Source organism: Dipodomys spectabilis, unplaced genomic scaffold (genome assembly GCF_019054845.1).
Source record: "Dipodomys spectabilis isolate Male_0828 unplaced genomic scaffold, ASM1905484v1 ptg000144l, whole genome shotgun sequence".
NCBI lineage: Eukaryota > Metazoa > Chordata > Mammalia > Rodentia > Heteromyidae > Dipodomys > Dipodomys spectabilis.
The window spans coordinates 1,192,141-1,336,319 of NW_024870821.1; positions in this window are offsets into that span (position 1 = coordinate 1,192,141).

Consider the following 144,179-nt stretch of genomic DNA (forward strand, 5'->3'; position numbering starts at 1 on the left):
ATAGGTTTCTACAAAATTCTTTTTATGTGGAGGGTTTAATTGACATTCACAAATGATTTTGCATTCTATGTGCCTAGAATATTCTTTCAAGAGAGTTATAATTAGAACTTAGCTAATAGATAATTCCAACAGTTCATGTATAAAATGATAATGTGACTGTTGTAGACAGCTGCCAACAAATTGATGATATGAATTTATAAATTTAGAATAAGAGCAATTTTTGGAGTGTTTGGTATAAAATGGTATGAAGAGAATAATCGTGTGACATCTTTTTTCTTCTACATGTATGTAACACAGGAAGCAATTTCCTTAATTATTTGCTACTGTATACACTGAGAAAAATGTTAGGTTTGGGGTTTGTTTTTGTTTTTGTTTTATTGGTTTATCCTAGGGCTTTTACTCTGGGCCTGGACACTGTCTCTGAGCCTGTTTATGCTCAAGGCTCTTGCCCTAACACTTCAACCTCACTGTCACTTGCATCTGGCTTTTGCTGAGAAGTTTATTGGAGATAAGAATCTAGGGAATCTTCTTGCCTGGGTGGGCTTTCAACTGTAATCTTCTGATCTTAGCATCCAGAATATATATGATAGCTAAAAAATTATAAATATAAATAATATTTGCAAGTGTTCCGATCTCAAGAATACCAGTGGGGAGGAAATGATGCAACACAGTTTATTGTGTTTTTCTTATCAGAACATGTATGGCATCACATTAGCAGAGTTGTATTTTTTCACAATAGAGATAAGCTATTCATGATATAAATTAAGGGAAGTTTGAGGTGCACCCTAAAAGTTGGAAAATTTTGTGCTAGGATGACTCTATATCATAAATATTGGTATTGGTGGTCATAAAAATAAGAGCTTATTGTGATAAACAATTGCTTACTCTTGAAGAATTAATTATTACCGATGCTGCACAGTTTTATCCTCTACCAACATGTGGTTATTTTTCTGTTGACTCTCAATCTGTAACACCCCATTGGAAAATGCATCTATTGCAGAATTAAATAACATGCAAGCTTGTATTGTTTTGAATCTCTCAGGTATGCAATCTTCCGCATTTGAAAATGAGTAGTTACTAGTCATTGGAATGTTGACTAACACATATATTCTGTCTTCTTAACAATTTATTTACATTTAAAAGTTATTGGTTTCCATAGAATTACACTGTTTTCGCTTTTAGTATGAGAAAGTACTATATTTATTCTTTTTTCAAAATATTGGTAAGTATATTGTGAAAATATTGTCTAGTTGGATAGCATTCAAGTTGATGGTCCTCTGATTAAAAAGGGGTAATTAAGTCAAATTAGACACCAAACACTATGGATTTTTAAAAAGTTACTACATAAAGAATAATATGTACTATACCAAGACAGTGAAATTGTATTTCATGCAGCTTATTTTTTAAATTTAATTTTATTGTCAAAGTGATGTACAGTGGGGTTACAGTAATTTTAAGGTAGAGAATACATAACTTTTCAAACTTGTTACTCCCTCCCTCATTTTCTTCACAGTTTTCCTTCACCCCAATATCCCTCACAAGTTGTAATGTACATTTCCAACATATTGTCTTGTGAGTATTGCTATTGCATTGGTTTGACTTTGTCCTTTGTCCCACCATTTTGTTGTTCCTCTTCCCTTCCCTAATTAAGGTAAATATATACACAATACACAGGTTATCAAAATCAAATACAGCAGGGAATAAAGCTTAGGGGAACACCCCAAAAGAAAATAGAAATCACATAGTACATTAAAAACAACAACTGCAAATAATACTCTCTATTTCCATATCTTGGAGTTCATTTTGCTTAGCATCAGCTTATAAGGTTATATATATGTACAACAAAGCCACTGGAAAATAATTTCACTGGAAAATGTTTCACGGACACTATATCATGAAAACGACATGTTAACTGTTTTTGATGACAAAGGTGGAGTTAGGATTGATGAATTCACGGTTCTAATAAAGGAATTTCAAAAGAGTTTTAAAATTATGACAGGTAGGGCTAGGAAGGCGGCTCAGTGGTCGAGTGCTTGCCTTGCATGCCTGAGGCCCTGGGTTCGATTCCTCAGCACCACATAAGCAAAAAGAAAAAAAAGCCGGAAGTGGCTCTGTGGCTCAGGTGGTAGAGCGCTAGCCTTGAGCTGAAGAGCTGAGGGACAGAGCCCAAGCCCAGAGTTCAAGCCCCACGACTGGACCCCCCCCCCAAAATTATGACAGGTAAATTTTAATTTGTTCAAACTTTTTTAAAAACTTAGCCTATTAAGAAAATTTAAAGTTGCTTAGGAAAATAGGCTTTCATGCAAAGTAATCAATGGAGACTTAGCCGAGAGGGAGCAAAATGGGTGAAGATGACTCATTTTCACACTAAACAAACAAACCTCAGAAACCTTGCTATAAATCCTGTAGGTTCCCTTGAGAATTGTCCTTACCCAGGAAATCTACTCACTATGTGAAACAAGGTTGTAGTGGAATGTAAATTCAACGTTCTTAAAAAAAGACAGCAAAATTTGTGAATTGACTTTAATTACCAAACAGTAATTCTCTGAAAAAGATAATTTGGGTCAAAATACTTAGGGAGAAAGTGCCCTCAACAATGAAAGTAGGTATTAGGTTTACACTTTTCTGTTTGTAATACTTTCTACAATGTCTTTGCATGTGAAGCACTGAACTACAGAGAAAAACCTGACTGGATACTTGAAACCAATGATTTCACATTTCTTAGTAGCTCAAAAACACAACCTTGGTGCCGGGGGGGGGGGGAAGGGGGTGAACGGGGGGAAGGAGAAGGATTGGGATTGGGGGGGAGGGGGGAGGCTGGGAAGGGATGTGAAGGGTAAACAAAGGAGGACGCTGCAATGCTTGGTAAGAAATGTACGCATTATCCTGCCCATGTAACTGTAACTCCTCTGTACAGTATGTTCACAAATAAAATTAAATTAAATTAAAAAAATATATATAATATCCTTATTAACATGAGATAGTTAAGACTTCTCTTATTACATAAGCCAAAAAGTTTTTGGATCAGAAACGAATTGAGCAAATTGAAAAGGCAAGAAAACGTGTTCTTAGAATCCCTAGCTAAGCCTATTGGCTTCAGCAGTGGAGGGAAGCCAAATTTTTGATATATTGTCTTAATATTTTTGCTACCTAAAGTGATTTTTCTGAGCCTATTTAGCTCACTACAATTTAGAACGGATTGAATGAAGACATGAAAATAAATTCTACATTCAAATAAAAGAGTTTTTAAAAGGGAAACCATGAAGATGTAGCAGTGGGGAAGGACTTATAGTCCTTCACCTTCACTAGACTTGAAGCCAAGAATCTGTGATTAGTTGGAAATCAGGCAAGAGCTAAGAGGAGGACAGAGAAATAGGACATAGGAGCATTGTCCTTTTGTAAAAGACACTGTCATCCAAGGTATTGATGATTTAGCTCTATTCTTTTCCATACATCTTTCTGAACAAATGCAAGACCAAGAGAAAGATAATCTATTGAAATAATTTTGGAAAGAATAACTTCATTGATCCTGATATGGTATCTAAAGAAAGTCTTAGAGAGAAGATAAAAGTGAAGTATTCTTCGGTTTCCTCTAAGCATCTTGTTAGCAGAGTATATCTTTGAGATTAGAAGTGATGGAACCAAAAAGTGGTGGAGTACCCATTTTTGAGGGCACTTTAGAGACAAGAAGACTTTCAAGGTAAAAGAAAAAAGAAAAAAAGTAAAGCTAAATATTTGTGATCACAGCTTCTTGGACTGGTATTTTGGAGACAAAGTTTTACATTAAAGATTGTCCTCATTAACATTGATGCTGGGTTTCCGTGGCAACCAAATGAAAGGGGGAAGTTTAATGGACTCACTTGGACAAGTAAACAGCATGATAGAAAAAAATGGCAAATAATATTTAGTAAATTACTTTGAACAATTACTTTGCCAGAACAAAGAAGGAAAAAATATAATTCAAAATCACTTGACTTAAAATTATGAATAAAAGTAGTCAAGAGAAATGAGAGAAAACATAGAGGACTGTTTTCTCTCCAGTGGAGTAATGGGTTCTTGATCTTGTTTCTTCCTTTTTATCTTCACAAGCTATCAAGTGTGGCTCAGGACTGGAGTATCCAGTTCAGGCCAAGAGAATTCGCAGAAGAAAATATTTGCAGCAGATGTAGGTGATTTATAACCTTAGACAATCTATTTAAATCTGTTAAAAATCCTCCTCTACCCTAAACTGCCTACTTTAAACAGCTTTGTATGTTTTTCCCAAGATTGTCCTTCATTAACTATTTAAAATTTTCAGAGGTCATAATTATACTCTATAAAGTTTGCTGTGTGGTTGTGCTTTTTGTGTGTTTTTTTTGTTGTGTTTTCTTTTCACTGAATTTCAAAAGGTTGTGCAAATGTGTTATAATTAAATATGTCCTTCTAATTGTCCAATGATCCTTGATCAGAGTCACTCCTTCTATCATTCTCAACCAACCCCTTCTACAAGATTTATTTCCGATTTACCACGTTCTTTGTCACATGTGTACATTGAGTATTCTAGCTGTATTTGCTTCTTGTTCCATTTTCATTAATTCTATGTCTTTACTATTATTCCTTTCTGGTTTCAACTTCCTGATAGTCATTCTGATAAACTTGTCTGCTAGTACTTTGAAAGGTTTATATACATTCCATGAAGTTTATATCCTGCATATACTTGAACTGATGTCAGCTTATATTTCCATAATTTATTTATCTGAAGTAACAATTTGTAAGAGTGGAGACATAAAGCATCTAGACATGATTTTAATCCCCTCCATTTGGAAGATTAATCTGTAGTCAACAAGAAAGTTTAAAAATGGCTTAGAATGTATTCCTAACTACCAGTTTTATAGATGGTATTGTACAATGGTTTTTGATTATTTTATTTTACATGGGATAATATTTTCTATTACCTATAAGTTTTTGGAAAAGAAGAAAACTAAAATTTACTACTGTAGAGGAATATGATAGAAATAGAAGACAGATTTTATGTTTGTCAAATCTCTGATGAGTACCCATATTCAAGACTTAAAGTCATATTTCTTACTATGTTCGACAGAGAGCGAAAACATAAAACACCATATGATAAGGCAACAATTCATGACTTTTTTAAATGTATTTATTATGTGATGAAATTTACTTTGTTAGCTAATGTTTTGGTTTGAAATATGGGAGGCTGATCTATTTAACAAATTTTAGAGGCACCTACTGAAAAACACAAATGGTGGGGGGTACTATTTCTACACTTTAATGAATGGTTTAACCTGTTTGGCATTAGTGCTGGGTAAATAAATCAACCCTATTGTAACTTGCTCCCTACACTTGAAAAACTTGTAACGTCACTAAATATTATCTACTTGTAAAGTGTTATTTTGGCAAATGTGATTTTAAAAAGTTTATTTGAAAAGGAATACACTTTCAGGAGATTAAATGTAGGTTATCATTTGTTTGAGAATGACAACATTTTTATACTACAGAACCAAGGTTTACTGAAGTACCAGTGTTTTGAAGCACTAAGGATCTTCTCAATTAATGTTTTTCTGAATTATATTTGACCTCTATGTCAAGTTTTCCTAGCCTTGGTAGACCAATTATGGATCTATAGTTCCAGGAACTAGTTTTTGGCCTGATGATGCTGGACTGAAATCATTCATTAATCATTAGGAGAGGGGTATTACAAATAATCTTGTGACATTTGTGGTCTTGTTCACTTATATGGGATGGTCATCTGAAAATTGAAAGTTTGAATTACTGTACTTTCACATTTTGTGATTTCATCTTGCATTTTAAGATGCCTTGCATTTCCCAAATGCTTACTGCTAATTCCTGCATTTCGAGGAATTGGGGCCCTGAAATATAGGAAATGATAAATTAAGATGGGTCTTCAATTACTTTCTGTTGGCATGTTGCATGAGCCTAGGTAAGAAGTCTTGCCCTAGTTATCTGATGATGCAGATAACTGGGACCTGGGATCCTAGGACCCGTGGATCCTGTAGAAGAATAATACCTTTTAGATATCATATCAGCAATATTTGTGTATAATCAGTAGGAATGCTTCAGAAATATGGAGAAAAACAGTTTGGGACCAGTGAATTAAAACAATGAACAGAGCAGCACAGTAAAATCCCTTATATATTAGAGGAAAACAACATTGTTTTATTTACCATGTGAATTCAGAAACCAAGAACACTTAGAAGGTATCACAGGTTTATACCGAAAACATTATATTGATACTTTTTATATTTTAATATATATTCTAATCCTGATGGTTTATACTCCAATCTATTTATTGGAATAAATATCAAGTAATTTGTCAAATTATCAATTAATTCCAATAAGATTCACTGTGTGAAATATAAAATCAGCACATATAAATATAAAATATATAAGTATATATAATATAAGAAAATGTTTTACATTGTTCTGTTTTGGTTAGGGTAACAAAGGAAACTGTTTTAAAATATTATTCCATTACTTCTACCTCAGTGTTTGGTAGAATTAGACCTAAAGCTTTACCATTTGGAGATGTACAGCCTAGAAGCAAGAGGAAACACTGTGATTAAAACATTACCAATTTAAGGCCTAATAACGAGGAGAAACATATGGACTTCTCCTGGAGCTATGGAATATATTTGGTGATAGAAAATCAGTGGTGTAAGTTTCGGCCTGGTTGGATTGTAGACAGGCCAGGACAGTAGGTAATCATGCATATGAACAACTTTCACCTTTTTGGCTTTAGCTACTTTTGAAATGGTAGGGATAATAAAGAATTATATTTTGAAAAAATACGTTCTAGTCTGAACAGTTCTGTCAGAACTGTTCATCTCTCTATGATCCCTTGTAACTAAGATTAGTTTTGCTCCAGTAAGACAAGCTATGCTGTCAGGGTAAGATCTTCTGGTTGGTCTGTTCCTACATGGAGCAAGGGTAATGGGTCAGGCAGACATTTGTGCCAGTAAGACCTCATTTGGGGCATTTAGAGCTGGAGAAGTTTAGAAGTAGCTCTTAAGCAAGGCTTATTTTGAATCCACTAGCTCCACAAAGCTAAATCAGTTGATAAATAAGTACTTGAAAAGGCATCACCTTTGGACCTAGCTATAAAGGCTTCAAAGTATGATCAAATTTCAAATGAAAAAGACTTAAAATAGCTATTGACAAAAATTGTAAATGTGAGCAATTGAACAAACAATATGAGTTTTTTTCCACAAAAACAGAATTTTTACAGAAATAAGATGAATAGCAATTTAGGTAACAATAAGGTTTCCTTGTTACAAATAGGCAACCAAGGATATATGCCTGTCTTAAGATTGCATCATTAGGGGCTGGGAAGGTGGCTCAGTGATAGAGCGCTTGCCTTGCATGCATGAGGCCCTAGGTTCGATTCCTCAGCAGCACATAAGCAAAAAGAAAAAAGCCGGAAGTGGCGCTGTGGCTTAAGTGGTAGAGTGCTAGCCTTGAGCTGAAGAGCTGAGGGACAGCGCCCAGGCCCAGAGTTCAGGCCCCACGACTGGACCCAAAAAGAAAAAAAAAAAGATTGCATCATTAATTATTTAAATTACCGGATACTACATGCTTCAGCAGCACGTCTACCCGAATTACAAGAGCTATGTTAATGATATGAAAATTTGTGAAGCATCCCATATTTTTCATTCTTCAGATACAAGAAATGAAAAACAGTTATTAAAAAGTTGATTACAAATATACAAGTGTAATAATACATGTATTTCATAGAGAAAAAGTTAGTTTGACATCAGTGTATTCAATCTTCACCTTTTCAGAAAGGCCTTTACATAGTATAACCTTTATAAATCTTTTGAAATAAGATAATATTGTCATTTTATCCCAAAGAAATAAAATTCTATAAGGACCTAGGAATTAAAGGAATCTTAAACTGTTTCTATATGGAATGTTAGCTGAAAGGACATATTTATTAATGAACCTATATATTATAAAACCATGTCGAATTCAAAGTACTATATCTAGGGGAGAATGAAATAGATTATGGATATTATACAAACAAAATACTAAATATTTTAAAATATACTTTTTTTTCAGACAAGCATCAGAAATATCTTTAGTTTCTGTACTACTCATTTCACCAGATAAGTTAAAATTATTTCTTATTAAAAAATCACAAACTCTACAGAAATCAATAGTATACAAATAACTTGAATATATTTTGACATCAAAGTCAGGCAATTCACTTGGAAGAATACCATGCAATCCATGAATTTTTAAAGTAAGATATTGCTGTTGCTTTGTATTGTGAAAATATTTTGTATGGACACATAGGATGGACTGGCAATTTTGAAATTTAAAAAACTTAACCAAACCATAAGGATTTTGGAGAACAATTTGTACAGCCTTCCACAACTTCAAAGAGGTAGTGATACATACTTATTCTTTTGGCAATATCAAATGCAGTTTCTTCCAAGTTGTGCTTCAGACCTGGTTTGATATAATGGTTCAACAGAAGGAGATCTAGCATAACTTTGCTATTTCCATTCCCAGCAGCAAGATGCAAGGGGGTCAAGAGGCCTTTAGTTTGGCCGTTGATATCTGCATCATTATGAAATAAAGAAGCCACTCTGGTATTATTCCATGTATAAGTACTGTACAGGGGTGTCCAGCCATTCACAATTATTACATGAATATCTACCTGGAGCCACCAAGTCATGGACAATGTCTAAGTATCCACTGTAGGCTTCTCAATGAAGGGTATACACATTGTTATCCTTAGTATTCACATGAGTGGCCTTTTTGCAATGTAGTCTCTGCACTGTAGTAAGGCAATTATTTTGGGCAGAACAAAGAAGAAATTTTCTTGAATCCTTCTCCATTTTTCTTGCAATTGACATCATTTCTCACTTTTTCATCTTGTTCCTCATCTTCATCAGAATTGTGTAGCCAGAGACTTTGAGTGCCTTTGAGAATGAGGTGTACATGTATTTCCCCAATAGTTCACATTGGATGAACTGGTCAGAAAAATACGGTGAATTTTCTGCATCTGTTTTTTTCACTATTATTTATTTTCTCTTTTATCATTTTTACTATTCTGAATTATTCTAACTGGAGAATCAGGAATTGGCAGAGAGCAGAGGAAAAATTTTCCTCCTTATTCAAAGGTACAGACTGAAAATGAGGACCAGTGGTGTCTTCATGTGCAGCTGACTCTAGGAATGAGAAAATAGGAAATAATGCCTTCTATGTAAATCAGTTGGGAAATGGCAGAGCAGAAAGTGAAATCATGCAACCAAAAATATAAAAGCAAAATAAATTAGGATAATTGTGGAGCAATCATATTACCTATGAGAACCATGAAAGGGAAAGAAGAAGAGAGAGACAGATGTGCAATGATCTAGCTAGCCACAAAATCCATCTCTCTGATCAATTTATAGAGCAAAAACTTTTATTTTTTAAAAGAGATGGAAATAGAATTTAAGATCAGATGTCTCCATTGTTTTAATTATATTTTTATTATCATAAATACTTGGACAATGGAATTTCCATTCAACAAAACAGTTTTTTTAAGTATAATGGATCTTTATATAACTTTTCCACACCCTTCCAAAGCTCACCCCACTTTAATTTTTCCTAGTTTCATACTATCTACATTGAATATTATACTTTCACTCTCTTCCTCCATAACTCTCTTTATTCCTTCCTTTTGACTTCCCCTCACATCTTCCAAGTGATAGTTTCCTGATATATATTTTGTTGGATTAAAAGTTCACTTTCATAAGAAATTACACCTTTGAAATACTCCTCCGCAAATAGCATGCTTTGGTTAATATTTTTGTGTAAACTTGTAATAAAGTTCTAGCTTCCAAATATGAGACAGAACATGGGTCCTTTGTGTGTCTGGCTCTGACTTAGTTCACTTAATATAGTTTTAGATCTATCCATTTCATTGCAAATAATGTAACAGTCTTCATAATGGATGGATGCAATCCAATTTTGTATATGTGCCACACTTTCTCCAACCATCACTCCGCCAAAGGACATCTGGGCTAATTCCATAACTTGGCTACGGTGAATAGTGCAGCAGTGAACATGGTTATGAAAGTGCTTTTACTGTAACTTTTTGGAAGAATTCATCACTACCTTTATGAGAGTAATCCTCTAGCCAGTTTTCCAGAATAAGCACATCCTTCCCTTCATCTTCATGACAATGTATTGGAAGTCTTCAGAAACACAATTCCTCCTACAGGTCTCAATAAGCTAAAACCACACTGTGCCCATATTCTTTCAATACATTATTTCATAAATGTACATATAATTTAGTGAGAACCTTCTATATACTTTCCTAGTGTGGAAATGAGGGACATGATAGAGTAAAAGTAAGAAGTATGTAATTTAATTAGGTATTATCACATTTAAAATCATTTTCAGCTCTAATTCATAGCCTCACATAATATTATTTTAATCTTTATTTGATTACTTCAAATAACCCGTAAATTATAACGAATGAGTTAAAAGCAAAGGCAAAAAGTGTGGTTTGATTTTGACACTCATGTGTGAGGTTGCACAATATGGGCAAATAGTTGGAATGGAAATAACACCTCGTATCCATTTTGTTAATGTAGAGATGGTTTGCCCAAACTGATTCTCACAATTCGTATTTCATTCAACAACAAGAAACTTGATAATTTCTGCTCCTTATTAACTTTTGTTTCCATTTTATTTTATAATGGATGATTTCATAAATCTACTGTAGATACAAAAATATGTTAAAATATTTCTATCCATATGCATTGATATATACATACATGCATATATTACACAGGTTATTATGATAATGAATAACTTCAGTAACTGTACAATTTACTAAATTATTAAAACTATCTGTGGCTATTGCCTGGCATCCTGGTTGCTCAGGGGACTGAGATCTGACAATCATGGTTTGAAGACATCCTGGGCAGGAATGTCATGAGCCTCTTATCACCAAACAACCAAAGAAAATCAGAATTGGAACTGTGGCTCAAAGTAGTAGAGTGGTAGCCTTGAGAGAAAAATTTCAGGGACATCATCCAGGCTCTTAATTCAAGAAATACAACCTACCCAAATAAAATCTATGTAATTTACACCTGTGTAAGTAAAGTATTTCCATCACTCAAATGCACAACCATGCTCATTTGCAAGGTAACTCTGTTTTGTCTGAAGTACCACAAAACATTTTCACTTAAGTTGAAAGCATTGCACCATGGGTTCATTCTATCTGTCTCATGCATTTTTCCACTCACATACTCAAATGTTACAATCATTCCAATTATTTAAAATCATAGCTTTTTATTTTAATACCCATAATATTAGAGTTTGAATTGAGTGTCTTGTGCCCGCTAACTGGGTGTTCTTACCACTTTGTAATGTCTCCAGCCCTAAATTATCCTGATTATTTTTCAGATACTTGTGTATGATCTTTGGCTCATTCCACGTTATGTTATTCGTCCTGGAATTTAGAATAACAGATGCATGGTATTGTGTACATATCTTTCTGTCCAGTCTGGGCTTTAACCTCTATCCTCATAAGAGTAGACTCCCATGTAGTCAGGATTGTCATAAGCTTGTCATAGCTGATGTTTTTTTAAGTCTTTGCATTTCCTGCAGGTTCTTGAGTACTGAATAAATTTGATTTCTTGGGTTGTTTTGTTTCATTTGAATGTATGTGTTGAGTTGTTCCTCACTTTTCCTTTTGTTTCTTTCAATCAAGTTCTTACCTAAAGTTCTGAGAAACCAATTCTTATTTTTCATGATAGTCAATGTGAACATGATTCATTCCATAGCAATTTCAGTAGTATTTAAATACCTTCATATCTATGAATGGTATATAAATGATAAGTGCTGCAAAGGGTCTTTTTATTTTCACAGCAGTCTTTGTCATACACAGAAAGATCATGAAATATATGAAGATAATAAAACTACAGATGCTAGCAAGGAGAAGAAAAACCTATTATTAATTGTTTGACAGAAGCTTCCCTTCTAGAGAAAGAAATACATTGCTTGATGCAGGATTTCACAAAATTATATTGCTTGGAGGAAGCTAAACAATCATCTAATTCTACAGAATTGAGGGACATGAATCGACCTTCTGAATAATTTACATTTGGGTCAAATAAAAGCGTGCTTCCAAAAAGAGAGTTGACTTTAGAGAAACAAGATGAGTTGTATGTAAATAGGTGCTTAGCTGATTTTGTTAATTTGTAAACTAATACAGGGAAATAGATTACAGCAAGGTAAAAAAAGAACTTTGCATTGAAATACTCATTGGCGTGTGTGTGTGAGAGAGAGTGTGTAGAGAGTGTGTGTGTGGGGGGGGTGTGTACACATGCACGCATATATACACATGGGCATGTGCAAGTGCTCATTCATTCATTCATCATTCCTGAAGCTTGATAGTGCCTGGGCACTCTCCCTAAGCTTCTGTGACCAAGGATAGTGGTTTAACACTTGAGCCATTGTTCCACTTCTGTTTTTTTGGAGATAATCGCATTTATTTTCATGATTGGACTGGCTTTGAATAGTGGTCTTCATATCTCAGCCTCCTGAGTTGCTAGCTAAGCTTCTGCAGCCTCTAAGTAGCTAGTTAAAATTGGGCCTGTCCTCTATGCTTCACTGCTCTTTTATTCTTGTCCTGAGTTGTTCACATGCCTAAGTCATATATATGTCTAGTTTCTTTAAACAATACTCTTACTGCTTGGCACTAGGGGCTTCCATCTGAACTCTTTAACTATTGAGGAGGCTTGAGAACAGAACCCAGGCCAAAAGTTTAGTGGACTTCCTTCTCAATCTATACCTGGGTGCATTGTATTATTTCCACCATCCTGCACTATTTACAGGTTAAGATTGGAAGGGTGCAGAATACAGGCCGGCCAAGGTTGGAATCTAGACAAGTTGGTGTGCAACTCTTATGCCATCAGTAATGAGAAGGTTAAAAAGACAGATCAGGTGCTTGTTCTTGTGGAAAGGGAACCCCTATCCTAAAATTAACCAGTCTAACAAAAACAATACCCCAAATTGAACACAATTTCCCACATCCAAAATAAGTATATACATTAACATACAGAACTTAGTACAATCTGCTCTTTTTTCTAATATCAGCTTCATCTGATTATCTTATGATGTGACAGAATAGTTTCTTCATTAAACTTATTATATATTTAAAACGACCTAGAAAATTCTTTCTCACTTATTAAGTGCAAACAAATGGCAAATTGCCTCATTTCTTATATATTTGACTACCACTATAAATTCATCTTGTGATTATTATTAATAGTAATATATTCTGATTTATTACTTTACTTTGTGACAGTTTTTAAACTTTTCACTTCTCTGCTGAAGTTGAAGTATATAAATACTATCATCAAAATATATTACTTGGGTACTTAGGGCAGTTTTCTAAAAAGTTTTTAACCAATGGCCTCTAGTAATTCTGTTTTCTTTGGGGGGGTTCTGGTCCTGGATCCTGAACTCTGGGCCTGGGCGCTATCCCTCAAGGCTAGCTCAAGGCTAGCACTCTACCACTTGAGCCACAGCGCCACTTCCGGCTTTTTTTTCTCTGTTTATGTGATGCTGAGGAATCGATCCCAGGGCCTCAAGCATGCAAAGCAACACTCTACCACTGAGCCACCTTCCTAGCTCTCTACAAATTCTTAATTGGTATATTATTTAGTTTACTTTTAATTTCAATTTAATTTTATGGTAAAGGTAATGTACAGAGGGGATACAGTTACTTAAGTAAGGTAATGAGTACATTTATTATGGAAGGAACAATGTTATCTGTTCCATTGATTTTTTTGAACACAAAAAACCTACTGATGTTTTTCCTGTTGTTATTGACCGATGGGTATTTTTCTTTCTTTGTTCATGCATTTTTTATTATAAAATTGATATACAGAGGGTTTACAATTCCTTAAGTCAACTAAAGAGTACACTTTATTATCTAAATTTCAAATTTTGAACTTATTTTGTTTTGTTTCTTTAGGGTAATTCTTTTTTCAGAGTTGTAGGATTAGTTAAGTTAGTTTTGCATAATTTTAACACATGTAAATTATTCAGACATATATTTTGCTTTCAAAATAGTTAACATGTGAATATGTAAAAAATTATTTTCTTAAATTTTATATGGTTGGTGAATTTAAATAAATTTATTTTGTTATAGTCCTAAACATATTTGTCCATGTAACAAATACTGATTTTCAAGAAACACATACTTTATTTAAAAAGGATTTATTACCTGGTCAGTTTTTAGAAATATTTGTACTTGAATTAAAAAAAAAATGTTTGAGCTGGGCATAGTAACTTGTGGTTTCCATTTTCTAACAATGGTGAGAAGTGTAAATAGGGTTTGTAATTCGGGAGAGATGGAGAAATTATGAGACCTTATCATAAAATTTCCAGAGTGAAATGATTAGATATATAGCCATCCCTAGCAAGATATAGAGCACTTGGTTATCATCTTCTAAATCTTGAGTTAAAACACCAGTAACATCAATCTTTTGTCAAACTAAAAGGACACATGTTTCAAAATGTGTATTATTTAAAACTTGTTTGTAAAATTCTCATGTCTTTTATTTCTTAATTTTCAATTTACTGAATCTATAAGAATCCAAGTATCTTGTGACTATTTTATTTCTACTAAACTTTTAAATAGTATGAGCAATATTATGATTTCATATATTAAAATACTTTTACTATTTGTGATAATTTCCTCTGTTTAATATGATAATAACAATATTCCAAATGTGTGTATGTGGTATGTGTGTGTGTGTTTATGTGGGTTTTGTGTGTGTGTGCTTTGTGTTTACTTTGCAATGCTTGGGAGATCACACAATTGCTTCACATATGTTAGGCCAATGTTTTGCCACTGAGCTATACTGTCTAGTTATAATATAAATTGTATTTTAAATTATGACTTTTAAATTTTCATTCCTAGTATGTTTTTTCAAAATTATATATGATAAAATGTGATCCGTCTTCTATCCACATTAGCAATTGTTATTTTTATTCTTTCTCTTATTTCTTTGGAAATAAATTATATTCCTATTACAATATCTTAACATTGTAACAGCTCTATACAATGCTTTATTTTCTATTTTATTTTTCCCATGTTATCTGACTTTCAGTCCAAACTATCAGGTGGATTAAAAAGAAACTAGATTCAGGACACTTTATTTTTCTCCTTGTCTTCTCTGAAGTCTTTCTGTTTTTTGAAACAATACCAATGACATACAGCTCCTATGTGGTCCACCATTCCTCCTCCTCTCACTCTCTTCTGCAGTACAGCTCAAGTCGTTATCATTCAGCTTTATTATGCTGTAATGTTATCTAAATCTTATCTTATTCCTAAATTAATTTTAGTTACATTGAGCAGTCTCTAAAGACATTTTCTATATATAATATCAGGGGTTTGTATTTTCACAAGGTGTGAAATATGAGTGACTATCAAATATTTAGATATCTCTGTAGAGTATTGGTCCACCTGCTCAATAATCTCGTATGTAAATTCAAGGAATACAGGTCAGTCAGAGCAATCTTGTAAAATGGTGTAGCTTGAGCCTTCATACAAATTTGAATAGTATTACCATGGTTAGTAGTGAAGACAACATAGTTCAACTATAAGAACAGACACATAGAATAAGGTAACAGATTTGTCAAAAATAAATTCTTAGTTTTATGGTCCACAGATTTTGAAAAGGATGCTATAATTTTATGAAATAAAAACAGAATCTTAAATGGTTGTATTGGCACTATTGCCTTGCTAGATTTAAAGAATGATCTTAGACTACTGCCTCAATCCTTTGTTTGTTTGTTTGTATGTCTGCCATGGGGTTTGAACTCTTGGCTTTTGCACTATCCATGTGCTCTTCAGCTCAAGGTGAGCACTCTACCGCTTGAGCAACAGCAAAACTTCCGGTTTTGTAGTGGTTTATTGGAGATAAGTGTCTCATGGACTTTCCCGCCCGGGCTGGCTTTAAACCACGATCCTCAGATCTCAGCCTCCTGAGTAGCTGGGATTACAGGCATGAGCCACCGGTACCTGGCCTATCTCAAACCTTATAAGAAATGATTATCAAATTAAATGTGAGATGTAAAAACCTATAAAACATAAATGTAAAAATATATGACATTGATCAGTAAAGGTTTCTAAAAATTTGACATGGAAAACATTACTGGCTAAAGAAAAGCAAGAACTGGATTATATCAGTGATAACCTTTCAAAATTCAAGGGACACTATAACAGAAATGAAAACATACCTAATAGAGGGCACACAAATTTTTACTGCTCCAATGTTAATGCTACAATGATTCTGAAACTTAAGTATTTTTATATCTTCTAATTCTATATAAATTTTTTCCTGAATAGGATATTTCTTTAAATAACATATGTAAATTAATAGTCAATAGGAGGAGCATATGAAATAAGCTCCTCTTTAGTGTCTAAGAAATAATAAAAAGAAAACTCACTAGTATGACCATAATATAAAAAGAGGACGCAAAATATAGTAATGCATTTGTGGAGAAATTGATATACTTCTCATAGAGATCAATTTGTAAAATACTGCAATCATTTTAGCAAACAAGTTTTAAAGTCTTCAAAAGGTGAAAGAGCATTGTATAGGATCCAGGCATTACACTTCTATGAATGTATTAAACAGAAGTAAAAAACTTTTTTGGACAGAGAATGTAGTTAATTGACAGTGAACTTGAATAGTATGTGTGAGACACTGGAAATGATCCCCAAAAACAAATTTTGAAAAGACACACTATAGAGGATATATGCTGGGCAAATTCCAGTAACTGAATTTTATATCTATTTAAATGTCTGTCCTAAAATTTACAGCATTTCTATTTGAAGAAGTGCAAGTTTGTGAAAATTAGGCTTTGAAAACCTATGAAGTTACAATTCACTTCGAAAGCACTAAAATGTATACAATAAAAGGTGATAATATAGAGTTCCAGGAAGATGGCGGAGGAAAAGCTGGAATCTGAACAAGCTCTCGCATAGAAAGCAGTTTTAGAGTTCCAGTGAACAGTCCTAAGCCAGAGAATCACACCAAGTGTGCAATCACAGGACAGAGAGTTAGGCAAGAGAGGGAAAACCAGGCAAGGAGACACATCTGAGCACTTGCCAGCAGCCGCGGCGGCGGGGGCAGCGGGGGCAACGGAGACCACAGGGCACCATACATGAGCCACAGAGATCACGAGATGAAGGAGCCAGATGCAACTGGTGAGCAGACTCTACTCAACACCAGCAAGGACCAATAGGGAGCAGACATCTTCATCCTGCAGTTCGCAGACCAGAGACCACCCAGGAACCAAGACTCGGTGTGAGTAGAAGCTTGATGGCCTCGATCCTTCTCAAGGAGCAGAGGAGGGAAGGCCAACCCCCCCCACCCCCCCAGTCCGGAGATCTCCATCTTGGATACCGACAAAGCTCAATGGAGCTGCTAGCTCCAACTCAGGCCTTGTAATAAAACGAGTCATTTAGCAGGTCACAAGAACTTAACGGCGGCGTGACCTACCAGACTCAGCTCCACCCAGGGAAAAGTCACCCAGCTCAGGCACCAGCCCGAGGAGTGGGTTTCTTCACTGGGTAATCAGAGCGAGAGGCTGCCCCTCCCTCCAGCAGCATCAACAATAAATTGAAATTCAGTAAACAGAAACCCTGAGAATGGCTCCAGGCTGGGCTCTGTGAGTTTTTCACAAACTAGACCCAGGGAAAAGCTACGGCTTGTTGAAATGCCTCATCGCTACCCAGAACCTAGCCTCATCACTACATCCCCCTCTTTTGTGATTCTCAAAGCAGATCAGCCTCCCATTAAACTAACCTGGAAGGAGGATCTCAAAATCCTGGGTAAAGCAGAGCATTTTTCTGCCTGTTCAAACAAACTGACTTAAGAAACCAATTAAGCCACAGGACCACAAGCAGACCAGAGACTCCAACAAGAGGCTGGTTACAGACACAAGGGAGATACAGGATTTTTCCCACCCCTCCCCAAAAAAAATCAAAGAACATTTTTTTTTTCTTATTCTTCTTCTTCTACTTCTTCTTTTTCTTTTGGTACCTTACATAAAAAAATTTTCTTTTCTTTTCTAAAACTTTTTATAATCTTTAATGTTTGCCTTTTTTGAAAAAAAGATTGTTTTCCAGTAACTTTTTTTTCTTCTTATAATTTTTATTTTAGGGATACATGAATGTGCGTTTTTTTTTCGTTTTTTTTTTGTCTTCTTTCTCTTGTTTTTTCTTTTTTAATTATCTTTTTGTTTTTTGATTAGCTCTACTGAACTTCTGATCTTTTTTTCTTCCTTTCTTATCCTTTTCACCTTTTCCTCTCTTTTGTTCTTCTTTATGTGACTTAACTCTTATCCTGCACATCCTCAGATAAACCCGTAGTTGACTATTAGACCCTATCCCACATTGTGTACACACTTAATCCACAAATTGATTACTCAATTCAGAACCTCTGAGACTTAAATTCCTTAATAGCAGTACTACTTCCTTATACCTATATAATATTATAAGCATTTTTATTTTTAAGTTTTTCACATCTCCTCTATGTCCCTCCTCTTCTCTCAATATATTCGCGTTCTTCTCTAAATAGATTGTTATCGATTCTACATAATATTATTAATTTTTACTTTTCTATTTTTTTCTGGTCTCTTTTCTTTTCCCATTCCCTTTCTTCTTTTTTTCTCTCTCTCTAATTTCATCCTACCCAACCTATTTCCTGCATTAAAATTACGACTTAGTTAACTCTTCCTATGCCTCCCCACACCAATCTATTCCTATTTTTTACCCACATCTCTCCCTAACCCTAATAATTTCTGGTTTTCCAAATTCTCTGCTGTTCGAGGCCCTTTAATATATAGTTGTTAGATGTTGTATAGATGTATCTGTTGAACAAATTGTATCTGTAGACTATTGACTGTACAAATTCAGACTTTGGTTGATGGTGGCCTTAAGAGAGTGTTTGAGCACAAAGCTGGTGCTATTTTCATCTCAAATGGGCAGAGTAAGCCAGAAAAACACAAAAAAATGGCAAATCGGGGTATATCAACTCCCAATCTTGATAATCAGGGGACAGAACAGATAATGAATAATCCAGAGGAGAGTTCCCAAATAGCTCTAAAACACTGCTGGCAAACATGATAAATGAAAAGATGGAAAGCATACAAAGGACTCTGTATGAGCGTGATAGGGAGAGAGAGGAGGCAATCCAAAAGTTTATACAGGAATATCATAAGCGTGAGGAAGCTACTCAAAACCTGATACAGGATTTGTGTGAGCAGCTTGAGAATACTCAAAGAGAAAGGCAGGAATGCCATGAACAGGCTGAGAACACTCAAAGAGAACTGCAGGAATCCCACGAACAGGAGGAAGCTAATCAAAGAGTAATACAGGAATCGAAAGAGCAGGAAGAGAATACACAAAGATCACTAAAGGCATTCATGGAATCCATTAACAAAGAGCTGAAGGAAGTCAGGGAGACCATAAAGCGAATGATGAATGGAACCCAACAGAAGGAATGGGAGTCCAAGGAAACCATAATCAACTAAGTGATTTGAGAATAAACAATGAACACCAAATTATGGAAGTAAAGAAATTCATACAAGAACTAAAACAGAGCTTCAGCAAAGAATTTGAAGTCATCAAAGCTGACCAATTAGAAGGAAAAGAGATCAAAAACAATGTAGAAAGTCTTGACAGCAGGTTAGACCATGCAGAAGATGGAATCTCAGGGATTGAAGAGAGTCTAGATATAATAGAGCAAGAACATACAACCATCCAAGACAAGTCCAAGAAATATGATAGATCTATCCAAGACATGGAAGACACCATCAGAAGGCCTAATCTAAGGATAATGGGTGTAGAGGAGCACCTAGAAACAGAAGTTAATGGCCTAGGAAATTTGTATAACAGGTCCTAGCAGAGAACATCCCAAACATAAAAAAGATAGGCCTATTCAGATACAAGAAGCTTTTAGAACCCCAAATAGACCAGACCAGAATAGGACATCCCACTGTCACATTATAATCCACACAGGATCAACTCAGACCAAGGAAACGCTCCTTAAAGCTGTCAAGGAGAAAAGATTAATCACCTATAAAGGAAAACCAATTAGAATCACCTCAAAATTCTCAGCAGAGACAATCAAAGCAAGAAGAGCCTGCAATGATGTATGCCATGCCCTAAAAACAAACAACTATCAACCAAGAATACTGTACCCAGCTAAACTCTCCTTCATAACTGAAGGCCAAATAAAAACCTTCCATAGCAAAGAAAAATTGAAACAATACATCTCCACCAAACCAGTCCTACAAAAGAATCTTAAAGATGTCCTACACATAGAAAACCAACAAGACTACAATAAAGGTCAAGAAACTGCACCCAAACTGAGAATCCAAGAAACATAGGAAGAAGCCATTTTGCGCAGCCACCAAGAAGGTGGATGACATGGCAGGAACTCCCAAATACCTCTCAGTACTTTCTGTTAACGTCAACGGAATGAACTCTACAATTAAGCGACATAGACTGTCTAGTTGGATTAAAAAACAAGACCCTTCTATCTGTTGCCTTCAGGAGTCACATCTTGCCCGTAAAAACAAACACATTTTCAATGTTAAAGTTGGAAGAAAATCTACCAAGCAAATGGCCCCCATAAACAGGCGGGAGTTGCAATCCTAATATCAGATAAAATAGACTTCAAATTAAAAGTAGTGAGAAAACATAAAGAAGGTTGCCACATACTCATTAAGGGATCTCTCCTTCAGGAGGATATTACAATTCTAAATATCTACTCGCCAAACAATGGAGCACCCAAATTTATCCAAGAAACACTAATTTCCCTCAAATCCCATATAACTCCAAAGACATTAATTGTTGGGGATTTTAACACACCACTCTCCCCACTAGATAGATCAACTGGGCAAAAATCCAACAGAGAACCACAGATCTAAACAGGTCTATAGATCAACTAGACTTAACAGACATCTACCGAACATTTCACCCAGCAGCATCAGAATACACATTTTCCTCAGCAGCACATGGAACATTTTCTAAAATAGACCACATTTTAGGCCACAAAGAAAACTTGCCTAAATTAAGAAACATTGAAGTTATATCTTGCATTCTCTCTGACCACAAGGGAATAAAATTAGAACTCAACACCAAAAGCCACCAAAGAAAGTCCGGTTTCACATGGAGGCTGAACAACACACTGCTGAATCATGAATGGGTCATGGAAGAGATTAGAAAGGAAATTCAAATGTTCATGCTATTCAACAAAAATGAACACACAAATAACCAGCTCCTCTGGGACACAGCAAAGGAAGTACTCAGAGGCAAGTTTATAGCTCTGAACTCCTACATGAACATATTGGAGAAATCTGAAACCAACAATTTAATGACACATCTAAACCTCCTTGAAAAAGAGCAGCAAGATAAACCCCAATCCAATAGCCGGAAAGAAATAATTAAAATTAAATCAGAATTAAATGAATTAGAATCCAAAAAAACTATAGAAAGAATCAACAAAACAAAGAGTTGGTTCTTCGAAAAACTTAACCAAATTGACAGATCCTTAGCAAATCTTATCAGAAAAAGAAGAGAACACACCCAAATTAATTAACTCAGAGGTGAGAACGGAAACACCACCACAGAAACAACCAAGATTCAGAACATTATATGGGAATACTTCTCAAAACTTTATGCTAATAAGTTTCAGAACATGACAGAAATGGACCTTTTCCTGGCAAATATTGACGTGCCAATACTAAACCAAGATGAGTTAATCCATCTTAACAGGCCCATATCAAGCATTGAAATAGAAACAGCAATAAGAGATCTCCCAGCTAAGAAAAGTCCAGGACCAGATGGTTTTACAGCGGAATTTTACAAGGCCTTCAAAGCAGAGCTCTCACCAATTCTCCTCCAACTCTTCAGAAATTGAAAAAGAAAGTTCACTCCCGAACACATTCTATGAAGCCATCATAACCCTCATCCCAAAACCAGGAAGGTACTCAAAAAAGAAAGAGAACTATAGACCCATTTCTTTGATGAACATTGATGCAAAACTTCTCAACAAAATTTTGGCCAATCGACTTCAACAATTCATCCAAAAAATCATACACCACGATCAAACAGGATTCATTTCTTGGATGCAAAGCGTTTTCATTATACGCAATTCAAATAATATTATTCATCACATCAACAGGAGCAAGAATAAGAACCACATGGTTATCTCAATAGATGCAGAAAAAGCATTCGACAAGATCCAACACCCTTTATGATGAAGGTTTTGGAAAAATTCGGAATCCACGAAACATTCCTCAATACAATAAAGGGTGTATATGACAAACCTACAGCCAGCATTATACTCAATGGTGAAAAACTAAAGCCATTTCCTCTTAACTCAGGAACAAGTCAAGGATGTTCACTCTCTCCACTTCTCTTCAACCTAGTATTAGAATGCCTAGCTACAGCAATAAGACACGATGCAGACATAAAGGGGATCCGAATAGGGAAAGAAGAAATAAAACTTCCCTCTTTGCAGACGACATGATCTTGTATTTAAAGAATCCCATAGACTCCACTCCCAAATTACTCAAGCTGATTCAAAACTTTGGCAAAGGAGCAGGTTATAAAATTAACCCCTAAAAAGCAATGGCTTTTCTGTATGCCAACAATGAGAAAAGTGTGCCTGAAATTAGGAAAGCAACTCCATTTTTAATAGTCCCACAAAAAATAAAATACTTAAGAATTAACTTAACAAAGGAGTGAAGGACCTCTATGATGAAAACTTTAAAATCTTGAAAAAGGAAATCAACACAGAACCTAAAAAATGGCAAAACCTCCCATATCCTGGTTTGGAAAGATTAAAATCGTGAAAATGGAAATACTTCCCAAGGCTATCTACAAATTCAAGATACCTATCAAAATTCCAACCACATTCTTCAAGGAAATAGAAGAGGCAATCCAAAAATTCAGATGGAACAATAAAAGACCCGGAATAGCAAAAACGCTCCTCAACGAAAAGAACACTGCTGGAGGAATATCAATACCAAATTTCAAACTTTACTATAAAGCCATAGTAATCAAAACAGCTTGGTATTGGCATAAGAATAGACCTCAGGAACAATGGAATAGAATTGAAAACCCAGAAATGAACCTACCGACCTATAGCCATCTAATCCTCGATAAAGTAGCTAAAACAATAGAATGGAAGAAAGACAGCCTCTTCAGTAAATGGTGCTGGCAAACTTGGTTAACTACTTGTAGAAAACTAAATGTAGATCCTTATATATCACCCTGCACCAGAATCAACTCCAAATGGATCAAAGACCTCGAAGTCAAAACAGACACTCTGAAAACATTACAGCATGGAATAGGAGAAACCCTAGGTCTCCTTGGCTCAGGCCGAAATTTTCTGAAGAGAGACCCAGAAACACAACATATCAAAGAAACCTTGGAGAAATGTGATTGCATAAAGTTGCAGAGCTTCTACATGGCAAAAGACATAGCTAGCAAGATCAATAGAAAGCCCATGGATTGGGAGAAGATCTTTACTAGCCATACAACGGACAAGGGTCTCTATCTAAAATATATTTGGAACTCAAAAAATTAAATCCCCCAACAACAAATCCTCAAAGAAACAACTGCCCAATAAATAAGTATGCTAAAGACTTAAAGAGAAACTTCTCTGAAGAAGAAAGAAGGATTGCCTATAGACACATGAAGAAATGCTCAACATCCCTATCCATACAAAAATGCAAATCAAAACAACATTGAGATAACACCTCACTCCAGTTAGAATGGCAAAAATCAAGAACTCTAACAACAACCGATGCTCGAGGGGATGTGGACAGAAGGGAACCTTACTTCATTGTTGGTGGGAATGTAAACTTGTTCAACCACTTTGGAAAGCAGTTTGGAGGTTCCTCAAAAGACTTCACATAGAACTCCCCTATGACCCAGCTATCCCACTTTTGGGCATTTACCCAAATGTTTACAAACAAGACCACACTACAGCTACCAGCACAACTATGTTTATTGCAGCATTATTTACCATAGCTAAGATATGGAACCAACCCAGATGCCCTTCCGTAGATGAATGGATCAAGAAAATGTGGTATATATACACAATGGAATTCTATGCCTCCATCAGAAAGAATGACATTGCCCCATTTGGTAGGAAATGGAAAAAATTATATTAAGTGAAGTAAGCCAGGCCCAAAGAAACATAGGCCCCATGGTTTCCCTTATTTGCAGTATCTAGTATATCTATGAGTCAAGTGGAAAAGGTCAGATAATGTGATATTAGGAAAATGAACCCTTAGATATGTATTTTAATGTTTTTTTCTTTCATGCAAGTGTTTCTAACTCATTTATAAAATTATTTCTTTGTTGCTTAGTATGTCCCTCCCCCACAGTTTAACCCCCACTTTCAGTATATTTGATGTCAGTATAACTTGTGGAGGAGATGGGGAAAAACAAGTCGCGTAAGGATTCAGGTGGACCTGTTGCAACAATGAGAAGTATAAATTGTCACGTCAAAAACGAGCTTAACAATGTAGGTGGGGGGGGAGAGGGAGGAAGGATTGGGTGGGGGGAAGGGGGAGGCTGGGAAGGGAGGTGAAGAATAAACAAAGGAGGAGGCTGGAATGTTTGGTAAGAAATATATTCATTATCCTGCCAATGTAATTGCAACCCCTCTGTACAGTAATTCACAAATAAAATAAAATTAAAAAAAAGCGGTAAAGGTCAGATAATGTGATATTAGGAAAATGAACCCTTAGATATGTATTTTAATGTTTTTTTCTTTCATGCATGTGTTTCTAACGCATTTATAAGATTATTTCTTTGTTGCTTTGTATGTCTCTCCCCCACAGTATAACTCCCGCTTTCACTATATTTGATGTCTGTATAACTTGTGGAGGAGCTGGGGAAAAAATAAGTCGTTTAAGGATACAGGTGGACCTGTTGCAACAATGAGAAGTACAAGTTGTCATGTCCAAAACGAGCTTTACAACGTCGGTGCGGGGGGGGGGGGGGGGGAGGATTGGGTTGGGGGAAGGGTGGAGGCTGGGAAGGGATGTGAAGGGTAAACAAAGGAGGAGGCTGCAATGCTTGGTAAGAAATGTCTGCATTATTCTGGTCATGTAATTGTAACCCCTCTGTACAGTATGTTCATAAATAAAACAAAATTAAATTAAATTAAAAAATAAAATAAAATAAAAAAGGTGATAATATATGTAAGTGAATTGCATGTCAGGAAAAAAACACTATTGTTAAAACGTCTTCACACAAAATGCAAAATAGCTAAAAAGATGTTTTCGGTGTTGGCTAAAAATTCTTTGTAAACTACTGTATTTAAAACAAAGATGTGGGACTGGGAAGGTTTCTCAGTGGTATAGCGCTTGCCTTGCATGCTCAAGGCCCTGGGTTAGATTCCTCAGTACCACATAAGCAAAAAGTAAAAAGCTGGAATTCGTGCTGTGGCTCAAGTGGTAGATCGCTAGCCTTGAGCAGAAGAGCTGAGGGACAGTGCCCAGGCCCAGAGTTCAGGCCCCAAGCCCGAAACCCTCCATAAATAAAGAAAACAAAAACAAAAAACAAAGATGTGATTTCTGTTTATTTTGAGGGTATTTTGTCCATTTGAGTTTATGCAGAGATAACTTAATCCAAAAATATATGTGATAACTGGAATACCTATACCTAGGGATTATGCATCTCTTCTAAGTAATTTTTTATTATTTTTATTTTTTTATTGTGAAAATACTGTACAGAGGGGTTACAATTACATGGGCAAGATAATGAGTATATTTCTTATCAAGCATTGTAGTGTCCTCCTTTGTTTCCCCTTCCCATCCCTTCCCATCCTCCCCTGCCGCCCCACACAATCCTCCTCCCTACACCCCCTCACACCAAAGTTGTAAAGTTCATTTTTCGACATAAGGACTTGTACATCCTCATTGTTGCAATGGGTCCACCAGTATCCCTATTTCTTTCCCATGGTTTCCCTTATTTGCAATATCTAGTATATGTTTGAGTCAAGCAGAAAAGTTCAGATAAGGTGATGTTAAGGAAATGAAGCCTAAGATATATATTCAAATGTTTTTATTTCTTTCATGTGATTGTTTCTAACACATTTATAAGATTATTTCTTTGTTGCTTTGTATGTCCCTCCCCACAGTATAACCGCTGCTTTCACTGTATTTGATGTTGGTATAATTTGTGGAGGGAAAGGAGAAAAACTTCTAAGTAATTGAGAAACTTTTCTGGAAGAAACTTTTAGGAAATGACAGAAGACACAAATCTATGCATCTGCATTTTGTGTAAGTCATATGTTACTTGCTCAATCCAATTGCTTATCTCTACCTTGCTAGGAAAAACGTATTCTCAAGATAAGAGCCAAAAGCAGTGAAAAGAGCAAAATACACAATCATCTTGATTTATTTGTGAAAGTAACAAATGAAATAAAACAATTCCTCTTAAGGGACTCCTATATTAGTGTATGTGAAGATGTTCCTGAATGCCAATATCCATTACATTTTTGGAATTTTAATTTCTACTAACATGTGAAAACTAGAACAAGAAAACGTACATAGACTTAGAGTGAACCAGCCTTCAAATCATTTTCTTAATTGTTTTGAAATTACAAAAGAATTGATACTCCTTTGCTTTGGAAATAATTTAAAAATATTTATCACATGATAATTCAAATACCAAGCAAGAGTAATTTTATATAATCATTATAAATATCATTTTATTACTATTGTAAAATAGAAGAAAAAAAACCAGTCCCAATATATGACCTACCTATCATTATTCTTAACTTCTAATCATTACCTAAATATCTTAATCTAAATAGTCATGTCTTTAACATAGACATAAATAGTCTATACTTGTTTACTTAAAATTTTCCAGGGGTATGTATTCATGTTTCTAAGAAATGTTCAAAGCAGTTAAAAGATGCTTTTGTGAAATTAATGTGATACAACTTGTTGTTGTGGGTGTTGTTTACAAGGCCTGGGCATTGTCCCTAAGCCTTTTTATTCTCAAAGAAAGCACTCTATAACTTGAGGAAAAGAGCTAATTCCTGTTTTTAGTGGTCAATTGGAGATAAGAATCTAACAAGTACTGTTCGGTCTGGGCTTGTTTCGAAAACAATTCTAAGATCTCAGCACCCAGAATAGCTTGTATTATAAGGGTGAGTTACCGGCACTTGGTTTCATGAAGTTTTTTTTTATAATTATAATTATGTTTTAAGATGTTTGTTTCACTATGATATATATCATGTATATATTTCTCATGACAAATAATCTCTAAAAATGTACCATTCTACACATAATATATATATATATATATATATATATATACAGACTCCCTCTAAAAATTTTATGTTACTATTTTTACCTTTTTCATTTCAAAGATATACAGTCTATTTTTCTAAAAGTTTCCTAGAATAAAATAACTCATATTTCAATAGAAAGTAGAGTTTATTACTTTCAAGGGAATTTTAGATATACACATGATATTGTAGTAACATTTACAGTATATTACTTGAAAAGGTTCTGCCGAAACTCTTAAATATTTCTTTGTAGTTAAGGAGAGAGAGGAAGTTAATTAATACTGATTAGGAATTTGCAATGCTTCAAAAAATCTATTCCATAATTTGTTATAAGCACATAGTCAAGCTACCTGATATGGTTTAGTTTCTTTGTTTATTTGTTCAAAATTTCAATATGGATGCATGCACACTGGTAGCATTAAAATTATTAATCAAAAGACAAATGATAGTAAAATCATAGACACATATCCGACTTTCAATAATTAGCACTTATGATGCTAATAATAATTTGGATGGAGAGGATGATGACCACAGTGTAGCCTGACAATGACGATGTTGTGATTGAAAAGGAAATTTGAAGCCAAATTTCCCACATTGCATAGTTATAAACAACGGTGGATTACATACAATAACAATAATAAGAGGAAGGCTGGGAAGGTGGCTCAGTGGCAGAGTGTTGGCCTTGCCTACATGAGGCTCTGGGTTTGATTCCTCAGCACCACATAAGCAGAAAAAGCGGGAAGTGGCACTGTGGCTCAAGTGGCAGAGTGCATTGAGCTAAAGAGCTGAGGGACAGTGCCAGGCCCAGAGTCCAGGCCCCATGACGAACCAAAAAAAAAAAAAAACAGAATAAAAAGAGGAGAGTTTCAATATCAAGAAATACAATCACATAAACAGGTAGAGACAATAAAAACCCTAATGTTATTCCAGCAGTCTTTCTAATGTATACTCACTGTTCTTGGTGATATTATTTTCTTATAAATAAAATCTTTTATTTCCATATTTTGATGGACTAAGATGTAGGTTTCAACTTAGTGTGATTAGTTCAAATGACATTCTCATATAGATACTACTCAATAACCAATGTTTTCCAATGATATATTAAGAGTATGTTCTTGATTAGAGCTGTAAATACATGACACAATTTACATAATACCACTTACTTATCTGCAGTTACCATAAAAAGACACAAGCTGCAGAGCCAGGAGTTAAAATTTATTTTTATTTCGGCATGAAACTATTTCTGACTTTATACCAACAAACTGAATTTGACTCTTTCCTTATTTTTAAGCTAAGGTAGAAAATGTAAGGACTGTTTACTTTCTTTTTCCTTGCTCTAGAAGTCAACATTTATATTCTTCAATATTTCTAGTAGATTACATCCATTTACAGATGAGAAATGTAAGACCAACAGTCAATGTTGTGAGTAAATAATGGTACTAGAATTTTTGTCTGAGTTCTTCACTCTGTGTGCTTACAAGGAGAGCCATTTAGTGTTGGAGAGGACCAATATGAAAAGAGTATGGGGAAAAATGCATACTTTGTAAACAGTTGTTTTAGGACTGAGTGACTGGAGATGAGTATTTGCAATAGGCTGGTGTCAGGGGCATAAAAAGGAGTATATAGAAATTACATTAGTGACAGAAACTGAGAAAATCTTGGTCATTCATTTATCTAATAGATGGGGGTAGGGTAAGAGGAAATCTAAAGTGTTTCCACATCTCTGTCTCCTAACTATGTTAGTTACATTCTTGGTGATAAGGACTACATGTGGAAAAGATGGATTTAGAGGAAAAAACTCTCTGATAGTTCTAAGGTTTATGTAAACAGATGCAAAGATAGGTCTGTTTGAACATCATCAAAATATCCACGAACATGAATATGAAAAATAATAATAAAATCAGGGACATTATTAAAGGGAAAAGGAAAAGGAAAGTTCTGACGAAAGTGAACAATGTGAGTATCAGTGTGGATAAGATTGGAGGAAAGATAAATAAGGAAACAAAAAAGTAATAAACACAGATTTACAGAAGAAAAGGAAGGAAAGAATTTTCAGGAAGATATTGAAGGAAATCTACCATTTGGATTTGAAAAGTAAAAGGACATAGACAAGTTCAATAAGAACAGTGTTTTGGTGAAAGTCATATTGATAAAATGTTGAGATATGAATGTGAAGACATAAAATTCTGGATCCATAAATTCAACATGTCCTGTTGATTCTAAATGTTGGGAACAAATGCTTTAATCCTGACCTTAGAAATACAGATATAACCCATGAACTTTTTTAGAGGTATTCTCTGAACATTTTTGAAAACTTTATTTAGCCAGGAGGTTATAGATTGAACTACAGCACAAACAAGCCTAATTTGTCCTACAGTTACAATTAGTGACCCATCTATCCATATCAGTTTGGGATTTTATTGAAATATATTTAGATATGTTTGGATATCTTATCAGTCTACTCATTATAAATGTAGGACAAGTAACACCAAGTATTAGGTTGAACATACAGCTTTACTGATGTGACTGAAGACTACTCGAATTAATTCTTCTTTAAAATAGAAAATAGAGACCAGTTATGATGTGTCCATGGCTATTGGCCTCAACATCATTTTGTTCAACATCATTTTATGTGGTCATTTATACATAGCTATTGGGCCATTCTGTTCATTTGCTAGGACTATCCAAGATATTTCCTAGTTATTACAAATGAGGGAAACCATAGAATCTGTCTTTGTGTCTTGCTTATTTTTCTTAGTAGGATTTTTCCTCAATAGCCATTGACACATCATAACTGGACTCTCTTTAACTTGGAAATTATAGATTATGTCTTTTTATACTCTAACTTGGGACAATGATCTGCTGTCAGTTATTACCTTCTTTTACCCTTCTTTTGCCCTTTCACGTACATAATTATTCTTTAAAGAGACATAATTGAGCTTGCATTTCTAAATTCTTCAAAATTATCTGAAATACTTCATACTTCTGGCAGCCTCCTATATCTTTCTCAAGGGAAATATTTTGTCACTACCATTTTTATCCTATATGATAATGGATATCTTCCTGCCTAATTCAGTGCAAGATATACATTAGACTCATCCAAATATCTCAACACTTGTACCACCATAAAATACTATCTTACTTGGAAATCATGATATTAGTATATCTGGTGAGGTGGCATCTGTCATTTTTGAATGGCTTTAAGTGATTCTTACATGCAATCATGCTTTAAACCAATATGCCACTCAGTAGATGAACGAATTGACAAAATGTGGTTTATATACGTACGGAGGAATTCTATGCTTCCAATTCATAAGGAAATGGAAAGACTTGGAAAAATCCTACTAAGAAAAATAAGCAAGACACAAAGACAGATTCTATGGTTTCCCTCATTTGTAATAACTAGGAAATATCTAGGATAGTCCTAGCAGATGAACAGAATGGCTCAATAGCTATATATAAATGACCACATAAAATGATGTTGAGCAAAATAAACTCCTAGATATGGAAAGAGAGGTTTTTGTTTGTGGTGGTTGTTTTTAATGTACTATGTGATTTCTTTTGTCTTTTGTGTTTTCCTCTATGGTGTGTACACTGTTGTATTTGATTTCAGCATCCTGTGTATTGTATATACATTTTTCTTCATTTGACAAGGGAAGAGGAACAATAAAATGTCTAGACAAAGGACAAAAGGCAAACCAATGCAATACACACAAGACAACATGTTAGAAATTTACGTTATGATTTGTGAGGAGTATTGGGGTGAAGGAAAAGTGTGAGAAAAATGAGGGAGGGGTAAAAATTTTGACATGTTATGTATCCACTAACTTACAATTACTTCAACCCTTCTATATATCACCTTGACAATAAAATTAAGTTAAAACTGAGCTGCATAAAATATAATTTCACTGTATTGTTATAGTAAATATTATTCTATGTGTATTACCTTTTAAAAAATGAACATTTTGGCTGCTAATTTGAATTACCTCTTTCTTTATCAGAGGGACATCAACGTGAATGTTATCAAACTTATTTTCAGAATATGCTTTTCATTATTTTGAAAAAAAACATTATTTTAGTATTGTCTCATACTCAAACAGAAAACAGTCCAATTCTATGGAAACTCCTAACTTTGAAAACTGACTAATTGTTAAGAGGACAGAATATATGTGTTCCTCAATATTCCTATGACTACTAACTACTCATTTTCAAATTCTGAACATGCCATACCAGAGACAGGCTTGGCTTACTTCTTTTAATATAATTTTTTCCAAGTCTTTCCATTTCCTAAAAAATGGGGAAATGTCATTCTTTCTGATGGAGGCATAGAATTCCATTTTGTACATATAGAACATTTTCTTGATCCATTCATATACTGAGGGGCATCTGGGTTGGTTCCATATCTTAACTATAGTAAATAATGCTGCAATAAAGATAGTTGTGTTGGTAGCTTTAGTGTGATCTTGTTTGTAAACATTTGGGTAAATGTCCAAAAGTGGGATTGCTAGGTCATATGTCAGCTCTATGTGGAGGATTTTGAGGAACAACCATATTGCTTTCCAAAATGGTTGAACAAGTTTACACTGCCACCAACAGTGCAGTAAGGTTCTCTTCTTTCCATATCCCCTCCAGCATCTGTTGTTATTAGAGTTCTTGATTATAGCCATTCTAACTGGGGTAAGGTGGTATTTCAATGCTGTTTTGATTTTCATTTCTTTCATGGCTAGACAGGTTGAGCATTTCTTCATGTGTTTACTGGCCATCCTTCTTTTCCTCTTCAGAGAAATTTCTCTTTAAGCCTTTAGCACACTTATTTATTGGGCAGTTGATTCTTTGAAGATTTTTGTTGAGGGATTTAATTTTTTGAGTTCCAGGTATATTTTAGATAAGAGACCCTTGTCTCTTCTCCCAATCCAATCCGTGAGCTTTCTAGTGATCTTGCTAGCTATGTCCTTTGCCAGGCAGAAGCTCTGCAATTGCATGCAATCCTATTTGTCCAACCTTTTTTTAATTAATTTTTTTGTGTTTCTGGGTCTCTATTAAGAAAATTTCGGCCTGTGCCAAGGAGACCTAGGGTTTCTCCTATTACATCCTGTAATATTTTCAGAGTGTCTGCTTTTACTCCGAGGTCTTTAATCCATTTGGAATTGATTCTGGTGCAGGGTGATAAATAAGGATCTAGCTTTAGTTTTCTACAAGTAGTTAATGAATTTTGCCAGCACCATTTACTGAAGAGGTTGTCTTTCTTCCATTCAATTTTTTAGCTCCCTTATTGAAAATTAGATGGCTACGGGACTGTAGGTTCATTTCTGTATTTTCAATTCTATTCCGTTGGTCATCTTTTATGTTTTACTTCATCTTTCCCTATTTGTAGTCCCTTTAAATTTGCATCTTGTCTTATTGTCCCAGGTAGCATTCTAATACTAAGTTGAAGAGGAGTGGAGAGAGCAGACATCCTTATCTCTTTCCTGAATTAATAAGAAATGGCTTTAACTTTTCACCATTAAGTATAATGCTTGCTGTAGGTTCGTCAATTCTTAGTAGAAAGAAGAGCACTGGAGCAATGTCAGTTCCAAATTTCAAACTATACTAAAAAGCCACATTAATAAGAACAGCTTGGTACTGGCACAAGGACCGTTCTGAGGACCAATGGAATTGGACTGAAGACTCAGAAATAAACCCATTGACCTATAGCCACCTAATCTTTGACAAGGGAGCTCAAAACATAGAATGAAAGAAAGACAGCCTTTTCAGTAAATGGTGCTGGTAAAATTGGTTAAACACCTGTAGAAAACTAAAGCTAGATCTATCTATCTATCTATCTATCTATCTATCTATCTATCTATCTATCTATCTATCTATCTATCTATCTATCTATCTATATATATATCATGCAGGGTGATATATATATATATATATATATATATATATATATATATACATATATATATCTTAAACAAGCAAATCAAAGAGAGGTTAGACAAATGGGATTGCATGAAACAACAGAGCTTCTGCAAGGTAAAGTTCATAGATAGCAAGATCAATAAAAAGCCCACTTACTGGGAGAAGTTCTTCATGAGTCATAAAACAGACAAAGTCTTATATCTAAAATATACTTAGGACTCAAAATCAAATCTCCGAACAACAAATCTTCAAAGGAATAACTGTCCAATATCTAAGTTGGCTGAAGACTTAAAGAGAGACTTCTTTGAAGAGGAAATAAAAAATGTCCATTAGACACATGAAGAATATATATATATATATATATATATATATAATTTTGGGAGTGGAAGGGATATAGCAGAATGCTTAAATGGGGATTCAGGTTAACCATTGTGACAATGAGATTTACAGGGCACTGTGTCGAAAATGAATTTACAATCTCATGCAGGGGTCAAGGAGGGAGGAGTTGGAGATGTGGGGAAGGAAAGGATGGTAGGGGAAAAACAAACAAGGAGGTAACAATGCTGTATAGGAAATGTACTCATTACCTAGTCCTGTAATTCTGAGCCCTCTGTACAGTATTTTTACAATAAAAATATATTTAAAAAATCTCTGCCTCCTGTAGATTTCCAGTGCTGCTCTCAGAATTGCATTTTCTGTTTATTCTGGCTGTGGTTAGGTCCACCTTTCTAATGGATCAGTATTCTCAAAGCATCTTGGTCCTGCAGTGGGACTTGGATTATACAGTGGTGGTTGGAATCAGGCCAAGGACAGGACAAAACCACTTCCAGGACATGGCTTCGTCATTGCCCATGCAACTAGGATTGTAAGCAGAATTTCTCTGAATTTGGTTTCAGAAAACAGTGAACCAAAAGGCAAGTCCATCAAACACCTCACTCCTCCCCCCCCCATTCTCTCTTTTCTCCCTCCCTGGGAAAGTATAAAATAATTTTGCAGGTTTTGACACACACACAAAATGCCCACCATCTCCCCTGGTAAACTTGGTTTCAAGTCACTAAGTCATGTCAACGGATAATGCTGCATTCATTATTCTGGACAACATCTTCAGGTTGTTTGATGCTTTAATTTTTTGTTGTTGTTGTTGGTAGGGGGGGCCTGAACTCTGGGTCTGGGTGCTGTCCCTGAGCTGTTCAGCTCAAGGCTAGCTCACTACCACTTTAGCCACAGTGCCACTTCCAGTTTTTTCTGCTTATGTGGTGCTGAGGAATTGAACCCAGGACCTCATGCATGCAAGACAAGCACTCTACCACTGAGTCTTCTTCTAGCCCTAATGATTTAATTCTTTAAAATTTCTTTTTGTCAGTCATGGGTCTTGAACTCAGGGCTTGGGTATTAACATATCCCAGAGTTCTTCAGCTCAAGGGGATCCCTCTCCCAATTGAGCCACAGTGTCACTTCCTGTTTGGAGATAAGTGACTCACAGACTTTCATGCCAGGATTTGCTTTGAACAGATGAATTTTTAAATTATATTTCTCCTAGGTGTTTATTGGAACATTACAGTTTTTCTGGAATTTATAGTTTTCTGTAAACCTTTGTCTTCAAGTAATCCAAAAGCATTAAATATTACATTTCGAAGCTATCCTTTAGTGCATCCATTTTGAAATTATTATCTTTTTTTTTTTTTTTTGTCGTCCGTGGGGCTTGAACTCTGGGCCTGGGCGCTGTCCTTCAGCTCTTCAGCTCAAGGCGAGTGCTCTACAACTTGAGCTACAGCGCCACTTCTGGTTTTCTGGTGGTTTATTGGAGATAGGAGTCTCACGGTCTCTCCTGCCCGGGCTGGCTTTGAACCGCGATCCTCAGATCTCAGCCTCCTGAGTAGCTAGGATTACAGGCTTGAGCCACCAGCCCCCGGCCTGAAATTATTATCTTAAGATGAAATTCTAATTCTTTGTAGAAACAACCCATTAAAGTCCAAATGGGAAATATGCTAATTTCAGCAGCCTTGACAATCCTTCCTCTTTTTTTTCTCTCCAGTATCTTTTCTTGTTTTGGAACAAGTGTCATGGACTGTCCAACCATTCAAAAGGAAGATTATTCCATTAATTTAATAGAAAAGGAATCCAGCCTACCTGCATCTCAAGGCAACTTTGAGTATAATGTTAATATAATAATTCATGTCAGTGGATTTTCAATCATTTCGATAATTTTTTATTTAACCACTCATTAAAAAGGTTCCAAAAGGCAAGAATCAAATATCATGTTCTGCTTTCTAAAAATGTTTAAAAAGCTAGTAATTCAACAAAGATTCCGTGGTGAAGAATTTCTCTTTTATCATAGCCCTTACCACTGATCCCTTTCCTTCAAACTTGTAGCTTTGTTCAGTTTTCTTGTTCCAGCTTTCATTTTGGTATTCGCCTCAGTAATATCCTTGTAGTATTTGACAATGAAATTCCATTTATTGTTAGAGAGCTCAATTCATATTGCCAAAGGCAGACTCATTATCATTTCATAAAACATAAACTATTAAGTATCATTAACATGGTAATATGCAAATATTCCATAAATTAATATAAGTACCACATAAATGTGCATCTTCATATACTTTTAAAAATGCAAAGCAGTTACATATCTATGTCATAAAATAATTCAGACCACTGGTAGAAGAGATTAAGCTAAAATTTTTATTTATATCATCCCCAATATTTTGTCAAATTTTCTTTTCTCATTAACTTTCACCTTAGGGCCTGCTTTTCCTAGCAACAAGTTATAACTTGATATCCTTGGATGTTAGTCCCCTCTGAGTAACCTCTTTTCTTTCCACCACTAGTTAGTCCCTTTTGTTAAATACCTGAGGAATAACGTCCCATTGTGCCTGCAAGAGAAGTACCCAAGTCGACTGTCTGTGACTACTCTTGCTTTGCTTTGTTTGGGAATGTGGTAGCTGAGACAGGGGTGGCAGGGATCAGGTGGCTGGAACCATGGTGTTAAGAATTATGGGTAGCAAAATGAGGAGCAGAGAATAGGATACCAGGGAAAGGGTAATTGTGACTGTAATTGCTGAGTTGCACTTGCAGGAAATTGGGTAGCAGCAACAGCTTTGCAGGGGTTGGGGTAGCTAATACAGGTATCCAGAACAATTTAGCAGTGACAAGGAAGCACAGACAAAGTGAAAGATAAAAGTTGTGAGACATTGTGGGAATTCTTTGACTACCCATTCTGAAAACATGAAGGAGGGTAATTTTAAACTAAAACTACAAAAGAAAACTTAAGTCTTGGTGCTAACAAATCTGTCCAGGTGTTACTACATTAAATAGAGAATTAAAAATGGTTTTTCTTCATGAATACAGAGATCAAAGATATTAAAATTCTTATTTCAAAATGCAAATTAAAGGGGAAAATTAGTCAGGAGGTAAAATTCATATTGAATGTTAATATTTAAGAGAAAAAGGAGATCCTAGATGGAAGACTAAAGACAAAGCACTATCAGAGCATTATATGTTCAATAATAATTAAGAAATTTTAATTGAAAAATTGAGCTACAATGTTCACATCAGGCAAAGGCAAGCAATCAGAGTCTACCACCAACAAAGAAACAACATAATGTATATATCAGAAAAAGGAACCAAGTTCCTTATCCTTGATTTCAATGATACACATAATCACCTTTACAAACACACACACACACACACACACACACACACACACACACCAACACACACACACACACACGGATTATGCAACAGCTCAAGCTACTCACATAAAATCAACATGAATCAAAGATCTTCCTGTAATACTTAAAACTTTAAATTTTGAAGTCTTACTCTGAAAACATTACAGGATGGAATAGGAGAAACCATAGGTCTCCTTGGCACAGGCCGAAATTTTCTTAATAGAGATCCAGAAATACAAAAAATCAAAGACAAATGGAACAAATGGGATTTCATGAAATTGCAGAGCTTCTGCATGGCAAAGGACATAGCTAGCAAGATCATTAGAAAGCCCATTGATTGGGAGAAGATCTGCACTAGCCATACAACGGACAAGGGTCTCATATCTAAAATATACCTGGAACTCAAAAAATTAAATCCCTTAACAACAAATCTTCAAAGAAACAACTGCCCATTAAATAAGTAGGCTAAAGGCTTAAAGAGAAACTTGTCTGAAGAGGAAAGAATGATGGCCAATAAACACAACCTCTCTAGCCATAAAAGAATTGCAAATAAAAACAACATTGAGGTACTACCTCACCCGAATTAGAATGGCTATAATCAAGTACTCTAATAACAACATATGCTTGAGGGGATGCGGACAGAAGGGAACCTTACTACATTGTTGGTGGGAGTGTAAACTTGTTCAACCACTTTGAAAAACGGTATGGAAGTTCATCAAAAGACTCACAATCCCACTTTTGGGCATTTACCCACATGATCACAAACAAGACCATACTAAAGCTACCAGCACACCTATGTTTATTGTAGAATTATTTACCATAGCTATGATATGGAACCAACCCAGATGCCCCTCAGTTTATGAATGAATCAAGAAAATGTGGTATATATACACAATGGAATTCTATGCCTCCATCAGAAAGAATGACATTGCCCCATTTGTTAGGAAATAGAAAGTCTTGGAAAAATTATATTAAGTGAAGTAAGCCAGACCCAAAGAAACATAGGTCCCATGGCTTCACTTATTTGCAATAAATAGTATATGTGTGAGGCAAGCAGAAAAGTTCAGATAAATTGATGCTAGGGAAATGAACCCCAAGATAAGTATTCAATTTTTTTTCTTTCATGCATTTGTTTCTAACATATTTATAAGATGATTTCTATATTGCTTTTTATGTCTCTCCCCCTGCTTTCACTCTATTTGATGTTGGTACAAATTTGTGGAGGGGAAGGGCATAAACAAATCGTTTAACTAGGGGTACAGGTGGACACATTGCAACAATGAGATATACAAGTCATTATGTCGAAAAATGAACTTTACAATTTTGGCGGGGGGAGGAAGGGTTTGGCCATCTATTTTCCAGCTGATCTATAGGTGTAGAAGCAAAACGTAATACAAAGCAATACAAACCAGTTCTTACTATAAATAATTTTTCTCTGAACATCTTAAAAATCAATTCTGACAACATGTAATAAAAAATCCCTAAGTTTAAAACATTCTTCTAGACAAGTTAAAGAAATACCGAGAACAAGTATTTTAAGAATAATTGCAGAGAGCTTGTACTCAGGGCCTGGGTTCTGTCTCTGAGATTTATTACTAAATACTAGTGATACCACTTTGAGGCACAGTGCCACAGTAAAGACTCACCAATTTTCCTCTCCATACTGGCTTTGAACTAGGATCTAGATGTTTCAACTCTCTGAGTAGCTAGGATTATATTAATGAGCCCTTGCACCTGGGTAGAATAATTGCAGAGGCCAGTTAGTATTACATGTCAATCATGTTTAACTTTGTAACATAAAGTTAACTGAAATGCCTTCCAATAGAAATAAGGAATTAAATGTGTAGATGGGTTACAAAGTTTTTACCAAAAGCTACATATTTTCCTTTTTTTTCTTCCAAAATTGTTTGCTTTCCAGAATCATATCTTATCTTTCCGTGCTGGTTTCTTTAGTTTATTTCATACATGCCCACAGCTCCTTCAGCTATCAATTCTTTTGTGAAGACCTTGCAAATATCTATTTTCAGTCCAAACTCGTTTTATGCACCTCTCATCCATATATTCAACTGACATAATCACTTGTGAAACAGTAATCATCTCTTATCATTACTGGATATAAAGTATAAATAAAATTTAAGAAAATAAAGAATAACATAAATAAATATAACATGATTTTAATAGTAATGCTAAACATAAATACAACATCGATTATTTTCTGGAGCAATTTAATAAAAAACTCAAGGAAAAGAAATCAACTTTTTTGAGTGCTGATATTATAGTTTAATCTTAAGACCTTACCTTGTCACTTAGGCTTTTTCCCTCAAGGGTGGTGCTCTGTATTTGAACGACAGCTCCCCTTCCAACTTTATTTGGGAGATTATATAGAGATAAGAATCTCATGGAATAGAAATTATTTGTGTCCCTATCATGGGGTTCATTTCACATAACATCCTCTTATATGGTACCATGTACAAGTTACTCCAAGTAAGTTTAACCATGGGACCTGTGGTTATTTGAGCCTGGCTTATTCACTTAATATAATTGTTTCTGCGTCTTTCTATTTCCTAGCAAATGGGATGATGTCATTCTCTCTGATTGGAGGCATAGAATTCCATTGTGTGTGTGTGTGTGTGTGTGTGTGTGTGTGTGTGTGTGTGTGTGTGTGTGTGTATCACATTTTCTTGATCCATTCATCTACTGAGGGGTCTCTGGGTTGGTTCAATATTTTAGCTATGGTAAATAATGCTGCAATAAACATAGTTGTACCTGTAGCTTAGTATGGTCTTGTTTGTGATCATTTGAGTAAATGCCCAAAAATGGGAATGCTGGATCATAGGGGAGCTCTAAGTGAGGTCTTAGAAAAAGTGAAGTAAGCCAAAACCAAAGAAACATTGGTCCTATGCTTTCCCTTATTTGCAATAACTATTATATGTCTGGGACAAGCATAAAAGATCATATGCTATGTCCATATGACCACATAACATGCTGCTAAGCGAAATGAACCCCAAGATAGGATTTATAATCTACCATGTGTTTTTTTTTTCTTTTTATGTTCCTTCTCCCCTTGTTTAACCCTTGTTTTTACTGTATTTAGTGTCGGTGCCCTGCATTTGTATACACCCTTCTCTAGCTTGGGGAGGGGAAGGGACAAAACAAAATAGATAAATAGTGATACAGGCTGACCCATTGTAACAATGAGATGCACAAGACACTATGTTGAAAAAGTATCTTTACAATTTAGCGGGGAAGAGGGTAAGGGAGTAGAGGGGAATGTAGTTGTGGAGGTGGGAGGGAAGGGGAGGGGAAAAACAAAGGAGGAGGTAACAATGCTTGATAGAAAATGTACTCATTAACTTGCTCATGTAACTATAACCCCTCTACAGAGCATTTTTACAATGAAAACCTCTTTTAAAAAATAGAAGGTGTGCCGGGCTTCGGTGGCTCACACTTGTAATCCTAGCTACTCAGGATGCTGAGATGTGAGGATAACAGTTCAAAGACAGCCCAAGAAAAAAATCCGTGAGACTCTTATCTCCAATAAAACCACTAGAAAACCGATGCTGGTGCTGTGTCTCAAGCGGTAGAGCACTCCCCTTGAACTGAAGAGTGCAGGGACAATGCCCAAACCCAGAGTTCAAGCCCCAAGACCGACACACACACAAAAAAAACAGAAGGTGTCATGTACACCAAGTATAGTAGCCCATCTGTAATCCCAGCTGATTGGGAAGCAGAAATGACAAGGATCTTGGTCTCAGGCCAGGCCAAAGAAATAACTGCCCAGACAGCCATCTTAACAAATAAGCTGGCCATAATGGTTCACATCTGTAATCCTAGATAATTGTGTGGGAGACATAAGAAGCAATCTAAGATCATTCAGTCATTCTAAGATTAGACCCGGGAAAAAGTTCAAGACCTCAAGTAAATAAAATTGACCAGAAGTATGGCAAAAGTAATTGAGCTGCTTGTTGCTATACAACTAAAGTCCTATGTAGCAAGCAGAGAACACCTGAGTAGAACCCTAGTGATACTCCTCTCTTCCACCAAAAAGCCTAAATAACTTTGTCTTATTTGAACATCGAATTTCAAGGCCACTGACAGATCAGAGATGGTGATATTATCTTAAAAATTAGATATTCAAAAGAGACAAAGTTCTTTGGGTTTTGAAAAAGTTGAAAAGGTAGGAAAATGCATGTGATTTTTGTTAGCTCCATAATTCTTGAAAACATAAAATGAACTCAAGTATTAAATATATATCCATATGTGTGCATATATCCATGTATGTATATATATATATATGTGTGTATGTATATAATCATATATATATATATATATATATATATATATACATACATATATATGTATGGTTCATCTCTTTTCTGTGTAGCAAATGGTTCAAGTGAATCTGTACCATCAATACTCAAAGCATGAATAGACAAAGAGAATGAGCAGAGAACTCATACTCCGGAATCTATGGTTAGCCCATAACCCCGAAAATCTTTTACATCAGTTTGCATGTGTCAGTTACTGCAGTACAGGGACAATACGATGGCAATGAGATACCAGGCAGATGAAATGAGAAATGAGAGATACAACTGGTACAATATTATTTCTGATGGGTAAGTAGAATTTCCAGTGTGTGTGTGTGTGTGTGTGTGTGTGTGTGTGTGTGTATTACATTTACTTGATTCATTTCTCTCTTGAGGGCTGATTCAGTAAACATGGTTGTGCTGAAACCATTACTATATCTTGGTTTGTAATCTTTCGGGTAAATGCCCAGGAGTAGAGTTGCTGGATCATATGGAAGTGGGTAGACAAAAGAGGAGTGAAGTGGGAAAAGGTAGAAGATTGAATAGGAGAAAAGGGGGGAAATGCAGAGAAGAATCCAGTAAATATCCTACAAAATTAAGAAGCGTGAAGGAAGAGGTGTATAGGGGAGGGATGGATGAGAATGTTGAAAGGGTTGGCATTGATCAAGGTATATTGTACGCATAAACTGCTTTGTTTAATGATAACTGCTTTGCTACTTAAAATAATAATAAAAAACATCATGTCCCTAAATTGTTATGCAATTAAAAGCAAAGCATGAGAATCTGCTCAGATAATCTCTAGGGTCAATAAATCTTTTTTGATTAGGATAAGTTTTAGAACAACACTAATGATACATATCATCTGAAGAAAATTTAATGATTTCCAGCTATTTAAAATAATCATTTTTGAAGATATGGCTCAAGTGGCAGAGTGCTACTTAGTGAGCAAAGCTGTCAGATAATGAATTCAAGTCTCAATCTCGAACAAAAGTAAAAACAATCAGTATAATTCAGGCACTTTCCTGGGCACTACTAGCGCATGCATTAATCCTACCTTAAATGAGAAGGCAGAGATCTGGGGATCTCAGTTCAAAGTCAGCTTAGATAGGAAAGTCTGTGAGACTCTCATCTCCAATTCACTGTCAAAGAAAGCTGGAAGTGGAATCATGGCTCAAGTGTAGAATGCTAGCCTACAGCAAAAAGCTCAGGGGCAGAACCCAAGCCTTGAGTTCAAGCCTTAGAATAGTGCATATACATACACAAAGAAAGTAAGTCACTCAAGTTCTCAACCTTCCATTTCCATAATCCTAACTCTAACAGAACCCTAAGAGTAATCTTGATGATAATAGTAACCCAATCCTAAAATTAAAGGAAAATACTCGAGTTTAGACACATTCTAACAGATACTCATTGTCTTTGAAATGATTTGCAGTTTGTTCCAAATCCTACAGATTCCCTGACTTGGACTCTGAAATTGTTCCCTATTATGAATCATTAACCTCAAATCTTCATATCATGAAAACTATCACAGTTTCCACTGATCTTAACGTTTACTGAACTCCTATATCTCCAAAAAGAAGTTGCAGGTTTATTTAAAATATACTTTAGTATCTAATCCTAACTATATATAAATCTTTCTAGAAACCTAACTCTTAATTTAATCCTATTCAACCTGGAAGAGGAAACTTAGTAAAACTCTGTAGTTTTTGTTAAATCTCAAACTTATTTTACTTGAAAATATTAGCAGAAAACTCATTTTTACCGTAAAGCTTACCCTTCCTTAAGCCTAAGTCTAACTTGAACTAGAACAGTAACCCTAACCCTAGAACTAATAGCCTTTGGATTCTAAAAGCCAGACAAGTACATTAGTTTTTATTCATCCTAACTTTGATTCAACTCATCTTTCTAAAAATAGTTTGTAGTTTTATTCAGTATCTTGCCATTTTGTAACCCGAACCCTAACTGGAATATTGAGGTTAACCCTCACACTAATCATACCCTAATCTTAATATTATTAGCAGTTTCTTATTTCACATTCATCCTAATTCTAACTAGACTTGTTATTCGAAGATTTACTTTCAGTTTGACCCTAAACTTTCCATTTCCCTAAGGCTAAATCTAACTCCAGCTGGAACTAAAACCTAACTTTCACTCTAATGATAATCCAATTCTAATGTTTAAGAAAAAGACTCTAGTTTTTAATCATTCTAATGGATACTCCAGTTTGCACTCTGAAAATGCATTTCAATTTGCCCTAATTCCCACAAATTTTCTGACTCTACCTCTGAAGTTATCTTGTTCCTTAACATGAAGTATTATATTATTTGTCCTCAAATTCTCTTATCAGGAAAAATGCTGTAGTTTCCAATGATCCTTTGTTTTCCTGAACCCCTGTACCCTAAAGCAATTTTAGATTTACTTACCATCTAATCCATTACTTAACACTAACTCTCAAGCTAAATCTGGCTGGAAAACTCTCATTATTCATTATAAGAATGATCACTGAGAAATAAATATAATGATAATGCTCTAGTTACTATTCAATCTCTCATTTTTGTTCCTACTTGTTAGTGAAAACTGAATATTTTTTGGTCAGGCATGGGGCTTGAACTCTGGGCTTGGGCACTATCCCTCAGCTCTTCAGCTCACTGCGAGCCCGCTACTGCTTGAGCCACACCTCCACTTCCAGGTTTTCTGGATGTTTAATTGGAGATAAAGAGTTCTCATGCACTATGCTTCCAAGGGTGGCATCCAACTGCAGTCCTCAGATCTCAGTCTCCTGAGAGGATAGGATGACAGGCATTGAAAAATATGTTTTGATGGGTGCCAGTAGCTCATGGCTGTCATCCTAAGTACTCAGGAGGTGAGATTTGAGGATCATGGTTCAAAGCCAGACTGGGCAGGAAGGACGCTGAGACCCTTATCTCCAACAAACCAGTGCTTGCCTTGAGCTGAAGAGCTCAGGGACAGCAACCAGGTCCAGTGTTCAAGCCCACAATCGAAAAAAAGAAAGAAAGTAAAACATCTTCGCTGCAAAGATGTAGAGGTGTGTGTGGGAGGGTGCTGTGATTGAGAGACCAGGTGCTGGCCTCACTTTACAGACATTTCTAAGAACTCCCCAAGTTTGCACCACTTTGAAGCCACAGTAGAATGCATGGTGCCTTACCAAGAACTCAAGTGGACGAAGCCTATGGCAGGCAGGGAGTGGGCAAATGGGTGCATGGGTGGGATTGTTGTGTCTGTATTCTCCCTAATGAAGGATGGATTTGGATGCTCCATGTCAAAGTCTGAACTAAAGAGTTGCAAGAAGTTTGTGGCCTGATGAATTTGGTTTCCTCTGGGTATATGAAGATGGATGAAGTCTGGCGCCTCTTGTGGCTCACAACTGTCACCCTAGCTACTCATAAAGCTAAGATGTAAAGACCACGGTTCAAAGCCAGCTTGGGCAGGAAAGTCTGTGGGTCTTGATATCCAATGAGCCACCAGAAAACAGGAAATGGCACTGTGGCTCAAATTGTAGAGTGCTCAACTTCAGCTGAAGAGCTGAAGGACAGCGCGCTGACCCAGAGTTCAAACCCCATGACCAACAATAAACAAAGAGGTTGGCTGAGTTTTCCACATTGCAGTGTGTACAGTAGGAAATTCCATGCTGGGTTATGAGACATTTCAGATGTGAGAGGCTCAATGCTATCTCTACAGTTAGTCTGAGTATGATAGTGCCATCTTCTCACGGGTTGGATGTGATCCTAATAGAGGGAGTTCATTGTGGCGAACGCCTTCTCGGCCAGCGAGGAAGAACGACCACCACACCAGGAGTCTTCTCAGATCACACTTTATTGGAGAGCCTTTTAGTTGAAGGGAGAGCTTGAGCGCAAGAGAGCGAGCAAGAAAATGCAGCCGCTTATATAGGGTTTGGAACACGGGTCGCTTCAGGATTGGCTGTCCGCCTTCTACCGTCACCAGGTGCCACGGGATTGGCTCAGGATTTACAATGATGGTGCATACGCAAAGCTAGGGACCCGCAGCCCCGCCAAGCACTTGCCTAATATGGAGTCGTTTACCTCTAAGCTGAAAGGAAGTGGGCGCCATCTTGTAATGGCGTTTGTCCCGGCTCCCTGCAGTTCCCCCTTTTTGTTTTGGTAACAGGTAAGAGTAGAGGTCGGGCCTCTGCCTCAAAAATAGGACCTTGCACTGGCCTTCGCCTGGGGGGCGCCTTCCCCAGTGACGACCAGGCCCGTCCGATGCCTTTTTTGCAGAGGTGGGACCTTGGGCATCAACCCACTTGCAGCCCAACGTGCTCTTCTTGAGAGGAAAATTCTTCTCAAGTGCAGTGCACTTGCCTTGCACCCTGTTCCAAGTTATCAGTCACATACCCGTCCCGGTGCAATGGGATCCCCAGATCCCTCGGGGTGCTAGGGCTATGCGAAATGATAAGGCTTAATGACCTCTCAGGGCCGACAGCCAAATTTGGGGTGAGGATCCACTCTCCAAAGCGGCTAGTGCTTGCGAAATAACAACTTTGTCCCTACTGGTTTGGGCTCGAAGGCGACAGACCAACCATAGGCAGACCACGCATCCGCCCAAGCAGCAAGCTAAAAATAAACCCCACCCCCACCCATTCCTTGAACCAGGAAACAGCGGAGGAAATCCAGGACTGGAGCCCCTCCACAAATCCGGGATCCATTTGCGTGGAATTGACAGTCACAATGGCAATCCGCAAAAAGGCGGGCATCATGCCTAACTGGCATCGGCCTCGGGAACACCGATAGGATCCCCCATCGTAGCTCTCCTTGACTGTGATAGGTCTTGACCATCAATAATATTATCACGCTCAACGCCTTCTTGATCATCCTGTTTTTCGTCCTGAGTTTCCTTGACCAATCTTGTTAGCCGAGTTGGGACCCAATGTGGTGTTTCTTGATCCTGTGGAAAAACACAAACAGCTCCCCTGGATCTCGTAATAGCCGGATCCGGTCCATACCATTTGTTATCAATGACATCCTTCCACATAACCATGTCTTTATTGTCTGTAGAGTCTCTTGTCACATGCCGGTCTGCTGCAGACTGGTCTTTATCATTTAAAATTAAAAAATTGAGGGTAAAGAGCGCAAGGGAAAGTCTTTCCCTGGGGGACGCTGACTCAGCAATTCCCCCTTTTTGTTTTTGAAGCATTTCTTTTATGCTTCTATTGGCTCTTTCCACTATACCTTGTCCTTGAGGATTATAAGGCAACCCGGTAGTGTGGGCAACTTGCAGTTGTGCACAAAAGGCACGAAAACCCTGGGAAGTATAAGCAGGGCCATTATCTGTCTTAAGTCTAAGGGGCTTTCCCCAAGCTGCCCAAGCTTCCAAGCAGTGTATTTTAACGTGAGACACCTTTTCTCCTGCCAAAGGTGTGGCATGAATGACACCAGAAAAGGTGTCCACAGACACATGCAAATATTTTAACTTACCAAATTCTGTCAAATGAGTAACATCCATTTGCCATAAGGCGTTAGGTCTCAACCCCCTGGGGTTTACCCCCACATGGGGAGGATGAAGAAAGGTAACACAAGATTTACAGGCTTTAACAATTTTCCTAGCTACATGTCTGGGCAAATTATATCTTTTCCTAAGGGTATTTGCAGGCACATGATACAACCTATGAAAATCCTCTGCCAATTTTACAGGATTAGCAGCGACCAGAGCCACAGTCCGAGTTGCTTGATCCACTAAGTCATTACACTTTGCCATTGGGCCCGGCAACATAGAGTGAGCACGAATATGTCCAATATAAAAAGGGTGTTTTCTGTCTAAAATAAGGGATTGAATCTGTAGCAAAACATTAGAAATTGTACTAGCCTGTTTAATTGAAGCAGCAACTTCAAGGGAAGCAACAGCATTTACTACATATAGTGAATCAGAAAATAAATTAATAGGTTGATCAAATCTTTTAAAAACTTCAAGCACAATTAAACATTCAACAGCCTGTGGGACGTTTGGCCGAAAATTAAAGACCACCGGCTGTCGGCGTCCTTGAACAAGGAAGGCACCTTGTCCAGATTTTGATCCATCCGTAAAAATGGTTAAAGCATCAGCCAAGGGTTTCTTTAAAGTAACAACAGGAAAATATATTAAATCTTTTTTAACTATGGCAAGCAAAGGATGTTTAGGATAATGATTATCAATAATATTGGGGAATGAGCAAACAAGAATCGCCCACATATCCACTGTAGCGGCCAAAATCTCAACTTGCTCACGGGTATATGGAATGATTAATTTATCTGGGATCTTTGCAAAGTGCATCAAACAATACTTTATGCCCAAAAGTGCTTGTTTAGCCACTAATTCAGGAAAATATTGGACTGTCTTTGTTCCCACCGAGTTGCCATGAAGCCACCACAAGGGGCCATTTTGCCAAAGAACCCCCGTGGGATAATTTTTCGTTTTTAATATACATAAATCGATAGGTAATTTTAAATCAACCCGTGAAAGTTGAGCCCTAGACAAAGCTGCCTCAACCTTTTGTAGGGAATTTAGTGCTAAAGGTGTCAGGGACCTAGAGGAGGTGACTTCAGGGTCACCCTCCAAAATGGCAAACAAAGGTAACAACTCTGACCGAGGGAGATTAAGAAATCCCCTTATCCAATTAATGTCTCCTGCCAATTGCTGAAAATCATTAAGTGTTTTAAGGTGATCAGTTCGAATAAAGAGCTTTTGCGGCTTAATCTCATTGGGAGAAACAATGGTTCCCAGAAATTGAACAACACTAGTCTGTTGAACCTTTCCAGGGGCAATTATCAATCCCTTCTCAGCTAAGGTCTTTGTTATCTGCCCAAATACTTTATGAAGAGTCTCTTTTGAAGGAGCAGCCAACAAGATATCATCCATATAATGGATAATCCGTACCTTTGGGAAGTTTTTTCTAACAGGGGCCAACACAGCTCCTACAAACAATTGACAAATTGTTGGGCTATTAGCCATCCCCTGAGGGAGAACCTTCCACTGGTAGCGAGCATCCGGAGTTTCATGATTAACTGAAGGTAAAGTAAAAGCAAAGCGCTCCCTGTCCTTTTTATGGAGCGGTATGGAGAAAAAACAATCCTTAATATCTAAGGCTAAAATAGGCCATTCTTTAGGTAATGCCGAAAGCAGGGGGAGCCCCCTTTGCACCGGTCCCATGATCTGCATCTGAGCATTTACTGCTCGAAGGTCATGTAGCAGTCTCCATTTTCCAGAGGCCTTTTTTATTACAAAAATTGGGGTGTTCCAGGATGACACGGAAGGCTCAACATGCCCCAACTGTAGCTGTTCCTGAACAAGGGTTTGTGCTGCTTCCAACTTTTCTTGAGAGAGGGGCCACTGAGGAACCCACACTGCTTTTTGGGATAACCAAGGTATGGGCACCGCACCTTTAGTGGAAGCTTTGTTTTCAGGGGCCCCTAACAAAAACCCAAACCCTTTCTATCCTGCTTAGGAAGTGGCTCTATTGGCTCCTTGCATCCTTGGAGACATCGTCCAAGTCCCAAGGCTGGAACAAATCCTTGTTGTTTCATCATGTTCTGACTGGCCTCTGAATAATCATTAGTCAAAGTTAACTTTAGCTGTTGCTGTACATCTCTTCCCCAAAGGTTAACGGGGACATCAACCACAAAGGGTTGCATCCTCCCAACCTGGCCTTCGTCCGTTTTCCAAGTCAATTCTTTAGCACTTAACTGTGGGGCCTCAGCATAGCCCAGCCCTTGCAAGGTTTGGGAGGATTTTTGAGTTGGCCATCGCTTTGGCCACTCCCCTCTTCGGATGATGCTTCTATCTGCCCCTGTATCCACCAGTCCCTCAAATCTTTTTCCTTCCACTTGAAGAGTTAACATGGGCCTTTGGTCCAAAGCTAAGGACAGACATGTAAGGTCGACTCCAGTGGAGCCTAACCCTCCATCACCTCTCTTTATCTCCTTAGCAGGGAAGTTGCCGTGCAAGGAAGGCAAAACCAGAAGTTGTGCAATTCTGTCTCCGGGGGAAATAGACACTACCCCGCGGGGGACATGACAGAGGACCTTAATGGTTCCCGTATAGTCTGGGTCAATTACCCCTGGGTAAATTATTAGCCCCCTCATAGTAGAGGAGGAGCGTCCTAGAACTATTCCTACAGTGTCCTTATCCAGGGGCCCTGTCATGTCCGTCTCCACAATCTGAACTCCCATCTGTTGGGTTAATACCAGTCCGGAGGTGGCACAGAGGTCCAACCCTGCGGAGCCTGAGGTTGCTCTCTTTGGTTGGAGGGTTGTTGTGGGGGTTGTTCGGGAACCGGACTCTGAAATGCCCCATAAATTTTCGGGCCCTGGGGACGAGGGCCCCTTTTCCCGTTTTTTGGCTCTGGTTCCGAATGAGTGTTTGAACCAATTTAGGGGAGGAGATGTCCATCAATATCCCTAACTGACCTGCATTCGTTGGCCCAATGCTTCCCCTTTTTACAACGAGGACACACCCCCGGAGTCCTTAGCGGCCTGGGCGTGTTTTGTGTAGGAGCACCATTTTGTGGGCACTGCCGTTTAAAATGTCCCAACTGACCACACCGAAAACATCCTTTTCCCTTATTATCTTTTGCGGCCCTGGCAGCCGACAAAACAGCTGCCGCCAGCCCTGCATTGGTCAGGGGGCCACCCACCTCTCTACAAGCTTTTACCCACGCTTCCAGGCTTTGAGTTCTAACTGGGGTGATTGCCCTCTGACATTCCTGAGTACTTTGTTCAAAAATGATTTGTTGCACAAATGGCATGGCTGTCTCCAAATTTCCTAACACCCGCTCAGCTGTCTCCAGCATGCGAGCAACAAAGTCGGAAAATGGTTCATTAGGGGCCTGAGTGATTTTTGTTAAATTGCCCGCTGCCTCCCCCTTGTTTGGAAGAGCTCGCCAGGATTTGTAAAAAAGGGTATTCACTTGCTGGTACACTTCAAAGGGGTACCCTAGTTGATCCACGGCAAAGGGTCCCTGCCCAAGAAGCATGTCTACAGTCCAATCAGGATGCCCATCATGGACGTTTTGTCTATATTGAGCTTGAGCCTTATCGTGAACAATAGATCGAAAATCAAGAAATTGCCCGTGGTTAAGGCAGGTGCGGGCCACCTCGAACCAGTCTGTAGGCGTCATGGCATTAACAGTCAGCCTTCGGAGTAAGGCTATGGTATAATTAGCCGTCACTCCATAAGTCCGGACTGCCTCAACTAAATCCTTAAGCTGGGAGTAGGAAACCGGCTCAAAATTTCTTTCATTAGTAATTGGATTTTCAAAAACTGGAAAGGCGGCCGCCAGCCGTGACCAGGTGCTCCCTTTTATAAAGTGACTCCGCCCCGCCGGCGGGTACGGCGGGGGAGGGGCCGACGGGTGAGGGCCAGGTCCTTTCTTCCTTTCTGGCTGCTGCGGTACTCTTATCGTTTGGGGACGCTGCCCCCCATATCTGTCTGCCTCATACTCAGCCGCAGCCTCTTCTAAGTCTTCATTATCAGCTGGATCGAGCTGCTCTCCTTCCTCCTCTAACATTTCTTCCCCTGAGTCACTCACAGGATCACTGCGTTCTTGGTCCTGCCCTTCCACATGTAGGGCTGAGAACCAGTTTGAAAGTTCCTTCAAAAAAGGGTACAGGGGTCTCCTTGAGACCCCCTCTTTGTGGTCATCCCCACAACGCAGACAGTCACAGAGAACCACCAGAAAGACAAACCACAAAAGAAGCAGCAATGCAAACAACCAATAGTCCATAGTAGAAAACAACATACCTAGGGATACTTACCGACGTCTCCTCTCCGTGTGTTGAGTTCTGGCTCCTGTTCGACCTCTTGTGCAGGTCCCGGGTTTCGGCACCACTTGCGGCGAACGCCTTCTCGGCCAGCGAGGAAGAACGACCACCACACCAGGAGTCTTCTCAGATCACACTTTATTGGAGAGCCTTTTAGTTGAAGGGAGAGCTTGAGCGCAAGAGAGCGAGCAAGAAAATGCAGCCGCTTATATAGGGTTTGGAACACGGGTCGCTTCAGGATTGGCTGTCCGCCTTCTACCGTCACCAGGTGCCACGGGATTGGCTCAGGATTTACAATGATGGCGCATGCGCAAAGCTAGGGACCCGCAGCCCCGCCAAGCACTTGCCTAATATGGAGTCGTTTACCTCTAAGCTGAAAGGAAGTGGGCGCCATCTTGTAATGGCGTTTGTCCTGGCTCCCTGCAGTTCATGAATTTGTTCTCAGGAACTGCTAATGGCTTGGAATATCTGTGTGTGTGTGTGTGTGTGTGTGTGTGTGTGTGTGTGTGTGTGTGTGTGTGCGCGCGCGCGCGCGCGAGCGCTTGTGTGTGTGATTTTCCCTCGTCTTTTTCTGTCCCCTTCCTGGTTGCTGGTCTGCCTCTTTCTGGCCTCAGATGGTGCCCCTCCTTCACACCGACCTTGCCTTTAGCCCTATATCAGGGTCTACAATGAGTCCTAAATTGCCACAGGCCTGTGTTCCAACTTTTCTCTGGGGCACAAGTCTGTCTGTCCCAATATTTGGCCGACTCCAGGGGATTCTGGGTCAGCTGGAATAGGGTTTCCTCTGCATGAGAGGCAGGGCCTCAGTCATGCGATGTCCTATCTTTTTCCTCAGCTGGGCCTCGGACTGCACATCCCTCTCAGCAGGCTCGCAGTGGAGAGGGGAATGGGGGATTGCTGGTGGCTCTGGCCAAGCGGAGCTTGAGAGCTGCCTGAAGGCTGCCCAAGCAAGGAGGATCTAGGGCTACATGGGTTGTGAGGCCAAGGTGGCTTGGAAGTATAGGTCAGTGTCTAGGAAATGTAAATGTACTTTATCATAGGACAGTCTATCTTCTGGCCCCAACTGGGCCTCTCAGGTCCTTCTAGAAAATTCCAGATGCTCAGAATACAGAGGCACAGACTTTAGATTCCAGGGCCAGGGATCTGGGGGATGAGAGACTGGTATAGCCAATACCTCATTGTTTTGGGGTATTAGTGTTGACCTGGCTATGCATATCCTTATGTACTTTCACTTCTTAACCCAGTGTTGGCCACACACCAGCCACTTGTGGCAGTACTGTGGAAGTGGCAGGAGTGGATGTGAGGTTTAGGATGACCAAAATTTATGGCCTTTGCGGTGGCAAAGGATGTCTTTTAAAAAAAAATCTTAGAGCTGGGACTCAGGGCCTAGGCAATGTCCCCGAGCTTCTTTTGCTCAAAGCTAACATTCTACCACTTGAACCAGAGCTCACGTTTCATCTTTTTTTAGTAGTTTAGTGGAGATAAGAGTCTCAGGGACTTTCCTGCCTGTTCTGGCTTCAAGCTGCCATCCTAAGATATCAGCCTATTGAGTTGCTAGGATTGCTGGTATAAGCCACTAGCACCTGTTAAGGATATTAGTGTGTGTGTGTGTGTGTGTGTGTGTGTGTGTGTGTGTGTGTGAGTGTGTGTGTGTGTGTGTGTGTGTGTGTGTGTGTGTGTGTGTTTACCGGGACTTGAACTCAAAGCCTAGGTGCTATCCTTTAGCTTGTTTTCACAAGGTTGGTGCTGTACCACTTGAACTACAGTAGCTATGCTTCCAAGCTTTTTGGTGATTCATTGGACATAAGAGTCTGCCCAGGCTAGCTTTTAATTTTGATTGAGCCTCAGGTCTCAAGCTTGAGTACCTAGGATGACAGGCATGAGCCACCGGCACCCAGCTGATAATGGCCTTTCAACACAGTGGACTGGGATCTCCTGAAAACATTCTATTTTTTCTGTGCCAGTACCGGGGCTTGAACTCAGGGTCTGGGCTCTTGTCTCTTAAATTTTTCCCTCAAGGATGGTACTCTACCACTTAAGCCACAGCTCGATTTCCGGATTTTGGTAGTTCATTGGCCAGAAGAGTATCACTAACTTTCCTCCACTGAGCTAGCTTTGACCAACGATCTCTGATCTCAGACTTCTTTTTTATTTCAGTTTTTTAAATTTTATTTATTTATATAATTTGTAATAGGTACAGCAAAGGGTTTTTAAAAAAAGTATTATGAAGGTGATATGTAGAGAAGTTGCAGTTATGTAAGTCAGGTAATGAGTATATTTCTTTTAAAACAGGGGTTTAATTCAGCATGTCAATTGATAAGTAAGAAGAATCTTGATCAATTTCACCCCTTCCATCATTCTCCCCCAAACTATATATGCAGAATCAACTTGATAATAATGTTACTTCTTTCTGTATGATATTGCCTCCAAGAGACTTTACTTTTTTTTAATTTTATTTTAATGGTGAACATACTGTACAGAGGGGTTACAATTACATGGGCAGGATAATGCATATATTTCTAAACAAACATTGCAGCCTCCTCCTTTGTTTACCCTTCACATCCCTTCCCAGATTCCCCCCTCCACTCCCAGTCCCAATCCTTCTCCCCCCCACCCCCGCACCGACGTTGTAAAGCTCGTTTTGGACATGACAACTTCTACTTCTCATTGTTGCAACAGGTCCGCCAGTATCCTTAAACGACTTACTTTTGTCCATCTCCTACACAAGTTATACTGACATCAAATATAGTGAAAGTGGGGGTTATACTGTGGGGGAGAGACATACAAAGCAACAAAGAAATAATCTTATAAATGCGTAAGAAACACATGCATGAAAGAAAAAAAGCATTAAAATGCATATCTAAGGGTTCATTTTCCTAATATCACATTATCTGATCTTTTCCGCTTGACTCATACATATACTAGATATTGCAAATAAGGGAAACCATGGGGCCTATGTTTCTTTGGGCCTGGCTTACTTCACTTAATATAATTTTTTCCAAGTCTTTCCATTTCCTAACAAATGGGGAAATGTCATTCTTTCTGATGGAGGCATAGAATTCCATTGTGTATATAGACCACATTTTCTTGATCCATTCATCTACTGAGGGGCATCTGGGTTGGTTCCAGATATTAGCTATGGTAAATAATGCTGCAATAAACATAGTTGTGTGGTCTTGTTTGTAAACATTTGGGTAAATGCCCAAAAGTGGGATTGCTGGGTCATAGGGGAGTTCTATGTGGAGTATTTTGAGGAACCTCCATACTACTTTCCAAAGTGGTTGAACAAGTTTACATTCCCACCAACAATGAAGTAAGGTTCCCTCTGTCCACATCCTCTCCAGCATCTGTTGTTGTTAGAGTTCTTGATTATTGCCATTCTAACTGGAGTGAGGTGGTATCGCAATGTTGTTTTGATTTGCATTTCTTTTATGGCTAGGGATGTTGAGCATTTCTTCATGTGTCTATTGGCCATCCTTCTTTCTTCTTAAGAGAAGTTTCTCTCTAAATATTTCGCCCACTTTTTTATTGGGCAGTTGTTTCTTTGAGGATTTGTTGTTGGGGGGTTTAATTTTTTGAGTTCCAAGTATATTTTAGATAGAGACCCTTGTCCATTGTATGGCTAGTAAAGATCTTCTCCCAATCCGTCGGCTTTCTATTGATCTTGGTAGCTATGTCCTTTGCCATGCAGAAGCTCTCCAACTTTATGCAATCCCATTTGTCCAACCTTTCTTTGATTTTTCGTGTTTCCAGGTCTCTATTCAGAAAATTTCGGCCTGAGCCAAGGAGACCTAGGGTTTCTCCTATTCCATCCTGTAAGGTTTTCAGAGTGTCTGCTTTGACTCCGAGGTCTTTGATCCTTTTGGAGGTGATTCTGGTGCAGGGTGATATATACGGATCTAGCTTTAGTTTTCTGCAAGTCGTTAGTGAATTTTGCCAGCACCATTTACTGAAGAAGCTGTCTTTGTTCCATTCTGTTGTTTTAGCTCCCTTATCGAGGATTAGATGGCTATAGATCTGTAGGTTCATTTCTGGGATTTAAATTCTATTCCATTGGTCCTGAGGTCTGTTCTTATGCCAATACCAAGCTGTTTTGATTACTATGGCTTTATAGTAAAGTTTGAAATTTGGTATTGATATTCCTCCAGCTGTGTTCTTTCTGTTAAAGAGCGTTTTTGCTATTCGGGGTCTTTTATTGTTCCATATGAATTTTTGGATTGCCTCTTCTATTTCCTTGAAGAATGTGGTTGGAATTTTGTTAGGTATCTTGAATTTGTAGATAGCCTTGGGAAGTATTTCCATTTTCACGATTTTAATCTTCCAAACCAGGATCATGGGAGGTTTTGCCATTTTCTAAGTTCTGTGTTGATTTGCTTTTTCAAGATTTTAAAGTTTTCGTCATAGAGGTCCTTCACTTCTTTGGTTAAGTTAATTCCTAAGTATTTTATTTTTTGTGGGGCTATTACAAATGGAGTTGCTTTCCTAATTTCAGCCACACTTTTCTCATTGTTGGCATACAGAAAAGCCATTGATTTTGGGGGGTTAAGTTAATACCCTGCTCCTTTGCCAAAGTTTTGAATCAGTTTGAGTAATTTGGCAGTGGAGTCTATGGGATTCTTTAAATACAAGATCATGTCATCTGCAAAGAGGGAGAGTTTTATTTCTTCTTTCCCTATTCGGATCCCCTTTATGTCTGCATCTTGTCTTATTACTGTAGCTAGAAATTCTAATACTAGGTTGAAGAGAACTGGAGAGAGTGGACATCCTTGTCTTGTTCCTGAGTTAAGAGGAAATGGCTTTAGTTTTTCACCATTATGTATATGCTGGCTGTAGGTTTGTCATATACAACCTTTATTGTATTGAGGAATGTTCTATGGATTCCTAATTTTTCCAAATCCTTCATCATAAAGGAGTGTTGGATCAGGTCGAATGCTTTTTCTGCATCTATTCAGATAAATATGTGGTTCTTATTCTTGCTGCTGTTGATGTGATGAATAATATTAATTGATTTGGGTATATTTAACCAGCTTTGCATCCCTGAAATGAATCCTGTTTGATCATGGTGTATGATTATTTGGATGAATTGTTGAAGTCCTTTGGCCAATATTTTGTTGAGATGTTTTGCATCAATGTTCATCAAAGAAATGGGTCTATAGTTCTCTTTCTTTGTTGAGTCCCTGCCTGGTTTTGGGATGAGGGTTATGTTGGCTTCATAGAATGTGTTCGGTGGTGAGCTTTCTCTTTAAATTTCATTGAAGAGTTGGAGTAGTATTGGTGTGAGTTCTGCTTTGAAGGCCTTAAAGAATTCCGTTGTAAAACCATCTGGTCCTGGACTTTTCTTAGCTGGAAGGTCTCTTATTGCTTTTTCTCTTTCAACGCTTGATATGGGCCTGTTAAGCTGGTTTAACTCATCTTGGTTTAGTTTTGGCATGTCAATATTTGCTAGGAAGTGGTGCATTTCTGTCAAGTTCTCAAACTTATTAGCATAAAGTTTTGAGAAGTATTCCCTTATAATGTTCTGAATCTTGGTTGTTTCTGTGGTGATGTTTCCATTCTCGTCTCTGAGTTTATTTATTTGGGTGTGTTCTCTTCTTTTTCTGATAAGATTTTCTAAGGGTCTGGAAATTTTGTTAATTTTTTCCAAGAACCAACTCTTTGTTTTGTTGATTCTTTCTATAGTTTTTTTGGATTCTAATTCATTTAATTCTGATAAAATTTAAATTAGTTCTTTCCGTCTACTGGATTGGGGTTAATCTTGCTGGTCTTTTTTAAGGAGGTTTAGATGTGTCATTAAATTGTTGGTTTCAGATCTCTCCAATTTGTTGATGTAGGAGCTCAGAGCTATAAACTTGCCTCTGAGTACTGCTTTTGCTGTGAGGATCTGGTTATTTGTGTGTTCATTTTTGTTGAATAGCATGAACGTTTGAATTTCCTTTCTAATCTCTTCCATGACCCACTCGTGATTCAGCAGTGTGTTGTTAAGCCTCCATGTGATGCCAGATTTTCTTTGGTGGCTTTTGGTGTTGAGTTCTAATTTTATTCCCTTGTGGTCAGAGAGAATGCAAGATACAACTTCAATGTTTCTGAATTTACACAAGTTTGCTTTCTGTCCTAAAATGTGCTCTATTTTACAAAGTGTTCCATGTGCTGCTGAGAGAAACGTGTATTTTGATGCTGCTGGGTGAAATGTTCGGTAGATATCTGTTAAATCTAGTTGATCTATGCAGCTGTTTAGATCTGCAGTTTCTCTGTTGAGTTTTTGCCCAGTTGATCTATCTAGTGGGGAGAGTGGTGTGTTAAAATCCCCAACAATTAATGTCTTTGGAGTTATATGGGATTTGAGGGAAAGTAGTATTTCTTGGATAAATTTGGGTGCTCCATTGTTTGGCGAGTAGATATTTAGAATTGTAATATCCTCCTGAAGGAGAAATGCCTTAATTATTATGTAGCGACCTTCTTTATCTCTTCTCACGAATTTTAATTTGAAGTCTATTTAATCCCGCCTGTTTATGGGGCCGTTTGCTTGGTAGATTTTCTTGCAACTTTAACATTGAAAATGTGTTTGTTTTTATGGGCAAGATGTGACTCCTGAAGGCAACAGATAGAAGGGTCTTGTTTTTTAATCCAACTAGACAGTCTATGTCGCTTAATTGTAGAGTTCAGTCCGTTAACGTTACGAGAAAGGCCTGAGAGGTATTTGGGAGTTCCTGCCATGTCATCCACCTTCTTGATGGCTGCGCAAACTGGCTTCTTCCTATGTTTCTTGGGTTCTCAGTTTGGGTGCAGTTTCTTGACCTTTATCGTAGTCTTGTTGGTTTCCTATGTGTAAGACATCTTTAAGATTCTTTTGTAGGACTGGTTTGGTGGAGATGTATTGTTTCAATTTTTCTTTGCTATGGAAGGTTTTTATTTGGCCTTCAGTTATGAAGGAGAGTTTAGCTGGGTACAGTATTCTTGGTTGATAGTTGTTTGTTTTTAGGGCATGGCATATATCATTGCAGGCTCTTCTTGCTTTGATTGTCTCTGCTGAGAAATTTAAGGATCATTTCCTTGGTCTGAGTTGATCCTGTGTGGATTATAATGTGACAGTGAGATGTCCTATTCTGGTCTGGTCTGTTTGGAGTTCTAAATGTTTCTTGTATCTGAATAGGCCTATCTTTTTGCATGTTTGGGAAGTTCTCTGCTAGGATCCTGTTAAACAAATTTCCTAGGCCATTAACTTCTGTTTCTAGGTGCTCCTCTACACCCATTATCCTTAGATTAGGCCTTCTGATGGTGTCTTCCAAGTGTTGGATAGATCTATCATATTTCTTGGACTTGTCTTAGATGGTTGTATGTTCTTTATCTATAATATCTAGGCTGTCTTCAATCTCTGAGATTCGATCTTCTGCATGGTCTAACATGCTGTCAAGACTTTCTACATTGTTTTTGATCTCTTTTCCTTCTAATTGGTCAGCTTTGATGGCTTCAAGTTCTTTGTTGAAGCTTTGTTTTAGATTTTGTATGAACTTCTTTACTTCCTTAATTTGATGGTCAGTGTTTATTCTCAGATCACTTCGTTGATTGATTATGGTTTCCTTGGACCCCCATTCCTTCTGTTGGGTTCCATTCAGCATTCCCTTTGTGGTGTCCCTGACTTCCTTCAGCTCTTTGTTAATGGATTCCATGAATGCGTTTAGTGATCTTTGTTTATTCTCTTCCTGCTCTTTCAATTCCTGTATTACTCTTTTAGCTTCCTCCCGTTCGTAGGATTCCTGTAGTTCTCTTTGAGTGTTCTCGGCCTGTTCACGCCATCCTGCCTTTCTCTTTGAGTATTCTCAAACTGCTCATGCAAATCCTGTATCAGCTTTTGAGTAGCTTCCTCATGTTTATGGTATTCCTGTATATACTTTTGGAATGCCTCCTCTCTCTCCCTGTCACGCTCATACAGAGACCTTTGTATGCTTTCATTCTTTTGATTTATCATTTTTGCCAGCAGTGTTTGTAGAGCTATTTGGGAATTCTCCTCTGGATTATTCATGATCTGTTCTGTCCCGTGATATTGGGATTGAGAATTGAGATACCCGGATTTGCCATTTTTCTTGTGTTTTTCCGGCTTACTCTGCTCATTTGAGATGAAAATAGCACCAGTTTTGTGCTACAACACTCTCTTAAGGCAAGCATCAACCCAAGTCTGAATTTGCACAGTCAATAGTCTACAGATATGATCTAGTTCAACAGATACAACTATTCAACATCAAACAACTGTACGTTAATTGGCTAAGAACAGCAAAGAATAATTTGGAAGACCAGTAATTATTAGGGTTAGGAAGAGATGTGGGTTAAAAAAATAGGAATAGATTGATGTGGGGTGGCTTAGGGAGAGTTAACTAACTCTTAATCTCAATGCAGGAAATAGGTTGGGTAGGATGAAAGTAGAGAGAGAAAGAAAAAAAAATAAAGGGAACGGGAAAAAAAAGAGACCAGAAAAAATAGAAAGGTAGAAATTAATAAAATTATGTAGAAGCGATAACAATCTATTTAGATAAGAACGTGAATTTATTGAGAGAAGGGGAGGGATATGAAGGAGATGTGAAAAACTTAAAAATAAAAATGCTTAAAATATTATGTAGGTATAAAGAGGTAGTACTGCTATTAAGGAATTTAAGTCTCAGCGGTTTTGACTTGAGTAATAAATTTGTGGATTAAGTGTGTACACAATGTGGGGTAGGGTCTAATAGTCAACTACGGGTTTATCTGAGGATGTGCAGGACAAGAATTAAGTCACATAAAGAAGAACGAAAGAGAGGAGAAAGGAAGAAGAAAAAGATGAGAAGTTCAGTAGAGGTAAACAAAAAACAAAAAGATAATTTAAAAAGAAAAAAAAAGAAAGAAAACCAAAAAAGAAAGCAAAAACGCACACTTCCGTATCCCCAAAATAAAAATTATAAGAGGAAAAGAAAGTTTCTGGAAAACAATTTTTTTTATCAAAAAAGGTAAAGATTAAAGATTGAAAAAAGTTTTAGAAAAGAAAAAGAAATTTTTATATAAGGTAGCAAAAATAAAACTAAAAAAAAAAAAGACGAAGATGAAGAGAAAAAAGAAAAAATCAAAGCAACAAAACAACAAAAAAACTTCTTTGAATTTTTTTGGGAGGAGTGGGAAAAATCCTGTATCTCCCTTGTGTCCATAACCAGCCTCTTGTTGGAGTCGCTGGTCTGCTTGTGGTCCTGTGACACGGTTGGTTTCTTAAGCCAGTTTGTTCGAACAGACGTAAAATGCTCTGCTTTACCCAGGATTTGGTGATCCTCCTCTTAGGCTAGTTCACTGGGAGACAGAGCTGTTTTGAGTATCACAAAAGAGAGGGATGCAGTGATGAGGCTAGGTTCTGGTAGCTTTTCCGGGCTGGTTTGTGAAAACCTCACAGAGCCCAGCCTGGAGCCATTCTCAGGGTTTCTGTTTACTGATTTTCAATTGCTTGGCGAAGCTGCTAGAGTTAGGGGCAGCCTTTGGCTCTGATTACCCAGTGAAGAAACCCACTCCTCGGGCTGGCGCCCGAACTGGGTGACTTTTCCCTAGGTGGAGCTGAGTCTGGCATATCACACCGCCGTTAAGTTCTTGTGACCTGCTAAATGACTCATTTTATTCCAAGGCCTGAGCTGGAGCTAGCAGCTCCTCCGAGCTTTGTTGGTATCCAAGATGGAGATCACTGGTGCTGGGGGTGGGGAGGGGTGGCCTTCCCGCCTCTGCTCCCTGAGAAGATGTTAGGACGTCAGGCTTCTACTCACACCGAGTCTTATTTCCTGGGTCGTCTCTGGTCTCAAACTGCAGGATGAAGATGTCTGCTCCTTGTTAGTTCTTGCTGGTGTTGAGTAGAATCCGCTTGCCTGCTGAGTCTGGCTCCTTTGTCCCGGACTCTCTGTTGCTCAGGTATGGCGCCTGTGCTCTCCGCCATTGCCACAGCTGCCGCCGCCGCTGCAGCTGCTGGCAAGGGCTCAGAAGTGTCTCCTTGCCTGGGTTTCCTTCTCTGGCCTAACTCTCTGTCCTGTGATGGTACACTTGGTATAATTCTCTGACTTAGGACTGTTCACTGGAACTCTAAAACTGCTTTCTATGTGAGAGCTTACTTAGACTCCAGCTTCTCTTCTGCCATCTTCCCGGACTCTCTGATCTCAGACTTCTTAATAGCTAGGATTTACAGGGGTTGAGCCACTGGAGGCATTGGGTAGAAGCTTTTCTTGAGCAAGAGTTCTTCCCTGCATTTTCCATGACTCTTCCATGCTAAGGGGGCCTGAAGGTCAGGAGCTGTGAAAAATAGTCTTCCAGCCACAAAATTGGCTGGGGTCTTTGGTAAAAAGTCAAGCTAATCTTCCTCTGAGCCCCATTCTGTGATGCCACCCTCTGCCCTACTTGTGACTCCAGTACAAACCTTGACCCAGCCTTCAGTGTTCTGCCAGACTTGTCTGAGGCCACAGAACCTTCATTACACCCACACCACCTGCTCTACAACACCCCTCAGGACCTTTCCGCATGCTCTGCACCTTCGGCCCTAGGCCCTCTGTCCTGTTCCACATCTTAGAACTCATGTGGTATTTTGACACTGGTTGTATCACCTCCTGGAGCAAGTCTTTCCTTCCTTTCTCTCACTTTTTTTTAATACTGAGTTGCTAGAGATCGAACTAGTGCAGGCTGACTGTCAAATGCTCTATCTTGGTGTGTGTGTGTGTGTGTGTGTGTGTGTGTGTGTGTGTGTGTGTGTGTGCGCCAGTCCTGGGGTTTGAATTCATGGCCTGGATGTTATCCCTGAGTTTTTATGCTCAAGGCTAGCATTCTACTACTTGTACAACAGCTCTGGTTTTTTTGGTGCTTAATTGGAGAAAAGAGTCTCATATAGACTTTCCTGCCTGCACAGGCTTGCAGTTATAATCTTCAGATCTCAACTTCCTGAGTGCTATTGTTACAGGGGTGAGCCACCAGCACATGCCCTCTACCTCTTACCTACCTCGGCCTTCCTCTGAGTCTCAGAATTGTATGTCTCACCAAGCTCACATTATTTTGCCAGTGTTGTGGCTTGAACTCAGGGTCAAGGCATGTGCCTGAGCTGCTTTTGCTCAAGGCTACATTCTTTCACTTAAGCCACAGTTACACTTTTGTCTGATTCTGTTTATGTGATACTGAGGGATCCGACCCCGGGCTTCATGCTTGCATGAAGCCACATTCACAGCCCAAGGCTTACTTCTAACAGGAACTATGAGGGTGGGATTTATTTGCATACTCTTTTCAGCACAGAAATCACTGGGCATTTCAAATCTTTGCAGGATGTGGGACCAGAGTGAGACTCGGCAAGGAGGAATGATGAATGAGTGATAGCCACCAAGCCCCAGAGATCTAGGCTCACGTCCTATACAGGGATAGGGAATATTGAGCCAGAACCTTCCACAATACCTATAGCCTAGGAAAAGTGGTCTCCCTGGAGGCAGTGGCTGGCTGCTAGATGTCCCAATGGGACACCTCAGCCAGAACATAATGAACCCGTTGCATACACCAGCCAAGGCAATCCTTCTGGGCTTCAGTTATTAAATGGCAGAGAAGGATGCTTTGTTCAAGCTACTGGCTCAGACTTAGTACTCTCTGAGGGCTTTTCCCAGCTTTCACATGTTGGGGGTCTGGTCATGGGCAACCTGATGAATGCCCATCATCCATACATCATCCGTAAATACACAGAGACATGGAGTTACTGCCTTCTTTTTTTCTTTGGCAGGTCTCAGGTTGAAATATGAGACTAGGCCCTATCCTTGATCTCCTCTTTCTCAAGACTAGAACTCTGCCCTTGAGCCACAGCCCCAACCCTTGGGGATATTTTCCTGTGATCTCTTAGAAATAAGAGTGTTGCAGACTTTCCTGCCCTGGCTGAATTCAAATTGGCATTCTCTACATCTCAGCCTCCTGAGGAGCTAGGATTACAAACAGGAGCCACTGACACCTGGCTTTCTTTGCTTCTTCTTGTTACTTTTTAATCATGACAATCTGAAATCTTCAGTGTCATTCCAATGGTTTGCATTCGAAGTAAACTTCCCAGTCCTGGAGTTCAAACCCCAGGACTGCCACACACAAATGGAGGCAGATCCTGACAAACTCATTCCTATTTACATGAATGCTAATGGAATGTTATAAAAGTATTTAAATTTGCAGCTAATTCATGATTCTATTTTAGAAAGCCACACATAAATCATTGGATTTATATCTTCCATTCTAGCACCATGTTATGATTTCCCTAATGGAAGGATATTGATTCATTTTTAATTAATGCTTTTATAAGTATTAAACCATGATACTTCATTAAATGGAGACATAATTTAATAACTAATTGTTGGTAACTATATATCATTAAATGGAGACATAACTTACTAACTAATTATTGGTAACTATATAAAATTTCATAATATCCTCACATTCTCTCTCTCTACATATATATATATATATATATATATATATATATATATATATATATATATATATATATATATAAAACAATCTACACACACAAACATATATATATATATGTATATATGTACATATATATATATATATATATATATATTATATGGCACTAGTGTGGCTTGATAACAGGTAACAGGTCGTCAGAACTTCCTGGCAGCTCAGTTTGCCAGAGGTTGGTGTGCTAAGACTTTGACCCCATTTATGGATTGGACATTGTAGGCCGTGAGTTGAAATCCCAGCATTGCCAAAAATTTATTCATGTAGTAAAAAGCCACTTTTGACACATATTTTTTCCTGAAAAAAAGTCCTGGGGCTCAGTATGATGTATAATTCATATGCAAATGTATCCTGTATGATAGGATGTAATAAATGAAATGTTATATGTGTAATAATACTAAATGAATAAGGGTAATAAACATCATACTCACTAAACTCATATGTGTATTTTTTCCAGTGCTGGGGCATCAATTCAGGCCCTGGGAACTGGTCTGAATTTCTTGTCTTCAAGGACGGTGAGCTTCCCCTTCACCCACAGTGCCACAGAGAAACCCAGATGCTGAGTTCAAATCCCATGCCTGCCAGAAAAATGGTGCAAATTCCAAGACAGGGCCTTATTTTATTTTATTATTTTTTTTGCCAAGCATGGGGCTTGAACTCAGGTCTTGGCATCTCTGCCACAGCTAGCCCTGGGATTCTAGGATCCAAGTTCAAATCTTGGGGTTGGCAAGAAATAAAAAGGAAAAGGATAAAACGGAGAAATTCAAGAAGGTGGTTTTACATTTTTTCCCTTTGCATTGTGACCATCCTGCATGTAAATGACAAAGCCCTGAAAGTGTACATGACATTGCATGCTGATGTTTGGCTGGCTATTAGGGAAGCCATAACCCAAAGCATAACTTAGGCTTGGAGGTTGAATCCCAGGGCTGCCACTAAGTATTGGTGAGAGATTCCAAGAAACCCATTTCCATGTACATCCATATGAATAGAATTTTATAAAAGTAACAAATTAGTAGTTAGTGTATGAGTATATTATAAAATTATGCATAACAATTTTATTACATTGATTAATTTTCAATTAATAATTTATTATGTATTCAACCATGACACTTAAAAGTGGAAGGAATAATTTGAATGTCAATAATGGGTAGTAATATACTATATGTAATTTCATAATATACAGACACATTTCTCTTGTCTTATACATATGTATATTGTCTTATATATATACATATATATATACATATGTATATACATATACATATATGCATATCTACACATTTATCTGTTCATACGCTTGTCACTCCTGGGGCTCAGTGGTATAATGATAGCTAATATATACAAAGCCCTGGATTCGATTCCTCACTACCACATGCACATAAAAATCCAGAAGTTGTTCTCTCGCTCAAGCAGTTGAGCATTAGCTTTGAGCATAAAAGCCTAGGGACTGTGTCTAGACTCTTACTCAGGTCCAGGATTGGCATGAAAAAATATTGAATGTTGTGACTGCAACTCTATAAGGATAGGACTTCAAATACCTCATCACAGAGCAAGCCGGGAGTCTGGTGCTGACAGCTGTCATCTAACCTGACTTAGTCAGAGGTATACGACTGCAACTCAGCCCTACAGAACCAGATGCTCCTGGCTTGCTCACCCCTGTCATCCAAGCTACTCGGAGGCTGAGATCTGACACTGGTGGATTTAAAACCCAGTCCTGGCAGGATGTCTGTGAAACTCTGAGCTGTGGATCAAAGTGATAGATCTCCAACCTTGAGCAAAAGATCTTAGGACAGTACCCCCAACATTTTAGTGCAATCCCTGTGGCTGACTCCCCCCAAAAAATGCTCCTCTGAATCACTTTGTGCAGTTTGTGATGTGTTTCTGAAAGAATGGTGATATTGATGAAAGCACCCTAATACTAATTAATGACAGCTTGTGGGATGCATCTATGTGATGATTCTTTCTTGGAATCAGGGCCCTCATGGGGTGCTGTGTGCTGAGTCCTGCACAGGATGCTATGTGCTGAGTCCTTCACAGAGTGCAGTGTCCTGAGTCCTGCATTGGGTGCTGGGTGCTGAGTCTTTCACAGGATGCTGTGTGCTGAGTCCTGTAAAGAGGGTTATTTGCAGCCAGGCACCAGTGGCTCACGCCTCTAATCCTAACTAATCTGGAGGCTGAGATTTGAGAATAGTGGTTCAAAGCCAGCCCAGGCAGGAAAGTCGCTGAAACTCTGATCTCCAATAAACCACCAGACAACTGGAAGTGTCACTGTAGCTCAAGTGGTAGAGCACTAGCCTTGAGCTGAAGAGCTGAAGGACAGTGTTCAGGCCCAGATTTCAAGCCCCATGACCGACAAAAAAAAAGTGTTATGTATTTTGTCCTTCAAAGGGTGCATACTTTCATCTTGTCCATGTAAGAACTCCAACTGACATGACTATGCAGAAAAGAATAATGAGGCTCAGATCTGTCCCCATGGCAGGGACAAAATTATGTATTACTGAAGACTAGTGAGTTGTCTACAGTACACAATTGTTTTGTCTTGTTTTTTCTAAGTCATGAACCTTGAACTCAGGGCTTAGGCACTGACCCATACCTCTTGGGCTCATGGCTAGCACTCACCACACAGAGCCAAGGACCGCCTTTCAGCAGGTGCAATGGCTTAGGGTTCTATAACCGAGGTCTGTCATCCTGCCTTCTCAAGAAGCTGAGATCTGGGTTCCAAACTATCCCTGACACAAAAGGTACCATGAGACTATTATATCCTATTCACCACTAAGAAACCTGAAGTGGAAGCTAGGTGCTTGCGTCTCATGCCGGTCGTCCTAGCTACTCAGGAGGATGAGATCTGAGGATCATGGTTCAAAGCTAGCATGGACAGGAAAGTCCTTGAGACACTTAGATCCAATGAACCACCAGAAAACCGGTAGTGGCTCTGTGGCTCAAGTGGTAGAGCACAAGATTTGAGCTGAAGAGCTCAGAGACAGCACCCAGGCCCAGATTTCAACTCCTACAATGATAACAACTACAAAAAAGTCAGAAACATACTAACAAACTTGAAGTAGAGGGGTGGGAATGTGCCTTAGGAGTAGAGTGCTTTGCATATATGAAACCCTGAGCTTGATTTCTCAGAAACACATCACTAGGAAAAAGCTTGAAGGGGCTCTATGGTTCAAGTAAGAGAGGGCAACCATTGTACAAGAGAAAATAGGTACAGTGCTCATGTCTTGAGTTCAAGCTCCAGGAATAGTGTATGCACACACACATGCATGTACACACACTCACACACAGAGAGAAAGCAGAAGTGAAGCTGTGACAAAGTAAAGCAGTAGACTTTGGCTCTGAGCTCATGGTCAGCACCCAGGCCCTATGTTTAACCCCCAAACCTAGCCACCCAGGGCCTAACTAGGAGAGGTCAAAGGTTTCAAAACCTGATGAGCTTCACCAATCTTAGATGATAGGAAGCTTTGTGATATCCAACATGTGCTTGGATTTTCCAAGCTCCTGGAAACCTAGGAGAGGCAATATAGGCCCATCATTGCCGGCAATGAAACGTTTCATTATGTTGAGTGCCCTAGTTGTCTGCCTGAAGGATTCCTGAATTATATTGAGCACTGTATCTGAACACTGGAATATAGTCTCATAAAGGCAGGATAAGAGCACAGAACTTGGCCTGCAATGGGAGTTGGCAAAAATGAAGGTCTCCTGTTAAAACAGAGCACTGGGAAGAGAGATAGCTAAGGTAAAAACAGACCTTTTTCTCCTGACCTTCAGAGCCTGCCCACACATCCTCACTAATTGGCCCAGATGGAGTTATTTGGTACACAGCTGTACAGGAGTGAGGTCTTTTGTGTTCCTGTCCAGACAGAGATAGCTAAGGGTAAAAACAGGCCTTTTTCTCCTGACTTTCAGAGCCTGCCCACACATCCTCACTAATTAGCCCAGATGGAGTTATTTGGTACACAGCTGTACAGGAGTGAGGTCTTTTGTGTTCCTGTCGAGACAATAAGGGAGACTTCCTCCAGCAGGCCTGGGATGAAGAGAAAACCTCAGGCTACATTGGGAGCAGTGAAGGGAGCCCTGGAACATGAAATACCATAAAAACAGTCTCTGTGTTATGAACTCATTGTATTGAATACAATTTTCTTGCTTGGTGCCATTCATCATAGCTACTCACGAGTTTCACCTAGAGGAATACATCCATACATACACAAAGAAATTGAGGTACAGGTTTTTTTTTTGAGGGCGCAGTCCTGGTGTTGAACTATGAGCCTAGGCCTGGCCCAAGAGCTCCTTTTGCTCAAGGGTACTGCATTAAGCTTGAGTCACAACCCCACTTCTGGGTTTTTCTGTGATCTCTTAGAAATAACATTGTCAAGGACTTTCTTACACTGGCTGGTTTCAAACTCAAATTCTCTACATCTCAGCCTCCTGAGGAGCTGGGATTACAGTCAGCAGACACTTTCACCTTCTTTCTTTTCTTCTTTGTTTTATAATCTGGACTGACTTCTTAATAAGATCATCCCTAGGGTTGGGACTTATAAGTAACCTACCCAATGTTTTTTATAGCTGCTTTCTCTGAGAGTATTTTCTCTCTTCATGTTACCCTCTGGTCACAAGGTTGAAGCCAAAAGTGAGAAATGAGTGTTACAGGATTTAGGAGCAAATGTCCACAGGACATGCCAGTTCTGTCACTTAGCATTGAGCTGCAGTGAATTTACTGTCTCAGGATATGAGGACCGAAAGCTGGAGTGATCCTCATACTATCTGCATTGCTCCTTTTGCCTATAAAATGATATAATGATTATGAGTGTTTTGTATCTCCAACCTTAAGTATCTAGGACACACTAGAAGCATGACCCTGTTTCCGTTTTTCTCTAGTACTTCTCGAGATTTAGACTAAAGGTTTGGGTAGAGAGGCTCCTAGGAGAATCCCTGAGGAAATCCACTTGAAGCTTCCTCAGGAGATCTCCATTCAAAGCCAGCCCTAGCAGGAAAGGTTTATTGTCTCCAATAAACCACCAGAAAACCAGAAGTGGAGCAGTGTCCTAGAGGGTAGAGCTCCAGCTTTGAGAGAGAAAGACAAACAGGCGATACAGGCCAGACCAGGCAGGAAATCCTGCGAAGTGTTTATGCCCATTGAAAAACCAGATGGCTGGAAGTGGAGCTGTGGCAGTGGTAGAACCTCAGCCTTGTGAAAAACAGCTGAGGAATGCAGCGCATCCACAGTTTAAGCCATGGGATGGCCACAAAAGAAAATTCAAAAAGAGAAGTCCAAGTTTATGTATCAGTGTCCTACTTACTTACATGTGTATATTACTTCCCTAAGTGCAAAGAGGCTGTATGCAAAACTTCTGCTTTTATTTACAGATTTATGTTTTAGATATGCTCATTGTACATACTGCATCATTCTCTTCATTTCAGCCCCATTGATTTTCTCTTCCAGTATTCTAGGCCTGTTTCCTTATATGGTGCACACTGAAGCTCTCAACAGCCTTTATTTACATTTTATTATGAGGCCAATGCAGGAGCAGTCACAAATCAGGCAGGGGAAGAGAAGATCAGAGTTCATAGAAATAAGCATTATTCAGAACATTATACTTGGGGACGCAAAATGGTAGCATATATATGTAAAAACTACCATTAAGAAAAAAGATGAGGGGGCTGGTAATTTGGATTAGTGGGAGAATGCTTGCCTAGCATTCAAGAGGCCCTGGATTCAATTCCTCAGTAACACATACACAGAAAAATCCAGAATTGTTGCTGTGGCTCAAGTAGCAGAGTGCTAGAGACAGTGCCCAGGCCTTGAGTTCAGCCCAAGAAATGTCAAAGAGATAACTAAGTAGGTAGTTAGGTGGTTAGGTAGTTAGGTAGGTAAGTAGGTAGGTAGGTAGGCAGGTAGGTAGGTTGGTACATACATAGATAGATACAAAGAAATTAAGGAAGGAAGGAAGGAAGGAAGGAAGAAAGAAAGAAAGAAAGAAAGAAAGAAAGAAAGAAAGAAAGAAAGAAAGAAAGAAAGAAAGAAAGAAAGAAAGAAAGAAAGAAAATGTCAATAGATAGATAGATAGATAGATAGATAGATAGATAGATAGATAGATAGATAGATAGATAGATAGATAGGTAGATAGATAGATAGATAGATAGAAAAATGATAGCTGAATCTGGTCTTGGACTTCAGGAGGAAAGAAGGGAACAATTCCCAGTCATGAGGCTTCTGCAGTGTGCCAGGACACCAGCATCACCTTCACACAACCACAGAGCAGGAAAAATGTCTCTTTCCCACTTCTCAGGCAGCCGAATGCCCCAGAGTAAAGATGGCAGAGCCAGGTTCTAACTCAGCTTCTTGGAGACAAAGAGAAATGACCCTGCCTCACCTTGGACTGGGGATTAGCATTAATAATGTGGAGAATGAAGGAAGGAGAAAAGACTGGCAGAGGTAGAAGAAGGGCCTTCAAATCTGATAGATGGAGAGTAAAAAACCCACTCCCTAAGACCAGAGAGCAGGGCTTTTCTACTTTGTTCCTCCCTCACTAAACTGGCTCTCTATTGGTAACCTAAAGATAGCTTGAGGATCTCTTCACCTGAGGGAGGAAGGTTAGTAATTGTTTGAGGAAGCTGTGAAAAGCCTGACCCTGGTGTAACTCTAACAAATGTTTCAGGTTCCCCCCATTGCTGGCTGTCCATGGAATGAATGAAGTGGTTTTCCAGCTCACTTCCCTTTTGAGTGTGTATATTCTGCCTCCTTGTTCTCTTCACCTAGCCTGGCTTTTGAAACTGTTTTCTGTCCTTCAAATACAGTGTTACACTGGAGTTATTCCTGCTAACTCTGCCAGGGCTTGGATCCTGAGAACTTCATTTGAACCCAGGATGGGTCAATGGGTCAAGAACACTAAGAACATTTAGAGTAACTTCTCATCACCAAGGGAAAAACAAGAAGCTCTTCAACATCTGACCTTTCAGACATGGAAGTCAGAGTGTCGTAGACTTTCCTGCCCTGGCTGGCTTCAGTGTGATCCTGAGACCTCAGCCTCCTGAGCTAGAGTGATGGGCAAGAGCTACTGGTGCTCTGCTAGGTTCAGATGAGTAATGACATTGACAATACAAGTCAACTGCTTATCACAAAGGGTTTGGGGAGCATATTAAGCCTTTCAACATTGGATTTTTCAGAACCCTGTGGACACAAGGTTACAATGCTAGAGTCTGTGAGGTTGGGAATGTGTAGCTGCTACACTTAAGCATGGAGGTCTGACTCCAATTCTGGTGTATATCAGCGTTGATTTTCCAGAGAATGTTCTCGTAATTAGCAAATAGGAAAAGTACTTTGATTAACCCTCAATTTTTTCCAGTTGTGTGTCTTGTATCAACCCTGGGCACTGTCCCTGAGCAATTCAGTCAAGTCTAACTCTCTACCACTTGAGCCACAGCTCCACATGGGATTTTTTAGTGGTTCATTGGAGATAAGAGTCTAACAGGCTTTTCTTGCCTAGGCTGTCTTTGAACAGCCTCATGAGAAGGTAGTTTTCCAGGTGTGAGCCACCAGCATCTGGCCTATTGTTTTTGACAGTCCTGGGGATTGTTCTTCTCAAGGATAGCACTCTACCACTTGAGCCACTCCACTGCGTCTGGCTTTTTCTGAGTATGTGGCACTGAGGATTCAATCCCTGGTATTCATGCATGTTGAGTGAGCTCTTTAGCACAAAGCCACATTTCTAGCCTCTCCCTTACAATTTTATCCCACAACTCGCCTGTCCTCAGGAAAAGGCTTCTCAGTATAAATCATCTAAAGACATCCCTATAGGAAGGTGTCCAAAGATAAATAAGACAAAGCTCATTCTTGGGAGAGACTGTGACAAATGCCTCCACTTAATTATGTATCATGTTTCAACACAAAAAGTTTTAATGATAAATGAGTCAATGTCCTAAATTATTGTGTATAATTTTATAATAGATGTGCAAAATATATATGGGAATGAAAATATAAATAAAATAAACAATAAAAAATAAAACAAATACAAAATCAATCATGAAAATCATAACATGTAATAAACATACATATGTAAGTATATATCATATATTACACATGTATAGAAATATTTTTTCCATTGCAGGGCCTTCATTCAGGCCATGGGAACTCTAGCCTGAATTTCTTTTCTTCAACGACAGTAAATTTTTCCTTCACCCATGGTACAAAAGAGTTTACCTGGACAGTGAGATCAAATCCCAACAATTGTAGAAATACTGGCCACAATTCCATTAATCTTTTAATGGAAGCAGTTACGTTTATTCAGTTCCATACTGAACATTAAATATAAAGCAGTGTAGGATTTTGTACATCTATTCAGACATCCTCCCCTACCCCCAATGTGCTTCTCGGAATGCTACATGGTTTCTCTTTTGTATGTTTTTCATTGTAAAAATGTTGTACAGAATGGTCACAGTTACATGAGCAAGGTCATGAGTATATTTCCTATTGAGCATTGTTACCTTCTTCTTTGTTTTCCCCCTACCATCCTTTACCTCCCATCTCCACAAGTACTCTCCCTACCAAGCTCAGTGACTTCATTTTTTAGTTTTGGCTTGCCACGGGTTTGAACTCAAGTAGTAGCAAATCTGCACTTTCCCTCACATTGTTACAAGTTCCTGAGTTCAAATCCCAGTATAGGAAAGAAAACTGGCAGAAATTCCAAACCAGAGAGCTTTATTTTTTTAATTTAGATAAATAATCATTTTTTTTCTTTTTTGTGGCTTTTTTAAGGCTTGAACTCAGGTCGTGGCAACTCTGCCTCAGCTTCAATCACCCTAGGCTAGGTGCAGCCTCAGGACCCATACCCGATCCTGGAATCCTAGGCCCAGAGGGCTTGCAGAAAGAAAAAATGAGTGGGATAGCACAAAAAGTGGCAAGCTGCAGAGGGATGGAGGTTTATTTATTTTTTTTAATCTTTGCACGGTGACCATCCTGGGTCTGAATGCCATGGGTGCAAAGTACACCTGACCTGCCATTGCTGAGGGCTGGCGGGCTAGCAGGGAAGCCATAGCCCAACCTATCAACATAGGCCCTGGGTTCCAATCCAGGTCCTGACAACTACCAATGGCAGGAGATCACAAGACACTCATTCCTATGCATAGGAATATCACTTGAAAGAGAAGTTTGTGCATTGGTCAAGCCTAAAATTGGATGCAATAACCCTAGGACACTGATTGATGTTAATTTCATGCTTTATCAAGCATGAAAAGAATAGCATTCCTTTAATTGTGGTATAATAAATATCTAAGAGTTAGTAGGAATGTAGTAATGTCATTCAATCATAGATAGGCGGCTATGGTGCTTTTTACCAATATATATTTATTTGTATACTACTGTCTGCCTATCCTTGTACCGCTGTTTTTGCCAATCCTGGGTCACGATCTCAGCACCTAGGAACAACCTCACAGCTTCATTGGCTAGAGGCTGTTGTGCTCACACTCACCTATTCATGAATTGGACCTGCTAGGCCCTGAGTTCAGATCCCAGCAGTGCCAAAAAATTTAATCTTGGAGTAAGAAGCCAGGTGCGAAACCGGTTTTCCTTTTCTGGGAGAGTTCTGGGAGTCAGGCATGATCGCGAACACATCTACAAATCTAGATGGTATGTGATAGTATGTAAACAATGTAATACATAGTTAGGATGCATCACAGTCAATAAAATAAATGGTAAATAAATGAAAAAAATAAAAAATATAATGTATAACCACACCAAACATAATATAGATTGAACATCTGTATGGAAGTTCAATCCTATATTTAAAATGTATATAAAGGAGTAGTTTTCCAGGTCTGGGGCTTGAATTTAGGCCTAGGGAATAGGCCTGACTTACTGGTCTTCAAGCAGGGCGAGCTTCCTCTTCCCCGACAGTGCAATAGAGTTACCCAGACCCCGGGTTCAAATTCCAGGACTTGCAGACAAAAAATGGCACACATTCCAAGCCAGGGAGCTTCATTAGAATTTTTAATATTTTTAAGTTCACTTCGCCTTTATTTGATACATATTGATTTTATAACATGAGAGTTTTTCAAAAAAGGGGTCTAAACTTCTACATTTCAGCATAGCACATTGTTGTTTCTATTTTGACCATCTGCCATGAAGAGTGAGAATGAAAATAAGGACATCATTTCTCCCTAGAAGGTCGGGACAGTTGAATTTATTTCTACAATTATAAACTCTCTGCATTTGCGTCCTATGAGTTTTCCTCAGTGCCTACCACGAAATACACTAGGGGAGGCCTCATAGCACAAAAGGTAGGGTTTCTGAATAAAACCTCATTTCTGTGAGGACAGTAGGTACTTCTAAGCATTTTGGGAATAAACTGGATTGTAAAATGAAAAACGGAAATAATGGGACTGTGATGTACTCAGTAGTGGAGTACTTTCCTAATGAGCATAAGACCCTGGCAGAAAAGTTTCCTAAAGCTCAGAATGTTAGAATTTTACGATCTGCATGAACAAACTTCTTTTCTTTGGGGGAGTGGGTTCTTCGGCTTGAACTCAGGGGTTATCCCTGTGCTCTTCAGCTCAAGGTGAGCGATCTACTGCTTGAGTCACAGTGCCACTTCGGTTTTCTAGTTGTTTATTGGAGATAAGAGTCTCACGGACTTTTCTGCCTGGGCTGACTTTGAACCACCAAACTCAGATCACAGCCTCCTGAGTAGCTAGGATTATAGGCATGAGTCACTGGTGCCAGGCACATGAAAAAACTTCTTAAAGGTTGATTCTGAGAAAAGAAACTTGGAAAACACTTTTAGTATAAATAATTTATAATGCACTAATTCATTGGCTGGTTTCTTAGTTTATTTAAATATATATGCATTATTAATATATATGTATATATATTATTAAAAACATAGCTTTGAAGTGTATCTAAGAGCATATGTGCTCATGTAAAGTTATACAAATGAAAAAGCTTCATTTTTCTTTTCAGTTTGGTTGGTACCATAAATTAGGTGGGATTTGTGTATTGTTTTGTTCTCTGTTTCCCCTACCTCCTCTCCTCACATTTGAACTCAGCTTGCTCTTACTTAGCTTTGTTGTTCATAGCTGATTTTCTACCACTTCAGCTATACCTGTAGCCTGGCATTTTGCCAGTTAATTGGAGATGATGTCTCTCAGGCTTTGCTGCCTTCATTGGCTTTGAAATTTCATCTTCCAGTTCTCAGCCTCCTGAGTAGCTAGGATTAAAGATGTGAGCCACTGGGGTGCCTAGGGATGCAGAAGATAGACCCCCCCTTGCTGTGTGAAACCTTGTCTTCTGTGCTTGGTCACCCTTTTCAACTGAAGAGGGTCCCAGAAAACCCAGTATGGAGGTGAGGATGCTGGGGGTCAGAACAGAAGGTGAATATCTGGGAAGACCCCCCCCCATACACACACATACAATCGGCCTATCCCCCGCCCCCAACTGTCTATAGTTCTCACAAGTTGATCACATTTCCCAGCTCTACCAGCTTCTGCTGGTGCTCCCGATCCATCTGGTCTCCAACAAACTCAGGAGATACACAGCTGTGTGTGTGTGTGTGTGTGTGTGTGTGTGTGTGTGTGTGAGAGAGAGAGAGAGAGAGAGAGAGAGAGAGAGAGAGAGAAGAGGGAGACAGACAGACAGACAGACAGAGACACAGAGACAGAGTCAGAGACAGAGACAGAGTCAGAGACAGAGACAGAGAGACAGAGGCAGGGAGAGACAAAGAGAGACAGAGAGATCAGAGAGACAGAGAGACATACATAGAGAGACAGAGAGGGACAAGGAGAGGTCATCTTTCTCTTTGTACAGCCTGACTGTACTAAGGTGAGTGATCTGTTGACAAATTGCAGGTGCTGCAAGGAAGAGTGTTCTGTCACCAGTCTGCATGTGTGTGTGTGTGTGTGTGTGTGTGTGTGTGTGTGCGCGCGTGCGCGCGCATGTGTGTGCATGTGTATGTGTGTGTGTATGTAGAAGTGGGTTGTAACAAGGAGGCTGGATGCTTTTGGTAACTTCTACCTGCTATCTTTGGGGGTGCATGGGCTTCACAGCTGAGGTCTGGGGGCCTGGAAGGGTGAGAGGCTTGAAGGGGACTCAACATTGTTAAATTACAAGAACAAGGGATCTCTGTTCCCTGGAGCTGTGTACTCTCTTGGGCCTGGTTGGTGGCAGTGGGAGCTTGGGAGGATCTGGGTGTGTGGCTTCCCAGGGGGAAAGAGAGCATGGCCAACACTTAGTAAGGATATGAGCCCTGCTAGTATGGAGTACAACAGCAAAGCTCAGACTCCAGGTCTTCTCATCATGATGTCTGAAGGGTGAGACCAACCCTACTTTATATCTTGAGCTGTGATCTTCAGATCTCAGCCTCCTCAGTAGCTAGGATTATAGGCATGAGCCTCTGGCACTGGGCCTCTGGTTATTTTTTGTATATTAGGGCTTGACCTCAAGGCCTTAGGCTTGCCAGTCAGGTCTTCTAACATTCGAGCCAAGCTTTTATGTCTTGGGGATTTCTGCGATGGAGACTTAATATATCCTCAGGCTGGGCTGGATCATGATCCTCCTATCTGTAACAGGCATGCGCCACCAGGCCTTGTCCTCTGTAATTGGAATTGTAGACATGTGGTGCCATGCTCCGTCATTGGTTTGTCCCAAACTCAGTCCATGGCAGCCAATTCTTGACCACAGGTGAAGCTCTGGGTTGGGCCTCGACCATTGGACTTCAATTTCCTCATGTGACAGTTGTTAGGAAACAAGGGATTAATACAGAGGGATCTCTGGAGCAGAGCCAGGCACAAAGGGAGGGGCCTTAAGATATAGTTCTCAGCAATTCTGTGAGCATATGAAAGGAAGATACCCAGAAAGAGATCAGATGGTGTGTGTTATTAATGGTGTGACAGGCATGGGATTATTAAACAAAACATGGCTTTCTTTCATTATTACCCTATCCCCATGAGGAAGGGGATCCTTCACTTTGTTCACTTTTGCAGCTGGGGAAAATGAGGCACAGAGTAGCCGAGTGACCTATTCATGACTCCCAGCTGAGAGGAAGCTCTGCCTGACTTCTCTGCCATGCTTCCTAGGACAATGGTTGCTATTCAGTCCACTTCTTGTGGTGGGAAGTCCACTTCTTGTCAGTCATGGGGCTTGAAGTCTGGGCCTGGGCACTGTCCCAGAGCTCCTCAGCTCAAGGCTAGGGCTCTACCACGTGAGTCACAGCAACACTTCCAGTTTTGTAGTGGTTCTTTGGAGATAACAGTCTCACAGTCATTCCTGCCCGGGTTTGCTATGAGCCATCATCTCATATTTCAGCCTCTTGTGTACTTAAGATTATAGGTATGAGCCACCTGCACCAGGCTTAAGTGTAATTCTGACATTCTTTCAATCTCTCTCTCTCTCACAGGAACTTGTTGAATGGGTGCTGGAGGAGGTGGCCCAGCATCCCCATGTGGCTGGAACCAAGGTGGCCCTCTCATCCTGGAGGTGTACTGTGGGTCAGGAGATTTCTTGCTAAGTCTGTTGTATCACCTCCATGAGGTAAGCCCTTCTGTGCCTGGCTAGACCAAGACGGTTATTCATTGTCAATATAGCCTTACTGGACTCAGTATTGTGTTCAATGTCCTTTTCTAGCAAAAAAATTCTGGCCAAAATTGATACATAGTTAAAGAATAAAAATGTAATGCCATCTTAAGAAAGTCATTTAGGGCTATGGGAAAGTGGTTTCATGGTATGGTGATTGCCTAGCATGCATGAAACCCTGGGTTCAATATCTCAGAACCACATAAACAGAAAAAGAAACACTGGAAATGGTGCTGTGCCTCAAGTGGTAGAGGATTGGCCTTGAGGGAAAAAAAAGCTGAGGAATAATTCCCTATCCCTGAGTTTATGCCCCAGGACTGGAAAAACAACAACAACAACAAACATTTAGTAAATGAAAATAAAGAACCCATACTAGGAATATATAATTGCTCATTCCATACTAATACCTGACAATAGTCCGTAATTCATGCACTTTAGCTATATTAGGATACTGAGTTGAAAAAAAAATGTTTTCTTCATAAGGTCATGGCAATTAATGCCAGGAATGTGCTTAGATGTCAGGTGAAGATTAATTCAGGAAATTCAAAGATTCCAGGCTTTTGAGTGTTCACTGCTAATCACAATGAGACAGGTAGTCTAAATGAGATGTGGAAACCTTTTTTGGCCAGTCATGTCACCAAAATGGCAGAGGCTAATTAACAGTTGTGACAGAAGAGAAGAAATGACTCCAGATGGAAGGAATAAATGATAGTAAATAAGGTATAGCAGAAACCATTCTAGGGAAGCATTTTTGGTTATTGAAGAACTAGTTATCAACTAGGCATATTCTTCATTGCCTTTAACATTCTAAATCTCTTAGGCTAGTTCTTAATCTCTGTGTGATAAATATATCTCTTTCTATGCTGTTCTTGCATACCTGGTCTCCTTTGCTTTCTTTTTTTTTTATTATTTTTTAATTGTGAAAATGCAGTGCTTTCTAAACATATGTCTTTCTCTATTTCTCTATGAATATTTCCTGATAATAAATATACCTACACAGATTGAAGAGGCTGCTAATGTAAGGGTCCCATAACTCCTGAGTCATTAATGTAACAAAATGGCAAAGGAAGACATATTTATTGCTACCTCAATTATTCTAAAAACTGCAGTGTCACATCATTTGATTCAGATTTCCATTCTTATCTACTTAGTGTCATTAACTGCACTAAATACAAATAGTAGCTGGGTGCTGGTGGCTCATGCGTGTAATCCTACCTAGTCAAGAGGTTGAGACCAGAGGATTCTGGTTCAAAGCCAGCCTGGTCAGAGAAGTCCATGAAACACTTATCTTCAATTAACCACCAGAAATCCGGAAGTGGTGCTGTAGCTAAAGTGGTAGAGCACTCGACTTCAGCTGAAGAGCTGAGGGACAGTGCCCAGGATCAAAGTTCAAGCTCCATGACCAACAGAAAAAGTGCAAAAATGACTTTAAGTTTCCCCAAAAGGAAAGACAAAGTCAATAGTAATCTTCCCAAGCAGAGAAAATAATTCCAAAATGATTCAGTGCACCTACTTTTGCTGAGTTACTTAAGTTATGGATTCTTTGCTGAACATATTCTCTTCTTTTAAAAATTGTCAAATATTAGCTTTATTATAAACTTCATCTAATATTTCTTGGTTCAAAAGAGAAGTCCAGAAGTTGACGTCACTTGGATTTATTACTATCTCAGTTCAAAGCCAACCCAGGCAGCAGTGTTGATCAAACTCTTATCTGTAATTAAACACCATAAAAGGCAAAAGTGGAGTATTGGCTCAGTCAGTAGAGTACTAGCTTTGGGGGCAGGTGGGCAGGAAAGACAACTGTACAGGGACAGGGTCCAACCTCTGAGTTCAAGCCCCAGAACCAGCACAAACTAAACAAACAAGCAAACAAAAGAAACCTAGGGTATTTCTTTGGGACCCTCTTATAGAAGTACTGGTCTGAGAAGAGGCTCCTTTTACTGATCATACTCACTGGATTCTGCTTTTTTGAAATCCTTATTGCTATGGAAAACTCAGGACCAGACTAAAGGAATTCATAACTGAAACCTGCAACAAGAGAATCATCTCAGGAGTGAAACATCCATCCATAAGACACTTTAAAACCTCCATGCCTTTCTTCCTTTGCAAGAGACCACTTTTAAAACGAAGTTATTTCCTTTCTCCTATGCTGGCCTTCAAATGGAATATTCTTTCCTTTTGTAATACCCTTAACTAGACTAGAAGTTTATAGACAAGTTTTATATGAGTAAAGGACACACTCAAAAAATCAGGGGCAGAGCTTCTTTCAAACCTTGGATTCTTTTCTTGTATTGTAAAAAGGAAAACAAAAAAAAAGGCCATTAGATTCTGATTTGCAAGAAACCAAAAAGCTATAACTGGAGCTGTGGTACAAGCAGTAAAATGATATCCTTGAGAAAACTAAAACAAAACAATAACAAATTCTGGGACAGAGACAGGCCCTGAGTTCAAGCCTTAGTATTAGCACCAAACAAATGATTGAACTAATTAGTTAATTAAGTAATTAAATATAAATTAAGTGGTCATATGTGGGTAGGGAGGTAAAATGTAATATCTGTGGTAACTGGATTGTGTATTATTTTGTAGTAAGGCAAATTATCATTTGTACTAATCATTAATTTTTTATTTGAACTTTTTTTGTACAATAAACCCTGAATTTAGCATGCATGTATAGGTGTGTGTACATGTGTGCATATGTGTGTATGTGTATATGTGTGCATGTGCTGTTGTAATGTTGCTTGCCAATGTGGACAGGGTGAGGCTGAAAAGAGCTAACTTTGTTGCAATGTTTTTATTTATCAGTATTCTGTCATGTCATTTCAGTTGGACCACCCTTTTATACATTTTATTTGTCAAATAATATCATCAGAATAAAAGGATTTACAATATTAAGTTAGATAAAAGAGACTGCTTTCAGCTCTTATTATATGTTAGGTGAGAAGATTCAGACATATTTAGGTAGTAAATTAGTGCTGTAAGATGACTGTCGGTACAAAATATGTATTTGACTTCTTAAATTTGTTATACTTTTAACATACACTCATGGAGTGAGTTTGACCAACTGGACCAAATAGGTATTGCTCTCTAGTTATTCCCATGAATCACAAAGTGGATAAACTCTTTCTGGCTTTCTGTTGAAAATAACTTTCTTTGTAAGATCATATCTATTCACACTAAGAGGTAATCAACCAAATATTTATCAAGTTTGAACATCCCATCATATTGACTGAAAATCAGTATTGTTGATATGCTTGTTAGCTATTCCTTTCAAAAACAAACAAACAAAAAGCATGTGTCATCTCTAGATAGTGGATTTATCTGAAGTTGTTTTGTACATGCAAAGGCCTAATGGACCTTTTGTGGGAGTAACTGTCGCAACTTAACAAATAAGGCTTTTCGAATACCTTTCCCAATATAAATACCATCCCAGAGCGAGTCTTGCAATTTCTGAAAACCCTTTGAATATTTTACTATTATTTCAGTTCATTGACTATAGAGCTAAAGACATTTCTGAAATAAATATTGTTAAGATCAGAAAATGTAAGTGGGTATATAGGCTTTTGTGCATCATCTTATGAAAATCCAGTTTTTATGAAACTAAATGAAATAGAATAAAAGAATGTAAGTGAATTTGGTAAGCTAATTATTAGTTTAACTTTGTTTTCTATTAACATAGTCATTTGAATGTAGATGATGCAGTTAAATTACTTCCTTTGTGTTTCTGTACTTCAGTTATTTTTCGTATCATCGTAGTTATGGGAGTGAATTTGTAGTATAAATAAAGGTCCTTTAAAATGATTAGGATTAATCTTGTGCTTTGTGCCCTACTCCCAAGAAAATGAGTTATTTTCAAGTGTTAATAGTTTATAATTGAATCTTCATAAGAAAATTTAAAAAATGCAGTAGCATTGATGACTTTTTAAACCAATTGTATTAACAAGTTGGAGAGTCTTTAATTCATGCTTCGGTCTTGGTGTCTATGATTTTTAACCTCTTGTTCCTAACATTAATGATAGTTCAGATGGCATTTTGGGGTATATGAAAGGTAAAATATTTATCTGGGGTCAAAGGTGATTTTTATATCAGTCTTGCTTTAGTAACATTTTAAAGCAGTATATTTCTCTCAGAATGTTGGGTATAAAAAGCAATCAAAATACTTCTAATGGTAAACAACCTAGGTGAGCTACAATGTGGAAATGATTGGTCCATAACACCTGCAGTCTGTTTCCATAAGCAATTGGGCAGGACACTCTTTCGTTATGACTGTGTTAAACAGAAATGGGGTCCCCAGGCAGTACAGTGTTGAGTGTAGGAATAGAATATGATTTCTACTATTTGGAGCTAGAAATCAGGAATGTTACACATTAGCAGTTCCTTTCACCAGGGATGTATAAATTGATTATGAACTTGGAGTTTTCATATTACAGTTACCTATTTTCTAACAAAGATAAAGTCAAATATAATTAGAGTGTACACAATAATTCTGGGAAATTTTCATAGAATTAGTAGACTAAGTGCTGGTATTTTAGTCATAAAATAAAATGAGGTTATTTGATACAGTGGGAGATGGTCCTCAGGCTAGCACTTACCATGTGTGCAATGCTGTACTAGTAATTCCAATTCTGAAGATGTCAATAACATCATCTGAGAATTAAAAATGGAAGTAGTTCCACTTTATGGGATTATTGTGAGGATTAAGTTAGATACCATAGGTAAAGTACTTGGAAAAACTATCATTCAGCATTTGATACTTTCTACCTGTTATTTATCATGTGATAAATTCTAACAATTTTACTGTGATTTTTATATTGTGTCTATTTACAATCTGCAATGTGATATATTGATATTTATTGCATTGGTCAGTGTTCTGACATTATGATGAAAATACCTGCAAAGAAAATTTCTGAGGAGGAAACTATTATATTGATTCATGGTTTAAGAGAATGCAGTTTACAATCAGATGTCTCCATTGTTTTTAATTATATTTTTATTAAATAGTTGTTCAAAAGAATTTCCATTCCCAAATCAGTTTATAAGTACAATGAATCTTTAATAACTTTATTATACCCTTCCAAACCTCACCCCATTTTCATGTTTTCTAGTTTCATACTATCTGCATTGAATATCATGCCTTCACTCTCTTCCTCCACAACTCCCTTTATTCCTTCAATTTGACTTCCGCTCACATCTTCCAAGTGATAGATTCCTGGTATTCATTTCGTTGGATTAAAAGTTCAATTTTATAAGAAATTACACCTTTTATATACTCCTCTGCAAATAGCATGCTTTGCTTAATACTGTCGTGTAATTGTAACCCCTCTGTATGGTATTTTTCACAATAAAACATCTCAGTTTTGTGGTCAATAGATTTTGAAAAGGATGCCATGACTTTATGAAATAAAAATAGAATCTTAAATGGGTGTAGTGGCACTATTGCCTCCCTCGATTTAAAAAAAATTTCTTAGACTACTACCTCAATCCTTATACAAAAATTTAAAATTTTTAAATCAAAGATGATTATCAAACTAAATGTGAGATGTAAAAACATATAAAACATAAACATAAAAATTCATGGTATTGGATCAGTAAAAGTTTCTAACATATGACATGGAAAGCATTTAGTGGGTAACGAAAAGCAAGAATAAACTGGATAATATCAACTTATAATCTTTCATAATTCAAAGGACAATATAACAGAAGTGAAAACATATCTAACAGATAGAAGACACATATTTGTTAATGATACAATGTTAATGCTGCAATGATTCTGAGTCTAAGTATTTTTATATCTTCTAATTCTATATAACTTTTCCCAAAATAGGATATTTCTTTAAAGAACATATGTAAATATTAGGAGCATATGAAATAGGTTCCTTGTTAGTATACAAGAATAAATAAAGAGAAAACTCACTAGTAGGACTATAATATAAAAAGATGACACAAAACATAGTAATGCACTTGTGGAGAAGTTGATATACTCCACATAGCAAATGAATTTGTATAATACTTCAATCATTAAAGCAAGTTTTCAAAAGGTCAAAGAGGATTGAATAGGTTCTATCCATTACACGACTATGTATGTATTAAAGAGAAGTAAAAAAAAAAAAAAACTTGTTTCCACAGAGAATGTAGTTCATTGAGAGTGCACTTGAATACTTTGTGTGAGATCTTGGAAACAATCCCCAAAAACAAATTTGAAAAGGATCACTATAGAGGATGTATGCTGGACAAATTCCTGTAAATGAATCTTATATCTACTTTAATGTCTGTTCTAAAATTTGTAGCATTTCTATTTGAAGAAAAGCAAATTTGTGAAAATTTTAGGCTTGGAAAACCTATGATTGTACAATTCACTTCCAAAGCAATAAAATGCATACAATAAAAGGAGATAATATATTTCAGGTGAATTACATGTCAGCCAAAAAAAAATCTATTGTTAAAATACTTGACACAAAATGTAGAATACGTAAAAAGATATTTTCTGTGTTTGCTTAAAAACTTTGTAAACTGCAACATTTAAAACAATAATATGATTTCTGTTCATTTTAAGTATTTTTAATTGTTTATTTTAAGTTTATTCAGAGAAAACTCAATCAAAAAGTGTATGTGATAACTGGAATACCTAGAAATTAAGCAAAACCTATAAATAATTGATAACCTTTTCTGGAAGAAACTTTTGGCAAGTGACAAAAGACACAAATCTATGCATCTGCATCTTATGAAAGCCATGTTACTTGGTCAATCCAATTGTTTTTCTCTACTTTGCTAGGGAAAAATATTCTCAAGATAAGAGCCAATAGCAGTGAAAAGAAACAAAATACACAATCATCTTGAATTATTTGTGAAAGTAACAAATGAAATAAAACAATTCCACTTAAGGGACTCCAATATTAGTATCTATGAAGATGTTTCTGAATGCCAACATCCATTGAATTTTTGGAATTTTAATTTCTATGAACATATGAAATTTAGAACAAGAAAAGAAATATAAACTTAGAGCAAACCAGCCTTGGAATAATTTTCTCAATTGCTTTGAAATTACATAAGCTGGTGCGGGGGGTGGGGGGAAGGAGAAGGATTGGGATTAGGGGAGGAGGGGGGAGGCTGGGAAGGGATGTGAAGGATAAACAAAGGAGGAGGCTGCAATGCTTGGTAAGAAATGTACGCATTATCCTGCCCATGTAACTGTAACTCCTCTGTACAGTATGTTCACAAATAAAATTAAATTAAATTAAAAAAAAACAAGAAATTACATAAGAATTGATATTCCTTTGCATTGGAAACATTTAAAAATATTTATCATTTATTATAATTCAAATATAAATTAAGAGTAATTTAATATAATCATTATAAATATCATTCTAATACTATCATAAAATAGAATAACAAGCCAGTCCCAATATATTACCTACCCATCATTATTCTTAATTCCTAATCATTACCTAAATATCTTAAACAATCTAAATAGTCATGTCTTTAACATAAACGTAAATATTCTATACTTTTTCTTTAACATTTTCCAGGGGCATGCATTCATGTTTCTAAGAAATGTTCACAGCAGTTAAAAGATGCTTTTGTGAACTTAATGTGATACATTTTGTTGTTGTTGTTGTTGTTTTTTGAAAGGCCTGGGCATTATCCCTAAGCCTTTTTATCCTCAAGGAGAGAAATCTACAACTTGAGGCACAGAGCTAATTCATGTTTTTAGTGGTTAATTGGGGATAAGAATCTAACAAGTACTTTTCTGTCTGGGCCACTTTCAAACACATTTCTAAGATCTCATTACCCAGAATAGGTCGAATTATAAGAGTGAGTCACTGACACTTTTTGATGTATTTTTTATTTTAATTATGTTGTAAGATTTTTGTTTCACTATAGTGTACATCATTCTACACATAAATTTAGATATGTATATATTTCTGATGAATATCTCTAAAAATGTCATTCTACACATAACATTAATATGTATATATATATATATATGTATATATATATATATATATATATATATATATATACATGTACATATATTTCTGAAGATGGACTCCCTCTAAAATTTTTTGCTACTATTTTTGACCTTTTACATTTCAAAGATATACAGTCTATTTTTCTAAAAGTTTCCTAGAATTAAATAACTAATATTTCAATAGAAAGTAGAGCTTTTACTTTCAAGGGAATTTTTGATATACTTATGACATTGTAGTAACATTTACTGTATATTACTTGAAAATGTTCTGTCCAAACTCTTAAATATTTGTTTGCAGTGAGTGGGGAGAGAAGAAGTTAATTCATACTGGTTAGGAATTAGCAATGCTTCAAAAATCTATTCCATAATTTGTTATAAGCACATAGTCAAGCTACCTGATATGGTTTAGTTTTTTTGTTTCTTTATTTGTTCAAAATTTTAATATGGATGCATGCACAGTGTGCACATTAAAATATTAATCGAAAGATAAATAATAGCAAAATCATAGGCACATATAAGACTTTCATTAATTAGCACTTATGATGCTAATAATAATTTTGATGAAGATGATGATGATGACCACAGTGTAGCCTGACAATGATAAGGTGATTGAAAAAGAAAAAAACTTTACACGTCTTTGAAGCTAGAGTTCCCACATGGAATACAGTTATAAACTGAATTGGATTACATACAATAATAACAAGAGGAGAGTTTCAATACCAAGAAATAAAATTACATTAATAGGTAGAGACAGTAAAAACCCTAATGTTATTCCTGCAGTCTCTCTAATGCATACTCACTTTTCTTGGTGATATTGTGTTCTTATAAATAAAATCATTTACTTCCACATTTTGATGGACTAAGATACAGTTTTCAACTCAGAGTGATTAATTCAAATAACATTCTCTTATAGGTAATATTCAATAACCAATGTTTCCAATAATTTATTAAGAGTGTGTCCTTCAGTACAGCTGTAAACACATGACACAATTTATATAATACCACTTACATATTTGAAGTTACCACAAAACGACATAGGCTGTAGTGCCAGGAGCTAAAATTTATTTTTATTTCTGCATAAAACAACTTTTGACTTCATACCAACAAACTGAATTTGACTCTTTCCTTATTTGTAAGCTAAAGTGGAAAATGTAAGGACTCTTCACTTTTTTTCTTTCTCTAGAAGTCAACAAATATTCTTCAATATTTCTGGTAGATTACATGCATTTACAGATGAGAAATGTAAGGGCAACAGTCAATGTAGTGAGTAAATAATGATACTAGAATTATTGTCTGGGATCTTCACTCTTTGTGCTTACAAAGAGAGTAATTTGGTAATGGAGAGGACCAATATGAAAAGACTATGGGGGAAAAAAAGCATACTTTGTAAAAGGTTGTTTTAGGAATAGGTTACCAGTGATGAATACTTGAAACAGGCTGGTGTCATGGGCATAAAAAGGAGTACATAGAAATTGTATTAGTGACAGAAACTGAGAAAATCTTAATCATTCATCTTATCTAAGGGGAGGGTAAGAAAGTTAAGAAGAAAGGTGAGAAGAAATCTAAAATGCATCCACATCTCTGGCTGGCAGCTGTTAGTTATATTCTTGGTGAAAAGGACTAGAGGTGGAAAATATGGACTTAGAGGAAAAAACTCTCAGTTCTAAGGTTTATGTTAAAGAGATGCAAATATATGTCTGTTTAGACATCACCAAAATATCCACGACCTTGAATATACAAAAGAATAATAAAATCGGGGGCATTATTAAAGTGAGGAGGAAAAGGAAAATTCTGACACAAGTGTGAGCAATGGGAGCACCAGTGTGGACAAGATTGGATGAAAGAGATAAGAAAGGAAACAAGAAATAAACACAGATTTACAGAAGTAAAGGAAGGAAAGAATTTGCAGGAATATGTTGAAGGAAATATGCTAATTGGATTTGAAAAGTAAAAGGATATAGACAAGTTCAATAAGAACAGTGTTTTGGTGAAAGTCATATTGATAAAATTTTGTGATATGAATGTGAAGCTATAAAATTCTGGATCCATGAATTCAACAGATCCTGTTGATTTTAAATGCTGGGATCAAATGCTTTTATCCTGACCTTAGAAGAATTATACAGATATAACTCTCATGAACTTTCCTTAGAGGTATATTGTGAATATTTTTCAAGACTATATGGACAGGAGGTTAGAGATTGAACTACAGCACAGACAAGCTTAATTTGTCCTACATTTCCAATGAGTGACTCATGTATCCACATCAGTTTGGGATTTTATTGAAATATATTTAGATTTGTTTGGATATCTTATCAGCCTAATCATCACAAATGTAGGACAAGTAATACCAAGTATTAGGTTAAACATACAGCTTTACTGATGTGACTGAAGTCTCCTTGAATTGATTCTTCTTTATAACAGAAAATGCCTCAATAGACATTAACAAATCATAACTGCCATATACCCTATTGAATCTAACTCTTGTTAGGGATATCTCCATGCTTAAATAACCCTGTCAATCAACCTGCCACAAATACTTATATGTAGGAAGTACTATAATAAACTTCAAGCTTTTATTGAATGGGAGAGTTCGGACATTACCCTCACCTTTTAATCCAAATCTTTAATTTTCTCATACACGTTGGCAAATAGGGAAGAATTCTGATATAACAATAATACAATGGTGATTTGAATTAACACACCTTCTAGGATCTAGTATTAAATTGATTACTTACTAATTAGCTCCAAATTTTGTGGATATTTATATTTCTCCTGGGAACACTAATGAGCTCCAAGAAAATGTCCCTAGGGATGGTTTCACTTCTAGTATCACTGTTTGTCTCAAAATGCTTTAAATTTTACACCCTCTAATGTGGGCATAGGGTTATACTGTGGAACTTTTCTCCTCAGAGAGTGAGTACTACCCTATTGTTTAACATAGACAAAGTACCTTGATACATACACTGGGTGTGTGCAAACAAGAAGTGGTAGTTGAACAATGTTCTTAGTAGTTTATAAAGATGAAATTGAAATAGAGCAACTATGAACTCAAAAGGAATGTGCAAAAAAAGAAAAAGGCACAAAGTAGAATATACCAAGGAAATGCTGAAGTATAATTTAAAATTATGTACTCACGTTTGAGGGTGTGTTCAAAGTACAGCTTCAGACAATGCAGTTGGATATCCTGGGGGAAAAACTGCTTTAAACTATTTTGGGGTAATTCTGCAAGTAGAAGCCCCTAGCTCTGACTCTAATCAGCCACAACATCTTCAACTTAGGGACTATTTTCCAAGTTCAAAGTGAAAAAAAGAGGGCTCGTCACAGTTAGTGTTCTGGTTGAAGTAATGACAATCACATAACTTTTCTACAAGTCTTTATTTTGGAGCATTAAAGTAGGAAAAAGCCAAGTAAATATTTTGCATGTACCTAAATTAAGTGGGACATATTGTATTGGTCTCTTTTTAACTGGAAAGTTATAGATTATTTCTTTTTATACTCTAACTTGGAACAATGATCTGCTATCAGTTATTTCTTGTCTTCCTCTTCTTTTGCCCTTCCACTTACATGATTTTTATTTAAAGAAACATACTTGAACTTGCATTTCTAAATTCTTCAAAATTATCTGAATTTCTTCATATTTCTGGAAGCCTCCTAAATCTTTCTCAAGGGAACATTTTGTCACTACAATTTTTATCCTATATGATGTCTTCCTGCCTAACTCAGTGCAAGAAATAAATTAGACTTATCCAGGTATCTCAACACTTACCTTACTTAGAAATCGTGATTTTAGTATATCTGAGGAGGTGGAATCTGTCATTTTTGTATGCCCCTAATGATACTTACATGCATGCAATCATGATTGTAACCAATATGCCCCTCAGAAGATGAACGAATCCATTAAACACACACGGTGAAATTCTATGCTTCCAATTAATAAGGAAATGGAAAGACTTGGAAAAATCCAACTAAGAAAAATAAGCAAGACAGAAAGAAACAGATTCTATGGTTTTCCTCATGTGTAAAAATTAGGTAATGGCTAAGATAGTCCTAGGGGATGAGCAGAATGGCTCAATAGCTATGTGTATATAACCATATAAGAAGATGCTGAGAAAAATGAATTCCTAGACATGGAAACAGAGGTTTTTCTTTGTGGTTATTGTTTTTACTGTACTATGTCATTTCTTTTAGGACAAAGGGCAAACCAATGCAATAGCAATACTCACAAGACAACATGTAGGATATTCACATTACAACTTGTGAGGGATATTGGGGTGAAGTAAAAGTGTGAGAAAAATGAGGGAGGGCATAAAAAGTTCGACTTGTTAGATATTCACTACCTTACAATTACTGCAACACCTTCTATATATCACCTTGACAATAAACTTAAATTTAAAAATAAGCTACATAAAATATAATTTCACTGTATTTCTATAGTAAATGATATTCTATGTGTATTACATTTTTTTTAAAAATGAACAATATTTGGCTTCTAATTTGAATTAATTGCCCCTTTCTTTTTCAGATGGTCATCAACCTGAATGCTATCAAGCTATACAAACTTTTCAGAATATACTTGCCATTATTTTTTAAAAAAACATTATTTAATATTGTCTCATAATAAATAGAAAATAGTTCAATTCTCTGGAAACTCCTAATTTTTAAAACTGAATGTTTCTTAAGAGGACAGAATATATGTGTTCAACTAACCACTCATTTTCAAATTCTGAGTATGCCATAACAGAGACATTTAAAACAGTGACTGTATGCATTTTATTTAATTCTGCAAGAGATGCAGTTTCCAATGGGGCATTACATATTTAAAGGTCAACAGAGATACTAGCCACATTCTGGTAGAAGATAAAACTATGAAGTATCTATAATAATTAATTCCTCTAGAGTAAACATTTGTTCATCATAGTAAGCTATTATTTCAATGACAATCAATCCCAACATTTTATGCAGTAAAGTCATTCTAGCCCAACAGTTTCCACCTTGTAAGCTGCCCCTTAAAATTCCATAAATTCGCAGCATGACTAGCTTATCACTATTGTGAAAAAATTCTACAATTCTGCTACTGCCATGATGCCATGCCCTTTTTATTGTTGAAAGAACACTACACTAAACTTTGCTACACTGTTTTCCCTCAAGTGGTATTCTTGAGATCAGAAAACTTGAAAATATTATTTATACTTATCTTTTCGTCTACCATAGATATTCAAGAGGGAAAGATCTGTGTATTATGGTTCAAAGCCTACCCATGCAGTAGGGTTCCTTAGATTCTTATCTCCAATAAACTTCTCAGGAAAAGCCAGACACAAGTAGCACTGAGGTTCTAGTGGTAGACCAGTATCTTTGAGCAAAATACAGGCTCAAGACAGTGCCCAGGCCCAGACGTCAAGCCCTAGGACAAACAAAACCACAAAAACAAAATGAAAACAAACCCCAAACCTAGCATTTTTCTCATTGTATACAGAGGTATATAATTAAGGAAATTTCTTCGTATGTCATGTACAGGTAGAAGAAAAATGATTTCAAACACAAAAGTCTCAAAACATTGCTCTTTTTCTAAATTTATAAATTAATAGCATCCCATTTATTGTCAACTTTTTCTAGATTATTCACATTATCATGATATACATCTACTGTTGGAATTATCTATGAACTAAGTCCTAATTACAACTCTCTTGAAAGAATATTCTAGACAAATAGAATGCCAGAATCATTTGTGAATTTTTAAATTAAAACTTCTACTTAAAAGTATTTTGTAGTATCCTATTGAATATGAAATTACAAGGAAAAGATATTTATTTTAAATCTAAATTCTAATTTAATAAGGTCTACAAAGTCCTACATTAGATAACTTTGCTGTTTCTCCTGGCTTAAGCTTTTGTATTCCTTCATTATTTCTTTGGAATCCAACAGAATGATGCTAAATTTTTCAAATTTTTGGTTCAGAATCATGACCTATTTTGCATCTAGAAGTATTCTGTAATGAAGAGAGCATTTAAAACATGACTGAGGACGACATATGAGTTGTATTTCAATAAGAAACTTGTCTTCTCAAAACATGACAAAATTAGCCCAAACTTCCAACTGTGAATTCCTTTCTTGTTCTTTGGTTTGTTTTATTGAGGCAAAATTATACTACCTAGTCTAGGGAAGGTATTACTATTTAATCCACTCTCTAATCTCCTGTATTAGTCTGAGTGCTAGAATTCCAGACTTGTATCGCATTGCCCTGCCATAGTTTGTTGGTTTATTTAATTGAGAAACATACTAGCAATTCTGAACTTCTCCGATGATCTTATCCACGACTGACTGCTCAAACTGTTCTAAGATTTGACACAGGATATGAGCATTTTCAGATGCACCTGCAGGGGTCTCTGATTCATTCTTCCATGGATCCGATCCCTTTAATAATTATTACTTGGCTCTTTTACTATCTCTGGTCACTACCTAAGTAATAGTCTCATGCTTTTGGGGGGAAAGTTCACTTGACGACTTTCTAATATTAAAAATTATCACTTGATTCTAGTCTTAAACAGGACATATTTTCTATTATTTTCTAACTTTTCTACACATTGTGAGAGTTGTTTCATATGTGTGTTTGCACATATAAGTGCTTCTGTGTGCATGTAAATGTTTGTATGTATGTATGCAAAAACCTCAGGCTATTATTCAGCACTCTTGCTCATAACTAGTATCCCATCACTTGAGCCATTCATCCAATGCAGCTTTTGGCTGGTTAATTATAGGTAGTGTTGCAAAGACTGTTCTGCCGAGGCTGGATGTGAAATGAACTTTCCAGCCTCTTTTACATTCTTAGTTTTTATTTTTTCCAGGAATATGGTGTTAAACTGCAAACATTTTTGTGAATGTAAAGTCTAACGTGTAGCCTACATTTTTAACTCAACAATTCATACAAAGATAGATGAACATACACATTACACATCTTGAGTGTACACTGCTAGAAATGTGATCTTAAGCCTGGTACTGGTGGCTCAAACCTATAATCCTAGTTACTCAGGAGGTTGAGATCTGAGGATTGCAGTTCAGATCAAGCACCAGTACGAAAGTTTTCTGAGGCACTTAACTCCAATTAACCACCAGAAAACTGGAATTGCCACTGTGGCTCAAATAGTAGAGTTCTAGCTTTGAGCTGAAGTGGGGAGGGACATCGCCCAGGCCCAGAGTTCAAGACCCACAACCATAAAAAATAAACAAACTAAAAAAGAAAAAGAAATGTGATCTTATCCACCAGATCATTGCTACTATATTTCCTGCTCTCTCAACATTGCCTTTTTTTCCAGTTAAGTCCATGCTCTTATATGTGACTTGTTTTGGAACCAGAATTACTCTTCTTTTCTACTTTTTACAAATTTGCATGATTAGCTACCATGATTTAGATCTAGTAGGAAACAAGAGTGGCCTCATCCTTCATGTTTCACTTAGTAGTAATGCTTTCCCTATATCACTCCCATAGATCTACATACTGGCCTTGGATTTATTGTTTCAAAGTAGTCTTATATGAAGAGTCTTCTATAGTGTATTGAACCATTATAATTAAGCACAAAACTTCTTTTTCTCCTATTATTCCTATTGTTTCTTCTACTGCTAACTTATGTACACTTGGGAAATAATGCACAACACACACACTCACAAAAATGTTTCTTAGAATATTCTTCCCATATAAAATTGTTCTTAATTACAGAGCCCTTAGGAAATTTGAACTTAAAGTAGTCCAGGATGCTTTTTTCATGTTTTTTTATTGTAAAAATGGTTTAAAGAGGGGTTAGAGTTACATAAAAAAAGTTAATGAGTACATTATCTGGCAAGCATTGTTACCTCCTCTTTTGTTTTTCTCCTACAATCCTTTTCCTCCCCACCAACCCATCTCTGTTCTCCCATCCTCAAGTTGTAAAGCTAATTTTCTACATAGTGCTATGGACAACTCATTGTTACAATAGGTCATACTGTATACTTGTTTAAGCATTTTGTTATTTCCCTTCCCCTCCCCGCATTAGAAAAATGTATATGGAAGATGCAGGTCGCTGACAATAAATATAGTGAAAACAGTGGTTATACCATGGAGGAAGAAAATAGAAGAGAAACAATAAAATCAAATACTACATGTTCGATACATTAAAAAATAGCAAGAAAGAAAAAGCAAGTTGTGTCCCTATCTTGGGTTCCATTTCACTTAACATCCTCTTATATGGCCTTATGTACATGAATAAGGTTTTATAAGCCATGCAAATTCCATATTTTCACCTAATGAAATTATCTCTGAAACACATGTTACCTCATGTCCAAAGATATACTTGTGCTATTTCAATGAAGCCAGAAAACATTCATTTTACCTGGAGCAGCACCAGAGATTGTTACTGGAAGTAAGTGGAAGGAACTGTTCTTGCAAGTGGAAACTGATCCCAAGAGAGGAATTGAACAGAGAGAAATGACAAAGTTCAAGGTAATTTGTGCTGTCCTTTTGATGGTACAAGAAAAGAATCCAAGGCCTGAAGGAAACTCTGTCCCTGACTTTTTCAAGTGTGTCTTTACTTATATAAAACTTGTCTGTAAACTTCTAGTTGAGAGTATAACAAAAGGAAACAATATGCCATTTGAAGGCCAGCATAGAATAAAAGGAAATAACTTTGTTTTAAAAGTTTTCTCGTGCAAAGAAACAAAGATTTGGGGGTTTTAAAGAGACTTATGCACTGATATTTCACTCCTGAGATGATTCTCCTGTTACAGGAGTCAGTTACCCAATTCTTTTTTTTTTTCTTTCTTGGTATTGTTTCTTTTTTTTTTTTTCTTTTTATTTTTTGTGAACACACTGTACAGAGGGGTTACAATTACATGGGCAGGTTAATGCGACATTTCTTATCAAGCATTGCAGCCTCCTCTTTGTTTACCCTTCACATCCCTTCCCAGCCTCTCCCCCACCCCCACCCCCCACCCTATGCTCTCCGCCTTCCCTCCCCCCCCCCTGCATCAACATTGTAAAGCTCGTTTTCAACATCACAACTTGTACTTCTCATTGTTGCAACAGGTCCGCCTGCATCCTTAAATGGCTTGTTTTTCCCCATATCCTCAACATCATCAAATATAGTGAAAGCAGGGGTTATACTGTGGGGGAGGGACGTAAAAAACTACAAAGAGATAATCTTATAAATGTGTTAGAAACACATGCATGAAAGGAAAAAAAAACATTAAAATACATATCTAAGTGTTCATTTTCCTAACAACATATTATCTGACCTTTTCCGCTTGAGTAATACATATACTAGATATTGCAAATAAGGGAAACCACGGGACCTATGTTTCTTTGGGCCTGGCTTACTTCACTTAATATAATTTTTTCCAAGTTTTTCCATTTCCTAACAAATGGGGTAATGTCATTCTTTCTGATGGAGACATAGAATTTCATTTTGTTTATATACCACATTTTCTTGATCCATTTATCTACTGAGGGGCATTTGGGTTGGTTCCATATCTTAGCTATGGTAAATAATGCTGCAATAAACATAGTTGTGCTGGTAGCTTTAGTGTGGTCTTGTTTGTAAAGATTTGGGTAAATGCCCAAAAGTGGGATTGCTGGGTCATAGGGGAGCTCTATGTGAAGTCTTTTGAGGAACCTCCATACTGCTTTCCTAAATGGTTGAACAAGTTTACAATGCCACCAACAATGAAGTAAGGTTCCCTTCTGTCCACATCCCCTCCAGCATCTGTTGTTGTTAGAGTTCTTGATTTTTGCCATTCTAACTGGAGTGAGGTGGTATCTCAATGTGTTTTGATTTGCATTTCTTTTATGGCTAGGGATGTGGAGCATTTCTTCATGTGTCTATGGGCTATCCTTCTTTCTTCTTCAGAGAAGTTTCTCTTTAAGTCATTAGCCCACTTATTTATTGTGCAGTTGTTACTTTGAGGATTTCTGGTTGGGGGATATAATTTTTTGAGTTCCAAGTATATTTTAGTTATGAGACCCTTCTCTGTTGTATGGCTAGTGAAGATTTTCTCCCAATCCGTGGGCTTTCTATTGACCTTGCTAGCTATGTCCTTTGCCATGCAGAAACTCTGCAACAGGACTGAGAGGTATTTGGGAGTTCCTGCCACGTTATCCACCTTCTTGGGGGCTATGAAAACTGGGTTCTTCCTATGGTTCTTGGATTCTCAGTTTGGGTGCAGTTTTTTGGCCTTTATTGTGGTCTTGTTGGTTTTCTATGTGTAGGACATATTTAAGAAACTTTTGTAGGGCTGGTTTGGTGGAGATGTATTGTTTCAATTTTTCTTTGCTCTGGAAGGTTTTTATTTGGCCTTCAGTTATGAAGGAGAGTTTAACTGGGTACAGTATTCTTGATTGATGGTTGTTTGTTTTTAGGGCATGGCATACATCATTGCAGGCTCTTCTTGCTTTGATTGTCTCTGCTGAGAAATCTGAGGTGATTCTAATTGGTTTACCTTTATAGGTGATTACCCTTTTCTCCTTGACAGCTTTAAGGATCGTTTCCTTGGTCTTAATTGATCCTGTGTAGATTATAATGTGACTGTGGGATGTCCTATTCTGGTCTATTTGGAGTTCTAAAAGCTTCTTGTATCTGAATAGGCCTATCTTTTTGCATGTTTGGGAAGTTCTCTGCTAGGATCCTGTTGAACAAATTTCCTAGACCATTAACTTCTGTTTCTAGATGCTCCTCTACACCCATTATCCTTAGATTAGGCCTTCTGATGGTGTCTTCCAAGTGTTGGATAGATCTGTCATATTTCTTGGACTTGTCTTGGATGGTTGTATGTTCTTTCTCTATAATATCTAGACTGTCTTCAATCCCTGAGATTCGATCTTCTGCATGCTCTAACCTGCTCTCAAGACTTTCTACTTTGTATTTTATCTCTTTTCCTTCTAATTGGTCAGCTTTGATTCAAATTGGCTTCAAATTCTTTGTTGAAGCTTTATTTTAGATCTTGTATGAACTTCTTTACTTCCTTAATTTGGTGTTCAGTGTTTATTCTCAAATCACTTAGTTGATTGGTTATGGTTTCCTTGGACTCCCATTCCTTCTGTTGGGTTCCATTCATCATTCCCTTTGTGGTCTCCCTGACTTCCTTCAGCTCTTTGTTAATGGATTCCATGAATGTCTTTAGTGATCTTTGTGTATTCTCTTCCTGCTCTTTCGATTACTGTATTACTCTTTGATTAGCTTCCTCCTGTTCGTGGGATTCCTGCATTTCTCTTTGAGTGTTCTCAGCCTGCTCACGCCATTCCAGCCTTTCTCTTTGAGTATTCTCAAGCTGATCATGCTAGGCCTGTATCAGTTTTTGAGTAGCTTCCTCACGCTTATGATATTCCTGTATAAACTTTTGGATTGCCTCCTCTCTCTCCCTATCACGCTCATACAGAGTCCTTTGTATGCTTTCCATATTTTCATTTATCATGTTTGCCAGCAGTGTTTGTAGAGCTATTTGGGAACTCCCCTCTGGATTATTCATTATCTGTTCTGTCCCCTGATTATCAAAATTGGGAATTGAGATACCAGGATTTGCTATTTTTCTTGTGTTTTTCCGGCTAATTCTGCCCATTTGAGATGAAAATAGCACCAGTTTTGTGCTAGAACACTATCTTAAGGCAAGCATCAACCAACGTCTGAATTTGCACAGTCAATAGTCTACAGATATAATCTAGTTCAACAGATACATCTATTCAACATCAAACAACTATATTTTAATGGGCTACCAACCACAATGAAGAATTTAGAAGACCAGAAATTATTAGGGTTAGGGAGAGATGTGGGTAAAAAATAGGAATAGATTGATGTAGGGAGGCTCAGGGAGAGTTAACTAAGTCCTAATCTCAAAGCAGGAAATAGGTTTGGTAGGATGAAAGTAGAGAGAGAGAAAAAAAGAAGAAAGTGGAAGGGAAAAGAAAAGAGACCAGAAAAAATAGAAAAGCAAAAATTAATAATATTATGTAGATTAGATAACAATCTATTTAGAGAAGTACGCGAATATATTGAGAGAAGGGGAGGGATATAAAGGAGATGTGAAACACTTAAAAATAAAAATGCTTAAAATATTATATAAGTATAAAGATGTAGTACTGTTATTAAGGAATGTAAGTCTCAGAGGTTTTGAATTGAGTTATAAATTTGTGGATTAAGTGTGTACACAATGTGGGATAGGGTCTAATAGTCAACTACGGGTTTATCTGAGGATGTGCAGGACAAGGATTAAGTCACATAAAGAAGAACGAAAGAGAGGAGAGGGTGAAAAGGATAAGAAAGGAAGAATAAAAGATGAGAAGTTCAGTAGAGCTAAACAAAAAACAAAAAGTTCATTAAAAAAGAAAAAAAAGAGAAAGAAACCAAAAAAAGAAAGAAAAACTCACACTCACGTATCCCTAAAATAAAAATTATAACAGGAAAAAAAAGTTTCTGGAAAACAATTTTTCTTCAAAAAAGGCAAAAATTAAAGGTTAAAAAGGTTTAAAAAAATTTATATAAGGTACCAAAAAGAAGAAGAAGAAGAAGAAGAAGAAGAAGAAGAAGAAGAAGAAGAAGAAGAAGAAGAAGAAGAAGAAGAAGAAGAGGAAGAGGAAGAGGAAGAGGAAGAGGAAGAGGAAGAGGAAGAGGAAGAGGAAGAAGAAGAAGAAGAAGAAGAAGAAGAGGAAGAGGAAGAGGAAGAGGAAGAGGAAGAGGAAGAGGAAGAGGAAGAAGAAGAAGAAGAAGAAGAAGAAGAGGAAGAGGAAGAAGAACAGGAAGAGGAAGAAGAAGAGGAAGAAGAAGAGGAAGAAGAAGAGGAAGAAGAAGAGGAAGAAGAAGAGGAAGAAGAAGAGGAAGAGGAAGAGGAAGAGGAAGAGGAAGAGGAAGAAGAAGAGGAAGAGGAAGAGGAAGAGGAAGAGGAGGAAGAAGAAGAGGAAGAAGAAGAGGAAGAGGAAGAAGAAGAAGAAGAAGAAGAAGAAGAAGAAGAAGAAGAAGAAGAAGAAGAAGAAGAAGAAGAAGAAGAAGAAGAAGAAGAAGAAGAAGAAGAAGAAGAAGAAGAAGAAGAAGAAGAAGAAGAAGAAGAAGAAGAAGAAGAAGAAGAAGAAGAAGAAGAAGAAGAAGAAGAAGAAGAAGAAGAAGAAGAAGAAGAAGAAGAAGAAGAAGAAGAAAGTTCTTTGGTTTTTTTTGAGAGGGGTGTGAAAAATTCTGTATCTCCCTTGTGTCCTTAACCAGCCTCTTGTTGTAGTCTCTTGTCTGCTTGTGGTCCTGTGGGTTGGTTGGTTTCTTAAGTCAGTTTGTTCCAACAGGCTCTGCTTTTCCCAGGATTTGGCGATCCTCCTCCTAGGCTAGTTCATTGGGAGGCAGATCTGCTTTGAGAATCACAAAAGAGGGGGATGCAGTGAAGAGGCTAGGTTCTGGGTAGAGTTGAAGCCTTTCAACAAACAGTAGCTTTTCCCTGGGGCTAGTTTGTGAAAACCTCACAGAGCCCAGCCTGGAGCCATTCTCAGGGTTTCTGTTTACTGATTTTCAATTGCTTGTCCAGGCTGCTTGAGGGAGGGGGAGCCTCTGAAGAAACCCACTCCTCGGCTGGTGCCCGAGCTGGGTGACTTTTCCCTGGGTGGAGCTGAGTCTGGCAGGTCACACCGCCGTTAAGTTCTTGTGACCTGCTAAATGACTTGTTTTATTCCAAGGCTTGAGTTGGAGCTAGCAGCTCCTCCGAGCTTTGTCGGTATCCAAGATGGAGATCTCCGGTACTGGCTGGGGGAGGGGTGGCCTTCCCTCCTCTGCTCCCTGAGAAGGAGTGAGGACGTCAGGCTTCTACTCACGCTGAGTCTAGGTTGCTGGGTCGTCTTTGGTCTGCGAACTGCAGGATGAAGATGTCCGCTCCTTGTTAGTTCTTGCTGGTGTTGAGTAGAATCCGCTCACCCACTGCATCTGGCTCCTTCGGCCCGGGCTCTCTGTGGCTCAGGTATGGCTCCTGTGCTCTCCGCCGCTGCCACAGTTGCCGCCGCCTTGGCAGTTGCTGGCAAGAGCTGAGATGTGTCTCCTTGCCTGGATTTCCCCTGTCTTGACTAACTCTCTGTCCTGTGATGTCACACTTGGTGTGATTCTCTGGCTTAGGACAGTTCACTGGGACTCTAAAACTGCTTTCTATGGGAGAGCTTGCTTAGACTCCAGCTTCTCCTCTGCCATCTTCCCGGAACCTTACCCAATTCTTTAGTCTGGTCCTGAGTTCTCCATAGCAATAAGGATTCCAAAAAGCAGGATCCAGTGTGTATGATCAGCAAAATGAGCCTCTTCTCAAACCAGTCATTTAAGCATGGTCTCAAAGAAACGTGTGATTTTTTTTCATTTGCTTGTTTGTTTGTTTAGTTTGTGCTGGTTTGTGGGTTTGAACCCAGAAGGTGGACCCTGTCCCTGTACAGTTGTCTTTCCTGCCCACCTGCCCCCAAAGCTAGTACTCTATTGCTTGAGCCTTAACTCCACTTCTGGCTTTTTTAGTATTTAATTACAGATAAGAGTTAGACAGACTCTCCTGCCTGGGTTGGCTTTGAACTGAAATATTAATAAATGCAATTGAATTCAACTGTATGGACTTCTCTTTTGAACTAAGAAATATTAGATGAAGTTTATTATAAAGCTAATATTTGACAATTTTTAAAATAAGAGAATATGTCCAGTAAAGAAGCTATAACTTAAATAACTCAACAAAAATAGGTGCAGTGAATCATTTTGGAATTATTTTTTCTACTTGGGAAGATTTCTATTGACTTTGTCGTTCTTTTTGGGGAAACTTAAAGTCATATTTGCACTTTTTTTGTTGGTCGTGGGTCTTTAACTCTGATACTGGGCCCTGTCCCTCAGTGCTTCAGCTCAAGTTCAGCACTCTGACACTTTTGGTACAGCACCACTTCTGGGTTTCATGTGGTTAATTATAAATAAGAGTCTCATGGACTTTCCTGACCAGGCTTGTTTTGAATCACAATCCTGTGATCTCAAATTTCTGGGTAGCTAGGATTACATGTGCGAGCCACCAGCATCTGTCTTATATTTGCAATTATGTGCAATTATTGACACTATGTAGTCAAAGAAAGGAAATTTGAATCAAATGATGACATTGCAACTTTTCAGAAAAATTGAGGTAGCAATAAATTTATCCTCCTTTTCCATGTTGTGACATTAACGATTCATGTGTTATGGGACTCTTACATTAGCATCCTCTGCTGTCTGCATTTGTCAACTTAGTATCAGAAATTGTTCATAGAGAAATATAAAAGACTGAGATTTTTAGAAAGCAAAGGAGTTCAGGTATGAAAATACGGCATAGAAGGATATACAACTTATCACACAGAGATTAAGAATTAGCCTAATTACTAGAATGCTAAAGGCAATGAGGAATAAGCCTAGATGATGACTAGTTCTTTAATAACTAAAAATGGTTCCCTAGAACATTTTGTGGTATAACTTAGTTATTATCATTTATTCCTTCCATTTGGAGTCATTCCTTCTCTTCTGTAAAAACTATTAATTAGCCTCTGCCTTATTGTTGCCATGACGGACCAAAAAGATTTCCAAATCTCACTTATACTACCCTTCTGATTGTGATTAGCAATGACCACCTCAAAAGTATGGAATCTTTGAATTTCCAGAAATAATCTTCACCTGACATCTAAGCACATTCTTGGCATTATTTGTCGTGATTTAATGAACAAAAGTTTTCTTTTTTTTCCCCAAAATTGTATACTAATATAAGTAAAGTACATGAATTAGGGACTATTGTCAGGTATCAGTATGGAAGGAGCAATTATATATTCCAAGTATGAGTTGTTTATTTTGCATTTACTAACTAAATGTTTGTTGTTGTTGTTTTGGCAGTCCTGGGGCTTAAACTCAGGGATAGGGAATTATTCCTCAGGTTTTTTTGTTGTTGTTATTCAAGGCTAACCCTCTACCACTTGAGACACAGCACCATTTCTAGTGATTCTGTTTCTGTTTATGTAGTACTTAGGAACTGAACCGAAGTTTACATGCATGCTAATCAATCACCGTACTGTGAAGCCACATTCCCAGAGCCCTAAATGACTTTCTTAAGATGGCATTACTTTTTCATTCTGTAACTATGTATCATCATTTTAGCCAAAAATTTTTGCTAGAAAAGGACATTGAACACAATACTGAGTCCAGTAAGGCTAGATGGACAATGAATAACTGTTACGGTCTAGCCAGAGCACAGAGGGGCTTACCTCATGGAGCTGGAACAACAGACTGAGCGAGACAACCCCTGACCCACCGCCCACTTCTAGAATGAGAGGGCCACATTGGTTCCAGCCACATGGGCCACCTCCTCCAGCACCCATTCAATAAGTTCTTGACAGAGAGAGAATGACAGAGAGAGAGAGAGAGAGAGAGAGAGAGAGAGAGAGAGAGAGAGAGAGAGAGAGAGCGTCAGAATTACACTTAAGTCAGGTGCTGGGGGCTCAGGCCTATAATCCTAAGTACACGGGGGCTGAGATATGAGGACCATGATTTATAGACAGCCAAGGCAGGAACATCTATGAGACTCTTATCTCCATAGAACCACCAGAAAACCAGAAGTGGTGCTATGACTCAAGTATTAGAGTGCTAGCCTTGAGCTGAGGAGCTCGGGGACAATGCACAGGCGCAGAGTTCAAGCCCCACGACTGACAAGAAGTGGACTTCCCACCACAAGAAGTGGACTGAATAGCACCCATTGTCCTAGGGAGCATGGCAGAGAAGTCAGGCCGAGCTTCCTGTCAGCTCTCTTATTTTTTTTTATTATGAAGGTGATATTCCAAGGGATGGGTTACAGTTACATAAGTACTTTTTACAGTGTTACCACTTCCTAATTTTTTCCTGCTTCCCCCAACCCTGATATCCCATTTCCCCAAAGGTGTGAAGTTCATTTCTAACATAGTGTTTAGTGTATATCACTGTTGCTTTGGTTAATCTTTCTCCGACCATTTCTGTGATTTCCCTTCCCTTCCCCAAATCAGATAAACTTGTGTATGTATAAGACAAAGGGTACAGAAATCAAAAACAGTGACTACAGGTAATAAACCAAAGGAGAAAAAGTAAATAGAAATAAATAAAAGCAGTTCACTATACAATCATCTTGTATCCATTTTCTTGGAGCTCATTTCAATAAGCATCATTTTCTATGGTGACATGCATATAGCTATTGAGCTGTTGTGATCTTTTATAAGAATATCCTAGACATAGTCTAGTTTTTTTAAATGAGTGAAAACATGTGGCCTATGATTCTTTGTGTGTGGCTTGTTTGCCGTATTATGTTTTCCAAGTCTTTCCATTTCCTTACAAATGGGGCAATGTCATTCTTTCTGACGGAAGCATAGAATTTTGTTGTGAATATATATGACATTTTCTTGATTGATTCATCTACTGAGGGGCATCTGTGTTGGTTCCATATCTTAGCTATGGTAAATAATGCTACAATTGACATTGTTGTGATGGTAACTTTAGTGTGGCCTTGTCTGTGGTCATTTGGGTAAATGCCCAGGAATGTGATTGCTGGGTCATAGAGGAGATCTTCTGAGGAACCTGTATACTTCTTTATGGAGTAATTGAACAAGTTTACTTTTCAACCAATAGTGGAATAACATTCCTCTATGGCTATATTCCCACCAGACCAGCATCTGTTATTAGTTTTCTTCATAATGGTCATCAAACTGGGGGGGAGGTGGAATCTCAATGTTTCTTTTATTTGTATTTCTATGGCCAGAAATGTGGCATATTTCTTCATGTTTCAATTGGCCATTCATATTTCTTCTTCAGAGAGGTCTCTCTTTAAATCTTTAGCCCACTTATTAAGAGGGTTGTTTGTTTGAAGATTTGTTTTTGGGGGGAGTTAACTTTTGGGGCTCTAAATTTATTTGAGATGTAAGGCCATTGCTTGTTGCAGAGCAAGTAACTAACTTCTGGCAACCAGTGGGCTTTCTATTTATCTTTCTATCTATGTAAGTTCTCTTCTTAGATTTGGTAAGTGTCTGTCAAATCTGTTAATTTATTGAAACAACCAATTCTGTTTTGTTGATCTTTTTATGTTTTAGTTCGTCTTTATTTAGTTATTTCTGATTTTTTTTATTTGTTTCTGTCTTCTGCTTTGGATATGGGCTTGTTCCTGTTTTCAAGAATTTTGAGGTAAAGAATTAAAATACAGACTTCAGATTTCCCCAATTGCTTGATGTAGGCACTTAGAGCTATAAATTTTCCTCTAAGTACTGCACTTACTGTTTCGAAGGGGAGTTGGTATTTTGTGTGTTCAATTTGTTAATTTTCAGAAACTTTCAGATTTTCATTCTAATGTATTCAGTGCCTCACTGGTCATTCAGCAATGTGTTGTTCAGTCTTCATGGGTTTGGGAATTTTTTTCTTTAGCTTTTTAATTCTAAGTTTATTCTGTTGTGGTCTGACAAGATATGGGAGTTCAAATAATTTTTCTTTCAATTTGGATATAATTTCTATGTGACATATGATATGTTCTATTTTGGAGATTCTTCCATTAGCTGCTGGGAAGAATGTGTATACTGATGCTGAATGTATATTTTGTAGATGTCTGTTAAGGCAAAGCGTTCAATGTAGTCATTTAGGTCTTCAGTTTCTTGGTTGAGTTTTTTCTGGATAACCTGTCCATTCATTTCAATGATGTGTTGAGATGTGTTTTTCGGTTAAGTAGTATTTGGTTGATGAAGTGGGGTGCTCCAGGATTCAGGACATTGATACTTAGACTTGATATATCAACCTAATGGAGATGTGCCTTTATCAATATATAATGTCTCTTCCCAGTAATTTTATTTTGAATTTTATTTTGTCTTATGTTAGTAATTCTACTGTGGCCTGTTTATGGTGTTCATTTGCTTGAAAATTTTCCTTCCAGCCTTTCAGTTTGAGTATGTGTTTGTTTTTGTCAATAAAATGTTTCTCTTGTAGATACTACATGCATGCGTCTTGTTTTATTATACTACTATTTAGTCTGTTTTCTAATTGGAAAGTTAAGTCCATTGATATTGAGAGTTAAGACTGTGAAATATCTCACAAGTCCTGCTATGTTATTCACCTGCTGTTAGGTTCAGTGTCTAATCTACTCTTAATATATTTACCTTGTTCACTGGTAGGGAGCATTTTATATAACCAGTTCCTGTTCTTCATGATCTTCTCTATGTAGGATATATTTGATTAACTTCTATCCTGCTGATTTGGTGGAAATACATTGTTTCAAGATTTCTTTGTCATGAAATATTTTTATATATCCTTTTAATGTAAAGGAGAGTTTGGCTTGGGACCATATTCATGGTTGGTAGTTGTTTGCCTTTAATGTTTGTCATATATCATGCGAGGCTCCCCTTTTTACCATATCAGCTAAGAAATTTGTATTTATTCTGACTGTATATCCTTTATAAATAATCAGTCTTTTCTCCTTACAGATTTAAGAATCCCTTCATTGATGTCTAATGATCCTCTAGTGGATTATGATGTGATGGTGGTTTGTTTTGTTCTGGTACACTCTGTTTGGTATTCTAAAGACTTCTCTTAGAATGAGCCTATTTCTTTGATTTCCCTGTCTTACAATTTGTTATTGTTTTAGGGCTTCTATCTCTTTATTAAAGCTTTATTTTAGGTCTTGTATGTATTTTATTTACTAATTTTTATTGGGTGGGGGCTTGGGAGGTATGTGTTTTAGCTTTGTCTTCTCTCATATCTTTTAACTTGGCATCCCTTGGACTCTCTTGCCTTCTCAGAATTTATTTTTCTTTGTGTTTGGAGTCTCCATGAATTATTTTGCTGATCTTTGCTTGGTCTCATCTTGTTCACAAATTTCCTTGTAGAGGTTTTGTATCTTTTCATTAATCACATTTTTCAGCAGTATTTGTAATGTATTTTGAAAACTATCTTCTAGGTAATTGATTGTTCTAATGCCTGTTTATTTAGTGTGTGAATTATATTAGCTTGGCATGACTTTTGTCATATTTTTTGATTTGTTCTGTCCATTTGAAGTATTTCTTGGCTTTCATTTTGGGGATATATGATCTTAATAGGTGACTATCTATGTTCTTGGTTGATTTGCCAGGTGTTGCTTTGGTCTTCTGTTGTGATTTGCTTTTCTGGAATTAGGTTTTTGTCTAGACTATTAAGTGTAGGAGAAGAGATCACTAGTGAGAGATGTTGTCAAATTAATACTAATGGTTCCAACGACAGTTCCTACTATCCAGTGGTAAGGTGAATTGTGTCTGTGTTTATATGTGAGTGTCTCTGTTTATGATTTTTTTTCCCAAGTGGCCTTTCATTTCCACACTGCAGTTGTGTTTTTGAATATGTTGGCCAACACAGTCACAGCAGTCACCTTCCTGGCTGGTAACTTTTCATAGATTTCTGTTTTCTTGTGAAGACAGTATAAAATATTCTTTTGAATTGTGTATCTATATATAATTATACCTAACTTAGTGAGACACTCTAGAAATTGAGTACCTTCTAGGATTCTAAATCTCTGTTTCATTAGAGAAATCTAGAGTAATTTTCTGTTGTTATTCTGCCACTGTTTTTCCTCTTCCTCTGGTTTATTTATGATATTGTGGATTTCTTTTCACATAATTTAGGATTTGTGATGGTTGTATCAAGTTATTTTTGTTTTTCTGTTTGTGTTACTTTGAAATAGTGATTTCAGGCTTGTATGAAGAGACAGTAATAATATGAAATGTGAAGAGCTTAAAGCTTAAAGAGGAACAATGAAGGCCTAAGTAACTCCATTACAAGCTAGCCACCATCTTGTGAGGTATGAATTATGAAAATAACCATGGGTTAGACCCAGAAATGACACAAAAAGGAAATCAATTCCTGGACAACTGAGACATAAACAATCCTTGGGAAAGCCACAGGAATTTTCTCCAAATGCATTTACCAAACATTGGGTGGCCATGCAGGACATGGTAACCCAGTGGCCAGACACTTCCTGTCAATAACACCTCAATAATATTAGCCAATCACATATGTATAGCTTAGTTTGCTTAAAATTTTAATCATGTAATTTCTCATGTAAATCTTCCTTAAAGTTGTTTGTTCAATACTATAAAAACTGTGCTGATTCTATGCTTGGGGTTTCTTAGTGTCATGGGTTACCGATTGCACAGAGTACCAGCCTGGAGCTTGCAAATAAAAAACTCCTTTGTTATTTGCATTAGTCGACGTCTCTGGTGGTCTTCGGGGGTCTTGAGTCTAGGTAAAGCAAATGTAAGTTATTACATTGAAAGAAAGAGAGCAGACATTTTAACCTATTTGCTACAAGTAAATTAATATTAAGCAAAGCTAATTAACTCTTATTTACTCTACAGAGCATGAGTATAATACTCTTAGATGTCTTGGAGGAAAAGACTTTAGACTGATTACAATTAATGCCTTTCACAGAAATTACTAGCTAAACATTCTTCTTCAGAAAGGCAAATGCTCCACTTTTTTCATATTAGTATTATAAAATCATAACATCTGCATGTTGAATTGTTTTCCTCTGCTATTTTCAATACCATTCTTCATCCATTAGGTATCTAGGGCTTGGAATGACCCATTCCTTAAAATACCTATATTGCTTATATTGTGATATAAATCTCAGTAATATTAAAATGAATTTATCTCTGAGTCTCATCTTGAGCTACATTCATATGTAATTTATGCAGTCTCAAGCAAGAAACCTATTTTACTCTTTTCTGTTCTTTAAACAATAAATCTATTTTCTTTAGAAATATGTTCTAAAGAAAATATGTTCTTTTATATTGTTCCAGTAAACATCATTTATTTCTAGTACTTTTACTGAAATAAATATAAAGTATGGAACATGGAGACAAGCTCCCCTTATCACTTTAAAATATATCCTTGGGGACTATTTTATATATAAAAATAAAAAAGTGCAATGCACATGTTTATACATGAATCATCTAATGGTTAAGTCAATTAGACACAAGAACCATCATACCACATCAGGTCTCAATTTAATTAAAGCCACATTGTTCATGAATATCACTCATTTTTAGAAAATGATTTGTCACAACAAAGTTTATATTTCAAATTTAAAAAATAAAAATTATACCCAGATTTGATGTGAATATCCTGTTTCCAGGAATACATTTATTCAGCAAACAGGGAAAGAAAAAATAAAGGCTTGTCATATAGAAAGAAAGATGTAAAGCATACTGTCTTTCCTTAAGATGATACATACATGCAAATCGTGTCATTTATTCAAAGATACTATAGAAATTCATGAGCGGATTTTGATCAGAAGTGATGAGTAAGCAAAGTAACTGGAAAACTGTTTTTTTAAATAGTGCTTTCAATATATGATGATGTTTTCAATAAATAAACCTATAGATGATGATTTTGTATCTATAACACATCCAGTATTCTACATTTTAGACATTCTCCCATTCTCTTACCTAAGTTCTTGATCAATATTCTTCTACTTTCATGATGTCAATTGCTACTAAAGTAACAAAGTGGGTGTTCTATTGGTTACTACATCCAAGAAATTTTAGTATTTTGCAACGGTGTCTAAAGTCATGGAGTTTGACTTGGATGTGAAGTTTGAGGACACTGTATTCAAGGTATTAATTGGCCTGTAGCAGCCAGGAACCTATTGTGAATACACAGACACACGATATACTAAGAATTAGGGAATTGATCTCGGGGAAAGATAAAGGTCCAGGCAAGATCTTGAAGCTGAGACAAAGCAATGCAGCAAACATAAATCAACTATCATTACAGGAGAATGGAACTTATTTCTGATGTGTCTGGGTGGCAGCTGTGTGTGTGTGTGCGTTTCTGTGTGTTTGTGTTTGTGTGTGTGTTTGTGTGTGTGTGTGTGTAGAGAATTTTAGTGTGGCTTCTATATTTACAGTCCATAGAGCATTACTTGTTAAGGAGAAGGTGCCCTTACCAGAGCTCCGATACCACTGTCATCACTTTTTACTGCAAAAAAAAAACAACACTTGCTTAATCTCTAATTAAAAAGGGAAAAATAAACTAACATCTTACATGATTGCTTTGAAAATTAATTGGCAAAATGAAGACCAAAGGGAGAAATTGGAGATTAATATAATCTTTTTCCTCTCTTCTGATTATTAAACTGCAATAACTGTGATTTTCATGAATCTCCTGTAATGTACTTACTGCTGAATTACTTAAATGTTTAATAATATGAAACATATGATAGAGAAATAGATCAGTTAGCAAGCACAAAGAACTAGTGATAAGATCGAGCTTTTGAGTAGGGTTGCCACATCTTTTAGGAATGCAATTCCTTCATATGAATTTCAAATTTCTTGGCTTTCCCTGTGTGATTAAATGGCAAGAAAGCACTGTAGAAACAAAAATTCCTGTTCAGCCAAGTAGAAAGTGCTTATGTTCCCATCCTCATTTTGCAAATTTCCATTCCATAAAGAGTCTTTGTTAGAATGCTTTCATTTAATAAACTTCAGCACATCATCCTTCCCTGTTGGAGACAGGAAAAAAAGATAATTTTGTTTGAATATTATCTTATGTAAGTTAGTGTGTACCGGCATGATTTGTATAATTACAGAAGTTTGTAATAAATATAAGTAGGGATCATGTCGCAACTATAAAATATAATCAAAATCACATAAGACTAGAAGTCACAGAATTTTGTGCATGAAAACATACATTAGATTAGTTGCAGAATTTCTATTTTGAGACAGACTTTATATTAAAGTATAAAGCACTTTACTAAGGGTTAAAACATTTTATTGAAAAAAATATATTTCTTAGAGATATTTTTGCTTCATATTTTAAGAAGAAAAATGGTATCAAAGTAATTATTTTTTAAAAATTATTTTCCCGTTTCCATGTGATTAACCTCCAAATTAGAAATCCAGATATTTAATTCAAATTAGCCAAAAATATTTATTGAGTATAAGAACCTTCTGCTCTCTACATTCTTCAAACTAACTTTACCAAATATGATGTCTGAAATAATGAGTCTCTTTGTGACCTGTGTTGATATTATTTACAATGTGAGCAAAATGTTTAAAAAGTAGTATTTAGTTTAGCTTAATTGCTCTGAAGAGATAATAAATGGTATAATCAAAGGCTAAAACTGATTAGATTTAAAATTTAGAATTCAGGAAATGTTTTTGACCACACTGGTTACTAACCATTACTTAATCTTAACTGGAACATTGAGAATAACCATAATCCTAAGTGTAAGTAGATTCTAAAATTAATAGCAATACTCTAGTTCACATTCATTTTAATTCTTACGTGGCTTAATCTGACATTTACCTTCAATTTGACCCTCATTTTTTTCTCCTACACTCTAACCCTAACCATGACTAGAATCCTAACCATAACCTTGACACTAATGGTATCTCAAATCTAAAATTTATGAAAAATGCTTGTTTGTGTCATGCTAACTGAAATTCCACTTGTAATTCTTGAAATAAATTGCAGGTTTTCCTAAACCCTATATATTTTCTCACTCTTAACTTTGAACTTATCTTGTTCCATAAGAGGAATCATTATACCCATTGATCTCAAATCCTGATATTATGAAATACATTGTACTTCCATTATCCCAGCTTTTCCTGAATTCCTAGAACCTAAAATAAGTTCAGATTTACTTAACATTTAACCCATTCCTTTTTTTTTTCTTTTTGTTGTGCGTGCAGTTTGGTCTCTGGGCCTGGGCACGATCCCTGAGCACTAGGCATGGGCAAGATCCCTGAGTTCTTTAGCTCAAGGTGTGCACTTTACCACTTGATCCACAGCACCACTTTCAGGTTTTCTGGTGGTTAATTGGACATAAGAGTCTCAAAGACTTTCCTGCCAGGGCTGGCTTTGAACTGCAGTCCTCAGAAATCAGATTCCTGAGCAGCTGTGATAATAGGTGCAAGCCACCAGTTTAACCAAATTCTTTACTCTTTCCTCAACCCCCTTTAACCAGAAAGCTAATTCTAATCACAATCTGAATTAACACCAAATGGTTAATGTAAGGAAAATTGTCTGGATTTTATTCAAGCACACATTTTATTGCTTCTGTTTCTTAGTGAAAAACTAAATTTTACCCTAATGCTTATCCTTCACTAACCCTAACAAGAACTAAAACAGCAATTCACAATTTAAACCAATGTTAAAAGTAACACAGACGTTGGTTTTCATTCATTCTAACTTTGATATCATTCATTCTTCTTAAAATATATTGCAGTTTTACAAAATGCCTTACATCTTTTTCTCATCCGAACCCCAGCTCTACCTGGAACACCTTGCTGAATCCTAAACCTACAGATAACTGAATCAAAAATTTATTAGCAAGCCTCTATTTCACATTTATCCCAATTCTTGCTAGGCATGCAGGTCTAAATTTTACTTGCATTTTGAACCTAAAGTTTTTAAAGTGTTTTCCTAGTTCCTGTCAGGTTTTATTTTATATATTTTTTAAAATTTTAGTTATTGTAAAGAGGCTTACAGAGGGATTATAGTTATATGTGTAAAATAATGAGTGCACTTCTTGTTGAACATTGTTACCCTTTTCTTTGTTGTTCTCCCACTATACCTTCCCTCTCCCACCTCTCTCACTCCTCTGTCCCAATGGTGTAAAGTTCATTTTCAATATAGTGTGTTGTGAGTATCATTGTTGCAATGCGTCATCTTGTGTTGAACCTAAATTTTATTTTTCTCTAACCTTAATTCTAATTTTGTCTGGGATCCTAACCCTAACCATAATAATAATAATAGCCCAATTCAGAAGATAAGAAAAAATATTCAAGTTTTTATTCATCCTGTAAATCCACTGTACATATTGAATTAAGTTGCAGTTCACTTTAAATCTTCCAAATTAGATTATATGTGCATATTTAAAGATGTAATTTTATTTGAAAAACAGAAATCTTTGGAGGAAGGAGTAATGAAAAGGAAATAGAGGCAGTATAATCAAATGCTTTAAATATATTTTGGAAAGAGCATAAGGAAACTGCCACTTCTGACAATTAATAACCATTAACAAAATAACTAAAAACTAATAAGTAAATAGCACACTGCCATCTAGTGTTCTTTAAGAGAGCCATAATATGTCTTGTGAATAAAATACTTGTGTTAGATAAACTTTGTTCGTGCATAATTCATACTGCTATTGGCCAATAATTTAACTTAATCAATAAAAATATATCAAATAAAATTCCATGATAAAAAATATAAATCAGTTAGTAATTGTTTGAGAAAAAGTTGTCATGTCTTTAAATAAACTAAATTTCTAGTTTCCTACAAAGCAATGATTTAGGTTTACTAATCTAGTATTTCTAGTAAGTTTAGAGAACATGATTGGCATAAAAAACAGCTAAATGCACATCTTGTTTCTTGAATGGGTGATGTTTTAAACATTTTCTTTTATTCAAATGAATACTTATGTTTACTTTTCAAAATAAATGCAATTTTATCTCCTTTTATCTATCTGCAATTAAATGTATTACTATATGCAGGTATTTAAAAGCTAAATTTTTCTATGTTTGTTATGTAACCCTACATATTCAGAATGACATGGTTTTTCTATTCGTAAATGTCTAAACTCTGGGATTTTTGCATCAGTAATATAACATCTAATAAGGTTGTTGTGAATGCTCCAGTAAACAGTGTGGTCAAAAATATTTCCTGAATTCTAAATTTTAAATCTAATCCTTTTTAGGTTTTCATTATGTCATTCATTGTCTCTTCAAAGCAATTAAACTAAAATAAATACTACTTTTTAAACCTTTAACTCACATTGTTAATAATATTAACATAGTTCACACAGAGTCTAATTATTTCAAATTCAAAATGTTTGGTGATCTTCGTGTGAAGATTGTGGAGAGTAGAAGGTCCTTATACTCAATAATATTTTGTTTAAATTAAATCAATTCATATATTTGGATTTCTAATTTGGAGGTTAATCACATGGAAACAGGAAAATAATAAGAAAAATGATTACTTTGGGAGCATTTTCTTCTTAAAATTATGCAGCAAAAATATCTTAAATATATATTAAACATATTATATGTGCTAAATATATTAAAATATATTATTAATAAAATGTTTCCATCCTTAGGTAAAGTGCATTATACTTTAATATAAAGTTTATCTCAAAATAAAAATTCTGCAACTAATCTAATGTACGTTTTCATGAACAAAATGTTGTGACTTCTAGTCTTTTTATGTAATTTTAATTTTAGTTGTGACATGATTCCTATTTACACTTAATACTAACTTCTGTAAGCATACAAATCATGCCTGTACATACTAACTTATGTAAGATAATATTAAAAATCATCTTTTTCCTCTCTCCAAAAAGGAAGGGTGAGGTGCTGAAGTATATTAAATAAAAGCATTCTAAAAGAGATTTTTTATGAAATGGAAATTTGTAACGTGAGGATGGGATCATGAGGTCTTTCTACTTGGCTAACAGGAATTCTCATTTCTACAGTAATTTCTAACCAATTAGTCACACAGGGTAATCCACAAAATTTGAAGTTCATATGAAGGAATTAAATTCCTAAAAGATGTGACAACCATCCTCAAACGTTCGGTCTCATCACTAGTTCTTTGTATTTGCTGGCTGATCTAATTCTCTATCATATATTTCAGATTATTAAGCATATTAGTAATTCAGCTGTTAAATACATAGTAGGAGACTCCTGAAATCACAGTTATTGCTGGGTAATATTCAAGAGAGAAGAAAAAAGATTATATTAATCTCCAATTCGTCCCTTTGGCCTTCAATATACCAGTTAATTCTCAAAGCAATCATTTAAGAGGTTAGTTTATTTTTCTCTTTTTAAGTACAGATTAAGCAAGTGTTTTTCTCAGTAAAAAGTGATGAATGGTATCAGAGCTCTGATATGAGCACCTTCTCTTTAACAAGTAATGCTCTATGGGCTATAAATATGGAAGCCACACTAAAATTTTCTCTCTCTACACACACAGACACACACACACACAGACACACACACACACACACACACACACACACACACACGAACCCAGCTGCCACCCAAACACATCAGAGATCAGTTCAGTTCCTTTGTAATGATAGTTGATTGATGTTTGTATCATTGGTTTTTCTTTTCTTGAAGATCTTGCCTGGACCTACATGTTTCTCTGAAATCAAGTCACTTGCTTTTAATATACTGTTTCTATATATTCATAGTATGTTCCTGGCTGCTTCAGGCCAATTAACAGTATCCTGAATACAGTATCCACAAACTTGACATTCAAGTCAAACTCCATGAATTCATACTACTATTCCAAAATACTAAAATTTATTGGATCTAGAAACCAAAATATACCCACCTTGTTATATTATTAAGAATTGACATCATGAAAGTAGAAGAATATTGATCAGGAACTGAGGTAAGAGAACAGGAGTATGTGGGAAAATGTAGAACACTGGATGTGTGTTAGAGATAAAAAATCATCTTCTGTAGACTCATTTATTGTAAACTTGTGATCTTATAGTGAAATTTCAATCTACATATACAGTTTTCCAGTTGCTTTGCTTACCTGTCACTTCTGATCACGAATTCTCTTATAAATTGCTATAGTATCTTCGAATGCAAATATTTATCATCTTAAGGAAAGACAGTCTCTTTCTACATCTGTCTTTCTACGTGAAAAACCCTTATTTTTTGTTTCTCTACTGAATAAATATATTCCTGGAAACAGGATATTGACAACAAATCTGGTGGTAATTTTCTCTTTTTAAGTTTGAAATATAATATAAACTTTGTTGTGACTAGTCGTTTTTTAAAAAATCAGTGATATTCATGAACACTAATATTTTGGTGCTTTTAAGTAAATTGAGACTTGATGTGGTACGGTAGTTCTTGTTTCTAATTGACTCAAGCATTAGATGATTCATGTATAAACATGTGCATTGCACTGTTTTATTTTTATATATAAAATAGTCCCCAAGGATTTACTTAAAGTGATAATGGGAGGCTAGTCTTCATGTTCTATTCTTTATATTTATTTCAGTAAAAGTACTAGAATACATGATGTTTACTAGAGCAATATAAAAGATGAGAGCATATTTCTAAAGAGAATGGATTTATTGATTAAAACAGAAAAGAGTAAAACTGTCAGGTTTCATGATTGAGACTGCATAAATTTCATATGAATGTAGCTTAAGATGAGACTCAAAGGAAAATTCATATTAATATTACTTTTCTGCTTGATTCATACCTATAATAGTTATTGCAATGAGGGAAATGATATTTTCACAATAAAAAATCTATAAGTAAAAAAATATTACTGAGATTTATATCACATCATAAGCAGTATAGTTATTTTAAGGAATTGGTCATTCAAAGCCCTAGATACTTAATGGATGAAGAATGGAATTGAAAATAGCAGAGAAAAACAATTCAACATGCAGATATTATGATTTTATAATATTAATATGAAAGACATGGAGCTTTTGCCTTTCTGAAGAAGAAGGTTTAGCCAGTAATATCAATGTAAGGCATCAGTTGTAATGAGTCTAAAGTCTTTTCCTCCAAGATATCCAAGAGTACTATATTCATCCTTTGAAGAGTAAAGAAGTAATTATTTTAATTAGCTTTGCTTAATATTAATTTACTTGTAGTAAATAGGTTAATGTGTCTGCTATCTTTCTTTCCATGTAATAACATACGTTTAATATTATTACTGTCTCTTCATACAAGCCTGAAATCACTATATCAAATTAACATCAACAAAAAACAAAAATAACCTGATACCACCATCACATATCCTAAATTATGTGGAAAAAATCAACAATAAATAAAATAAATCAGAGGAAGAGGAAAACCAATTGCACAATAACAACAGAAAATTACCCTAGCTCTCTCTAATGAAACAGATCTTTAGAGTCCCAGAGGGTACTCCACTTCTAGAGGGTCACATCAAGTCAGCTATAATTACATATAGATATACAATTCAAAAGAAGATTTCATATGTCTTCCAAGCAAACAGAAATCTTTGAAAAAGTGCCCACCCAGGCAGGTGGCTGCTGTGAAGGTGGTGGCCAACATATTCAAAATACAGCTGCAGTGTGGAAATAAAAGGTCCACATGGGAAAAAAAGCAGGAACAGAAGTGTACAAGGGAGACAGCCAAATCCATACTCACAGACAATTCAAGATACCACTGTACAACCCGAACTGTAACTAGAACCACAAGTATTAACATCACAACATCTTCCCATAATTGATTTCTACTCCTACACTTAATGGTCTAGACGAAAACCTAATTCCAGAAAAACAAATCAAAACAGAAGATCAAACCAACACCTAGCAATTCAACCAAGAACATAAAGAGCCACCTATTATATCATAGATGCCCCAAAAGAAATCCCCGAAGTGAACAGAACAAATCAGAAAAATACAAGAAATGTGATGTGAAAGTAGTATAATTCACACAGTAAATAACCACGAATTAGAGCACACAATTAAGGACTTAGAAGACAGTTTTCAAAATTCATTACAAATACTGCTGAAAATGTAATTAATGAAAAAATACCAAACCTCTACAAGGAAATTTGTGAACAAGATAAGACCAACTATAGATTAGCAAAATAACTCATGGAGACCACAGAGAGAAATAAATTCTGAAAAGGCAAGGGAGTCCAAGGAAAAAATGGATGCCTAGTTAAAAGATATGAGAGAAGGCACAGCTAAAAAATAAAAAAGCAAAACAAAACAAAAAAACCTTCCAACCGCCCCCCCCACCCAAAGAAAAGATGTAAGGAAAGTCAATACCAGACCTAAAACAAAGCATTAATAAAGAGATAGAAGCCATAAAATGACCAAATAGAAGACAGGGAAATCAAAAACAAAGTAGAATATCTCCACAGCAAACAGATGACATAGAAGATAATCTCAGGGGTCAAAGACCAAATAGATCTAATAGGAAAGTGGAAGTAATCATTTAGAACAAATCCAAAGAATAAGAAATGATCTTGCCAGAACTTCAAGACTGAGAAGATCAAATTTGGGGAAGATTGGTATGAAGGAGAAGAGCAGGACACTAAATGGATGGGAAACGTATTACAGAATTCTAGCAAAGAACATTATAAACATCCAAAGAGATAGATTCATTCAGAGAAGAAAAGCCTTTTGAACACCAAGCATAGAATTCTAGAAAAAACAACCCACCACCACATCATAATCCATTAGAGGATCATTAGAAATCAAGGAAAGAAGCCGCGCGCTGGTGGCTCACGCCTGTAATCCTAGTTACTCAGGAGGCTGAGATCTGAGGATCGCGGTTCAAAGCCAGCCGGGGCAGGAGAGACCGTGAGACTCCTATCTCCAATAAACCACCAGAAAACCGGAAGTGGCGGTGTAGCTCAAGTGGTAGAGCGCTCGCCTTGAGCTGAAGAGCTGAGGGACAGTGCCCAGGCCCAGAGTTCTAGCCCCATGACCGACAAAAAAAAAAAAAAAAAAAGAAATCAAGGAAAGGATTCTTAAAGCTGCCATAGAGAAAAGATTGATTATTTATAAAGGATATGGAGTCAGAATAACTACAGATTTCTTAGATGATATGGTAAAAAAAGAAGAGGCCATCATGATATGTAACAAATATTAAAGGCAAGCAACTATGAACCATGAATATGGTCCCAACCCAAATATTCCTTTACAATTAAAGGATATATAAAAATGTTTCATGACAAAGAAAACTTGAAACAATGTATCTCCACCAAATCAGCAGGATGGAAGTTAATCAAAGATATCCTTCACAGAAAAGATCAAGAACAGGAACTGGTGATATGACAAGCTTCTTACCAGAGAACAAGTTAAATATATTGAGTAGACGATTCACAACTCCTAAGAGCTCCTAAGAGGACTCACCCAAATAGATAAAATTAGAGAAAAAAAATGAGACCACAACATAAATTAGCAAAATTGAGACTGTTATGTGAGAGTACTTGAAAAACATATGCTAATCACCTGGAGAATCCTGGAGAAATTTATGATTTCTTATACTCTAACTGAACCAAGAAGTGATACATAAGAAGTAATGAAAATGAAATTTCAATAAGCAATTTCCCATAACAGAAAAATGTAAGACTCAATGGATTTACCATGAAATTAAGGCCTGCAAAGAACTTACAATACTCAGATATATCTCTTCAATGGAATAGAAAAGGAATTGGAATTATAAAACATATTCTATGAAGCTGGAATTAGACTCTTCCCCAAATCAAATAAGGACTCATCAAAGAAAGAGAACTATGAACCCTCCTCTTTGATAAACATTGATAGAGAAATTCTCAATAAAATTCTCACCAACCAATTTCAGCAACTAACAAAAAAATCGTATGCTATGATCAAACAGTATTCATCCAAGGCTACAATTGGATTCAATATACTTGTCAATAAACATAACAGACACCATCAGCAGAAGCAGGGAAAAGAACCACATGATCATCTATATGGATGTAGAAATAGCTTTTAAAAAGATCCAATACCCCTTTATGATTAAAAGGTCTGAGAAGCTAGGAACACGTGGAATTTTCCTCAGTATAATAGAGTATGTATATGACTAAGAGATAATAAGCACGTACCTAACAGTGGAGGCATGAAGACATTAAAATCAGGAATGAGAAAAAGATGTTCACTCTCTCTACTACTCTTCAATATAGTAGTGGACTTTCTAGCAAGGGAAATAGGCAAGAGAAAAACAAAAAGAGGATCCAAATAGGGAAGAAGTAAACCTATCCCTTTTCACAGATGAAATGATCCTGTATTTAAAGTACCCTATAGCTTCTCAGTCAAGTTAGTAAAGGTGATGCTAACCTTCAGCAATGAAGCATGGTATAAAACCCACAAGAATCAGTAGTTTTTCTGTGTTACCAACAATGGGAAGATCCAGGCTGAAATCTAAAAAACAACCACATATGTATTAGTCTCAAAATCAAATCAAATTTAAGCAAAAGAAAACAACAACAACACTAGGAATTAATTAATTTAACTGAAAATGTGAAGGGCCTCTACTGTGAAAATTTTAAAAATCTAAAAACGAAAAATTGAGGGAGATTCAAGGAAATGGAAAATATTTCAATGCTCCTGGTTGGAAGAATTAACATTGTGAAAATTGCAATACTGCCCTCAAACAATTGGCAATGCAATACCCATCAAAATCCCAACAATATTCTTCAATGCAGTAGAGAAAGTAATCCAAATTTAATATGGAATTACAAAATTTCAGTTGGAGCTGAAGGCTTAGAAATGAACTCATGGGCATATAGTCATGTTACACACACACTCACAATGGAACTCTATTCGCCCATCAGAAAGGATGATTTTCACCAGTCTTAAGGACAATGAAAGGCTTGGGAAAATTATAATAAGACAAAGGAATGCACACTCAGAGCAATATAGGTTCCATAGATTCATTCATTTATGGTAACTCAAAGGTGTCTATATATCTACAAGTAAACAAGACAGATTCTACCTCGTCCCAGTTAAATGGCCATTATCAAGAAAATAAACAATAGCAAATGCTGACGTGGATGTAGCCAAATGGGAACTCTATTACACAGTTGGTGGGAAATTACACATGTTCATCCCCTCTGGAATGCAGTATGCAGATTCCTCAATATTCTAAACATAGATCTCCCTTAAGACCCAGTAATTACCCTCATGGGCATTAATGCAATAAATAAAAAAATCTAACTCACATTAAATATACCAGAATAACCATGTTCAGGGCCCAGAACCAGAGTTCAAGGTCTGGAAAAAAAGTTACCACTGCTGGTATTTGTTTCCACAAATATGAACCTTTTGACAAAAGATACCTAATCATTCTATTTGCAGCAGCTAGGACAGGTGGACCTATTGCAACAATGAGATATATAAAATGTTAAGTAGAAAAACAAAATTTACAAATTTGGCTCTGAGTGGAGGGGAGGGTCAGGAGGAGGAAATAGAAAGGGATAGTAAGGGGAAACAAAGGAGGAGGTAACAATGCTTGATAAGAAATGTACTCATTACCTTACCCATGTAATTGTAACCCCTCTGTACGGTATTTTTACAAAAAACACCTTAAAATATACTAAGGATATTTGTAAAGTATATAATGAAGGAAGAATTTCATCCTTTACAAAAATCTATGCTATACTATTGATATTTTATTGTACTTTTCCTAAAACCAGTTTGATTTAGTTTAATATTTGTCATGCCAAGTTTCTCTATATTCTACTGGAGATTTAATTTTTCATGTATGTATGTATATGTATATTTATCTGTATCTGTATCTATCTATGTATGTTCCAATGTGGATCATCAGACTTGAAACATCGCTTTGTTTGCTGTTCAGCAATTAACGTAGTCGGCTCATTCTGTAACAATATCTGTGCTCATTCTCATCATTCCTTTATTTCACACACCATCAGCCTTCTAAAATCAGCTTCATTTCCTGGAGAAGATTATCAATCAGTCCAACCAATATTCACCCATAAGGTTTTAATAAAGCAAGCCTTAAGGAAGGAAATTAACTGAAGGGACAACTACAGAATTTCTACAGAGACCTGACATCTTTCACATTTCTGCCTTCTTCCTCATACTTGAGAAAGCATTGAATAACACTATAAATATACTTCATTTATAACTTAGGATCAGTGTTTCTTTTCCAACCTGAAGCCTTCTTTTCAATGATTTTTGACATAAACGTTTGGGAGATTTTTTTGATTGTGATGTGTTTCCATCCAAAACAAAGCCATGTATATCAAGAAAGCCAAAGTTTTCAACTCAAGAGTACTAATAAACAAGAGGGAGAAAATTAAGGTTAGCTATATATGTTAAGCACAGATATAGGTAATATCAAGATATTTTGAAATTGTATACTTTTACTGAATAAAGTGGCTCAAACTATAATATTATCTACTTGGAAAATAGAGATTAGAGAATTCCAGTTTCAGGCAAGCCCAGATACAAAAAGAAGTTTCAGAAACTAACCATTTGCTGGGTGCAATGTTTTATGCTAGTGTTAGGAGGACCACAGTTCAAAAAGGCCAAGGCATAGTGATACTACCTCAAAATAAAAAATCCAATGATAATCTGCAAGTTTGGTAGTAATAGAGATGCTTTTTCACAAGTACAGGGTTTTGGGTTCAATCCTCCAGTACTGCTAGGAATTTAGTGTGTGCCAGGGTAAGAATTTGGCATGTCTGAGGTGAAGACTTCATACTCATTTTACAAGCTCTAAAGAAACATTTACCTCTTTTGCTATTTTTTAAAAGTATAACCATAACTTCCATGTCCAAAACAATTTCCAATGAGATTTTTTCTATCCATTAAATAATACATTATATGTTGTTTACCGTCCCACTGAAATCATGCTAGAGAACAAAAACCCATTGTCTTAGAAAGTGACTGCATATGGAAACAGAATCTCAAAGGTAGCAAGTAAGTTAAAGACTCCTCCAAGAGAAGCAAAAGTGTTGGGTCTTTGTCTGTCCTGCAGAAGACGTACGGGTTGCCAGGAAAGGTAAGTGCATGGCTCACCCATTCACCAACCTCCATTAGCGTCGGAGACAGACACAGCAGGGAGTCAAATCAAGCAGGAATTTGTTTATTACCACACAACAAGCAAAAAAAACTATGCGGCATGGAAAGGGAGGAAAAGGACCAAACCAATCATTGTAGAGGTCACCCTGTCATGCGTGGTGCTATTGATGATTTCTCCATTGCCATTGCTGAACACTGCCCAAGTTACCTGTTGAGGTTGATGTGGATTCTGTAGGGCCATTGTTGGGCCTGGGAGTGTCAGGACAGGCAACAGCTGGAGTATCATCATCTGCAATTGTTAGCGAACATAAGAGTTTCTCCAAGGCTGGTTGCCCTTGGGGATGGTTAGTAGTTATCTTTTTAGCTTTCCATGTTTTAAACACAAGCCACGGCCACCATAGCCGTTTTCTTTCCTTGTTGTTTAGTTTATCCTTGGGCATCCTTGTGTATAGAGGTAATGGGTAAAAACTTAAGGTTCCTGGCCAGATCCAAAAGGGGACTGTCTCCTCTGTGGGAAAAATGCAACCAAATCCCTTGCCCATGGTAACTAGCGGGTTAGGTCCTCTTCATTGTTGTGTCAGAGGGTCCTTCCACCTGACTTTCACTTGGGGCTTAGGGTTTAATTGTCCCCAGTACTTCTGAAATCTGGATTCAGTTGCATCTTTGAAAAAGTTAAAAATGGGTGGAGTTCCGGGAAGATGGCGGAGGAGAAGCTGGAATCTGAACAAGTTCTTGCATAGAAAACAGTTTCAGAGTTCCAGTGAACAGTCCCAAGCCAGAGAATCACACCAAGTGTGCCATCACAGGACAGAGAGTTAGTCAAGAGAGGGGAAGATAAGCAGACACATCTGAGCGCTTGCCAGCAGCTGCCACTGCAGCAGCAGGGTCGCGGCGGCGACCACCGCCACGGGGGCATACCAGAGACACAGTCCCGGACGAAGGAGCCAGACGCAGGGGACGAGCGGATTCTACTCAACACCAGCAAGAACCGACAAGGAGCGGACAACTTCATCCTGCACTTTGCAGACCAGAGACGACCCAGGATCCAAGACTCGGTGTGAGTAGAAGCCCGACTTCCTCACTCCTTCTCAGGGAGCAGAGAAGGGAAGGCCACCCCTCCCCCCCAGCACCGGTGATCTCCATCTTGGATACCGACAAAGCTCGGAGGAGCGGCTAGCTCCAGCTCAGGCCTTGGAATAAAACGAGTCATTTAGCAGGTCACAAGAACTTAACGGCGAAGTGACCTCACAGACTCAGTTCCATCCAGGGAAAAGTCACCCAGCACAGGCGCCAGCCATTGGAGTGGCTCTCCTCACCGCGTAACCAGCCTCTGGCTGCCCCTCCCTCTAGCAGCCACCACAATCAATTGAAAAACAGAAACCCTGACAATGACTCCAGGCTGGGTGCTGTGAGTTTTTTTCACAAAATAGCCCCAGGGAAAAGCTACTGTTTGTTGAAAGGCCTCAACTCTACCCAGAACCTAGCCTCATCACTGCATCCCCCTCTTTTGTGATTCTCAAAGCAGATCACCCTCCCAGTAAACTAACCTGGGAGGGGGATCTCAAAATCTTGGGTAAAGCAGAGCATTTTTCTGCCTGTTCCAACAAACTGACTTAAGAAACCAATCAAGCCACAGGACCTCAAGCTGACCAGAGACTCCAACCAGACTCTGGTTACAGACAAAAGGGAGATACAGGACTCTTCCCACCCCTCCCCCCCCCCAAAAAAAATCAAAGAACTTTTTTTTCTTCTTCTTCTTCTTCTTTTCATTTTTTTGTTTCGTTTTTTTTTTTCGTTTTATGTTACCTTATATATATAAAAAAATTTTTTCCTTTTCTAAAACTTTTATTAATCTTTAATTTTTGCCTCTTCTGAAAAAATAACTGCTTTCCAGTAACTTTTTTTTTCTTTTTCTCCTATTATAATTTTTATTTTAGGAATACGTGAATGTGTGTTTTCCTTTCTTTTCATGTCTTCTTTCCCTTTTTCTTTCATTCTTAATTATCTTTTTGTTTTTTGTCTAGCTCTACTGAACTTCTGATCCTTTTTTCTCACTTTCCTATCCTTTCCACCTTTTCCTCTTTTGTTCTTATTTATGTGACTTAACTCTTGTCCTGCACATCCTCAGACAAACCCGTAGTTAACTAGTAGACCCTATCCCCCATTGTGTACACACATAATCCACAAACTTATCACTCAATTCAAAACCTCTGAGACTTAAATTCATTAATAGCAGTACTACCTCTTTATACCCATATAATATTTTAAGCATTTTTTAAAGTTATTCACATCTCCTCTATGTCCCTCCCTTTCTCTCAACATATTCACATTCCTCTCTAAATAGATGGTCTTTTAATCTCTATAATAATATTAATTTTTACGTTTCTATTTTTTTTCTGGTCTCTTTTCATTCCCCTTTCCCTTTATTTCTCTCTCTCTCTCTACTTGCATCCTACCCAAGCTATTTCCTGCATTGTGATTAGGACATAGTTAACTCTCCCTGTGCCTCCCCACACCAATCTATTCCTTTTTTTTACCCACATCTCTTCCTAATCCTAATAATTTCTAGTTTTCCAAATTCTTCTCCGCGGTTCGAAGTCCTTTAACATATAGTTGTTTGATGTCGAATAGATGTATCTGTTGAACTAGATTGTATCTGTAGACTATTGACTGTACAAATGCAAACTTTGGTTGATGGTTGCCATGAGATAGTGTTCTAGCACAAAACTGGTGATATCTTCATCTCAAATGGGCAGAGTAAGCCGGAAAAACACAAGAAAAATGGCAAATTCGGGTATCTCAATTCCCAATCTTGATAATCAGGGATTAGAACAGATAATGAATAATCCAGAGGAGAGTTCCCAAATAGCTCTACAAACACTACTGGCAAACATGATAAATGAGAAGTTTGACAACGTACAAAGGACTCAGTACGAGCGTGATAGGGAGAGAGAGGAGGCATCCCAGAAGTTTATACAGGAATATCATAAGCATGAGGAAGCTACTCAAAAACTGATACAGGATTTGGTGAACAACTTGAGAATACTCAAAGAGAAAGGGAGGAATGGCATGAGCAGGCTGAGAACACTCAAAGAGAACTGCAGGAATCCCACGAACGGGAGGAAGCTAATCAAAGAGTAATGCAGGAATTGAGAGACGAGGTAGAGAACACACAAAGATCACTAAAGGCATTCATGGAATCCATTAACAAAGAGCTGAAGGAAGTCAGGGAGACCACAACGGGAATGCTGAATGGAGCCCAACTGAAGGAATTGGTGCCCAAAGAAACCATAACCAATCAACTAAGTGATTTGAGGACAAACACTGAACACCAAATTAAGGAAGTAAAGAAATTCATACAAGACCTAAAGCAGAGCTTCAACAAAGAACTTGAAGCCATCAAAGCTGACCAATTAGAAGGAAAAGAGATAAAAAACAAAGTAGAGAGTCTTGACAGCAGGTTAGACCATGCAGAAGATCGAATCTCAGGGATTGAAGACAGCCTAGATATTATAGAGAAAGAACATACAACTATCCAAGACAAGTACAAGAAATATGATAGATCTATCCAACACCTGGAAGACACCATCAGAATTCCTAATCTAAGGATAATGGGTGTAGAGGAGCACCTAGAAACAGAAGTTAATGGCCTAGGAAATTTGTTTAACAGGATCCTAGCAGAGAACTTCCCAAACATGCAAAAAGATAGGCCTATTCAGATACAAGAAGACTTTAGAACCCCAAATAGACCAGACCAGAATAGGACATCCCACAGTCACATTATAATCCACACAGGATCAATTCAGAACGAGGAAAAGATCCTTGAAGCTGTCAAGGAGAAAAGGGTAATCACCTATAAAGGGAAACCAATTAGAATCACCTCAGATTTCTCAGCAGAGACAATCAAAGCAAGAAGAGCCTGGAATGATGTATGCCATGCCCTAAAAACAAACAACTATCAACCAAGAATACTGTACCCAGCTAAACTCTCCTTCATAACTGAAGGCCAAATAAAAACCTTCCATAGCAAAGAAAAATTGAAACAATACATCTCCACCAAACCACCCTACAAAAATTTCTTAAATATGTCCTACACATAGAAAACCAACAAGACCACAATAAAGGCCAAGAAACTGCACCCAAACTGAGAATCCAAGAACCATAGGAAGAACCCAGTTTTCGCAGCCCCCAAGAAGGTAGATAACATGGCAGGAACTCCCAAATACCTCTCAGTCCTATCTCTTAATGTTAACGGACTGAACTCTCCAATTAAGCGACATAGACTGTCTAGTTGGATTAAAAAACAAGACCCTTCTATCTGCTGCCTGCAGGAGTCACATCTTGACCGTAAAAACAAACACATTTTCAATGTTAAAGGGTGGAACAAAATCTACCAAGCAAACGGACCGCATAAACAGGCGGGCGTTGCAATCCTAATATCAGATAAAATAGACTTCAAATTAAAATTCGTGAGAAGAGATAAATAAGGTCGCTACATACTAATTAAAGGATCTCTCCTTCAGGACGATATTACAATTCTAAATATCTATTTGCCAAACAATGGAGCACCCAAATTTATCAAAGAAACACTACTTTCCCTCAAATCCCATATAGATCCAAAGACATTAATTGTTGGGGATTTTAACACACCACTCTCCCCACTAGATAGATCAACTCGGCAAAAACTCAACAGAGAAACCGCAGATCTAAACAGCTGCATAGATCAACTAGACTTAACAGACATTTACCGAACATTTCACCCAGCAGCATCAGAATACACGTTTTTCTCAGCAGCACATGGAACGTTTTCTAAAATAGACCACATTTTAGGCCACAAAGCAAACTTGACAAAATTCAGAAACATTTAAGTTATACCTTGCATTCTCTCTGACCACAAGGGAATAAAATTAGAACTCAACACCAAAAGCCACCAAAGAAAGTCTGGTATCACATGGAGGCTGAACAACACAATGCTGAATCATGAGTGGGTCATGGAAGAGATTAGAAAGGAAATTCAAATGTTCATGCTATTCAACAAAAATGAACACACAAATTACCAGCTCCTCTGGGACACAGCAAACCAGTACTCAGAGGCAAGTTTATAGCTCTGAGCTCCTACATCAACAAATTGGAGAGATCTGAAACTAACAATTTAATGACACATCTAAACCTCCTTGAAAAAGAGCAGCAAGATAAACCCCAATCCAGTAGACGGAAAGAAATAATCAAAATTAAATCAGAATTGAATGAATTAGAATCCAAAAAAACTATAGAAAGAATCAACAAAACAAAGAGTTGGTTCTTCGAAAAACTTAACAAAATTGACAGACCCTTAGCAAATCTTATCAGAAAAAGAAGAGAACACACCCAAATTAATAAATTCAGAGATGAGAATGGAAACATCACCACGGAAACAACGAAGATTCAGAACATTATAAGGGAATACTTCTCAAAACTTTATGCTAATAAGTTTGAGAACTTGACAGAAATGGACTTCTTCCTAGCAAATATTGACATGCCAAAACTAAACCAAGATGAGTTAAACTATCTGAACAGGCCCATATCAAGCATTGAAATAGAAACAGCAATAAGAGACCTCCTAGCTAAGAAAAGTCCAGGACCAGATTGTTTTACAGCGGAATTTCACAAGGCCTTCAAAGCAGAGCTCACACCCATTCTCCTCCAACTCTTCAATGAAATTGAAAGAGAAAGCTCACTACGGAACACATTCTATGAAGCCATCATAACCCCCATCCCAAAATCAGGCAGGGACTCATCAAAAAAGAGAACTATAGACCCATTTCTTTGATGAACATTGAGGCAAAACTTCTCAACAAAATATTGGCCAACCGACTTCAACAATTCATCCAAAAAATCATACACCACGATCAAACAGGATTCATTTCAGGGATGCAAAGCTGGTTCAATATACACAAATCGGTTAATATTATTCATCACATCAACAGGAGCAAGAATAAGAACCACATGGTTATCTCAATGGACGCAGAAAAAGCATTCGACAAGATCCAACACCCCTTTATGATGAAGGTTTTGGAAAAATTAGGAATCCATGGAACATTCCTCAATACAATAAAGGCTGAATATGACAAACCTACAGCCAGCATTATACTCAATGGTGAAAAACTAAAGCCATTTCCTCTTAACTCAGGAACAAGACAAGGATGCCCACTCTCTCCACTTCTCTTCAATCTAGTATTAGAATGCCTAGCTACAGCAATAAGACAAGATGCAGACATAAAGGGGATCCAAATAGGGAAAGAAGAAATAAAACTCTCCCTCTTTGCAGATGATATGATCTTGTATTTAGAGAATCCCATAGACTCCACCTCCCAAATTACTCAAGCTGATTCAAAACTTTGGCAAAGTAGCAGGTTATAAAATTAACCCCCAAATATCAATGGCTTTTCTGTATGCCAACAATGAGAAAAGTGTGGCTGAAATTAGGAAACCAACTCCATTTGTAATAGCCCCACAAAAAATAAAATACCTAGGAATTAACTTAACTAAAGAAGTGAAGGACCTCTATGATGAAAACTTTAAAATCTTGAAAAAGGAAATCAACACCGAACTTAAAATATGGCAAAACCTCCCATGCTCCTGGATTGGAAAGATTAACATCGTGAAAATGGCAATACTTCCCAAGGCTATCTACAAATTCAATGCAATACCTATCAAAATTCCACCCTCATTCTTCAAGGAAATAGAAGAGGCAATCCAAAAATTCATATGGAACAATAAAAGACCCCGAATAGCAAAAACGCTCCTCAACGGCAAGAACACTGCTGGAGGAATAGCAATACCAAATTTCAAACTCTACTATAAAGCCATAGTAATCAATACAGCTTGGTATTGGCATAAGAACAGACCTCAGGACCAATGGAATAGAATTGAAAACCCAGAAATGAACCTACAGACCTATAGCCATCTAATCTTCGATAAGGGAGCTAAAACAATAGAATGGAAGACAGACAGCCTCTTCAGTATATGGTGCTGGCAAAACTGGTCAACTACATGTAGAAAACTAAAGCTAGATACTTATATATCACCCTGTACCAGAATCAACTCCAACTGGATCAAAGACCTTGAACTCAAAGCAGACACTCTGAAAACATTACAGGATGGAATAGGAGAACCCTGGGTCTCCTTGGCTCAGGCCGAAATTTTCTGAATAAAGACCCGGAAACACAACAAATCAAAGAAAGGTTGGACAAATGGGATTGCATAAGGTTGCAGAGCATCTGCAGGGCAAATGACATAGCTAGCAAGATCAATAGAAAGCCCACGGATTGGGAGAAGATCTTTACTAGCCATACAACGGACAAGGGTCTCATATCTAAAATATACTTGGAACTCAAAAAATTAAACCACCCAACAACAAATCCTCAAAGAAACAACTGCCCAATAAGTAAGTGGGCGAAAGACTTAAAGAGAAGCTTCTCTGAAGAAGAAAGAAGGATGGCCAATAGATACATGAAGAAATGTTCAACATCCCTAGCCATAAAAGAAATGCAAATCAAAACAACATTGAGATATCACCTCACTCCAGTTAGAACGGCAAAAATCAAGAACTCTAACAACAACAGATGCTGGAGGGGATGTGGACAGAAAGGAACCTTACTTCATTGTTGGTGGGAATGTAAACTTGTTCAACCACTTTGGAAAGCAGTATGGAGGTTCCTCAAAAGACTTCACATAGAACTCCCCTATTACCCACCAATCCCACTTTTGGGCATTTACCCAAATGTTTACAAAAAAGACCACACTAAAGCTACCAGCACAACTATGTTTATTGCAGCATTATTTACCATAGCTAAGATATGGAACCAACCCATATGCCCCTCAGTAGATGAATGGATCAAGAAAATGTGGTATATATACACAATGGAATTCTATGCCTCCATCAGAAAGAATGACATTTCCCCATTTGTTAGGAAATGGAAAGGCTTGGAAAAAATTATATTAAGTGAACTAAACCAGGCCCAAAGAAACATAGGTCCCATGGTTTCCCTTATTTGCAATATCTAGTATAGGTATGAGTCAAGCGGAAAAAGTCAGATAATGTGATGTTAGGAAAACGAACTCTCAAATATGTATTTTAATGTTTTTGTTTCTTTCATGCATGTGTTTCTAACGCATTTATAAGATTATTTCTTTGTTGCTTTGTATGTCCCTCCCCCACAGTGTAACCCCCTCTTTCACTATATTTGATGTCAGTATAACATCTGGAGGAGATGGGGACAAACAAGTCGTTTAAGGATTCAGGTGGACCTGTTGCAACAATGAGAAGTACACAATGTCATGTCAAAACCAGCTTTACAATGTCGGTGTGGGGGGAGGGAGGGGGGTATGATTAGGTGGGAGGGAGGGGGGAGGCAGGGAAGGGAGGTGAAGGGTAAACAAAGGAGGAGGTTGCAATGCTTGGTAAGAAATATATGCATTATCCTGCCCATGTAATTGTAACCCCTCTGTACAGTATGTTCTCAAATAAAATAAAATAAAATTTAAGAAAAAAAAAAGAAAAGTTAAAAATATTAATGGTAAATAAAGCTATCTGTAACAGTATATGGGTGTTAACTCCCCCTTTTTGTTTAATAATTGTTCCTTAAGACATTGGTGCTTTCATTCTATAATTTCTTGGTCTAGGGGATTATAGGGAATTCCTGTAGTACGATTAATATGCCATCTGCCAAAAAACTGACATTGCTATACTAACAAAACAGGGTTCATTATCGGTTTAAACTTGTGGTAATAGACATAAGGTGGCAAACATTGAAGAACATGTGTATGTGAATGTTTAGTTTTTTTCTCCTCTATGTGCTGTGGCCCAACATGTTCATGAATAGGTATTTATAGAAACATAAATATATTTAAGCTTACAAAGGCTGGGAAATGAGTAATATCAGTTTGCCACAGGATGTTGGGTTTGAGGCCTCTGGGAATTAACCCTGGTGATTGTAAAGGGAGTATTTTAAGAAGGGCTGTCATGTTTTGCTGGTATGTCCTATCCTTTTGAGGTCCTTTACAGGAAACTGAGGGAATTTATGTTGAAGACCTCTCCAATTGATGTGGATTAAATCATGTAAACGGGTGGCGCCTTGTAACGTTAATGCTTGTGGGCCAGTAGCTAACTGGTCCCCCCAATTATTGCTCATGGATAAAAATCCAGAAAGTTTTGAATGCTCTCTCAATGTTGAATATGAATAGGGTCTCCCTGTCCTTCTAATAGGCCCTTAAAGGTAACTCTAAGGGGGAAAATAGGGTTTCCATCCAGCTTAATATGTTCCTGGGGAATATGAGGGAGCAAGATAAGTACATATAGTCCATCAGAATACAAATTAAAGGGTTTTTGAATGTCCTGAAGGGCCGTTATTACAGTGAACATTTCTTTATATTGTGCCGACCCTAGACAAGGTTGAGATCTTGGTTGGCTGGGGGTCTTTTGTTGCTCATCAAAGGCTGCATAGGCAGAGCCTGCTTTATACCTCTGTCAGTAAAAACATGAAGGGTGCCAGGAATAGGTGTAGGAGATAATAGAGAAGTCATTTTGAGGGGAACTCACCATAACATGACGGTTCTTTTGGATGGCCCGTAATGGCAGTCAATAAGGCTTAGAAAGCTCTCTAGGGAGAGAGCAAGATGAACATTGGCTCGAGTGAGACACACAACGTCTGTCATCCGAAAAAGAAAAACAATAGAGTGAGGGTCGAGGCCATATTTCCTTTGGGCTTGGGTCTTTCCCTTGATGATAGCATCGGTAATTTGTTCTGCCTGAGAGTACACCCAGAAGTGTGCCCCCCAGGGGAGTGTGAACCCACTCTAATGCCTCCCCTTTGAGTTAAAACTGCAGAAATCAATGTGTCACCCACAAGAAACCAGAGGGAAATGGGCTCAAGAATAGAGTACCTCTTCAGGGAAACTTCAACCAGGTCTTTTTGGAACTGTAAAAATATTGACCGATAGCTGCTTGTAATTGTAATAACTTCTTGGGGCATCATGTCTTTTAGTAAGGCAAATAAGGGCACAAGACCATCTTTAGGGATGGGAACCCATGGCAACAGCTAATTGATTTCCCCTAAAAGACTTTGAAGTTGGGTTAGGGTCAGAGAGGCTGGAATATCCAGCAAAGATTTATGGGGGCAGACCTGAGACAAGATAAGGTGGGATCCGAGCACCTTAAAAGGAGGTATTTTTTTAATTTTATTTAGGACTATACTAAAACCTTCCTTTTTTAATATGACAAGAGCCTGGGTCACAACGCCCTCCAGGTGGCCCGGGTCTTGGTGCCCCAGAATTATATCATCCACGTAGGCATAGGCAAGAGAGGTATCTGAACCCAGCACAGGTCCTAAAAGTGTGGCCAAGTATTGTTGGCAAAAGGCTGGGCTATTGGCCATTCCCTGTTGCAACACCGTCCATTTGAACTTCCAGTCAGGCTGGGAAAAATTAAGAGAAGGGATGAAGAAGGCAAAATTCTTGCAGTCATCCAGATGCAGTCAGATAGAGAAAAAAATTTTTTTAATATCAATCACAACCAAGGCATATTCTGAAGGTATAGTAGGAATCTAGGGCATAGCTCGTAGGAGCATTCCTACTAGCTCCATTTTTTCATTTACCTTACATAGATCTTGGAGCATGTGCCAGGCGCTGTATGCTTTTTGGATAACAAATACGGGTGTTACAAGGACTCATAGAAGGGTGTATGTGCCCAAGGTTTATCTGTTCCTCCACCAAAAGGTGGAGGGCCACAAGTTTAGGTTTTGTCAATGGCCACTGCTCCACCCAAATAGGGATTCTCGGCTTTCACCTGATGGGAGGTACTTGGAGGCAGTGGCCTTTAGGATTGGGGGTGCACCCGAGTGGGTACCATATGTTCCTCTCTATAATTATAAAAGTTTAAAAAAATCTTTTTCCTTAAGTTCCTCTAGATCCCATTTAAGCCTTTGTGCTGCTTCTCCATCCAGGATATCATCATAGAATGCTCGATGGTCTGTAGTGACCATAAGATCCATTTGTCCTAGCATGTCTTGCCCTAGTAAATTGGCGGTGAGGTTTTTTTTTGCAACTAAAGGGCTTATCTTTCCCTGCTCTCTATCTGGGCTAGTCCATTTCATAAGGGCAACCATCTCTTTGGACTGGGAGTTGCCCCCTACCCCCAATATTGGGTATCCGGGTGCAAGCTTCCAGTTCAAGGGCACTTCCTCCTCCCTGAGTACAGTTCTGTCTGCCCCCGTGTCAATTAGGCAGTGAAACCACTTCCTGCCTATAAAAATACTCATTTTAGGTCTGAGTCTTTTTTACCAGGGGGACAGTCCAATGGGCCTGGGTTGTCTTGCCATGAGGCTTCCTGGGCCTTACAGCAGAGGGAGTTCCTCCTTGACTTAACGGGGCTGCAGGATGCCCCTCCTCTAGTTTAAAGGCTTCCAATCTAAATCAAATTTGGATCGACAATCCTTTTGCCCATGGTACCCCTTCCCGCACCTAGGACAGGGTGTAGGGGGCAGTTTGGACCCCCTGGGCCGGGTGTCAGGGGATTGTTGTGAACAGTCCCTATTAAAGTACCTCTCTTGCCCACATTTAAAGAAGTCCCTTTCCCCAATGGTCTTGGGGTTCCTTGGCCCTGGGCTGCCAGTGCCTGTGTGATAGCCTCAGACATTACAGATATCTGAGCTTGTAAAACTAAAAGCTAGTGATTGGGACTGGTACTGTTGCATTCCCACATCTTGAGAGGCCACCACCCATCTGCTCAGGGAACTCTCTCTCAATCCAGCACAGGCCATGCGGTGTTCTGCATTCATCCCTTCCCAAACCATTAGCTTTACAAATTGATCCCGGAGGTCCCCTGCTGGCAGCTTATGATGAACACTCTGTTGGACATGGTCTATAAAATGAGGTAGAGGCTCACCCTGCTTTTGTGTCACTCCTGCTGTGAGGGATGCAGTGGGCCCTTCATCCAGTTTGTGCCATGTGGCAAGTCCTGCCTGCCTCACCTGGTCACAATACGTGCCAGGTATTGCAGCCTTTTGGACGCCAGTGGAGTACCTTCCCCTGTTCCTGTTAACATGGCATACATAGTAGGCATTGCAGATTGAGCCTGCCAGTTATTTTCTGCCTTAAAGAAGGCACACCGCTTGATAAACTGAGAACTGGTTAAGGATGGCTTTGGCCACATCCAGTCAGTCCTTAGTGACACATGTGTGATAAGCAATGTCCTGTAATTGGGTCTGGGCCCAAGGAGAGTTCAGGTTATCCGCCACCACCGCCTTGTGGAGCTCTTTATGGTCCTGAGCTTCCCATGGATAAAATTCCAAGGGTCTGTTAGCTCCTGGTGCCAGATTGACAGGATACTCTTTGGGAAGCAAATCCTGTGGCCCAGGGTCCAGGCTCTCCACTGGCCCTTCCTTTACAGGGTAGGCCTCCACATAGGTTACTTCCCTGGCCCTCGGCCCCTCTGTGGAAGTTAGGTCATAGGGATCCAGGTCTCACAGGTCCCTCCATAGGGCGTTTTCCCTTCCACAATTTCGGAGGCATAAGGTGGGGGCCTAGGACTGTCAGGGGCACCCGAGTTGGAGGAGGGGGGTAACCTTCACCCTCATGTTGACTTCCACTGAGTGTGCTTCTGTCTGATCAGTGCATTCTCAGTCGAATTTGACCATTCCTTTTCTTCCTCACTTCTGAAGTCCTCTTTCTGTGAGAGAGAATTACCCATAGTTAATGGTTTCACTTACCCTGAGAGACCGCTTTGCCTTGAGTGGTATATTTTCCTTTCATGCCCAATGCTGAGCACCAGATGTTGGGTCTTCATTCATCCCATGGAAGATGGACGGGCTGTTAGGAAAGCTATGTGTGCTGCTTGCCTGTTCCCCAGCTTCCCTTAGCTTCAGAGACAGTCAGATGCAGCAGGGAGTCAAGACAAGCAAGAACTCATTTATTATCTCACAGCAAGCACTTTTTAAACATGTGGCATGGAAGGGGAGGAAACGGAACCAACCAATCATTGTAGAGGTCACCCTATCATGCACCTAAGATTTCTATACTTTCCCTGCTGTCCACAAGCTGTTTATACACTGATGTCACTTTGCCTGATTGTGGTATCCAGTCAGATTTTAACATAAACAACTCGGACTCTGCCCACTCAACTTCTTCTCAGCACCATCTTTGCTGCCCACACAGAAAGTCTTGAATATGCCAAGGAAAGAAGACTCAGAAGCCAAATCTGATCTTGGAGTTATAGATACCCCAACTCAGAGGCAATGTATTTACAGTGTTAATGCCAAACTATCTGTGGTAGTTTATTTATTAAAATTACTAGCAAACATGGGAATCTATAAGACCTGAAAAGTGATTGAATCTTGGGGTCCATGATTCGTCTTTATAATCCTAGTGATTAAAAAGGATAAGACTTGGGGGATGATGGTTTTGAGGCTGGTAGAAAGTTCATGAGGTTCTATCTCCAATTAACTACAAAAATTTCTGTGCTGGAGGCATGGTTCAAATGGTAGACTGACTACTGTTAGCAAACAAACTGAGAGCATGAGGTATGATGAAGCCCAAAACTGGGAGAAAAAAAGGGTCCTTAGGAGAATACCATGAGAAGCAGAATTATGAATAGGAAATCAGAAACAACAGAAATAAACTTAGTGATATAGACAAAGCTTCCCAATGTGAAATATGGCCCAAATGTAATATCTATGGTTTTTCTTCTTATAGAGTAAAAATAAATGGTATTTTTACTTGACAAAACTAAAATGTAAAACTGTATGGAATAAATAATCACATTATGTTTATGTTTCCGTAATTTAACATGTTTTCCTACAAATTTCTAGAATAGTGTAGCTTTGGAAAATCAATACATCTTGTATTTTAATATATAGGATTACATATCCTTGCAAGTGTTGTCTAAAATTGATCTTCACTGAAATGATTGTCATTGATATCTTTCCCAAGATTCTAAATGTTTATACTTTCAGCTGACCTTCCACAAAACTCATACCCCAAACATTACTTTTTAGTTTGTTCATGTAATCATAGGAACATAAATATATGTCTGAAAATGTTAATTACCTTTATCTGCTGTCATTAGTGTAGTATAACTAATACAATTAAGTAAATACCCTGAGGGAAAAAAGATACTTCCTTCTAAATACAGATTTGCAGACACACACACACACACACACACACACACACACAGACGTAATTACCACTCTGACTCAGGTTAGGTTCCTGATATTAGGTATCAGACAATGATCTAATAATCAAACTTTCCTGCCTAGACATAAAATATGTTCATAATTCCACACATACAAAAACACCAGTTCATTCAAAATAATGAGAATATTTAACAGAACCAGCCAGCTCTTGAGCCATCTACTCCCTGATTTCATTCATTCATGACGATGCACTTTTCATATTATATTTAAAAATCTTTTTGAGTCTCTCTGATTAGCAGAACAACATATGCTATTATATAAAACCAAATGTAGGTAAAATTACTTGTCCCTAGGTAATCTTTAATATATCTTATCAAAGACTTATTTTTCCTTCTTTCAGTGTCTGTTTCTGGCATTTTGCCATAATTTTTAACATTAAATTACAAAGGACATTCAGTATTCCTTAATTCATATTTCGTAAAAGTTATGCTATGGAGTTGAATTTTATTTGTTTGCTTATTCAAAATTAAATTTTCTCAACAACTTGCATTATTGTTTATGTTACTCCTAAGCCATTTGAAATATCAAATAGAACTGAAAATTGCCCTCAGCAATGCTTTGTGAATGGCATTAATGTTTGGGGAGGGATGAAGGATTTGAATTATCTAGAGTGCCTTAAAAATGGCACTGTTATGCAAAGGGCTCATCATTTAGTCAGCTTTTAAAGTGTGGTCTTCTTATTTCATATAAGAAGATATAAGTATGCTTTTCATCACATTCTTGTCTGCAAAGTAGTAGAATTATTTTCTTTGTACAGTTGATGTCCAGCTGCGACTGTAGTGAAACCTACAAACAACTGCAGAGCTGTATTTGCTGCTCTAGATTTTGAAATTTTCTTGCAGAAGCCCGTGTGATTTGAGCCCAGATTCATGGGATAAGCACATAATCCACAATTGCAAAGCAGCACAATGAACTTCATTTTTTTTTTGTTTCCTGTTTTTCTTATTGATGGTCTTTTAAGGAGCTAGAGAATCTTTATTTCTCATTGTTGATGTGACTTAAACAAATTTTCCAGATTTTTCAAATACAATAAAGAGATATAAAGGAGACATATTTAATCACAAAATGCAGATAAACATTTGCATGATTTTTTTTATTCTAGTCCTGTTTTCAGTTATCTTCTAATAACTTTGAGATGAGCCAAGCATATGTGTAAATTGACATGTATCAAGCACACAGAACTCTGGAATCTTTGGACATTGATTTTTGTATCAACTTCACTTAAAAAGAAAATTATCATTTGCTTCATATCTTAAGTAATCTACTTAAACAAGTTTTATTAATTTTATCAACAGATCTCATAATCTATGGAATTGATGCATTGCATAAGTATTTGATTCCTAATTTGCACTGAATTAATATTATATTTATTTTACTTTTTTACACATGAAATAAAATATGAGGATAAAACATGCCTGTTTTTCATTTTGTTTGCCATAATGAAACTATTAGACATTTTGAAAATTTAACTTTAAATCTGAACCTTCAAATTTCACTAGGACATTAATTGTGTTACTTACAAATTTAATATTAAAATAAAAAGCATTATTAAATAGAAGGCAAGATTATGTTATCATACCTTAATCCCTGAATTGACTTTATAATAAAAAAACATTTAGGGCTGGGAAGTTGGCTCAGTGGTAGAGCGCTTGTCTTGCGTGCTCGAGGCCCTGGGTTCGATTCCTCAGCACCACATAAGCAAAAAGAAAAAAGCCGGAAGTGGCGCTGTGGCTCAAGTGGTAGAGTGCTAGCCTTGAGCTGAAGAGCTGAGGGACAGTGCCCAGGCCCAGAGTTCAGGCCCCACGACCGGACCCAAAAAAAAAAAAAAACATTTATATTTATATAACAAGATATACATACTCAAACAAATATGATATATGGAAATAAAAAGTCCTTTTTTGTTTTGTGTTTGTTGTTGTTTATAGTTTGTGATTATTCTGTCTTCTTTACCTTATGCCTGGTGTATTCATTGTACATCTTCAGTAATGTGAGGGGTGGGCACAGAGCTTTAGGGAAAATTGTGAAAAATTGCAGCAGTGGAGTTCATTGAACATTAATGAAAGTGAACTATTTAACACATGGGTGGGGACAGGAGAGTGGGACTGGGAACAAGTGAGGGAACTGAAGACATTTCACCAAAGGAAATTTCTCATTACTTGACTCTTGTAATTGTAATCCATCTATAAATCGCTTTAATGAGAACAACAGAGTAAATTTATTTTAAAAAGGCAAACAAAATGTTGTTTCTTAGAATCATAGGAGTTTGTTTTGCTCGCTGGTTTGAGCTGGTTGAGTTTATCTCTGAAAATGGGCTGCTGAGAGGAATATATATTGTGACACTGCTAGGTGAAATATTCTGCAGATATCTGTTAGTTATAGCTTGTCAATACAGTTATTTAGCTCTGAAGTTTCTTTGCTAATTTTTTACCTGGATGGCCTGTCCAGAGGTAAGAATGATGCGTTCAAGCAACCAACAATATATTTGGATGTATGCGTATTTTTAGGGTAAGTAGTATTTGTCTAATGAATTTGGGAGCGCTAGAATTCAGGACATTGATATTTAGAATTGTTATATCCCTTTGATGGAGACTTTTCTTTATCAATATTTAATGTCTTTTTTTGTCTCTTTTTATTTTCATACCACTTTTAATGTAAAGCCTATTTTTAACTATATTAGTATAGCTTCTCTGGCCTGTTTATGAGGTCCAATTTTAATTTGTAAAGATGATGTACAGAAGTGTTACAATTACTTAAGTCAGATAATGAGCACATTTCTTTTTGAACAGTGTCATCTCTTCCCTCATGTTCTCCCAGTTTTTCCCTTTCAAGCTCCCTCTCCCAAAAGTTGTACAGTTCATGTACAATGTTGTGTCTATTGAGTAGCACCACTGCATTTGTTAACTCTTTTTCCCACCATTTCTGTGTTCTCTCTTGCCCTTTCCAAAATTACACATATTAACAAATGTGCACAAATTAATAAAAACGGCATCAGAACACAGAAGGAAAAGCAAAATAATAAAAAATACTCTCTATCACTTCTTGGAGACCATTTAAATGAACATTATTTTATATGATAATATTCATATAGCTATTGAGTCTTTGTGATCTTCTCCACAGGGCATCCCTCTTTGATCTCACTGTATAAATGTTTAGAATCCCATGTAATTTATCGTGTCCGAGTGTAATGTTTTCTCTTTTACCATCCACATGTCTTTACTTGTAGAATTAGAGGCACATTCTAATGCAACAAATGAGGGAAATCAGGCAGCATATATTTCTTTGAATCTGTCTTTCTTCACTTAATATAAGATTGTTCCAAGTCTTTCCTTTTCCTTATGAATGGTGTAATATTCTTTCTGGATCAATAGAATTGCATCATACCGAAGAGTTTCTTCAGGCAAAGGAAAAAGTTAGCAGGATATATAGAAAGAAAATGGAATGGAAGAAGATTTTTACTAACTAAGCATCAGACAAGGGTTTTCTTAGCTAACCCATATTTAGATATCAAAATTTAAACCCAATAAAAATAGACACTCAAATAAACAAGAACCCAATTAATATATGGGATAAAGACTTAAAGATAAATTCTTAGAAGAAGAATGAAAAATAGACACATCTCTCTCCATAAAAGAAATGTAAATTCAAACAACACTGAGATTCATTTCACCCATGTTACAATGTCATGATGAAAAACTGAACAATCACAGATACTGATATGGATGTAGCCCAAAGGAAACTCTATTGCACTGTTGATGGGAATGTAATCTTGTTCAACCACTTTTGAAAACACTATGGAAATTGCTCACAGAACTGAATAGAGAGCTACCTACCTTTGATCCAGCAACTCCCCTTATGGGCATTTATCCAACAGAGCAGAAACAAGGCCACACTGAATCTACCAGCACAATCATGTTCATTATTGCATTATTTTCTGTAGCCAACATTTGGAATCAGCCCAGATGCTTCTCATTGTAAAAAGAGATCAAGAATTATATATTTTTATATATGTATATATAAATTATATATATATCTAATTTTATTGATCCCAATTTACAAGTATATGTATGCATATATGTATATATACATACATATATACAACATATACATATATATACATACATACATAATGGAGTTCTGCTCAAACATCAGAAAGAATAATATTGCACCATTCTTAAGGAAAATGAAACACTTAGAAATAATATTAAGTGAAATAAAGCAGACTCAGAGAAACTTAGCTTGCATGATTTTCCTCATTTGTGTTAGATAGAAGGTGCCTATAAATGTAAAAGTAAACACACTGGATGGCATGCAAGGAGGTACAAATGAATTATCTGAAGTCGTAGAGTTCATGGAGAGTGCAAATACTATAATTATCTTAAAAGACTAAGGCAAAGCCCAACCAAATAAATACCAGTAAATGTGTCCTGCAAGAGAGGACAATGGGGGGCAATACGAGAGGGGTAGGAAATTGAAGGGGAAAAGGATGGAATACAGGAAAGAATCCATTGTATACTTCCCAGAATTGAAATATGCAAAGAAAGGGGTAGTGTGAAATGGGGGGTGAAGATATTGACGTGGTAACACAATTCCAGGTGCTTCGTACACATAAACTGCTTTGTTAAATGGCAAGTAATTCCAGAACATAATATTGAGATACATAAGAATCGGGGTTGATTGGGATGGGTGGATGAAAATGTTGAATGGGGTGACATTGATCAAGATGCAATATATACATACACTGTTTCAGTGAATACCAAGTTCTTTGTACAACTAAAGATAATAAAAAATATTCAAAAAATTAATTATGAAAGTTGAATATAGAGTTGAACCTCAATTAGATCCCCATTTAAAAATTTTGGGGGGTTGCCAGTCGTGGGCCTGAACTCGGGGCCTGGGCACTATCCCTCATCTCTTCAGCTCAAGGCTACTGCTCTACCACTTGAGCCACAGTGCCTCTTCGAATTATTTTTTGGTTATATGGTGCTGAGGAATTGAACCCAGGGCCTCATGCATGCAAGGCAAGCACTCTACTACTGAGCCAACTTCCCAGCCCATAAAAATATTTTAAATCTGGAGACTTGTAGAATAAAATTTAAATAATAAAACTTTATTAATCTTTTTATCTGAATTTGTAAAATTTAAATCAAAACTACTTTGCTTTTTGTCAGCCACTGGGCTGTTAGAATATTTCAAATTAAGTGGCTTAAAAACATCAGGAGTATATTATCCATAGTCTAGAAGCTTAAACATTGATTATAAAAATGGTAATTCAAAGCAATTCTTTGTCTAATGGGGTCCACTTTCTGGTTCATTATAATCTATTTTCTGGACGTTCACATGGCAGAGTAATTATATTGGGCTTCTTTTATCAGGATCAATATTGCAGGGTAATCTCTGAAACGTTCATTCTAATGTCACCAGGCAGAGGAATAGAATTTCAACATGCTTATCTGGAAGGAGTTACATCGTCCAATGCACTTTGCAACCTTTTCTTTAACTCAGTGTGGTGTATCATTTGATATTATTTCATAGAAAATAATAACAAGGACAAGCTTATATCATGTAAATTATGTGAATGATTCTTCTTACAATGGGGATAATTATAGTGATGGCAAAGTGAAGTTTGATTGCTTAGTGGCTCTTGAATCACATCATAGGTAACCATGTAAACGTGGTAAAGCCTAAAGCCCTTCTGATGTATTTGAACAATCTCCGATTTGTTAATTACTTTCAAAAATATTCGTTTGAGCCAACAAATACAGATCTCCTTTGATTTTAATTAAGGTCTGCTATTAGAACTCTCACAGACACCAAAATCAGAGAATGCTAGTATTTCTGATAAAATACAAAATAAAATTGTTACAATTAATAAAACATGAAGACTGTAATATTAATAGCATTATAAATACTAGTATTCACAGTATATAATATATTGACATACTTTGGTTACCCCAATTTTTAAAATATTTATAACTAAGTGTGAATTGTTTACAAATAATTATTTGATGATGTATAGAAACTGAGAAAAAGGTTTGCATACATATTTACTACAGATGCAAACAGATACACCTGGTTATTTCTGATCTTTCATTTGCTGATTTCATTCATGCATGGGGAACATGCAAATAAAATTGCAAAATTGCATTTACTAAAGAGTTAATTACATGAAGTTTATATTGGGCTAAATACCTGATTTTATAAATTAAATCGTTTTTTGTCCCTTCCTTCCTCCGTTCCGTCCTTTGTTCCTTCGTTCCTTCATTCCTTCCTTTTTTCCTTCCTTTCTTCTTTCCCTCCTCCTTCATTCCCTCGCTCTCTCTCTTTCTTTCTTTCTTTTTCTTTTATTTTTTTCTTCCAATCTTTTAATCAGGATATTTCTTATGGCTATAGAAAAAATACCAAATGTTGTACTTCAAGGTGTTATGAGTAATTATAATATACTAGAATAATATTAATTTTAATAACCTATGTTATATCGTAAGACAAATTGTACTAAAAACTAATTCACAAAAGTTTCAGGATATGTAACAAATATCACTTTCCATGACATTGTTTATTTCCTCAAAGTAAAATAAGAATTTAGATATAATTTTGTGTATGTGTTGTTTTTGTGATTTGAACTCTCAAGAATATTGGTTTAACATTTGAGCCACAAATCCACTTCTGGCTGTGTGTGTGTGTGTGTGTGTGTGTGTGTGTGTGTGTGTGTGTGTGTGTGTGGTGATGTGTGTGTGTTTAATTGAGATGCGACTCATGAACTTTCTTTCCAAGGCTGGCTTTTTCAAATTTTTTAATTTTTTTTAAATTTTATTTGAGAACATACTGTACAGAGGGGTTACAATTACATGGGCAGGATAATGCATACATTTCTTACCAAGCATTGCAGCCTCCTCCTTTGTTTACCCTTCACCTCCCTTCCCCCCCTCCGCCCCCCCCAAATACAGTACAGAGGTGTTACAATTACATGGGCAAGGTAATGAGCATTTCTTATCAAGCATTGTTGCCTCATCCTTTTTTTCTACTTCTCAACCCTTCTCATCTCTGCCCCTCCTGCCCCATCCACCCCCCCCCCCCCCCGTCAAAGTTGTAAAGTTGTTTTTCTACATAACGACTTGTACATCTCATTGTTGCAATGGGTCCACCTGTATCCTTATTTAAACCACATGATTTTTCCCTTGCCCTCCACAAATCATACCAACATCAAATACAATGCAAGCAAGGGTTATACCGTGGGGGAGGGGCATGTCTGTGACAAGCAGAATAGGTCAGATAAGTTGATGTTAGGTGAAATGAACCCTAGGATAAGTATATAAATGTTTTTTTTTTCTTTCTTGCAATTGTTTCTAACATATTTATACGATTAATTCTTTGTTGCCAAGGCTGGCTTTGAACCCCAGGTTCCTGAGTAGCAAGGATTACAAGCCTGAGCAACTCATATTAAGCATAGATATATCTAAGAATAAAATATATTTCTTATTATTTTAATTCTAGAGGCTCAATTTAACAAATTAACATTTAGATATTTATTTAGTTATTAAACCTGAACATGCACTGTGAAAAAAAGTTTTGATTTTTATAAAAAAATATACACTCAAAGGTTTAAATGTCAGAATCTTTGGACAAATTGAAATGCTCTATTATTCAAAAGCGCCAAAAGGATCCTTAATCAAATTTCTCATGTAAGACAAAAGCAATAGGCTCTGTCAGGGTTAATGAAGCAATTTTTCATTAAATTAAATATTATCTACTATGGTCACATGATTTTTCCTTCTTTTAAACCTAAGCTTTTTTGACATAAAATATAGATTCATACGTTTTTTGAGTATATAAAAATTTTAGTTACTGGTCATGTATTTCTGAAGTTTGATTACTAAGACATTTCAGAGAAACACTGAATTTCATGTATTATGTCAACAGTGATTTTAGACATTGAATCAATCTCAATATGACAGAAAGCAAGATATTCCATGACTCATGCAATTATTCCTAGAATTGAATATTACTTGTTTTTGAATGGTAGGAAATTCATGTTATACCTACTATATAGAATAATTAAGAAATAAATGATCGTGATAGTATATATTTTTTCTTCAACTAGAAAGAAAGAACCTCACAATAGATGACAAAAACTTGAATGGGAATGTCATAAAATTATGAAAAATTCAAGTCATTATGCGTTAGATGAAATAGTCATTTTTGTTTTTGTTTTGTTTTTTTTTGGGGGGGGTCCGGTCATGGGGCCTGAACTCTGGGCCTGGGTGCTGTCCCTCAGCTCTTCAGCTCAAGGCTAGCGCTGTACCACTTGAGCCAGGATTGGGATTAATAATTAGCTTTCACTATGTTGCCATAAAAAGGTGAACCCTCCCACGTGGACATAGTTGTAGAGATTTGGTCACTGAGAACTTGTGATCAAAGAGAATGTTAAGATCAAAGTCCTTTCCTCAACTTTCTTCTTTTACTTCCATCTCCTGTTACTTTTCCTTCTCCCTCTCCCTCTTCCCCTCCTCGTGTTTCTCCCTTTTCCCACTCTTATTCCTACTTTTCTTTACTTCCTGGCTTCCATTAATACACATACTCCATCACATGTTCCTGACATAGGGTACTGTGCCATCACCAACCCAAAGCAATGAGGATAAGAAATATGAACTGAAATGTGTAAAATCAGAAGCCAAGATTAATATTTCCCCCTTTTAAGTTAATTTTATAAAGAATTTGGCATATTAATAGGAGACTGACACAGCATGCTCTCATTTATTATAAGGGATAAGATTTACTGGAAAAAAACTGACCAACATCGCCCTAATAAAATGATTGTTTAAATTAATATTATATTAGGACAAATCTAGTTTAAAATATCAGACATACTTCAATAAGAGGCAAAAAAAATCACCTCTATGTTTTACTATGAAAAGATAGCAGAATTCAATCTGTTCCTCAAGGAAATTGACCTATAATTGACAGCATTGTCAATTTCATAAATGACGTAAGAAGACTGTAGGACAAATTACAACCTAACCTGCATGATATAAAATTTACTTTGGTCCCGTGTATTCTATCTATGTCTGGTTCCCAAAATGACTTGCATTTTATCATATTTTTAATTAACTTTAAGTAGTTGTATGGGAGTTGCTGTTTGACAAAGCAGTTAATGCATAGTGTTTAGTGAGATTCTTTTTCTTTTTTCTCTCCTGAGGTTTGAACTCTGGGTCTGAATGCTGTTCCTAAGTGCCTTTGGATGAATGCTAGAACTCTATCACTTGAGGCACAGCAGCACTTTCAGATTTTTCTGAGATTTAATTGGAAATAAGAATCTCACAGCCTTTCTTGCCTGGGCTGGCTTCAAACCTCAATCCTCAGCCACCTGATTATATAGGATTACAGGTGGGAGCCGCTTTTTT